This window comes from Syngnathoides biaculeatus, chromosome 11 (genome assembly GCF_019802595.1).
Source record: "Syngnathoides biaculeatus isolate LvHL_M chromosome 11, ASM1980259v1, whole genome shotgun sequence".
NCBI lineage: Eukaryota > Metazoa > Chordata > Actinopteri > Syngnathiformes > Syngnathidae > Syngnathoides > Syngnathoides biaculeatus.
The window spans coordinates 23,214,245-23,357,102 of NC_084650.1; the positions used below are offsets into that span (position 1 = coordinate 23,214,245).

At 41.0% G+C, this 142,858-nt stretch overlaps 8 protein-coding genes across 14 annotated transcripts in view; 4 read left to right on the forward strand and 4 right to left on the reverse strand.

Moving 5' to 3' along the window:
- Positions 1-5,999: 5,999 nt before the first annotated feature.
- hbegfa (heparin-binding EGF-like growth factor a) lies at positions 6,000-10,662 on the reverse strand. Of its 2 annotated transcripts, XM_061835903.1 has the most exons (6): positions 10,473-10,662; positions 9,611-9,844; positions 9,314-9,512; positions 8,077-8,232; positions 7,853-7,939; positions 6,000-7,151 (listed from the first exon to the last, which is right to left on the reverse strand). In XM_061835903.1, exons 1-5 carry the CDS (start codon positions 10,513-10,515, stop codon positions 7,867-7,869), a joined length of 705 nt encoding a protein of 234 aa, XP_061691887.1. In that variant the 5' UTR covers positions 10,516-10,662; the 3' UTR covers positions 6,000-7,151; positions 7,853-7,866. The 2 variants fall into 2 exon arrangements, with proteins under 2 accessions (XP_061691887.1, XP_061691888.1); XM_061835904.1 differs by lacking the exon at positions 7,853-7,939.
- Positions 10,663-11,529: 867 nt separating this feature from the next.
- Positions 11,530-22,898, forward strand: rufy1 (RUN and FYVE domain containing 1). Its single transcript, XM_061834658.1, has 17 exons — positions 11,530-11,893; positions 14,251-14,430; positions 14,527-14,644; positions 15,061-15,162; positions 16,933-17,056; positions 17,128-17,189; positions 17,768-17,903; positions 18,376-18,477; positions 18,572-18,688; positions 20,279-20,446; positions 20,515-20,612; positions 20,680-20,799; positions 21,495-21,624; positions 21,814-21,908; positions 21,979-22,027; positions 22,101-22,178; positions 22,259-22,898. The coding sequence occupies exons 1-17, from the start codon at positions 11,572-11,574 to the stop codon at positions 22,400-22,402; spliced, it is 2,145 nt and encodes a 714-aa protein (XP_061690642.1). The 5' UTR covers positions 11,530-11,571; the 3' UTR covers positions 22,403-22,898.
- A 340-nt stretch (positions 22,899-23,238) lies between these two features.
- hnrnph1 (heterogeneous nuclear ribonucleoprotein H1) lies at positions 23,239-28,582 on the reverse strand. Of its 3 annotated transcripts, none has more exons than XM_061834661.1 (11): positions 28,311-28,582; positions 27,582-27,677; positions 27,330-27,485; positions 26,940-27,083; positions 25,250-25,388; positions 24,411-24,625; positions 24,188-24,300; positions 23,945-24,080; positions 23,794-23,871; positions 23,623-23,715; positions 23,239-23,535 (listed from the first exon to the last, which is right to left on the reverse strand). In XM_061834661.1, exons 2-11 carry the CDS (start codon positions 27,661-27,663, stop codon positions 23,528-23,530), a joined length of 1,164 nt encoding a protein of 387 aa, XP_061690645.1. In that variant the 5' UTR covers positions 27,664-27,677; positions 28,311-28,582; the 3' UTR covers positions 23,239-23,527. The 3 variants fall into 3 exon arrangements, with proteins under 3 accessions (XP_061690645.1, XP_061690643.1, XP_061690644.1); XM_061834659.1 differs by having other exon boundaries at positions 23,239-23,531; positions 28,311-28,577; XM_061834660.1 differs by lacking the exon at positions 28,311-28,582 and adding an exon at positions 27,751-28,279 and having other exon boundaries at positions 23,239-23,531.
- A 9,432-nt stretch (positions 28,583-38,014) lies between these two features.
- ankhd1 (ankyrin repeat and KH domain containing 1) lies at positions 38,015-73,799 on the forward strand. 2 transcript variants are annotated; one of them, XM_061834543.1, is made up of 39 exons: positions 38,015-38,476; positions 41,356-41,509; positions 45,762-45,918; positions 50,949-51,096; positions 51,246-51,393; positions 51,479-51,712; positions 51,800-51,894; positions 53,029-53,184; positions 54,766-54,847; positions 55,276-55,467; positions 55,564-55,673; positions 55,814-55,901; positions 56,124-56,251; positions 56,329-56,472; positions 56,553-56,655; positions 56,777-57,039; positions 57,218-57,505; positions 57,587-58,052; positions 58,210-58,349; positions 58,438-58,549; positions 59,154-59,299; positions 59,382-59,524; positions 59,936-60,149; positions 62,224-62,399; positions 63,673-63,835; positions 63,926-64,021; positions 64,108-64,224; positions 64,326-64,494; positions 65,914-66,110; positions 66,195-66,541; positions 66,672-66,824; positions 66,922-67,071; positions 67,239-68,763; positions 68,938-69,127; positions 69,223-69,348; positions 69,461-69,712; positions 71,604-71,788; positions 73,449-73,616; positions 73,693-73,799. In XM_061834543.1, the coding sequence occupies exons 1-39, from the start codon at positions 38,198-38,200 to the stop codon at positions 73,750-73,752; spliced, it is 8,064 nt and encodes a 2,687-aa protein (XP_061690527.1). In that variant the 5' UTR covers positions 38,015-38,197; the 3' UTR covers positions 73,753-73,799. The 2 variants fall into 2 exon arrangements, with proteins under 2 accessions (XP_061690527.1, XP_061690526.1); XM_061834542.1 differs by having other exon boundaries at positions 51,800-51,892; positions 53,021-53,184.
- Positions 73,800-76,180: 2,381 nt separating this feature from the next.
- higd2a (HIG1 hypoxia inducible domain family, member 2A) lies at positions 76,181-78,868 on the forward strand. The gene is made up of 2 exons (XM_061834070.1): positions 76,181-76,460; positions 78,414-78,868. The coding sequence occupies exons 1-2, from the start codon at positions 76,268-76,270 to the stop codon at positions 78,578-78,580; spliced, it is 360 nt and encodes a 119-aa protein (XP_061690054.1). The 5' UTR covers positions 76,181-76,267; the 3' UTR covers positions 78,581-78,868.
- A 463-nt stretch (positions 78,869-79,331) lies between these two features.
- Positions 79,332-85,847, reverse strand: cltb (clathrin, light chain B). The gene is made up of 5 exons (XM_061834068.1): positions 85,367-85,847; positions 84,773-84,819; positions 83,669-83,786; positions 83,456-83,567; positions 79,332-81,367 (listed from the first exon to the last, which is right to left on the reverse strand). Exons 1-5 carry the CDS (start codon positions 85,518-85,520, stop codon positions 81,196-81,198), a joined length of 603 nt encoding a protein of 200 aa, XP_061690052.1. The 5' UTR covers positions 85,521-85,847; the 3' UTR covers positions 79,332-81,195.
- A 3,564-nt stretch (positions 85,848-89,411) lies between these two features.
- Positions 89,412-122,818, forward strand: pdlim7 (PDZ and LIM domain 7). Its single transcript, XM_061835676.1, has 14 exons — positions 89,412-89,815; positions 94,156-94,254; positions 103,102-103,257; positions 106,359-106,380; positions 108,545-108,564; positions 110,463-110,598; positions 112,562-112,598; positions 112,863-112,955; positions 117,563-117,630; positions 117,882-118,125; positions 118,615-118,795; positions 118,900-119,020; positions 121,391-121,506; positions 121,763-122,818. The coding sequence occupies exons 1-14, from the start codon at positions 89,522-89,524 to the stop codon at positions 121,847-121,849; spliced, it is 1,674 nt and encodes a 557-aa protein (XP_061691660.1). The 5' UTR covers positions 89,412-89,521; the 3' UTR covers positions 121,850-122,818.
- A 2,981-nt stretch (positions 122,819-125,799) lies between these two features.
- unc5a (unc-5 netrin receptor A) overlaps positions 125,800-142,858 on the reverse strand; it is a 179,612-nt gene continuing 162,553 nt past the window's right edge. For all 3 annotated transcript variants that reach the window (XM_061835227.1, XM_061835228.1, XM_061835226.1), the window contains 4 exons: positions 134,870-135,019; positions 131,216-131,380; positions 130,913-131,091; positions 125,800-126,761 (listed from right to left, as the gene is read on the reverse strand). In XM_061835227.1, the coding sequence (XP_061691211.1) occupies positions 126,596-126,761; positions 130,913-131,091; positions 131,216-131,380; positions 134,870-135,019 (660 nt within the window). In that variant the 3' untranslated portion in view covers positions 125,800-126,595. The remainder of the gene's footprint in view (positions 126,762-130,912; positions 131,092-131,215; positions 131,381-134,869; positions 135,020-142,858) is intronic.

A 142,858-nucleotide genomic window follows, 5' to 3' on the forward strand; every position in this document is an offset into this window, starting at 1 on the left:
GAAATTAAAACCGTGACATGTGTGCTGGTTGCTGTTAGCCCATCTATGGTGTTTTGTCCTATATGTTAAAGCTTATTTTGCTTGTATCACCTTCCAGATATATTAGTGCATTTAGGGTCACATCTACAAAATGGCAAACCTTAATAAACTAAAAATAGCACATCATGACTAGCTACAGCAGATCACAAGAAAAAAAACATTCTGGAATAACAATGTGGAGCACAAATCTAAAGTACAAAACATTTCTTCCCTGATCACACTGAAACAAGAGACAAGGGTGGTCTCATGTTTTTATTTTGTTTGTGAGTGGCTGGTAAGAATCTTTGCTCTTCGTGTAACACTTGCAGGATGTTGATGATTCAAAGTAAATTAAGCACGTGCTTTCGTTGCTTAATGCATGTATCCGTTTGTGACGACACATCCAGGAAGAGGAGACAGGATGAGGAAATGGAGCCGGGGGTATTCGGGATGTATCCGGGACAGGAATAAGGAGCAACACAGGTAGTGGAGAGGAAGTGAAGGATGAATCAAAGCGAAGCATTTTCCACTTGACTGACTCCTACACCTCCGTCTTCATCTCTTTTTTACCTTATCTATCCCTCACTCCTCTGCAGCTTTGTCATCCTCCATGCCTTGAGTGTCCTCACTCTCACCCATTCAATCCACTCTTTTTGTCGGGCCACAACGGCAGCAAGGTTGTCGTCACCTCATCTGTCAGTCCAGGGTGGAGGCCCAGGGCTTCATTTTGACAGCAGCAGCTGCGGACAGAAACAAACGCATGCCTTTACGGTAAATTCAAAACTCAAGCCTGTTGATCATCAAACAAGATGCTCCTGTTGATGAGATCCGCTAAGAAAATAATTGTTTCCAACTGTCGGCGTACCATGTACATGGAAAGTACCTATTGTTGCTTCTCACTGCAGCAGGAAGCACCTTTCCACAACAAACTCACCATCCTCACGAAGATTGAATCAAGTCCAACTACTAACTACAGAAGCATACTTTGCAGAGGGATCTTTTGTTGCGAGCCATTGCCAAATGACTTTGCCTGAGATAGGGTACACCCCAGAATGGTTGCCAGTCGGGAATAAGGCGCACATACTGTACAGCGGACAGACAAGTAGTCACACTCACAGGACATTTTCAACAATGGAAAGTCTTCAATGAACCCGAATAGAACATATTTGGAGGAGGACCAGCTGAAAACCAACAGAAGCATAGGGAGACCACATACACTCGACACAGGGATCCCAGGCAGGGATTCAAACCCAATACCCACTCAACATTTCTTAAAACTGATAATTGAGGTAAAACAATGGGGTTGTGGCATAAGGTCGAAAATACCACAGTATGCTATGCCTCTGGTTGTGAAATACCTCAATTCACTTCAATTTACTACTTATCCCCTTTTGTTCTACTTGTCACCTTCTTGTTCTATGTGGAATAACACCTCCTTACGCTATGGCCTCTGAGGGGCCATGAGGCCCTGGTACAAACGCTGTTTGCTCTGTATCTCTCTCTATTTTCATTTACTCATTTAAGATTCATGCCACTTTGACAATGTCCAATCTTTTCTGATCTCAGAAGCCAAGTACGGTCGGGCCCGCTTCATATTTGGATGGGTAACCAAGTGGGTATAGAAGATGCCATAAAATTTGCCCAGGCTCTGAAGAGGGGGAGCGAGGCCAACTCAGCGCTGTCCCAAGCGCAGATAAATATGGAGCATTGGAACAGAAAGGGCATCTGTCCATAAAAACCTACGCTCAATATAGCAGATGCTTGTACGCATTTAGTCCATCTGCAGATCCTGAATTAAACTTCCCTGAAAGACAACAACAATCTTGGGCCTGAACAATCATGCGATAATGGTGCCGTGGCATCAACACAAAAATGCTAAGTGTGAAGTTTATTTACAACCCATGCGAGGACACGTTATCACACTACAAGGGAACATCAAAGGCGGACTTGGACACCATTGTTCTCGTGGTCAATAATTGAAGTAATATATTGAATTCCTTTGCAATGTCAGTCTGTCACCGTCGTAAAACTTGCATAAGTTATTTTAAATCACATTTATCGTGCATTATACGAGTGTATGATAAAACAATCAACTACTAGTCTGCAGATAGGATGATAGCCTTCCTGAAGTCTTGCCACATTTGCTGACGAGTTCAACTTTAAGCGTATTTCCAAAAATAATTCAGATGAATTGCTGGTCTTGATTGGTATACAATCTTCCATACATTTAATGTACCGTACTCATTTCAATGTTACGTCCTTGTTTGCTTAAGGAACAGAAGACTGTTCTCTCTCGGCATTCCGTCTCCAGGCTGCCCATCGTCCCGGGAATAGCAGCTATGTGATCATGACGGCACGGCACTATTTCTGTGCCTTTGCTACTTGACATTGAGGGGACGGGATTATGTGGCTCGACTACTGTAAGTGACCATCCCCTGTCGCCCAGACGTGTGTGCGATCACAAATACGCATTCATTTCCATTCTTGGTACCTGTGATGAATACCAAGGGCTTAGCTTGAAGAGTCAACTAATGTTTGAAAACCTTGAAGCTTGAATAAAGAAGAAGCATTTTTTGGAAACAAATTCTTCTTCTTCTTCTTCTGCTTTCAGCATGTCCCGATTAGGGGTCGCCACACCGTGTCATCTTTTTCCATCTAAGCCTATCTCGTGTATCTTCCTCTCTAACCCCTACAGTCTACATGTCCTCCCTCACCACATCCATCAAACTTTTTCTTTGGTCTTCCTCTCGCTCCATCCTCAGCCCCCTTCTACCAATATATTCACTCTCCCGCCTCTGGACATGTCCAAACCATCGAAGTCTGCTCTCTCGAAGCTTGTTTCCGAAACATCCAACTTTGGCTGTCCCTCTAATGAGCTCATTTCTAATCCTATCCAACCTGCTCACTCCAAGCGAGAACCTCAACATCTTCATTTCTGCTACCTCAACTTCTGCTTCCTGTTGTTTCTTCAGTGCCACCGTCTCTAATCTGTACATCACTGCCAGCCTCACCACTGTTTTATAGACTTTGCCCTTCATCCTAGCCGAGACTCTTCTATCACATAGAACGCCAGACACGTTCCGCCAAGTGTTCCACCCCACTTGGACCTGTTTCTTCACTTCCTTACCACACTCTCCATTGATCTGTATTGTTGACCCCCAATGTTTGATGTCATCCACCCTTGCTATCTCTTCTCCCTGGAGCTTCACTCTTCCCCCACCACTCCTCTCATTCATGCACATACTCTGTTTTACTTCGGCTAATCATTCCTTTCTTTTCCGGTGCATTCCTCCATCTTTCTAATTGTTTCTCCACCTGCTCCCTGTTTTCACTGCAGATCACAATATCATCTGCGAACAACCTACAACACGAAATTTACGAAAAATATATATTATATATATATATATATATATATATATATATATATATATATATATATATATATATATATATATAATGTTTTTTTTTTAAACAAATATTGTTGGTTTTTCGTGAAAGGAGAAACCGCATAGGTTGAATCAAGCCAGCTGGAGTGTTCTGGTTTGTTGAAGACGTTTCACCTTTAATCCGAATAGAATTGTAGCAGGAAAAATCTCTTCCAGAAACAATGTTTGTGGAGTACCTTGACCTTGATAAGTGAGAATTTACACAGACATGAGAGACAATGATGCAAAATAATTCTTTCATCAACTGAAACTCCCATCACACCTGAGCACCAGTGTTATACCATTTGAGAAACATAACGTAACTCGGTCCTTGGGGGCTGTGAAGAGTGTCGCAGGTTCAGGGTTTTTCAGACCATGAACACAGAAAGTCTGCCCTGGGACTGACTGTAGTAGTAGTAGTAGTAGAGGCTTTAGGTGTATTTGAATGCAGATGTACAGTATTAGAAATAAGGAATGCTTATATTTAATGTTGGTTTTGTAAATGATATGTTGAAATCACTGGTGTTATTTCTTTCCACGGCACGAATGACAGCCAGTTGGCATGTTTTCTTCACAGACAAGCGCTTCTGAGTTTTAATCTTGAGTAATAAGTCTGATTTTGAATGTTTCATGCTTTCTCCATGTAATTTGGCCTCCTCTTACACTGCGAAACCACATTAGGTTCACGTTTGAGTCACTTGTCCCTAGGTGTGAATGTGAGCATCCATGGTTTGTTGTCTTGCGAGGGGCAGAAGACAAGCCCAGGATGTTCCCCCTCCTCTCAACCCAATTCAGCTGCAATAGGCTCCAACTCTCACGCAAAGCTAATGAGGACCCGAGCTATAGAAAATTATTGGATGGATTTGAGTTTATTACTTAGCTAGCTACTTATAGTTGTATGAATAATTATATAACATTAGACTCTTGTTGCTGAAATCTCGAAAAGCAGAAGTAACTTTAAATTTAATGAGTTTTCCTTGGCAAACCTCTACAAGTCTTAATTGAAATGAGTGATGGAGGTACAGTATAGGTATGCATGGTCTTGGTAAACAACTCTTTTCTCTTTTATGTGTTACACTAAACTTCAACTGCAAGAGATAACTCCTGTAAATGAATTGGCGCAAGGACGCCATGGCTCTGAACTGAAGAACTGACGAAACGAGATATTTCTTCTTTTCACTTCCTTGAAGTGATGTCATATAATCATCTTCCATTTGTTGACAGCAAAAAAGTGAACCCAGGAGCCAAGTAATGCCTTAAAGTGTTTTGATAAATTTAAAATGTGTTTGCGGGAGGGGTGAAGCTATATAGAAAAAAAAGGTTATTATATATAATCTCTATAACCCCGGAAACTAATATACTAGTATTAACTGTCAGCACTGTCATTTTAACTCATGAAGCAACAGCAGTACACTAAGACTGCATCATTTTTATTTAAATGTGATGCACAGAATTACGACGACGGAAAGCTCAGAACACTTCCCTTACAATTAAGGAAGTGTCATGTGTTTTTACACATAAAAGTGAGGTTAACATTCACAAGCACAGAAGGCAAACGCACACACACAGGCTGTGTAAACTTCCGAGTAGGAGGCAACTTCAATGCGTGACTCACTTTCGGCTCGCCTTTGAGCCCAGCTGGATCTTTAGGGTGTCCTCAACCCTTATTAAAGCCACATGTGGCACACATGCATGACAGCATTGTTGCATCCTGCGACTATTTACTGCATGCGGTTCTTATAAACCCCCGTGGCATTCTGGGGCGGCCGAGGCCTCAGATGTTCTCACTGGTGCCGTCTTTGAACATGTCATGTGTTGGCTTGGCCGTATGAGTAATAATTGGGCCGCTGGAACCTGCTGTGTTCGCCACGCTGTACATCTGTTACCTGCATTCGCGTGGCTGTAAAGTGTCTCACTGAGCCGTCATAATGATGATGCCTGCACTCCGCATTTCACTTTAAGGCTACTCAATGAAAGTTGGAAGACATTAAACGTAGTATGACACGTACGGCCGTGTCGACGCAGCATTAACTAAATGTAACTTAACCTCACGAGGGCGGCGGGAGTGTTAGTAATGGACTTAGTCATGAGATACAAACCATCTTTTGAGATATTTTTGAAGGTAGGTCAGGCCTAGTCTAATTATTATCGTGGAAAGTAATTGTTTGTACTTTTTTTTCCAGCGCTAAAAGGCAGGAGGTGTGTTCCCAAACTGTAAAGGTTAAGTGTGAAAGGCTCCAAAAATGAGCACACACCCAAACCTATAACTAAAATTGTGTCTTTCTTTGAGGAAAGTGTAGGATTCGGGTGCTAACCCATCAATGAGAAAAGGAAATTATTATTTACTTAAATCTAAGTTAACAGTATGGAATAGAGGTTTTATTATTACCCAAACTGGACCTTTTAAAATACTACAATAGCGTGTGTCTAGACTCAGCAGGCTAAAATAAAACTTGACCTTCCTGATCTCATGATTGAGACACAATGGGATGATTGTTTCACTAACTTTGTAGACTCACAAGTAAATGAAGATGCAACACACGCATAAGTCAAGAATTCTAATCCTTGTATTTATTTAAATCACATTTTTAAAAAATCTGAATGCAGTTTTTGAAAGCCATGAACACTTGAATTCACATTGTATTGCTTGATAGTTGCTGTAAGAGTTTCTCTTTTAAGGATGGTAAGACAAGGACAAAAACAACAATTTTAGACTAAAATTCTTTCAACAGTGCTTCGGCTCCACGCCCAAATGCTATTTTGGACTCCCTTTTTAATGTTTCATAGCCATTTTGTCAATTAACACTCAGACAGAGACAACTCTGAATGAGTCATTAATAACCAATGAAGCCTCCCTTGTGCTGTGTGTCAATTTACTTGCGCAGAATACCGCAAAGATTGTTTGTTTTCAGTGAAAACGACAGTTACAAAAAATAAAATACTAATCAGTAAAAATAACTTTAAAAAAATCACAGTGCTACTGATCATGTTCTGAGTGGCAAAATTAAATGAAAAATGGTGATATCTTTTTTATAACACTTTTTTTTCTCCAGGAGCCGCAAGCATTGTAATTTTTCTGAAATAAATAATGTCCACTAAGGAATATAAAAACAACTGCAACATACATTTTGAAGTGTTGAAGGAGGTTAAAGCCTACATAAATACAGTTACCTTAAATAAATAAATTAAAAAGTATAAATATACTGTTTACTGTACAGAAAAAAAAAGAATGCGCTTGTGCAGGAAAATATAAAATGCTGCCTGTTTTTGCCTCTTTTCCAGACCAAAATTCACAATTGAGCTCTCTGCTGTTGTTGTAACTGAAATCGGTTTCGGTTTAGTCCGAAACTTCTCTTCACACAATCGGAGGCAGCAAGTGTTCCTTGTTCTTTTTCTTCTTCTCCTACAGCTTGTCTTAACCTAGTGCCTGCCACACTTCAGTTCCAGTCCGTTATCCGGCCCGTCCAGTATTCCATTTTCAGATATGGCCGCCTTCTCCTGAGGCCTGCAGGAATATGCTGAGCTGTCCTTTTTTTTTTTTCCTTTTTTTGACGTGAACACCCAGCAAGGGGTGAAGCGGACACACCCCCCCCCCCCCCCCCCCCCGTTTCCCTTCTTCAGCCGTCTGTGTTCCTCTGCTTTTCTTCAGGACCTCCTTCCTTGGTTCACTTCTCTTTCTATTTTGAGGTAGTATCTCCGCTCCTTTGCCTAACACAGAGGGAGAAAACAATGAGCTAAGCATTTCGACTTCTCCAGTAACGTGGAAAGAAACGTGTCTGTGTGCAATTGTGGTGGTGGGGTTAACCTTTCTAGTAGTATTTCGCTTTTGATAACATATTTCGCATTTTAGATCAGTTCCTCCAAGGTGTCCTTGGTTTTTGGATTTGCACGGTGAGCCACACCAAATGCCCGAACAAGGCCAAATATGGCCCATATACTGTAGCTTTCTCACCACTGCCTAAGACTAATGTATCAATAGGACTTCTTTTGGACCCCACAGCCCAAAAAAAAAAAAATATATATATATATATGCTACTTCCTTGATAAGAGTCCAAACCAACCAAAGCAGTCATTTTGAGGGTATCGTGATGAAGTATTGGACGCATGAATCCTCAACTAAATCAGGGCTTCTCAAATGTTAATCCTGATTGGGTTCACTGGCAAAATGGAGCCTATCCCAGCAGACAAAAGGCAGAGTACACCTTGGACTGACCACTGGTCTATTGCAGGGTGCAATGAGCGGAAATTGACCCAAAAGGGAGCTATGTAAGCCACTACACTATCACTAGTGTCTACCATTTGAATACTTGCATCAGATGCTTTTCAAATTTAGAATGAAGTTGCCTTAAACCTTCTTGGGGGGGCCTAGAAGAGCACTAAATGTACTATTTAACTGATGTTGTACTCACCCTTCTTTGTCTCTTCAGTGGTTGGACGCTAACCCTAACTTGACCTTCTCCTCATTCTCTACATCATATGCTCCCCGCTTGTGAAACCTGGAATCAATCAGAAAACGGGCCTTGAAGACTATTTATGCCTAATTGTGACACATATCATCCTTTGAAATTCCCTACACAGCTCGAGCGTGTGCGTGTATGTGGAATTGCGCGCGCCGATGTGCTGCCGGGCTCACCTGAGCATTAGCAAAAGGCCGATGATGGTGAGGCAGATGGACGAGAGCACGACGGCCACCACAGCCAGAGCAGTGGTGCGGTTGTAGCCCTCCTGAGGCTTCTCCACGGGGAGGGTGAAGAACTCGCACCTTTCCCCGGAGTAACTCGGGTGGCACCTGCACGCGGATGAAAAAGCTTTATTCATCATTGAGGTTACACAGGGGTGGAAATTTTCTTGTAAAGCCCTGGGATCATTTCCAAAAATCACTTTTATATGCTGCTATATACGGTGGGCTATAATACTGCAATATAGTTTACAAAAGCACTTCTTAAACGCAAATGCTGAAGTATAAATACTTGAAAATATCTCTTCAAGGACATGGTGGATTGGGCCAGGATGCTGCAATGATCAAATGTTGACAGTCTACTGCGAAATGCGTTTATGGTCACACCTTTTTTTTCTCCTGGGTTCTATACAACTAATAAAGTAGAACTTGTGAACTTGCTTGGTTTGGAAATCTTTTTTGAAGTTCTCTGCCTGTCTGCTGCCGCTTTCCTCTCTTTTTCTTTTCATTAACATGACAACATGACAACGTCAGCGAGACAAAACCTTGTATGTACAAAGTGTGACGCGAGCATAGATGCCTGATGACTCTTGTCTGACGTGTGCCCTCCATTTTTGGGTGCATTTAGGAAACGGTCTAGTAGCCACATAATGTTTTCTCCTGTGCAGCAATCTTTATTTTGCTTAATTTCACGAGGGGTCTATCAGTGCATGCCCCTGAGCTGGGGGATGTTGGAACTATTACAAATGTTAATTTAACTGGGAAAGACGTATTCAAATCTAAATATAAAGATTTTGTTTTGTCATAAAATGTCATCTAGTATGCAACGTAGACACCTGCAAGAGGACCTTAATTGCACTTTTTTTTTTTACAATGGCATATCCGAAGGTCATTTGTATCTCAAATTTGATCTTGCAACACAAAATAAAGTATTGGTTTAAAACTTGAGAATCTTTTGTGGTGGGGCACTCTTAAATCAAGGTGCCATTGTACTTTCATGAAGTCTGGTTATTGAAGTTATGCTAAAATATATTTTATCCAACTATATTTGCGTTCCTTATAAATGTTGAGCCTTCCATTTTGTAACCTGGTTTATTGCTCTGACTGTTTTGCCCCAACAAAAAAAAAAAACCCCAGAGAAAGTTTCCAACTTTGAAAATTCCTGGGATCTAAAATTGGAGGTGCTACTCACACACATGAGGGAAGTCGGATGTCCCTCAGGTACTGGCAGGTGCCGTGGATGCAGAAATCTTTATACTTCTTCAGGCAAGGATTCCTCTTCTTTCCTTTACCTTTCCCCTTCTTTCTTCCCTTTCCTCTCCTTCTCTGTCCTTCACTGCCTACCGCGTCCAGAATGGCAGATGGATCTTGGGGGTTGCTTGACATAGCAACTGAAAAAAAAAAATATATATATATATACATATATATTTTAAAATGAACAACTTTGTCAACAAATCTGATCGAAGTGTCGTTATCTGTGATGCTTCACCTCTCGGCACTTCCACTTCATCATCACCGGACGTGCTGTCCTCATATTCCTCTCCATCAAGGTAATATTCATCATCATACTCCTCATCCTCTTCCTCAGCTACGACACCTCCTGTGCTCTCCTCCTCCGGCCTTCCGTCTTTGCTCAGGTCCTGGAAGTTGACGACAGTGGTGTGCCGCTGCCTGTCAGCGTCATACCGGTCCACTGCTGCACCGCACACCAGTCTGGACGCCACTGGACAAGTAAAAAAAAACATAGGAACAGTGAGGAAAAACATTGGCATTGCTCTAGTTGAGCCAAAAAGGGTAGGGTGCCAAGGTGGGGGTGGGCCTTTATGGACAAGTTGAAACATGCTCCTTAGGCTGTGAAGGAGGGGGGGGGGGTGGACTTTCAACACTGGACCTTTTTTTTTATGTTGGGCCACCAAAGACTCAGACGTGGGGTTGGGTCTCATTTTCTGCCTTGCTCAAGGGCACACTGGAGCAGAATCGACAACGCACATGACATATCTGAGGCACCAAACCCATTCAATTCAAATTTGTATACAGCAATTTATTAAGCTACACTATGATGTGTTTACCCACTGTCACAAGCTCCACATTCAAGAGTTGTGAGTGAATGTAAGGCAAGGATATGAGTTAAAAATAAATGGATCCGGTTACATAAAAGGACGCTCTAAAATAGCGAGACGCCCCATTAGCTCCTGGATAGAACTGGCATAGCATAAAAAATGGATTACCAATTTTACAAGTCATTTAATAGCACAGTCGTGGCTTGTGGCTTTTTATAACACCTCAGTGGTACGTCGTCACGCATAGGCATGAATAACAATATTAATAAGTTATTCAACATGTCAACTTACCCAAAGCGTGAAGCAGCAAAAGCACAACACTCCAAATCCTCATGACGGCAAAAAAATTGTTGAAGATGGCGGGGAAAAAAACAAGCTTAAAAAATATTACAATAAATAGTCCTTTCTTTTTCAAGGTGAATTTGTGTCAGTTTATTCCGGAAGGCTTCAACCTCTTGGTGGTATTTCACACGTAAAGTGTGAGAGGGAAAGAGCGTCAAAGGAGAGGCTCCGGCGTATTTAAGGGCCACTCGCAATCTTGGCCGCGCCCACACACACACACACGCTGCCAGTCACACGCGCACACACACTCACACGCGTCGTTGAAATGTTGAAAATGAGCAAATCAAACAAATAAAAACAGGAGAAAAGGTATACATGTACAGATGTAGATGTTGGAAATAAGGAACACTTCAGGTTCGATCATATAACGCAACGCAAATGTGTAGAGTAAGCATGCAATAATGGTGGGAAATTGGAGTTTACTGTTTGTTTTAGTGCACTGTGGGTTTGGGGGTTCATAGATTATACAACCAACAGAGTACGAACTAATATTTTACAGATGTAAGTAATTTATCCATTTACCGCATCAACAAAAAAAACTAAAGCAGGGGAAAATAAGAAAGTCAAGGACTTGCAGCAGTGCACAGCAGTGACATCATGAGACTTTTTTTTTTGCTCGCGCGTACCATCTTGTGGTTAATATCGGTCCTGCGAGTGAAAGTTGGACAAAGTTGTCGTCGTTTTTCAACTGAGTTTCGTTCTTACGGCGGCGACGTAAACAAATGTTTACGTATATCGAACCAATACATGACATAACTTATGACAGCACAGTATTACATTATAATTATAGTAGATCAGTTACTATTTAAAAAAAAAAACATTTGCTAAATGTGCCTCCAACCCTCGTGACCATAGGTTGCTCAGTAAATGGATGGATGTATTTAAATATTTTACATATACTGTATAGTACAGAATTCAGTTCAGTAAACTTTAGCTGTAGTTTTTACTCCAGTCAATAGGTGGGGCTTGTAAACGTTTAGGATAGGTTTGATTACAACCAAAGTAAAGAGTCACGTGATTATTCACCACGGAGGGATGGGAGTCAAACATGGCCGGCGAGTTGGGGAAAGTAAACACAGCTGGAGAGGATGGCGAAGCAAATCAAGAGCAAGAGGTCGCCAAACTTTTAAAAACGGAGACGGAGGACAGTGTCTGCGACAGCAACGCTCTTGGCCGGCCTGAGAGGTCAGCGTCCGAAAGCAGCTGGTCGGCTCCTCTTTTGTCGCTTGCTCGTAAGGCCACGGAAACGCTCACCAGCGGGGTGAGTTACGCTCCTGTCCCGAGAAACTCGGGACATGACTCCGCTGAAAGTTCCGCTGCGGAAAAGGAACCTGAAACGGAGTTAAACAGCGCGGGAAAGAAGCTTCCAGGTATGCAGAAAAGAATACGGCAACTCCCGGTAGAACTTCCTCTTGGAGTTCAACTTGGCTGTCACCTGTTAAGACACATGACTTCCAGATAGAAAATCGAGATTTTATGGCTCTGGGATCATGCGAGCGTCCTCTGATTTTTATTACTTTAGCTGGTGTTTGACTGGCGAAATTTTACAGAAAGCTGTTTGAGCATTTCTTAGATATCTTTGATCAGTATCATAAACTCCAGCCAACTAGATTAGTACGGTCTTTGTCTACACCTTAAAACAATTCGGTGTAATACTAGAATTGTTGTGTGTAACTTTTTTTTAAGTATTTACACTACTGTATGACATTTCTGTTCATCAGTAAGTTAACTGTATAATAGTGGGATCACTATATATTACCAGTTACTTCAAATACTTGGGGTCACCAATACAGAGCAATGTGAGTGTGGTAAGGAAGTGAAGAAACGGGTCCAAGCGGGGTGAAACAGTTAGCTGAAGGTGTCTGGTGTTCTATGTGACAGAAGAGTCTCCGCTAGGATGAAGGGCAAAGTTTATAAAATAGTGGCGAGGCCGGCCATGATGTACGGATTCAGACGGTGGCACTGAAGAAACAACAGGAAGCAGAACTTGAGGTGGCGGAAATGAAGATGTTGAGGTTCTCACTTGGAGTGAACAGGTTGGATAGGAATAGAAATGAGCTCATTAGAGGGACAGCCAAAGTTGGATGTTTTGGAGACAAGATTCGAGAGAGCAGACTTCGATGGTTTGGACATGTCCAGAGGCGAGAGAGTGAGTATATTGGTAGAAGGATGCTGAGGATGGAGCTCCCAGGCAAAAGAGCGAGAGGAAGACCAAAGAAAAGGTTGATGGATGTTGTGAGGGAGGACATGAGGACAGTAGGTGTTAGTGACAACCCCTAACGGGACAAGCTAAAAGGAAAAGAAGAAGAAGACTATATGTTACCAATGAGGCAAAATGATGCACCGGTTGAAATCTGTGCGCTACTAGTGACCTACCACGAGTGATATTATTAAATTTTACTACTTAAGATTCTTCCTTTAACTAGTACTGTTGCATGGATAACTAGTGCTTTGCCTTGCTAGTAACAGGTCGTTTTCCTCAGAGTATGTCAAAGTTGTCCCACTAGTAGTTCAAGTAATGTTATTGTCGGGTCTGTTATACATACATGACATGCGACATACCTGAAATAGCATTCCTCTCAGACCTGCAGTGCAATAATGGACTAAAGAGTTAATAATAAATGAATAACATGAATAAACGGGTATGTCTAAAGTGTGTACATTGTGCCTCATACTGAAGATCAGTGTTCCCCAACCTTTTTTGCACCGCGGACCGGTTTAGAGTAGGCATTTTTCTCACAGATCAGATACGTGTGTGTACGCATACACACACGTGGTTACTTATGCGCTTCTGCTTCCTCCTACACCGTTCATGGTGCGTGCGCTGTGGGCGCGATGCAGTAGTAGGCAGCAAGACCAGACTGCAGTTCTGTAGGTCCTCAGTGAGAGTAGACATTTAACTCCGTAAAAATATTTCTACCTTTGTCAAGCAGAATCCTACAACCGTATCTGTATCAGAGCGGACTTTGTGCGTGAGAGTTAACTGTTGAAATAAACCCAAATTTAAGAAGAACTAATGTTGTGTTTCGTTTGTGAACATTTTGTTCAAAAGAACAAATCTTTTCAGTAAATTAAATGAACTGAATCAGTTTATGATATGATTCGTTCTTTAAACGTTGACGCCATTAGCCAGCCCACTGGGAACGGAATCTGAAGTGTTCTGTACAGTCTTGATGTGTCAATTGCAACATGCAGCAGTTGCTGCAAAGAAGATCTGGTCAATATTCAAAATAAAAGATTGACCCGGAAATTGCAATACAACACAAATTATATAAATTGGTCATTCTTTCTCTGTAGCCCGGTAACAAATGCCTCACAGCCCGGTACCAGTCCAAGAGCAGGTTGTTGGTGACCACTCCTGTGGACAATGTAACCAATATGGTCAACCTGGCTGAGTTAACAAGAACTGCAGTTCCAATATATGGTATAGATAGATGTGTGGTATTGGGATTATGAGCAGCAGTATACATGGTTGAGTATTATGGACACCGTACTAAATTATATACATTTATAACATGATATACATTTAACAGTGTAGCAGAATCATCAGTTGGGTAATGTAAACAGTGCTGCAAGGGCAATGCAAATACAGTACTTAAATTGGGGTTTGTGCATGAGTTCAATTAATGGTCTGGAGTCAATGGTGGTGGGTGCCAGGGAGGGATAATAATAACAATCTGAAGTCTGACTGTTGTGTTTACAATGCTTCTGCTCTCTGTTAAAACAGTGGTGCCTCCCAAAGATCCCATGGCAATAGAAAGGTCCAATCTACTCAGCATGCTGAAGCTAAGCATCAAGGTTTTAATGCAGTCCTCACTAAGTTTGGGCAGGACGTTGCACTCAGACTACCCCCCCTTGCAGCAGTTCTTCTTAGTCCTGGAGCACTGCCTCAAACATGGTCTGAAAGGTGACATAACTTAAATATAAACTACAACGGATCAGAATCTATATGTGTAGAATATCAGTTCAGTGACATCATCTTGTTTTTCACCACATTTTTCAGTCAAGAAGTCTTTCATTGGTCAGAACAAATCCATCTGGGGACCTCTGGAGCTGACTGAGCGGTTGTGTCCAGATTCTGCCAACATAGCGACAAGCGCCAGAGACCTGCCTGGCATCAAGTATGATTCGTTCACCTATTTCACTGTAAATCTGTTATTAAAAAAAGTTGAACCAGAACCCAAGAATCACAATTTCCATTTTTTATCGAAAGCATCATGTGAAATGCCACACTACTTTGTGAAATTTGCATGTTCTCCCCCATGTTTGCATAGTTTTCCTCCGTAACATTCTTCCTCATTTCAAAAACATGCTTAGAGTTCTTAATTAATCTAACAAAGATGTTTTGGGAATTTGTGTGTGCATGGTTGTTGCTTTTATCTGCCTTGCAATTAATTGGTGACCATTCCGGAGTATATCCATCTTGTTGCCCAAAGTCAGCTAAGATAGGCTCCATTCACCCGCAACCCAAATGAGAACAGATAGCATTAGAAATGAATAGACGGATGGATAGAATTGGTCTGTTATCTCTTTTTAGGACTGGTTTGGGGAGAGGGAGAGCATGGCTGCATTTAGCGCTCATGCAGAAGACAATGGCTGATTATATGAAAGCCTTGCTGGAGCGCAAAGATCTTCTAAGGTTTGTAACATATTTCAAGACTTCGGTAATTATGTTTAACATTTCATTGTAGCAAATATTGGTGGAAGTGAAAATGGAATTTAGAAAAAGATATGGAGGAAAGTAAACCCCTGCGTTCACTTCCGGGTTTGTCCGATTTACGATTTATCATTGAAATTAAACTAATTTGTCTTGTAAAGGGGCACCGTGTCACTTTTTATGTGTACAACATTTAGGGAAAGTGGCAGTCCCATAATTTGAAGGTTGCTATGTGTGTGTTTCTTTCGGCTTGTCCCTTTCAGGGTCGCCACAGCGTATCATCTCAGATGAACGCATATATATGTTTGGCACAATTTTTACGCCGGAATTTGAACCTTGCTATATTTTATGAAATTTTGAGTCCCAGACAGCAGAGGTTCATTGTTAAACTAACCCCACACAAAACACTACCAAGACTGGAATTTTATAGAATGTTTCATAACATCTGCAAGGGATCTCGATTGAAACACACAAAGGGGTCTGACTAAAGAGAAATTAACACTAATGGTGAAAAAAATAAAAGTAGGCGTGCGAAAAGGGAAATAGACCATTGTGTGTTGCTGGGCTAAAAATGTAAATGTGTTTAATGCGTTGAGTTACAGCGAGAGTGAGCAAAGGTGAGATTTTGTGTGAAGCTAATAATTTCCCCGGAATTATTAGTCACTAACACTGTACAGTCTGGGAGACAAATGCAGTGTCTCCTCACGAACGTATATAAGATGGTCTCTGGAATTGGTCACTCTGGGCACATATCAGGAGACAAGGGAGTAGGTTTGGTTAAAGAAAAAGATGTACAAAAATTAACAGAGAAGGAATAAGCGAAAAAAGTTGTTCTTCACATGTTCTGAGGGAGGTTGCCACTATTTCTCTTCCTGGCTCTTCGGGGACTTGCTAGGATTTTCAGAGCGATCACACTTGGCTGGAAGCGTACTTGGTTCTTTAAGTAGCAGCTGCTCTGACCGCCTAGCCACGCCTCGCATATTTGCTGCGAAGCTGAGTCCGTAGTCCGTTCTCATCCCGACATTAGCGTTGGCTGAGCTGCACGTCAGAACAAAAGGAAGGGAAGAGGTCATCAGAGGCTGCCCCTGGGCTGGGGAGCTGCTTGCAAGAGTGAAGAGCAAAACAAAAGAGCAAGGGTGAAGTATCGCGTGGGCGTGTCAGTGAGGACTGAGGACCAGACGAGACCACAGCCATCATCTTGAATCTAGTCTACAATTTTGACAAATAAAGTGGGTATAAAATCGTACTTTACTACTACTTTAAAAATTACTCTCAACTTTGCACTCTCTACTCACAGGTCAAGCATATGGGGTGACTCAAATTTAGTCTTGGCAAATCAATTGGTTTTTATTCAAATCACATTTCATGCTGCTTAGAGTCAAATCAAAACAAGCAGTTCTCAAAAATCTTGCAGTTGTGAAGGTGACACACTGACACGGATATCAAGGCATACATTTTAAATAATTGGGCAGACTTTGTAAAATATAAAAACACAAATATTCCTTTGGGCAAACATCAAATGAGAGCAGATAGGCCGGTGGAAATATCAGGGTGCCTTTGATTCTTAGGGGTTCGGACTTCTATTAATTAGTTTTGAGTCCACTGGGTATATTCTTGTGGCAGTCTTACAGCAGGGCAGCCTGGAAGAATGCAGCCCATCGCGTGGGGAGGGTTTCTGGGACTGCGTCAGAGTCTGTGGTCCTTCTTCCTGTGTAATCATTATTAATGCCATCCATTATTGTCTCCTCCTAGTGAGTTTTATGACCCCGGAGCCCTGATGATGGAGGAGGAAGGGGCAGTGATGGGGGGACTCCTCGTGGGCCTCAATGTAATTGATGCCAACCTCATTATTAAAGGCGAGGATCTGGATTGTCAGGTAAGCGTTCTAACCTCCTCTCTTAATTATTAATCAATCAAAACACACATTGGTATTGTTCTGTTGTATAGGTGGGAGTCATTGACTTCTCCATTTATCTGAAAGACTCTACCAGCACCGAGACACTAAAACAGTGAGTACCTGCTCACAGATCAATAACAGTTCAACCTCAAACAAGATATTTCAGAAATAAATACAAAGAAATTGACACATTCTTGCACCCCCAAAATTAAATTGATCAAGCCATTTTATCACATTGCCCACATTTTCCTTCCATCAATTTCCTGTACCACTTCTCAAAGGTCACAGACAATTCTTTGTAAGAGGTACACCTTGGACTGGTCGGCAGCCAATCATAGGCTACATATAAACAAACAGCCATTAAAAATTTACACTTTCAGGCAATTTAGAGTTTTCACTGAACCTAGCATGGATGTATTTGGGATGTTGGAAGAAATTGGATTATCGCTTATTCTGTTCTGGGTTATGGGGTGCTGCAGCCTGTCTCAGCTGATTTTGGGCAACAGGCAGCCTAAACCTTGAACTCATAACCAGTTAGTTGCATGGCACATGGGGACAACCACACTCACATTAAGACCGTCACTGAGTGAGAACTGAACCTACGCTGCCTGGGCCGAAGTTAGGCAAATGCACCACGACACGATCAGTGACTACCCTTGTACCATTTCTGTTTCATTCACGTCTTTTCAGTGATGCCAAGATGACCGCCATCTTAGATCAAAAGCATTACATAGAGGAGTTGAATCGTCACCTCAGTGGCACCGTCACTGATCTTCAGGCAAAGATGGACTCCCTGGAGAAAACCAACAGCAAACTCGTAGAAGAGGTCAGAAGTTGATTGCGTTGGCAACAAAAGGAATTGTTGTTTCATTGCTGAGTGTAAATGTGCTACACAAAGCATTTAACTATACCAATATCATGTTTGGACGTTACAAATTACATGTAATATACTAGTTTGTGCTTCGACGTTAGAATGCATGTGCGTCGTCATGGCACTGGAAGACACGCTGAGTTAACTACCTAAATTACTGTTTTTAATATATTGATGGGCTACTTCAAACTGATGTACAGTAGCTAGGAATAGGGCCAATGCACCTACAGGATATAAACCCAAGTAACTAATAGCTCTTCTGAGAAATAATGTTGATCACTAAATCACCATCTCATACCAAAGATGTTTGTCGGTGTTGATGCATTTACAGACCTAGCCCATTCAATCCGTTTGAACAACCTGTATGTGAAATGGTGATATTCATCATCATTGATCAAACATTATTGATCATCTCTTTCTCATTTAGCTGACAGCAGCAACGGACAGAATTAACTCTCTTCGAGAAGAACAGGAACAGCTGAGACAGGACAACGAGCAGATCTTGCTGTCCAGTCAGAAAAAGGAAGAGGTCCAAATGCAAATGCTTGACTTGTCCCCCGATGACACGGCTCCAAATGGGACAAATAAACTCCTAAACTGTGTGCTGTTTTGGGTTTTTTCAGGCTGCACTTCAGGATAGCCAGGCAGAATTGGACACGTACAGGCAAACCCGGCAGGGCCTGGATGAGATGTATAATGTTGTGTGGAAGCAATGCAAGGAAGAAAAACGCATTCACCAGGTCAGGTATCTGAATTATTCAGCTAGGTGTACATACTCATCTAAAGCCCCTTAACCCAAATCAAGGTGTAGTGAGTACTGATTTTTTTTTTTTTGCCTTAAGTGACAGAATAGGTGCATGCACAAGCATGTCACAATAACTTTGATAGCAATTTATTGTCCAATAAATAACATTGTCACAGTTTTTCCAGACTCAATAAATTCTCATTGTTGTAGTGAGCTGACAGAGTTGGACAACTGTGTCATTAGCTTGGAGTGGGCTCATAGAACCCTGGCAGACTGGTACACTTTTGCCGTGTTGGCGTCATCCATTATTCCAGAGGATGGCTCCGTGTGCACCGCATATATTCTGTTTCCATGTGATGTGATCCATTCTGATCGGCTGCGTACACATTTGTATTTAATTTAATTGGAAAAGTCGTGTTATATGCGTTGTGATTGTCATTTCATTAATCAAAATTGAGGTTTGTCATCCATTCTGCACAGTAGTTGGGGTTATTTTTATGTTTATTCAAAAAAAATGCTGGGTAAAAACAACTCATAAGTGGTTAAAATATCTCCATTGGATACGAGGTGCATTGGGAGCCGTCATATTTACGTGAATGAAGTATTTGTGTATGTCAAGACAAAGTATGGGCATACAGCTTTTCCTGAATGATAGCGTACACAGCAAATATTTACTCATCAGTTTGGCAAAAAGGATATTCCACCCCTTTCAAACCAAATGAATTTCCAGTCAGATATGGACTGTTTATTTCGATTGAGGTATTTTTATGCCACTTTTTGGGGGGTTCGGTTTGGGCTTCGCAACTGAATAGAAAGCTCCATTGTAAACCAAGCTGGTCTTGGAGCACTTTATTCTTAATTTCAGACCCTGGCGGGGGGGAGACCATATCACAGAGTAAAGCAAAACAAGAGAGGAAATTGGTACAATAATGTTAATAATAATAACAATAATGATTTAAAAGCAATAAGATATTTAAAAAATAAGGCCAGACCTTATTTTTCACGATTTTGGAGGCATTAAAAAAATCACTATTGTTTATCATTATAGTTTTTGGGAAAATATATCTTTTTTTTTTTTTTTTTTTATAGTGACAGGGCCATGTATGCATCTGAATACCCTATTATCAGTTTATACATTTTTTGAATGTACAGCATGATGATACAGTCACTTGAGAACATCTGTTCGATTGTTCGATCTGTACGGAATAATGTATCAAAGTTTTCCTCCATATTTGGACTGGACAATGATTTTTTTTTTTTTACTATATTTTATATGAAAACATTTACTATATTCCATGTCACTTCTCATACTTTGGAACTTTGCTCTACTTGATCTTCTAGAAACATAACTAGAAATATCATATGGTCTTAGTGAGAATAAATAGAAATGTCCATGTGGCTATGACAATAAATCTCAGGTCACATCTTTCATTAAGTGTGATTTGTGAGAAGGATAGAGCTGAGTTGCGTTATGAAAACAAGGTTACCTTATGTGTGGACGGAAGATGGCTCTGACGTCCACGGTCCATCTGAAAGGTGATTGTATTGAGTGGAGTCTGAAATGTCACCTTTTGGCAATTTTTAGGAGTTGGAACGAGAGCTGGAGCTTCAGTTAGGGCTGAAGCAGGAAATGGAGATGGCCATGAAGCTCCTGGAGAGGGACTCACATGAGAAACAGGACTCACTGGCAAGCTTGCGACTCCAGCTGGACGAAGTCAAAGCTCTGAACGTTCAAATGTACCACAAAGCCCAGGTACGTGGTTGTAATTACAATTAAAATGAGACACAAGACACGTTTGGAACAGTTTTGGGGCCCTGCAGGACTTTGAACGAGAGGCGGCCAAAAAACAGGCAAAGGCTGAACAACTCGAGCGGAAGATGGATGAGATGGCAAAAGCAATGACTGAACTACAGCTGAGGTCGGTTTATGTGCATTAATTTCACTGATGACGACAAATGATGCCAATGAGTTTGTGTGCTTTCTAGGCTGCAGAGTTCTGAACAGGATCGTAAGAAGAGCGACCAGTCAGATAAAGACTTGAGAGTTGAGCTGGAGGGAAAAGTGAACGCTTTGGAAAAACAACTGACTGACCTGGACTCACTAAGGTGCACGCACTGAACAAATGTTTGAAAAGAAAATCAGAATCAGCTTTATTGGCCAAGTGTGTAAAAACACACAAGGAATTTTTTTTCCGGCAGTCGGTGCTGCCCTGGTACAACAGTCAAAACAAAGAACAACAAAGTAACAAGAACAAGAGACATGTATGTTTATGGGAACTATACCTTATAAGTCACAGATATGCAAGATGAAAAGTCTTCTTCACTTAGAACAGGTAGGAGATAAGAGTGTGTCGACGTCCCACATTGTGTTAAGCTTGTACAGAGTGCCTTTACCCGTTCGCGGTTTCCGTTATACACCAGTGCAACGACAATTGTGCAAAAAGGGAGCAGTGTAAAGTGACGAATCGTGCGATAGTCTACAAAATATATTACTCTGAAGGATGTTCAGAAGAAATGGACAGCACCAGCGTCACAGCAAAGGCTGTGTGAAAATTGACATTTTCTTTCTTTATAAATCTGCAAAATTTTCAATAATTGTTTTTTTTTTTTTTTTTTCATTTCTGCGGTGCTGTCTGTACATTCATGAGGGGAAAAAAGAAAAATATATTTTAACATGAGTGCAGTAGAACAGAGTGCAAATTTTAAGGGGGTCGGTATACTATTCGTACCCATCTAAGTTTCAAGATGGACTATTTGGTTGTTAATATGTTTTACGAACTCATCATCCTCTCTATGGTCAGGCTGGGGTTGGAAAAGGAGCTTCTGGCGGAGAGGGAACAGCGACAAGGTCTTCAAAAAGCCCTCCAGAGGGAGCAGGACAATAGTGTTGAGCTTCGCACGCAACTCCAACAACTCCAAGGCCTCCAAGCCGTAAGTAATTCATATCAGTGTATTTGATGTAAATGATGGTGCGCATAAACGTTATTACGCTGTAACCAATATGGTCGGAATAGTCAGTAGAAAATAGCCCCCAGTGACCCTTTTGGATGTACGCTATTTATGTGTATTTAAGAGAAAATTGCAGCAGATGAATAGCCTGCTTGTTTTGTGATTGCGCAGGAGCTTCATGAGCTGAAGCAGGAGAAGCAGCAGCTGCAGCAGATGTGCGAACAGCAGGAGCAAGCTTTGCAGGAGATGGGGCTGCATCTCAGCCAGTCAGTGCTCATGCAAGTTTTCTTATTGTTGCCAGTGACATGTTATGTTATTCCGTCATTTTTCTCCGAGGTCTAAACTCAAGATGGAGGACTTTAAGGAGGTCAACAAAGCCCTGAAGGTATAATGTGAAATCCAGTGACAATATTTATTATAAATTTGAAATGCTGTTAAATGGTGATCATTCCTTTCAGGGCCATGCTTGGTTAAAAGACGACGAGGCCACGCAATGCAAGCAGTGTCAGAAAGAATTTTCCATCTCACGAAGAAAAGTAAGTTTGGGGGGGTTTTTTGTGTTTAATTCAGACTGAAGTCAAGAATTACAATGTTCTCACAGCTTTTTTTCTTTTAGCACCACTGCAGAAACTGTGGGGATATTTACTGCAGCACTTGCTCCAGTAACGAGCTTGCCTTACCTTCATATCCTCGTCCAGTGCGAGTTTGTGATATGTGTCACTCCTTGCTGCTGCAGAGGAGTTTGTCCAAAGCTTCCTGACAAGAACCTGCCGTTTGGATATCACACTGCACAGACACTGTTTAACCACTTGTTTATGAATGTTGATTTGGTTTTACATCTGAAATGGTTTCCTGAAACAATTAATGGATTACATTCTTGATGCAGTACTGTTTCAACATATTTTGCTGTAGGAGGGCAAATGGCTTGAACTCATTGTCATCAAGCAAGACTGAGTGAAGCCTTTTCATGCCATCTTTTCTATGTACAAGTTATGGATTCCACCAAGATGCTTTCCCCCCACCCCCAGAATTATTTACATCATGCACTAACACTGCAGTAGCTGTTTACATCTCTCCACTTTTCCATCTTTGAAAATTGTATAAATTTTAGAATGACAAAAAATCTATTTTAGAATGTATAAAAACATGGTGGGATTGTGGACACACTTAACAGTTCTTTGATATGAGTAATTATGCATTTTTAACTTGTTCAATGAATAGCATCTGCAATGTTTTCATGACAGTCCAACTGGTTTATTCACAGAAAACAAACAGAATTAAAGGCAGAAGAGGTTGTGACAACTGATTCCAGATGAAGTTGCTCTCAATGGTTCCAATCAGGAAAGTGCCTTTAATATCTTAACATGCTGCAAATGTCAATGCGGGATTTTGATTTACCTTGTAGCATGGTAAATTAAACAAAGCATTGTTGTAAAAGGTGAAACAAGGTTGAAAACAATTGTTCATGCACTCTGACATATGAAATGTGTTTAAACACAAGCGACAATTTCAATTTAGGTGTGTGGTACAGAACAACTTCTGGTAATGGAGCACCCTTGTTCTTGCGAACTGACAAAAAAAAATTTGGGTGACAACTGTGATAGCAAATTTCTATTTCATCATATGACCATACACTGAAAAATTACAAAGCCCACCCCTCAATATGTTCAAAACCCCACCTTGACCATTATAATGTTAACAGGTGAGACATTTCCTGTCATTGCAGCAAAATGCTGAGTTAAAACAATTCTAACAAAATGATACAACAGTTTAAAAAAAAAAAAGGGGGGGGGGTTACATTCCCCATCCTCCACCAAGTCCATTCATGGAGCTTCTGCTACTGCCTCCACCGCCACCATAGTAACTGCTTCCCATTCCACCCTGGTTACCTAACAAGAGGGGAAAATAGAAAATATAGGACCCAACAATTCCAAGGTAATCAATTTATTTGGAGTTTGGGGGAAAAGCAATGGCACTCACTATAATCACTGTAGCCACCCATGTTTCCTTGGCTGCTGTATCCCCCAGAATAGCCTGAGCTCAACTGACCGCCACTGTAAGATGACTGGCTCCCTGTGAGCATCAACATGGATGAGCATTTATATTCAGCAGTGTTTTCAACAAACCTAAAACACTATGAGCCATACTCACCCCCCATCATCTGGCTGCTGTAGGAGCCATTACTACCACCTGCTGTTGAGTTTAAGAACAACTCCACGTAGCGGTGCTCTGATGGCCAGGGCAAAAGACCATAAAGGAACTTTTCTGTGTTATTTAGCAGTGTCACTTTTGACAAACTCACGCATGTTGGCTTTGTCTTTGGACATGGCGGCCACCGCATCCTCATGCGTTGCAAACTCGACATCGGCCTCCCCGGTCACCCTGCCGTCGGGGCCGACCTCGATGTGAACGCGCACTGGATTTAATGGGGAGAAGAACTGCCAGATGCAAAGAAAATGTGTTTTAAAGTACATTCTGAAAAAAACAAAAAAAAACCACTAGCAGTGATCCATTTAGACCCCCCCCAAAGTCAACTCAGTCTTACAATGTAGATGTCTGATTCAGTGGCTCTGTATGGTAGACCCCTCATATGGACGCAATGGCCCGTTGTGCTCTGGAAGGACGAGCCGCTGTCGTTGTACCGGCCATCCGAAACGCCTGAATGTGTCATCAACATGAACCCGTTTTAGGAGGAATTATTCTTATTCGGGTTACCACAAGGGTACCACGTTGGAATGAATTGAGAGAATGCTGTAACAACTAATCACCAAATCTGAGTTCACTTCTTCGTCCACCCGACACCCCTCCGCCATAGCCTCCGCGGCGCATTCGATCGTAGGACCCCGCCCGGCTCATTAAGCTGTAGCCCCGCCCGCCAGAGGGGCGGTCATACGGGCCCGGCCTCTGCATGCTCATGGGCTTTCGCTGGGGCTCGTAATGGGTTCTCACCTCAGCACGGCTACTCTTGAAGATCTCAATATACCTATGTACATAAAAATACCACGGTGAGGAAATCAGGAAAGGCTTGTTTGGGCGTTGTTAATGTAGAAACTGTCTTGGTGTAGCCCATCACAGTAACAGTATTTTTGTTTAGTCCATGTTAATAGAACTAGTTTAAGTGCAAACAAATGTTTGCCAAATTGAAAATGGCCTTTCACTTTTCTTATGGTTACCTGCATTTATTTGGACATCTTTAAAAAAAAAAAAAAAAAAAAATCAGCTGGCCAGTATTGTGGTGAAAGCCATTGTCTTCTTATTAGCAGGGCCAAGTGCTCCAGCTTTCTGAAGCTCATTAAGCATTACCTGTGAAGGTGGGCTCCATGTCCTCGTGCACAGTTGGCCTCTGATGCACCACCAGGGATTATCCTTACCAATATAAACCTGTACTGACATACCATGTGTTGCCATAATTTGTGAAGGTGCTCAATTTTATTTTACACATATTTTATGTTCTGTTTCCATGGAACAATGTGAACGTGTTGCATTGTAGGATCTGACATACAGGTTAGTGTGATTGTGATCAAAATGACAGGGTGAGTGAGTTCATGTTGAGGGTGCACACCATAAGAAAAGCAATGTTTCCAGCCAACCAACCAACCATCCCCACCTGTGCCCTATTCTTTCCTTGTGTTTCTTTAGAGCCTTTTCAGCTATATCCTGTGAAGCAAACTGCACGAAGGCCTCCCCCGTACTCCTCCCCTGGATGTCCACCGGCAATGTTATCCCATTTGGCACGATTTCCAACCCTTCAACCCAAGGACAGATAACCCCAGCGGGGAACATATTAAATCACATGCCCAATCACAGAAAGAAATGTCTCTAAGAGAGAGAAAACTTATGGAACACTATACATCATTACACATACCAGTCGAGTTGTTAACCGGCTACAGGCAAAAATAAATAAATACAAGCGTTGGATTTGGGGTTATCAAAAAATGAGAGTAGAGGAATGGGGACAGAGGTACGGAGAAGGGCACCGGTGATCTGCTTTTGATTGATTCAATCAAAAGCTTTTCAAAGTCATAGTGGAATCAAATGGGAAAAGGGTCACTGTACAAAGTCAATGTGATTTCTTCGAAGAAAGTGAGTGAGCGATTTTCCGCCATCCACGACTATTATTAAAAACACGATTAGACATGGGGCGGCTCAGGAACAACAAAATAATCACAGGGGTCACCAACAGGGTACACACAGGCAACGGGTAGCCCGAAAGGACCACATATTTATGATAATTAATCATTATTAATAATGACAACTCATTATCATGACCAGTGGGTTCAGAAAGAACATGATCATTCCTTAAAAGGTATTTTGAGAAAATGTCATATTTCAGAAATGTATATCAAACTGGCGGCCCTTCGTTTAAAAAAAAAAAAAAAAAAAAAAAGCCGCAAAAAGGTTGGTAACCCTTGGATTATCATGTCGGGGATGTGCCGGTACACTCTTGATTAATAAGGTTCAAATGATTTGATTCTCTTCAGACACCAGATAATGCAACAGCTTGGCTTCAAAATTGTACGTAGGTGCTGATTTCTGATCAGACACACCGCGGTCAACTATGACTTTATATATAGTAGCTGCACTTCTGTAGCTTGATAAATTAACACTGGAACAGACTGGACACCAACTTTGGTTTTATGATTAATTTTCTTTTAGCACAATAAAATGAGTACAGCCGCAACTAGTCATAACTTCAATCGTAGATTGTCAATTTTCGTGATTAGTTGTTGGCCAAATAATTAATGAAAAAGGTTTTTCCAAAAACTCAAGGTGATGTCCTCAGATATATTTTGACCACAAACTAAAAAGATATTCAATATAGTGACATCAATATTTAGACAGTAAAACAAAACGTTTAAAATGTTATCTTAAGAATAATAAAAAAAAAAACTGTGGATCAAAATAGCTGACAATTTAGTAATCAATTGTAAATAGATCATTCAGTGAATTGTTGCAATTCTAAGACAATGTAAGGGGGATGCGTGCAATAAGTGGGGGAAGGAAGAAAAAAAAAAAAGTGGTACCGGCACATCTCTCGTTTGTGTGGCCAAGTCATGGTCGAGACCAAAAAGCAAAGCTGTAAATTATTCCTAACTTTTTTTTCAGGTGTCAATCATGGTTATTGATTAAAAGGTGATGCTTTCAGTTATCGGCATAATAAGGATATAATAATGAGCGACTCAGAGGGGTTTGTAATTATCAAACATTAATTTCTCAGTCTCTATAAAAACAGAAACAACAAATGGAAAACTCGGCGGTAAATCAAATTAAAGTCACAAATGAAGAAAATTTCTAACCTGAGAAAAACTGGACGATCTCCTCTTTGCTGCAACCAAAAGGGAGGCCTCGTAATCGCACAAGCCCATCTCCTGCCGTCTCTGGACAATTTGGACCAGTGTGCTTCAGGACCCAATCCATCTCCACATTGTTTGATTTAAACACTGTTTTAACACATGACAATTACAACAAACAAACATTGTCATTTCTGCAACAACAACAAAAATGCTAATACTGTGTACTGATCCAGTTTTACAATACATTTTATGTTTCTACATGTGTTTATTCGAATACATTGAGTTTTAATGTTTAATGTATTTAAAGCATGTGAAAATGGTAAAATCATAAATGTTTTTAATAGGTGTAAAAGGCATCCCCACTATAAGTGGGTTGACTGTAGTTACGCTCACCCTCCACATATCTGTGGCCCATTGTTTCTCTGTCCTTCTTCAAGGCTTGCTTGAGGTCATCTTCTCCTTCCAGTTCGACAAACGCCTCACCGCTGGGACGACCCTCTCTTGTGGAGGTGAAGTGGACGCCACCGCCATTGCCAAGAATTTTACAATCTACAATTCAAAATGTACCATTGTCAGCATTCATTTACACGCAATCAAGTTTTTCACTGAACATTTTTAATTTGGGAAAAAAAAAAAAACACCAACCTGAGAAAAATCTCTGTACTTCATCGACAGAACAGGACCAAGGAAGACCCCTGATTCGTATAACATAGCCTTCATCCGCCATATTTCGTCACGAAACTTTGAAGAAACAAGCTTTATTTATTTCGGATATAACAACTCAAAATTGATATACAGGTCTTGAATGGAATACTTTTTATAGAGTCGGCACAAGGGCAGACGCAGTCTTTCATTCAGTTCAAATTTTGCACGGACGTGGTTCGCGCCATCTTGAGAGTATTTGACTACAACTATTCAATTGTGCTGAAATAAAACAATCGACTTCTGGGTCTTTAAGCACAATGCTATCAAATAACATTAGCACCTATACAATCACAATTGTCGTTATTTTGCTTCACAGAAGTGACGTAACTTCGTTAATAGGAGTACTTTTCTACATTCCTTTTAAGGGCCTCGTCCTGCAACGTTAAGTGTGATAAATTACAATTATTGGTTATACGGAGTAAAGCAGTTACATGAATAGTTAATGATAATGGAGAATTTTATCCAATTTACGGTCGCGCGCACGACCGCACGTTGGTTGAAGAACAAAAGCGGCCCTCGCCGCCTGCGCCACATTAGGCTAACTCGTTAGCATTTGCTAAGCCACTGAATAACTCCGTGAGAATAACCTACTGATCACTGTAATCATTTCTCTGAAGTTACAACGTTAGTTTTGATGAAGCGGACGAGAACAGCGAGTGCGTGCCTTACCTTTTAATATCAAAGAGAGAACACGTAGGAAAAAAGCGGACGCGACGGCCTGCGTAACGTAGCTGAAAAGAGGCTGGGTTGGGTTGCCAGGCGTCTGACCTAACCCCTTTCAAGAAGTACGGAAGGACGCATCCGGTTGAGACTCGACTCGAACGCTGTAAAGCGGCATTAATTAGCATTAAAGGTCATTGATAACCTATATACTGGTGAATTTTCTTGGTTTAATAACAATAAAATCTCAAACAATATTAAATTCGAACAAAATATATTCGCTATCTAAAAAGTAGATTATTCATCAAGCTGGCAACCGGAAAGGTGCCTCAGTCTCCGTCAATGCCCAAAATGGTTGATGTCGTCGTACAAGGCTCCTGGTCTGAGCCAAAGCAATAGTCATTTTTCTTGACTTTGGTCATGGGACACTCGATTATAGTTTCATTACTGGTTGTAAAAAAAAAAATAAAAATACTTGTTCAGATCTTCTTTTTCTTTCGTCTTTTCCCTTTAGGGTCGCCACCAGCGTGTCATCTTTTTCCAGCCTATCTCGTGCATCTTCCCCTCTAAACACCCACTGTCCTCATGTCCTCCCTCACAACATCCATCAACCTTTTCTTTGGTCTTCTTGTCGCTTGTTTGCCTGGCAGCTCCATCCTCAGCACTATTCTACCAATATACTCACTCTCTGGCCTCTGGACATGTCCAAACCATCAAAGTCTGCTCTCTCGAACCTTGTCTCCAAAATATCCAACTTTGGCTGTCCCTCTAATGAGCTCATTTCTAATCCTGTACAACCTGCTCACTCTGAGCAAGAACCTCAGCATCTTCATTTCTGCTACCTCCAGTTCTTCTTCCTGTTGTTTCTTCAGTGGCACCATCTCAAATCCGTACATCATGGCCAGCCTCACCACTGTTTTATAAACTTTGCCCTTCATCCTAGCGGAGACTCTTCTGTCACACAGAACACCAGACACCTTCCGCCCACTTTTCCCCACCCCGCTTGGATCCGTTTCTTCACTTCTTTACCATACTCTCCATTGCTCTGTATTGTTGACGCCAAGTATTTGAAGTCATCCACCCTCGCTATCACTTTTCCCTGGAGCTTCACTCCTCCTCCTCCGCCCCTCTCAGTCACGCACATATATTCTGTTTTACTTTGGCTAATCTTCATTCCTCTCCTTTCCAGTGCGTATCTCCATATTGCTCACTGTTACTCCGCCTGTTCCCTGCTTTCACTACAGATCACAATATCATCTGCGAACACCATGGTCCAAGGGAATTCCAGTCCAACCTTGTCTTTCAGCCTATCCATTACTACCCCAAACAGCAAGGGGCTCAGCGTGGATCCCTGATGCAGTCCCACCTCCACATTAAATTCTTCTGACACACCTACGGCACATCTTACCGCTGTTCTGCTGTCCTCATACATCTCCTGTACTATTTTAACATATTTCTCCGCCACACCAGACTTGTGCATGCAGTACCACAGTTCCTGTCTTGGTATTCTGTCATAGGCTTTCTCTAGGTCTACAAAAACACAATGTTGCTCCTTCTGACCTTCTTTTGTTGTTTTCCACGAGCATCCTCAAGGCAAATTATGCATCTATGGTACTATTTCTAAGCATGAAACCATACTGTTGCCTGCAGATACTTCTGTCCTGAGTCTAGCCTCCACTACTCTTTCCATAACTTCATTGTGTGGCTCATCATCTTTATTCCTCTGTAGTTTCCACAGTTCTGAATATCACCTGTTCCTAAAAATGGGGACTAGCACACTTTTCCCTCATTCTTCTGACATCTTCTCTCCCACAAGTATTCTATTGAATAGGTTGGCCAAAAACTCCACAGCCACCTCACCAAATTGCTTCCATACCTCCACTAGTATGTCATCGGGACCAACTGTCTTTCCAGTTTTCATTCTGTTCGGTGCCTTTTGAACTTCCTCCTTACTAATCATTGCCACTTCCCGGTCATTCACGCTTTCCTCTTCGACTCTACATTCCCTCCCATTCTCTTCATTCATTAACTTCTCAAAGTACTCTTTCCATCTACTTAGCACACTACTGGCACCAGTCAACATATTTCCATCGCTATCCTTAATCACCTTTACTTGCTGCACATCCTTCCAATCTCTATCCATCTGTCTGGCCAACCTGTAGAGATCCTTTTCTCCTTCTTTCGTATCTAACCTGGTGTACATGTTGTCATATGCCTCTTGTTTAGCCTTCATCACCTCAACCATTGCCCTACAACGTATCTCAATGAATTCCTTTCGCCTCTCCTCAGTCCTCTCCGTGTCCCACTTCTTCACTAATCTCTTTCCTTTGATGACTTCCTGTATTTTGGGGTTCCACCACCAAGTCTCCTTCTCTTTCCTCCCAGAAAACACCCCAAGTACTCTTCTGCCTGCCTCTCTGAATACCTTGGCAGTAGTATTCCAGTCTTCTGGGAGCTCTTCCTGTCCATCTAGAACCTGTCTCACCTCTTTCCGAAAGGCCACACAAAATTCTTCCTTTTTCAACTTCCACCACCTGATTCTCTTCTCTACCTTTGTCTTCTTAGTCTTCCTACCCGCTACCACAGTCATCCTACATACCACCATCCTATGGTGTCAAGCTACAGTCTCGCCCACCAGTACCTTACAGTCGGTAACCTCCTTCAGATTACACCATCTGCACAAAATATAATCCAGCTGCGTGCTTCTACCTCTGCTCTTGTAGTCTTGTTCAGATACTATCTTTAATATTTTTAGATTAGCACTTTTCTGCTTTTGTTGATTTCATTGTGGATAGAACAATGCATTTCTAATTTATCTATCTATCTATCTATCTATCTATCTATCTATCTATCTATCTATCTATCTATCTATCTATCTATCTATCTATCTATCTATCTATCTATCTATCTATCTATCTATCTATCTATCTATCTATCTATCTATCTATCTATCTATCTATCTATATCTATCTATCTATCTATCTATCTATCTATCTATCTCTATCTATCTATCTATCTATCTATCTATCTATCTATCTATCTATCTATCTTTTTTCCTCACAAGAAGGCCATTGTAGAATCCTTATTGAAACCAATTTTGTCTATTGTCAGTGTGCTGAAGTTAACTGGTTAACTGGTTTCGTCACATGTAGTTGTTCACATCAAATATACTCATTTGCTTTTGCAACAGATTTATCACACTGATTATCTCATCATCTCACCGTCACTCCTCAACACTGATAGACAGACAGACATTTTCACAGCCCTGTAGAAAATGTTCCCTCCTCCAGAATTATGACTGGTGCTTTGGTAATGTAAATCAACGATATGACATGTTCTGACTTTATTGGAGTGGAACTCCATTATAAACCAGCTAACTAATCCTGTTCATCAACAGGAGTTCACCACTCTGCATTTTGCCACTCTAAATTTGAACTAGCTGGAGATATCATTCTCGTTTTTATGGTCCTGTCCATTTTAACGAAAATCGATATTTGTTTGTCAGTCATGTTGGAGGTTGAGATTGAAAGGATAAATTATGCTTGAAACAGAAAGAACAGTAGACTGACTCAAGTTCATTTTCCTTCATTTGTTTGTTTTTTACTGTATAGCCTTAATCAGTTACTGTAATATGAACTCTTGTAATTTTTTCAGTCTTCTTGGATGTGCTAAAATAAGGGATAAAAAGTTGACAAAATAAGTTAGACACAGTGGCAAAGACAGGACACACTTACTAAATGCCCATCTTAGTCAAGTCAAGTTTATTTGTATAAGCCTTAAATACAAAAGAGCCTCAAAGGGCTTCATAGGCCCTGATGACATCCCTTAACCCAATCAGACAAACCTTGAAAAGGGACCGCAGATGGGGGCGGGTGAGGGTTCCCCTTTCAGGATGGACAAGGCTGTATTGGATGTTGAATCAGGAACATTTATCACATAGTATGGTGTTGTACAATAATAATTAAAAGAGTACATTTAAAGAGATGGCCCGCCACCGGTAGATGCCTTCAGGAAAGTACTGTACTTCTGCCCGAGGACCTGGCCCAGTTGCTTGTAGAGGAATGCTCCAGAGCAATGGCTCCAGAAAAGTGGTCAACCTCAGAAGTCCTCTCAATTGGTCAGTGCAAAATCCATAGAGCAACAGCCTCAGATTTGGTCACCACTACATAGCCCCCTCAAACGGGAGAGGAAGGGGAAGAAATAGGACAAGAAGCGTGTCAAACAGGCCTACATGTACTTTAATCAGAATCAGCTTTAATGGCCAACTGTCTAAAACACATAAGGAATTTTTCTCCGGCAGTCGGTGCTGCTCTGATATGACAATCAGAACAAAGAACAAGTCACAACATAGCAACAAGAACAAAGAACAAGAGACATTTCTGTTCTGACATGCAAGATGTAAAATATATATAGATAAGTGTGTTAACAATGTCAATTGTGCAAAGGGAACAGTTAAAAGTGACGAATCGTGTGGTTTACAAAAAAAATTATATATATTTACTAATACCAATACTGATTGGACCAGCATGATGTGAGTGACTGTCCTAACACGGCACAAGACATAAAAATAGTAGGTTCGCTGATCAAGAATTTAATGACTTAATTACCAGTGGGAAAAAAATGTTCAAATGCCTGCTACTTTTGACTTTCAATGATCTGTAACGTTTGCCCGACGGAAGGAGGTGGAAGAGCTGGTGGGCAGAATGTGGGGGGTCTGAAAGGATACTGCCTGCTCTGTACCTAGTTCGTGTTGCGTGCAAGTCCTCGATAGTGGGTAGAGTGGTGCCGACAATCCATTCAGCAGTTTTGATTGTCCATTCCAGTCTGAGTTTTTCCTTTTTTGGGGCAGCCCCAAACCAAATCATACTGATTGTATGACCGCTGTGTAGAACTGTCTCAACAGCTCTTGTGAGAGGCCATGCTTCCTCAGAAGCCGCAAGGAGTACATCCTTTGCTGGGCTTTTTTAAGGATGGAGGTGATGTACGTCCCCCATTTCAGGTCCTTTGAGAATTTAATTTCCAAGAACTTGAAGGTCACGACGGTTGACACAAGACACTTGGACAGCGTCAGGGGCAGCTGTGGTGAAGGTTGCCTCCTGAAGTCCACAATCATCTCCACAGTCCTTAGAGTGTTCAATGGCAACAAAGAAAATGTAAACAAATTTAACAAAATTTCAGAATGTAAAAAAGACTTCAATCGAGATTTCAACATTTCTATTGAGGTAGAAGCTCTAAATCCACAGGTAGGGCATTCAAGAGTACAGGAGCCTGAATAGAAAATGCTCTTGAACCTGGAGACTTCTTTCTGGCTGTCAGTCACCAAAGATGAGTGTGTTACATAGGTTTCAGAATGGAGGCTAAGGTATCACTAAGTCAGCGAAATAGGAGGGTGTCAAAGCAATGTGATACATTATGAGTAAGTAACAAAATCCTAAAATGACATCTCAAGTGGACTGTGAGCCAGTATTAAAGTAATGTGATCAAACTTTCTCGTCCTCGTCGGAAGTCTTGTTGCAGGCTGTTGTACTAACTGCAGGCTTTAAATACAAGATGGGAAGACCAGAAATCAGCACATTACAATCGTCGAGTCGAGATGTAAGAAACGAATGGACTGTGATCTCTGCATCACTACCAGATAAGCGATAATCCAAAAATGGAAAAACACTTTCCATAATAATAATCTTGATGTGCATTTTAGAGGAGAGTCTTGAGTCAAATATAACTCTGAGATTTTTTTGCTGAGTCACCTTGCATCATGGTACTTCTGTCAAAACTCAGAGTGGTGTCCTGTAACAAGGGCTTGTGTTTAGGAGGTCCCATAATGAACAACTCAGTTTTCTTAGAGTTAAGAAGGAAAAAATAGAGGACAGCTATTGTTTAATCTCTCTGTGACACACGTTCAGAATACAGCATTCATGTGGGTTAGTTCATTTTATTAGCATGGGCATCGTCGGCATTACACTGAAAGCTAATCTTATATATAAGTATATCGCCAAGTGAAAGCATATACAGTACTGTAAATACAAAAGAACCAACAAAAGAGGGCCAAGTATCGATTCTTACTCCGCAATGGACATCACAATACTCTGAGGTCACATTACCATGGATTAAACGGTGCATCCTCTCAAAGAGATAAACTCTAAACCAAGAAAGTGCTGAGCCTGTAATACTAATACATGTTCCAAGTAGTATGCTATGACCGAGAATGCCAAACACTGTGGCAAAATTGAGTAATAATTGTATTGATGCGGTTCCACATTCCATAGTTAGTAGAAGATCATTCATTACTTTTACAGGAGTCATTTCGTCAGTGTTCAACCCTGAATCTGGATTGAAAAACTCCAATTAAGTTGCTTGAAGCCATGTGCTCATTTTACCACTTGGCTAAAAAGGAGAATAAGTATTCGAACACCCTGCAATTTTGCAAATTCTCCTACTTTGAGATTATGGAGGGGTCTAAAACTTTTATTTTCAGGTGGAAGTCCACTGTGAGGAACATAATCTAGAAGAACACAAATCAGGAAATCACAATGTATTATTTTTTTAAATAATTTATTTGTATGTTACTGCTTTCCACAAGACGATTGCCTGGTGGCCGGGGCTGCACGTATTAGACCCAGCCCGCAAGGGTAACGTGGTTCCCCCTTCTCATGGACTCACCACTGGTGGGAGGGCCAATAGAGGTCTGTGTAAATGTAAAATGGGCGGTAGTCGAAGGCGGGGATCTTGGATTAGCTAATCCCTGGCTAAAGAAACTGGCGCTAGGGATGTGGAATTTCAACTCTCTGGCAGGGAAGGAGGGCAATCTGGTGTGTGAGGTCCAGAGGTTCCAATTAGATATAGTCAGTCACTTCCACGCAGAGCTTGGGCTCTTGTACCAGTTCTCTTGAGAAGAGTTGGACTGTCTTCCACTCTGGAGTTGCACACAGTGAGAGGTGCACAGCAGGTGAGGGTATACTTATTGCTACGTTCTCATCCATTGGGGGGAATTCCTTCCAATGGACGAGAGGGTAGCCCCCCTGTGCCTTTGAGTGGGGGGACGGTCCCTGAGTGTTGTTTGTGCCAATGGATCAAACAGCGTACCCTCCCCTTTTTGAAGTCCTTGGAGGTAGTGCTGGAAATTGCTCCCGCTGGTGACTCCATCATTCTGCTGGGGGACTTCAATACCCACATGGGCAGTGACATTGAGACCTGAAAGGCCGTAATTGGGAGGAATGGCCATTTCGATTAGAACTAGAGTGGTGTTCTGTTATTGGACTTCTGTTCTCACCACGGATTGCCATTAATGAACACCATGTTCAAGCATAAGGGTCTCCACAACTGCACGTGACACCAAGACACCCTAGGTTGGAGTTTGATGATCAAATTCATGGTCGTGTCATCAGACTTGCTGGAAAGGCCTCATGGGAGTGCCGGAGCCTATCCCAGCTATCTTCAGCCAGGACCCGGGGTACACCCTGAACTGGTTGCAAGACAATCTCAGGGCTCATAGAGACAAACAACCAGTGGCACTGATAGTCTCACCTCCAGACAATTAGTTTCCAGTGAATCTATGTTTTTGGGATGCGTGAGGAAACCGGAGTGCCCAGAGAAAACCCACCCACACATGGGGAGAACATGGAAACTCCACACAGGAGGGCCGGGATGGAACCCGGGTCCTCAGAACTGTGAGGCCAACGCTTTACAGCTGCTCGACTGTTCCGCCTATTAATATACTATACGGTATGCTCTATATGGAATATTACTTGACAAAATTAAGTCACAATACACACAAATTTCAAATGCAAAGATTTTGCAAGTCTTATGCTGTTTATTGAATTTTGCATTCACTCCACAGACTGCATAGACAGACTCATTTTGATCTGTTATGCATAAAAGAGTAGAAAAAAATTATTCTGCTAAGGGGTCGACCTTAAAATGTTTTGGGGCAAGAGTAGCTCAGTCTGGAAAGGACTTTGAGTTGGAGGACATGGGTTGAGTTCCACTGGACGAAAATATCAAAAAAATATGACAACTGGCTTCTGTCGATGTGCTCTTGTGCAAGGCATCATCGCTGACTCTCTCCCTGCATGCCTGCTAGTGTAAGAGCTGGTGCTGGTGCACAAAGAATACAGTACAATCGAGGGAGAGTTGAATTTCCCCTTGAGGAATGAAATGGAGCACTGCATAATTCATTAAATGAATAACACAAACATGTAACTTTTTTTAACTGTATAATTGTAATCTAATAGATTATTTTAATTTCTCATTTATTATTTCATACTAGGCGGCAGGCACAGTGGTGCAACTGGTTAGGCCGTCCAAATCCAAGCCTCGCCAGTGCGGAGTTTGCATGTTCTCTCTGAGCCTGTGTGGGGTTTTTCCGGGCACTCTGTTTTCCTGCCATATCACCAAAAACATGGAATATCTGGAGACTCCAAATTGGCCTTAAGTGCGATTGTGAGTGCAAATGGTTGCTTGTTTCTATGTGCCCTGCGATTGGCTGGCAACCATTTCGAGGTACCCCGCCTCCTGCGTGTAGATAGCTGGGATATTCTCCAGCACTCCCGCCACCCTTGTGAGGATAAGCGGCTCGGACAGAGTTTATTGTAAAAAAAAAAATGGCTGTGCATTTTTCATTGAGTCACCTATTTTACCCATCCATTTTGAAGACCGCTTATCCTAGTTAGGGTTGCAGGCCTCTGGAGCCTATCCCAGCTGACTTCGGGCGAAAGGTGGACTACACCCTGAACTGGTCAGCAGTCAGTTGGAGGGCACATATAGACACAGTAAACCATTTGCATTCTCACAATTGCATCATCCATCAACGGGCAGGAGGCAGGGTACACCCTGAACTGGTTGCCAGCCAATCGCAGGACACATGGAGACAGACAACAGTCGCACTCACAATCACACCTAGGGACAATTTAGTGTCCAATTAACGTTGCAGGTTTTTGGGATGTGGGGGGAAAACGGAGTGCCCAGAGAAAAGCCACATAGCCACGGGGAGAACATGCAAACTCCACACAGGCGGGACCAGGATTGAACCCTGGGTCCTCAGAACTGTGAGGCCAACGCTTTACCAGCTGCTCCACTGTGCCGCCCTGGAATAATTATTTCTCAGAAATTGTTGTGTTTTAAATATTTTGGAATCAGGACACCACTGAGTAACTTGACTTAAAAACATTATTTTAATATAAGGTATTTTTTAAAAATATATTTTACATTTATTCATGCACATTATGCTCGTGGATAATCTAAGATTAATACGTATCAGGTAAGATTGAACAGTGACGGCACAGTCTCCAGGTCTTCAATTACAAGTCACGACTAAAATAATGTGTATTCCAAACGTAATGTATCTCCACAAAAAACATGAAAGTTGCACGCATGAAGATTTCTGCTGTTTGTTTTTGTAGAAATGAACAATCCGCTTCACTGAATAAATACAACTGAGAAAGGTTCAAGTGTGGTCTAACTGTTGCCTTTAACAAGTATGTGACGTCCCGAAGAGAGTTCACACGAACTGGTAAAGCTAGCTGCCAGTTAAGTTGGCCCTCCATGTCATTTCTTGACGTTCGTTATTCAGCCTCGTGATATTGGTAAACCTAACTTGACGTTATGGTCCCTTATTTGACAAGCGTCGGCAATAGCGAATCAGAGGCAGAGATTTTTCAGCACCAACCAATAGCATTTCGTGATTTTACACCATGGGCGTTCTTTCTCAGAAACGGTGCGTATCGCGTTAGGTTGTTAGAAAGTTAATGGCTGGGGGAAAGAGAGCCTCCTCAACCGTAGCTTCGGGAGAGTTTCTGGATTCCCCTGAGTAAAACAGCGCAAATAGCCTAAGGGAAAGAGTCCGAGCGGCCAGTTAAGTCGACAACTCGCTCGTTCACCCAAGAATCGTGAAAATAAGTATGCAGGATGCAGTAGCCGGGACGGCAATGCTGACGGACGGCTTCGAGGACGAGATTGACTCGGTGACTCCTCGCTCCCCAGTGGCAGGGATGGGGGTAGGAGCGACACCAGGAGGAGTCGGGCTAGGGGGCATTGGGATTGGTGTAGGTGGAAAGAAAGTACGTTTATACACGGAACCCGGTGGGCCTTCCGCAGAAAGACTGGACTTCAAACTAGCGGCCGCGGCCGTGCTCTCGTCGGGTCCGGGATCCGGCAGCGACGAAGACGAGGTTTCAGAGGTAGCTAAGCTACGCTAGTTAGCAGAGCTATTTAGCTAAGACTTGGCAGAACGTAAGGCTACATTCCTCCTCCTGCGCGAACTGGCTGGCTAGGGTTAGCTCGCAGTTGCTAGCCACCTCCCAGGCCGCTGAAATGGCGTAAAATAAACTAGACCTTTCACCAAACCGCACCTCTTTTCCACTTGAGGTGTTTAGAGTGTGTTCTATATCTGCAATGTCGGCAGTGTGCAGAGTTTTTTTCGCCTAAACTGGCTCAAATGTTTTATTTATGTGGCTCAGTCTTCAACCGCGGCCTAGTTGGGGTGGAAGCAACGACGGCCTCTTTCGATGCTGTCGTCTCTTAACACCCATCACAAGTTGGTTCTTCATTTTGGCTTGCCAACCATCGCAAACAGAAGATGCCTTTAAACCAACCGACGAACAGTCACATTTGATTAGTTGTTAAATTCTAATTACAGGGGTTTTATGTAAATGAAGCCCAGTAGTCCCGCAGCTAACTTTTCGAGGGACTATTATCCGCATAATGATTTTAATTGCGAAAACAGTTCGACACTTGGTTTTGTCATAAAAGACATATTCTCTCCACTCGTCGATGTAATGTTCCCAGTATTTTATCAATTGGAATTTCGTAAACATAATGAGCCTTTTATAGAGTTTACGTCGATCGGTCTCCCAACTTCCCATGTGCTGGCAGTCACAGCACGAAAGGTGTAATTGTATTTTTTGCCCCATCTCATGTGAATGCCACATTGGCTCATCAATGTCACCATATATTAAATTAGGAGCACAAATTGGATTTTAATTAGTAATGTCACAACTTGACGAAAATGATTTGTAAATATTTGCAGTGGTGCAGTCAGTTTACCTTACGTTTCAGTATTTTGTAGGTCTACCTTCTTAACATTAGTCAGTTTGTCATATGATATGCCAGTGACTGACACACAAATCGACCGAACTAGACTGGTAGATGGTAAATATTTGATTTGAAACCTATCTGTTACGCTTTGATAGAATTTTCCTGTTAACACGTAAACTGTCTTTATGAATAATTGTAATGTGCATTTCATTGCTTCGAAAACAGCCAATATCAGCTCTCAAATGAGTGGCCACGGTTCCTTACTATTTTGTTCAACTATTTTTTTACAAGCTTGCAGTAATAGCTAATCAGAGGGGACTACAGCTGTGACCGCTAGAGGTTGTCAGCTGATACCAATAGTAGTATGTGTCTGTGTATCACCTGTTGGGTAGCAGCGTGAGAAATGTAATGTTTGACTCCTATACTGATGTAGCGAGATCCGTTGACAGACTACTCGTCCTGTGAGGGTAAACAAAGGATCACCATTATGTCCCTCTATTTACTGGACTACTACATAAGGTTGAAATTGAGGGCTTGTGGTGTTTTCCCGCATTTGTGTTTTTACTGCTGTGGGCAGTAGCTAAAATCTGAGCTCCAGGATTAAACAGATGCCATTCTCGGCCTTTCCAGCTCTCTGGACACCAACACTCTGGGAACTGTAGTTCAATAGCGGTGAAAACTGATGGCCATTGTTGATTATAAAAGCTTTCATAGAACAACAACCCCTGTGAGTTGTAGTGGTTTTTGGTCCAGTGGCAGAATTCCTCCACATTGCCAAATGCAAACGTTTTGCTCCGAGAAAATGCTGTTATTTAATGCCCTGTCAATTTCTACTTCCTTCTATGAGTTATGCCTGTTGCGCATAGTTTGTTTTTCATACTGAATAAATCGGTTGCTTTAAAAGTTAGTGGAACTAAGGGAAACTGTTATGCAGTTTTTTGTCTTCAAAAGGCAGACACTACATGGCCATCAGGAAGGGTTCAAGGAAATAGGATGCCCCTATAAATGAGACCCAAAACACTCTGTTATTGTTTCAACTAGGAGAGTGAATTTTAATGTAAATACAATTTTACTGTAATAATTTGACAGAGTTATTCACCTAAAATGTACATAAGTAGTGAATACTTAGATTATGAACAGCTAAAATTTCTGTGAAAGCAAGGTTGTCATAAGTGTTATTAGATTCGTTAGAAGCACGAACTTAAAAAAAAAAAAGTAGTAGACCAGTTCCATCTATCCATACATTTTCTGAACCGCTTATCCTCACAAGGGTCACTGGAGTGCTGGAGCCTATCCCAGCTGTCTTTGAGCAAGAGGCTGGCTCCACCCTGAACTGGATGGTAGCCAATCCCAGGACATATGGAGACAAGACAACAGTCGCACTCTCAGTTACTCTTAGGGTCAATTTAGAGTCTCCAATGAAAGCACGTTTTTGGGATGTGGGAGGAAAAAGGAGTGCCCGGAAAAAATGCAAACTCCACACAGGTGGGGCAGGGATTTGAACTTCAGTCTTCAGAATTGTGAGGCCAATCCTCTGTAGCTGCTCCACTGTGCTGTTACAGTTATTCAAGTGTTGAGGTGTCAATGAGTTATAAGACAAATTGAGTCATGGCAACTAACAAATACTAGGTGTGAGTTATTTGGTTTCATTATTAAGTTCATTCTTTGAATCTTAGAAGACTTAACCTTAACCTACCAATAAGCCATTGTATGGGATGTTGAGCTGCTCTACTGTTTTCAGCAGATTTGCTACAAGTTCACATATTGTTTGTTGGCTTTACTGCTGATGCCACTCTCCCATCCTTGTGCCCACATTCCCCCAATTCCACTAAACAAACAAGGGCAGCAGGCCTGCCCTTTTATTTAGTCAAGTTGTGTAATATAACATTACCAACATTTTGTCACCATACAATGGGCTATGTGTCTACCATCACACTTTTTATTTAGAATGTTTCTTGTAGATGACAACTTGTCAATTGATAATTGTTTGATCTCCTTTTGTGGTCATCACTGTATTTTACAGGTTGAGTCCTTTATTTTGGACCAGGAAGATCTGGATAACCCCATCATGAAGACAGCATCAGAGTTACTTTTGTCTAGTGCAACAGACGGCGTTGATTTGAGAACTGTTGATCCTGAGACGCAGGCCCGACTTGAAGCGCTACTAGAAGCTGCAGGTACAATTGCATCACCAATATTTACATAACCTAACACATGAAAGTGTGTAAGTTGACTACCAGCCCAGTGGGTGAATGCCAATGTGTGCAAAGGATCATATTTTTGCCCTCAATTTCTAAAACTGACTTTCTTTTTGTTTTCCCTATCTAATTGAAACAAGCAGCCCTTTGTTTGTAGAATACATCAGGGTGAAATTGGGGATAAAAAGAGCACATTCTGGTTCTGCAAGTATCATATCAACAGCTTCAGTGCGATTTAGGAAAATTGGTTTGGAAGTTGTAATAAAGGTGTTAGAGTTTGTAGAGTAAACTATCAGGCCTAGGTGCCTTGGCCTCCTTTAGGCTTATGAACATTATGAGGTAGATTAACCCCGCTACACACTTGAGCCTCCAATGCATGCAGTGTGAAAAAATACAGGCTAATCTTATCCTAGGCCCATTTCCTCTAGTCTAGTTAGTACAGAGGAGGTTGTAACCTAAATTGTCTAGAAACAAAAATGTTTTTTTTTCATGTTAGGGATGGGTTTGTTCGTTATGCAACCACTGAAAATAGCTCATCTGTAAACAGTTCAGAATGATCTATATAGTATATTGGAATATGCATTGACTATGTGGCACCCTTCAGTAACGTAGATCCCAAGTATTCATTCCTAGATTTTTGCAATTTATGTTTACTCTATGTGGGCATAAAATAACTCACTAATATATAGTAATTTGTGACATAGCTGCTGTGATTTTTGTAAGTGATGAAGGGATGTTTCTGAAAAATGTGGCAGGATTTCCCTGTGATTCTCAGATATATTCAAATTGGTTACAAGCGACTCATTTTGCAGTTTCCTATTATGAAGTATATCAGTTTAATTATCATACAAATCAAGGGATTTGATTGTTAATGTGCCAGACAATTACATACAAATGAAGTTAAACTAGATTGGTCACCATTTAAAAAAAATTATTACATTTGAAACACTTGTGAGCACTAATATTACGTATCTGTTTCACATTGTAGAATTTAATACAGTTGAGTTGCACTCAGGAGTTCAATGACATTTGGCCATTTAAAACCCTCATTAAAAGAAAAAGATTTTCAATAGCTTGAATACTGACAAGACAAAAGGTTGCATGTTATGTTTTCAATAGTTGGATATGCAGCAGTTGTTTTGTTTGCAAAACCTCAAAAGGCTGAACATATATTAGCCTGGTTCACATGGATCCTTGTCTTCTGATTAGAATCAGCTGAAAGCCTCAACAGAAACAGAATTTGGACTGGGATTTCATGGTTGATAATTGTGGAATATTCCTTTGCCAAAGTGGTCAGAAGTACCTTTTCGTCACGTAAACCATAAATCAAAATTTTTGGGCTGTGCGTTGTGTCTTGATGTAATTACACAGTGATGTCATCATTTCCGTATTTGAAAGTAAACTCTGAAATGACAAATACATTTTATTTTACGACGACTGACCTCTACTGCTGAAATACAGTTGTATATATTAATTATACTTATTCCTATAAGTGGAAAAACATTTGTTTAGACCCTCATTTGATACACAGTTGCTGCCATGTTTTGCATGTGGAAAGAATTCTGCAACATAGAATAGCTGTTGTGAAATTATCATTCGTGAAAAGAGTTAAAAATACCATACTGCACTGCTTTGGGATGCAGGACAGAATGGGGGGAAAAAATAGGCATTCATTGCTTTCCTAAGAAAATGGTGGGAGGATGTGGCAGAATGTGTCGTGTTTGTTCGAAGCTTTTGATCGCCCCCTGCTCATAAGAGAGCTCACCAGTGTGTCTGGGTATAAACGATGGCTTAAATCCAATGTATTACCGAGTATCTTTCTTCATAAGGAGCCTAAACGGTCACATGACAATTGAAAGCCTAGCAAAAAGATTTGAAAGACAGGAGCCACTGACCACATACCATGATCAGTTAACTCTAATAGCAGCAGCTGTTGTCAACAAACCATCACCTCCAGACACCGGGTTAGCAGTAAAAAAACAGTATAGGTATGCATATAACTTTATTCGGTTATTACTGAATACATTCATAACAGGCAAAATTAAAAAGTACCATGGGCAACGGCAGAAATGAAACGTAGCTCTACGCAAACGATACTCTTTCTCAGTCAGCATTGGCAAGCCGTAGCTAGTAGTACACCACTAAAAATGACCAACTTCAGTTTCTTCCCACCTGTCATGTTCTTTTTCATTCATTCCTCTCTCCTCATTTTTCCTGACCCACACTGGTTCAAACTGAAATGGCTGAACAGCGTTCATCGCAGCAAGGGGCTGTTACTGTGGCTACTGGTAAAAACTACGTCTGGCACATCCGTATTTGACGTCACTACCCATACCCATAATCCATTGTGATAAAGAAACAATCGTGGCCCATTTTGAAATGACATTTTGTAGAAATATGTAAATTTGGAAATGAATATCAAAAGATCTATATTATGGTACTCAAAGAAAGAAAGATCGTATATACTAAACGTCATAGGAAATGGAGTTCCCTTTAAAAGGACACCAACCAGAGGTGGTCTGCTACAGATATTTTTTTTTTTTTTAAGTACATGTAATTTATTTCAATCGTTTACTACTTTCATGTAAGTATAAAAACAATTGCACCTGTAGTGCTATATAAATGACTGAACATGATAAATTGGGTGGTTTTGATTGATCTGCATGTCACACATCTGCAAACTGTCACGATAAATAGTTTGTTTAATGGCTCAGAAGTCATGACCAATGAGGACCATCCTCGAGCTGCAAGAGTGTGTAGTTGGACGGCTGAAGACGAGCCCTTAACCTATCCATCAAATATACAACAAAAATAAAGGAATTTACGTTGCCCTTCATCCCCGTCCCCACGTGAGGGCGTTACAGTACCTTAATTGCTCCTTTTTTTTTTTTTTTTAAACAACTTGATTTGAGAGTGTCTAACGCTTGCTTGTAAATCAAATTTTAGCTTAAATTTTTTTTTTGTACATGTAAACTACATGGCAAATAATTTTGATAACAGACACATCACCACTGACTTAAAAGAGAATTTCTAATCACGATTCCATATTTTGGTCAATTGTTCTTTGTTGCTTTGGATGGGGGTGAGTCAGATGACCACTGTTGCGGACTTGCAGCTCAGGCAGGGGGCCCTGGCTTTTACCATGATCCGAATACAGCCTTTAACATGGAAGCGAATGTCCGAGTAACCTGGTGTGTAGATATGCCACCATGCAGTCCCCGTTGTCTTAACTTCCACAAGTTTTTGATCTTGTTTTATCATTTCAATTTAGACCTTGTTCACATGGCATCTGCTGACTCTGTCCATGGGCGAAGTGGGTGTGCTCTTTCATAAAGTAAATTCTGTATTCACATGGTTTTCAAGTTACATCTATGTTCTTAGCTAATATGCCGTATAGAAAACTATTATTGTTCAGCTTTCCAAACCTTGTTTTTTTTCCCCACTTATGCGAATGTTGTGAAATCGTTGACAGCCAGACTAAGTTCATCTTGAGTCAGATGCTCAGTGGTGGAGGGAGGGGGAGCAGATTTTTTTTGAGCTTGGCAAAGGAGGCGCCCACAAAACAACCCTTGTTTTTTCTTAATTATATGTAGTTTGAAAATGTACACTACAATAAAAAAGCAAATAAATTCTCAAAATGGTTTTGCTGTTTGGAAATGTCTGCAGACCTATCTGATTAAATGTAGGTCATTAGCAAAACTTTCTTTTTCCACATGCTTGCTCTTTCCCCACACCCTCTTCTTTGGCTCTCTTCTCCTGACATGACAAATGCACAGATGCAGTGCACATGACTCTTGTTTCTCCCAGCTGTGCGTTTATCCATTTTTCCCCGCACATTCGGTGCCTGCTACCCATCTTTAATTCACACTGGACAAGGGCTGTCTCTAAACTCTTGTTACTAATCTGTCAAGCTATCCTGCTCGTTTATTGGTCTTTTGGATATTTTGTATATTGAATAATGGTAAAACTGTTTTTGAGAATCGTAGCTGGAGTATTGAGATTAATGGAAAAAAGTAATTGAGCCACATTAACGTTTGTGTGTGTGTGTGTGTGTGTGTGTTTCTGTGTGTGTTTTTTTGTATGGGTGTGTTTTCATTTCCTATTTGTATGCTGCTACTAACCTTGGATTGGTTTGGCTGGACCGGACTTGCGCCGTCATCGTATCTGGTTTGATTACCCTCCCCTGTGGTTTGCCTTGCCCTCTGCACCTCTGCCCATTGATGTTTGCCAGGCATTGGTAAACTTTCCACTGCCGATGGTAAAGCTTTTGCAGACCCTGAGGTGCTGCGACGACTGACGTCATCTGTGAGTTGTGCCCTTGATGAGGCTGCAGCTGCGCTGACACGTATGAGGGCCGAAAACACACTCAACGCTGGCCAAGCTGACAAGTATGTATGTCACTCGTATGGGCTCTTTGCAAAGAGTACTATGTCATCATCCATCCATTTTCATCATATCCTTTTAAAATATTATGGCTTACCCTCTTCCACTTTGCTAACCCACGATAGCTGTGTTGTTGTCGTCGGGTAATCAGCGGAGTATAAGTTTTATAAAAGAGTGGCTTATTTACACATTTAAAGAGCATAAAAATAATTTAAAAAGAATAAAAAATGCGGTACCTTAAACGTTGTTCAGATGTACACATTGTCAATTCAAATGTAACAGTGTCTTAACCAACTATGACTTTCCCAAGTTTAACTCGCTCAACTCTGCCCCTCTTCTGAACACCACAGTGCAAGAAACCATGAAATTAAAAAATGAAATAGATTAATTAAATAAAGTGTTCTGGGAATCAAAAATTAACTCTTCATATGGATTGCAAAGATTCGCTGTATCTAAAGATGAAATTTGCTTCTATTAGGTAAATTGGGGGGGGGATACCCAGACCATTAAATATTACATGCTAGAAATATAAATACAAACAATAATAAAATACCTGATGCATATTATATCACTAATTTGTATTGTTTCTTACAATATTGATAACTCATCATATTAAGAACATTGTCTCCCTTTATTTCTAAGAGGAGGCATTCATTTTCAAATTTTTTGCTAATTTGTCGCTTGGCGCTTTGAAGGAGGACTTACAAGTATGATGTACGTTTATGATAGGAAAGGACAAAGTCACTCTTCTGCAACATAAGAATTTATATAAAAAGCCTTTTGTGACTGGTTCTGTTTTTCTACACTTTATAAGACTATGCTATGTGATATATTTGTTAGTTCTGTGAGTGTGTGTGTGTTTGCGCTGTGGTTTTGGCCATAAATACAAGTATATTCAAAATGTTTTATTACATGTTTCCAAAGTACACTTAAGGTCACTGAAACTATTTTGAAAAACTGATCCAAAATAACTAACTTTTGTGCAGATTGTAAAAAGAGTGCCTAGAAAAAGTATTTGCCCACTTCCTGATTTCTTTTTTTTTTTTCTTTGCATATCACAAATATAACTTTTCAAATCAAACCAAATTTAATATCACTCAAACAACCCAAAGAAATGCAAAATGCAGTTTTCATGACAATTCAATATTTAAGGGACATAATTCCAAACCTTCCTGACCCCTTTGAAAAAGTAACTGCCCCCTGACCCTAATGATGGTTTGTGTCACACTTGGCAGCAATAAATGAATGTCCCACTCTTCTTTGCAGAATTATTTCAAGTCTGCCTTATAGGGGGGTTTTCTAACATGAACTTCCCGTTGAAAGGTCTAATCCAGAGGAAATGTATTTCATTTGTCTATCATACAAATGTAGCTAAAATTTCATTAAAAATATTTTAAAAAATTCTCAACACAACAGAAATGAAATAAATTTAGCGTCAAAGTCAGTCTCAAAATTTGGTTTGAAATGTCACTTAAGTTCGGCAAGTTCCGTAACTCCCTGGAGTGTGACGTCACGCCAAAACATTTAGCCAGAGAGTGAAAAAGCTAGCAAACATGGCGAGGAAGTGTGTTGTATACGGCTGTTCTGCGTCAAACGCTGACTAAGTCAGCTTACATGAATGGTCGAAAGATGAACGGATAGGCAGGTTATGGACCAGGTTTTGTGAAGGGAAAGCGCATTGGATTTACAAATCAAAGTGGACAGTCATATGTTCCAAGCATTTCACGGAGGACTGCTTTGAAAACCTGGTACCGCGTTCATTTGGCTTTGGTAGTAAGTTCATACCTGTTCAATTGTTTAGTACTGACAAGTATCTACCTCGTTATAAATGTATGTACAATACCGATACAGATATATATGGCAGCTAATATCCTTATCCATGTGATTTTTAGGAGGTGACGAAATTTGGACACGGTATAAAGTTAGGGTACTGTTGAGGCCGAGGTCTTCCTGAAATTCGACTACGGCAGTTTGTGCTTTAAGTGTTAGGGGCATTATTTAAAATACGGGCTAAATCTTTTAACGCAGAACGATACTGAAGGTTTAAATTTTTGTTTTACGCCGACTCAGTCGCTAGTACGACAACAAAACGACTCAGTTGTGTGCAAGCAGCATCAGACCTTTAAATGTGTTTGAGTTAGATTATTTCGTCAACAAGGTGTACGTAGATTTCTTGAGGCACCTACCAGTCTGTTTTGGGTGCGAAGGTCCACATCAATTTCGTCAGGTGTCGGTGAATCCTGTCCTTGTGTTTTATTCGTCAACTCAGGTTCGAACATATGTGGTTGAATTACACTTGCATGGGAGGTTTTTCGAACACAGGAAGAATAAGAAAATTCCTCCACTTCAATTCTTATCTCTTGAACAGAGCATTTCATAAAAACTTCACTGTCTCTTTCTCTAGATTCCACTCGCAGCATGTATGATAGTCTATATAGGAAGCCATTGTGTTTACTGGGGTTGTCTTGGTGTGACATCACATGGCAGCAGCTTCAACAGGGCCTCGGTTTGAAACAGACATCAGGGGCATTCGCATTACAAAGAAAATGTGCACTTTGGCGCTAATTTATTCCATTTCTGTTGTGTTGAGTATGTTTTAAATAACTTTTTAATGAAAAATTAGCTACGTTTGTGTGATTATGTAAATAAAATATAGGTCCTCTGGATTAGACCTATAAGGTCACACCACAGGATCTCAATTGGATTTGAATCAGGACTTTGCTTGGCTTCTCCAAAACAATTATTTTTTTTGAGGCATTCAGAGGTTGACTTGCTATAGTGGTTTTTTTTTTTTTTTTTTGTTGTTGTTGTTGTTGTCCTGCTGCATGATCATAGAGCGTTTGAGTTTGATGGCACGAACTGATGGTTGGGTGGCGTCCTTCAGGATTTTCTAGTACACAGCAGAATTCATTGTTCCATCAAGCACAGCAAATTGTCCTGGTCCTGATCAATCAAAGCAGCTCCGGACCATTGCATTGCCACTACCATGCTTCTCTGTTGACGTGTATTTATTTATTTATTTATTTAAATCAAATTCTGTGCCATTTTTATACCAGATGTAAGGGACCACGCACTTTTCAAATTTTTTTTAAACTAGTCAGTCCACAGAATGTTTCTCCAATGGTCTTGAGGATCAACAAGATGGTTTTTGTCAAATGTCAGATGAACCTTTGCATTCTTTGCTTACTCAGGGGCTATCGCCTGGGAATGCTCCCATTTTTGCCCACTCTCTTTCTTACGGTAGAGTCATGAGCACTAACCTTAACTGAGGCCAGCAACGCCTGCAGGTCTTTAGATATTGTTCAAGGTTTTTTTGTGACACCCTGGATGTTTATTGTCGCACTCTTGGAGTAATTTTAGTTAATCGTCCACTCATGTTTGCCACTGTTCGTAGTTTTCTCTCTTTTTGGATAATGGCTCTGACTGGCACCCCAAAGCCTTGCAATTGCTTTTGTAACCTTTTCCAGACTGATGGATTTGAATTTTTTTGTTGTTGTTGTTATTTCTTCTTTTTTTTGTTTTATCGTGGCATGATGGACTGGATCTTGATCATTTTGGTGTGGCCTATGGAATTGAACTCCCCTTTCCCAAATTTGTGGTTAGTCACATTGAATTTGTGATTTAACTGGGAGGATAATTACCTTTTCACAGGGTTAGAGGTTTAGCTTTTGTGCCTTAATACATTGAATTGTCATTTGAAAACTGCATTTTGTATTTGTATTTCATTGGGTTGTCTTGAGTGATATCAGAATTGGTTTGATGATTTGAAAACTTTGTGTGTGATACACAAAAACAGAAATCAGGTGGCAAATACCTTATCACAGCACTGTACATAAACCAATTTTAATCTAATTTTATAATTACATTGTTTTTTTTTTTTAATTGACTTTTCTTCAAGTGTCATACCCAGGAATAATTTAATTTGACTTGGACTCCACATGTATGGTCGCCTTCCTGGACTTGTTTGTCATAGTTATTTTCATCATGGGCCATATCATAGTTAGGTTTGCCCTCAGTGGTCTGGTTATAATGGTGAAACCACATAAATATGTTTAGGTGCTGCTTGAAGTTGCTATCCAACACTAATAAATATGATGCATAACAGTAATAATGCGGGGTCTCCCTCCTCTGGTTTGTTGAAAAAGGGGGAAAAAGTGTCTAGGCCAGCTCTTCTCAGTAACTCCAAAGAGCCTGCTTTTTTTTAGTTCGTGACAGTTTCATTGCCTTTGCAAGCCTTTAGTCAGGTTGCAGCAGAACTCCAAGGAAAAAGCTTATTAATAATGGACAGTTTTAGCAGTTATTGAAACCCCGAGTTTTCAAATCTGTGCTATACATTCAAAGAGGTAATCAGTTCATGCCTATCCATGAAGTAATGTGAATTCCAGCGGTTGTTGATCATTGACATGCTCACACGTTGTTCTGGGCTTTGCCCCTCTGTGGCTCGGTCAGCCTGTTGCTTCGGTGTTGCAGCTTTTGGTGGACCAGCATTTCTTGATGCAGTTCATGGGGGCTGGGCGGTGGTGGCCTCTCCTCGCTCATCTTTAGCATATTACTAAGCTGAGAAAAATAAATGATACGAATTCAACTATAGTGGTGAGGGCGACTTTAAATCTAAAATAAACATCTAATGATGAAGATTGTACCCCTTGGCAGGCATTTTTAAATCAGACTACTATATATATATCGTACAGTTGACAAAGGCATGCTAGACCAGGCAGCACAGTGCTTTCAGGGGCCACATAAAATGACTTAAGAGGTTTGAATTTGCCACTAGTCCTATATTGGTTTCTGCTTTGCTCATAGAATACTTTGTCCTTATGGTTAGCTTGATGTGCTTTGTTGCCGTTATGTGTTTTCATGTGGACAGTTTTATTTATTTATTTTTTTTAATCCCTGAGTTGGGACAATTTAATTTTATATGTACTTGTATAAATGACCCTCATATATTATGGCCATCTTGATAAACATAATTTTGAGGCGTATGTGTGTTCACCTGTCACAGTGGCAATAATTGTAGCAGTCTGGTTATTTTCAGTCGTAGTTTAGCGGAGGCGTGCTCGGATGGTGACGTCAACGCTGTACGCAAACTGCTGGATGAGGGGCGAAGTGTCAATGAGCACACAGAGGAAGGGGAAAGCCTGCTATGTCTAGCCTGCTCGGCTGGCTATTATGAACTCGCACAGGTATGTGAAATTAGGATGCTGTTCTCAGAAATTACTGTCTTCGTAGAATTGAATGTTTGCCCTGAAATGTTGATTTTATTTGTTTTGACTAAGAGTGTTTTGACAGTATCAGTGCCTTCTATTATAAACTTATTTATTTTCTCAACCAGGTCTTGTTGGCCATGCATGCTAATGTGGAGGACCGAGGGATCAAAGGGGATATAACACCGCTCATGGCTGCAGCTAGCGGAGGTTATGTGGACATTGTCAAGCTGCTTCTGGTACACGGAGCAGACGTAAATGCACAATCCTCCACAGGTAACTTCACTTAACATCTTTACAATTTTGTTTATTTGTGATCTCATTGGGTTTTAGTCTCCCTGCTATATATTTTTACCTCCAGGCAACACAGCTTTGACGTACGCATGTGCTGGTGGGTTTGTGGATGTGGTGAAGGTGTTACTCAAAGAGGGTGCTAACATCGAGGACCACAATGAAAACGGACACACACCTTTAATGGAGGCAGCAAGTGCTGGCCACGTCGAGGTGGCTAGGGTGCTCCTAGAATATGGTGCTGGCATTAACACCCACTCAAATGAGTTCAAAGAGAGTGCTCTCACACTAGCCTGCTACAAAGGTCAGAACTAATTTGAGCAATATTATTCCATCATTATCTTAATCAACAATTGTTAAACAACTGTTTAAAATTTTTCGCATGTTGCAGGTCACTTGGATATGGTGCGTTTTCTTTTGGAAGCTGGAGCAGACCAGGAACATAAGACTGATGAGATGCACACAGCACTGATGGAGGCCTGCATGGTGAGTATCTGACCCAAATCTTTACTTCATTGAAAACCAAAGACACTGTTCCACATTTTGTTCAAGATGGGGGATTTTCCACCCTTGTGGTCGAGTCGCTCTTTTGGACAAATGGCGTGGTAGGAACGGTTCTCCAATGCCTCTGTGATTGTTGTTGTGATTTCTGGAAAGACAGAACAGGGCTGTGAAATTTCACATTCTACACTCATTTGTCCTGCCATCATCTGTTGAAAGCAATTTCACTGTCCAATGTTGTCCATTGCAGCACAAAGTGGTGCTCTAATTATCTGATTCTACAACACTACTTCTACATGTAATATAAATATCCTGCAAGCGAAGATATATTTGTTCTTCTTACACATGCTTTTTAATGTGTACAAGAAATATAAAATTAAAACAAAAAGTATTGGCCTTACAACCTATCAAATTCAGTATCAGCACTATTTTTTGCAAAATAGTGTTTAAATTTAATATTGTTTGAGATCTGATTAACTGGACTAGACATTTTTTTTACAGTGACTTTCAACTGGAATGTCAATAAATGATACTGATGATAAATGGTACGATGGTTGAACCTTAGCAACCTGTTGTTATCACATGGGCTTTGCATGGCATTTGGACAATGCTGGATAAAAGTCCTGGAGCGGAACAGAGAATGGACTGTTTGTAAAAGTTATAAAAACAGAGGTGTTAGATACAATCTGATCCCATACTCATTTTTTTGTCGACGTTGGGCCACTTTTTTGATCTCAAAGATCCGATTAGGATACTCCTTATAGACTTATAGTTTGGAGACTTCACTATTGTCAAGTTCAGTTATGTCATAGTATAGCCTACATTAGGCATTTTGTTTTAACATTTAGGTCAGTCTGTTTCAGTGCAGGGTGATTAATTGATTTTACCATTTCATTCGAGTACAGATTCATCTGTTAAAACATAACTTCATACAAAAAATATTGGTATTTGTAGTCTTTCCGTTTGGTTGTTTTGGCTGAGATGCAATTACTTGACAAAATCAAAATGTTCCTGCCAAAATATTCTCAATGTTCCTGAGAGGTGATGTTAGGGAATGGAATCTTGGCTATTTTATTCAGGTGCTTATCTCCACATTCTTTGTCTCTCTCGCTGTCCCAGGATGGCCACGTGGAGGTGGCACGGCTGCTGTTGGACAGCGGCGCGCAGGTCAACATGCCAGCAGACTCTTTTGAGTCACCTCTTACCCTCGCAGCTTGTGGAGGACATGTGGAGCTGGCTGCTTTGCTCATAGAGAGGGGAGCCAACTTAGAAGAGGTGAGTATGAAGACCCCTAAAATTTGACACATATGAATATTTAAAAATGCATTGAAGTAGGCCGGTCTCTATAATTTTTCTAAAAACTATCATATTTCAATGCTTCTGAAATCATGAACAATAAGGCTGGCCCTTATCCATCCATCAACTTTCTTAGCCGCTTATCCTCCCAAGGGTCGCGGAGATGCTGGAGCCTATCCCAGCTATTATCGGGCAGGAAGCAGGGTAAAATAAAAATATTTTAAATATTGTAAAATAAATTTTTATTTACTCTGTGATCTTGATCTCACTGAGTCGTAAGAAAAGAATAAAGGTCTGCGTGTCTAGCCTGGTTTACATGAACCCTTTTATTCAGATAATCCATTTAGAAGCTCAAGATCATGCATATTTTTCAATTAGCACTGATGTTACAGTAAATTATGCTTCAAATAACTTAAGATACAGCCCAAAATGTTGTACTTGCAGCACCAAGGTGCTCCTTAGTACCGCAAAGCACACTAGGAGGATGTAAATAGCATTTAAAGTGCATATTTTGTCATTATTTCTCAAGTCATTCTTTTGTCTTACTGTTTGCTAGTTATGCAATTCTGTTTGCTGTGGTGTAGTAATTTTAGTTTTGATGTGACACCGTGACAACATCGTCGGTAATGACCTGGCTACACAGTCAGTGTGTGGGGCAATATAAGCTGCTTCTTCTTCCAGGAGTGAAATGGAATTGTGGCTCACTGCCTCGTGAGCTCTGTCATGTTGGAACTCGGTGTTCACATAAGATGCACCTTGTTGTAAGGCAATGGCGCATTGTCCATTAAGTAGAGTACTTAAGACCTCTACATCATGAATACAGTACATAAAAAAAAAAAAAAAAACAAACTTGGAGAGCAAAATTCACAAATAATGCGGGGCTGCGAATAGTGAACGTCAAGTGGGCAAGGGCACACTGTATTTTGATTGTAGTAGCCTATCAGCATCATTTTGAAAATAAATAAATGAATTGAAGAAAACATTTGTTTTTGCACAAGTGAGCTTAGTTGAAAAAAAATTGTAATTATGAACTGAACTCTTCACATTTCGAATGAACTAAACTCTGAACTGTATGTGTAGAAAATAAACTTTCTCAACACTGATCCTATATTATTTTAAATCGCAATGTCGATCACAGTTTCAAAAAATAAATTTATTTCCAATAATGGGCACCCCTAATTGTTACACACCCAATTATCCAGAGATAAGAGACTGGAGGTCTAATACAATCCTTGAAGTGATAAAGCCATACCCAGTTTAATGCTGTGGGTCTAATGTCATGGAAGTTGTTTTTTTTTCTTTATAAAATACAATACGATTTCATGAGCAAAGCATTCATTCAAAGGCATCACATATTGGCAAAGACACACTAAGACTGTTCAACCACTGCTTCAAAATATAAAAGGAGAAAAGAAGCAATTTGTTATTATGTTTGAATATTTGAATTCACACAAATATTGCATTTTCTTGCTCAAAGCCATGGAGGCATGTCTTCCAATGTAGTAGGAGTGATATGATGCAGCTTGTTGTTAACACCTAAATATGGCGTTTTGTGTCCAGGTTAATGATGAGGGCTACACTCCCTTAATGGAAGCAGCAAGAGAAGGCCATGAAGAGATGGTTGCGCTTCTGCTTGCACAAGGTAACAGAGCTTAACCCATAAAAGCTACAAAATAGTGGAAAACTAAATGATTTTTTTCCCTGGATGATATCCTTTGAGTTCATAAAATGTTTACCAAACTGTGAACTCATTATTTGATAGTTATGTAATACCCATCATCCAGCAGTGTAAATACAATACTTTTTTAAATAAATTAATTGATGTCTAGGCAGGCATTTTTGCATATTTGATTTTCCTGCTGTATATGGTATTTATATCTTAAAAAAACAAAAAAGACAGCTGATTGCTATGATTCCATTCCATTTTCCAACCCACTTATCCTCACAAAAGGCGCGGGAGTGCCAGAGTCTATCTCAGCTAACTTCGGGCAAAAGGCATACTACACCCTGAACTTGTTGTCAGTCTGTTTCAGGCACATATGATGATGATTTTATTTTTTTTTTGTCCAGGTGCTAACATCAATGCCCAGACAGAAGAGACTCAGGAGACAGCGCTTACTCTAGCATGCTGCGGCGGCTTCTTGGAAGTAGCCGACTTTCTCATCAAAGCAGGGGCTGACATTGAGTTGGGCTGTTCCACTCCCCTCATGGAAGCGGCACAAGAAGGGCATCTGGAATTGGTCAAGTATCTACTAGCGGCAGGTGTGTGCAAAGCATCGAGGCAATCAACAGAGCACTTTCAATGCCAGATTATGCATCGGCAAACATTTCACTTTTGTCATTGTGATTGTACTTCAGGGGCAAACGTTCATGCCACCACAGCGACTGGTGATACAGCGCTGACATATGCGTGTGAAAATGGTCACACTGATGTTGCAGATGTGCTGCTGCAGGCTGGAGCCAATTTGGTATGCTTTTGCCTACTATATTCTCGAAACACTGATTGTTATGGCAACAAAGACTTTCATGTTTCATCTTGCTATATTCGTTTTCATATAGCTAATTTGGAAATAAAAAAAAAACAACCTATATTTTATCTTCCTCCCAGGAACATGAGTCTGAAGGGGGACGGACGCCCTTAATGAAGGCAGCAAGGGCTGGGCATCTCTGCACAGTACAGTTCCTCATTAGCAAAGGTTTGTTGTTGACAAATGTTGTAATTGCAATATTTTTTCAACAAAGTGTTGTAGAATTTTTGTAGCTCAAAAAAGTGTTCTTAGAGACATTTAGAAAAACATACTATGCATCCAACTAGAATGAGTACCCATTTGGGGATTTTTTTTTAATGTAAATTGATGTGATTTGAACGTCTGAATGAAACTGTTGCACTTTACTGTCCCCCCCATTCTGATGTCCAGGTGCTAATGTGAACAGAGCTACTGCCAACAATGATCACACAGTGGTGTCTTTGGCCTGTGCTGGAGGACATCTGGCTGTTGTGGAGTTGCTGCTGGCACATGGGGCAGACCCTACACACAGACTCAAAGTATTGTGCATTTTTATGTCAAAGGGACCATGATAAAGATTATTCTATCAAATATTAACTGTATCACCTATTTGTAGGATGGCTCGACCATGTTGATTGAAGCTGCTAAGGGTGGCCACACCAATGTTGTGTCCTACCTGTTGGACTATCCTAACAACATCCTTTCTGTCCCAGCCCCTGATCTCTCCCAGCTCACTCCCCCCTCACAAGATGCTTCTCAGGTGACTAGAGCAACAATATTATGCACATAGTCCGAGTACCTTTTCATAATTTTTGCTGTAAAATGAATGTCCTCTTGCAGGTTCCTCGTGTCCCATTCCAAGCTCTCGCTATGGTGGTTCCCCCTCAGGAGCCTGATCGAGCTCCATCAAACATTGCAACACCCCCACCTGTCTTGAGCAAAGGTATGGTTTGCCTATGTAACTCCAAAACTTATAAAATATGATTGGATGAGTTTCTGAGTCAGAAGTGAGGGTACATCAAAAACAATGGAACTCTTTTCGTCTTTCTTATGTCCGTCTTTAGGTGCGTCAAAGCAGAGACAGGCAGCACTTCAGCCCAGTGTCCCCAACTCAGTTGGCCGGGGGCCTGAAGCAGAGTCTCTTCCACCCTTCCACCTGTGCCAACCTCTGGAGTGCATTGTGGAGGAGACTGAGGGAAAGTTGAACGAGCTAGGTCAGCGGATTAGCGCTATCGAAAAAGCCCAGCTTCAGTCACTAGAACTCATCCAAGGGGAGCCACTCACCAAAGATAAAATTGAGGAACTGAAGAAGAGTCGAGAGGAGCAGGTAACTCATTGGCAACTACACAGGGCCAGAGGATTGCTCAGTGTTTTTTATTTTTTTTTAAATTTTTTTTTTTTTAACCAGAGTCATTAGATTTCCTCCCTGATCTTAGTTGTTATAAGCATATAAATTGGTATCTCAGGTTACATTGTTCATCCAAAGAGGTCTGTTGTCTTCTCAGGTTCAGAAGAAAAAGAAAATCTTGAAAGAGCTGCAGAAGGTGGAACGCCAGTTACAGCTAAAAACACAACAGCAGTTCACCAAAGAATACATGGAGGCCAAGGGCTTAAAGGAGGAGCAGGAGGCTGGACAGAGCCAAGGCCCGGGCCCAGGTCCTGGAAGCACTTCGTCTCTTCCTGGGTCAGTTCCAATTAGGCCAGCTGACCTTGTACGTTCCAGCTCTGACACAGATGAAGAGGCAAACAAAGATGGGGAGCAAGATGATCTACCTGGAGAGGATGAGGAAGAGGTGCATTTTATTCTCATCTATTTGAAATAGCTCGTTGTTATTGCTGTTTGATTACAACTATTTTCTCCTTACACTTATCAGGATGAAGAAGAAGATGATGATGAAGATGATGATGATGAAGATGATGAGGAGGAAGAGGAAGAAGTTTCAGAAGATGAGGCAGATGGAGAAGAGGAAGACTACACCAAGCTTCCCCAAGTGGGCACAATCCTTTACAGAGATGGACCACAGCCCCCACAACAGCCTCCACTGCCCATCTCACCGCAGGCCCAACCACAACCACAGCCACCGCCTCCACCTCTCCAGGCAGCCTTCATTCCTGTTCAGCCTCTGCCAGACTACAACCCAGCAGATTATTCAGGAAGTACCAGCCCTGACCTCCAAAGGGTGCTGGTAGGACAGCAGATCCTTGCCCAACAGCAGCAGAGTCAAGGTCAACAGTTGTCTGGGTTAGGTCCTGGAATAATACCTCAGCAGGCCCCAGATGGACTCATGGTGGCTACACCTGCACAGACACTCACAGATACGCTGGATGACATCATGGCAGGTTGGTGAATGACTCTTTAATCGTGACTGAAAGTCAGTATGTATGAAATTCTCCCATTCAGGGTGGATATTTTATGCAATTGAACAACACTGTGGCGCATGTCTCACAAAAAGTTACATTCACAATCTTATGCTTGTCCAAATTTTCTCCATTTTAGCTGTGAGCAGCCGTGTGCCCATGCTGAACACAACCACCTCACCCACTCCCTTGTCCCAACCACCTACACAGACGACTGCCAACATCTCCTCGCCACCATCTGTGCTACCCCTCTACCCCTCTGTTGACATTGATGCACACGTAAAACACTTTATTTGCCAATATAAATACACATTACAAGTGCAATTGAAATTACTCAAATAATTAATGATGGAAATGATCTTCTCAGACGGAGAGCAACCATGATACTGCACTGACATTGGCCTGTGCTGGAGGACACGAGGAGCTTGTGTCTGTTCTCATTGCACGGGGAGCCAACATTGAGCACCGCGACAAAAAAGGTACCGTGGAACCGCGGTTCACAAATTTACCTTTTAACAAAAAAGTTTTTGGCCTTGAAATGAATCAGAATGCAATTATTCCTGTTCAGCACTAGAACAGTTTTAGCTTGTTTATATTGGTGTAGTTAAAATTACAGCACAATGTAAAAATACACTTTATTATTAAGAAATAACACGTTTGCTGGAATGACTGTGTAGCTTAACTTTTTACATGGTCATGAAATGGTATAATAAACCGGACTTAAAAGTTAAATAGTAAATAGTGGGGGGAACATCTTGGCATATTAAACGTTCCGGTCATTTTTACCTTCTTAACTGTGCACTTTTTTAATTGTCCTTATTTAACATTGTACTGTTGTGAACGACTATTGTCAAATGTGCTTTCAGCATATTTTGAGAGATGTGGGATCTTCACAGTTTATGCTTTTTTAAAAGTTTTTTTTTTTTTTTTTTAACTTGTCTGAGCACTGGAGCTCCAAGGGAGCACCCCCATTTCATTTGTACCCCTACTGTAATGAAATTAAACAATAGTCCATTCTAGTCATTTAGAATTATCAAAACAATTTTCATTAGCCATTCTATACATATTAAATGTTCTTCCCAGGTTTTACCCCTCTCATTCTGGCTGCCACTGCTGGCCATGTTGGAGTTGTCGAGGTGCTCCTTGACAAAGGTGGTGACATTGAGGCCCAGTCTGAGAGAACCAAAGACACACCTCTCTCCTTGGCCTGCTCAGGGGGACGACAAGAGGTACAGTAATCATGTATTCTCATCACACTTCATTCTACTGGCATTCTTTCAACTTCCAACTTATTTGTCATTATTCAATTAGGTTGTTGAGTTGTTGCTGCTACGGGGAGCCAATAAGGAACACCGCAATGTTTCCGACTACACGCCTTTGAGCCTTGCAGCTTCTGGTGGTTATGTCAACATCATCAAAATACTCCTCAATAATGGAGCAGAAATCAACTCCAGGTGAGGGGACATCCTCTACCCTACCTATATCTTCTATCGATGGGTTCACTCTGACATCTATCCACTGATTAAATCTTCCTTACAATGATTTTATTGTATTTTATCATGACCTTTTTACTCAATTGTTCACAGTACTGATATACAATATCTACTCTAGCTAATGTAATATTTAATAAAACAAATAAAAACTTGTTAGTCGACTTGAGTTCCTCACATACACTTTTTAATCAAACCACAAGAAATCATGGGCGTGTGATGTCCAATTGATGGGACGTAAATATTCAATTAAATGTATTACAATTACTGCATTGTTAAACTATGTTGTGCTTTGAAATCAAAACGTAAAATATAATATTAGACTTCATAATGATGCAGAGTTAGTCAATTTTTTTTTTTTTACTTTTCCACCAGGACTGGCAGCAAACTAGGAATCTCTCCTCTGATGCTGGCAGCAATGAACGGACACGTACCCGCAGTGAAGTTGTTGCTGGATATGGGTTCAGACATCAATGCCCAAATTGAGACCAACAGAAACACAGCTCTGACCCTAGCCTGTTTCCAAGGACGGGCTGAGGTTGTTAGTCTGCTGCTCGATCGTAAGGCCAACGTTGAACACCGTGCTAAAGTGAGGAATCTTTTTGCTTTATACATTTAAATCTTCACACAATTTATTTATTTATTTATTAAATTTCAGATGTGGTCACGATTTCGGCTGCCACCATTATGCTGTGATCATTGATTTTAACATTTCTGCCACAAATTAATGTGATCAGCACTGATTTTTAACATTTAAAATGGGGGCTTTGCTCCATGTAAAGACCTTTCAATACATGGTCAGCCAACCACCGGTGAATGCATGCATGCATTCATTAAGCTCCCTAAACAATAAGCAAACGGAGCCTAGCGCACCCTGCTTTGAGGTAGCCTGAGTCACTCTCTGTGGAAGTACAAAAGTGAATCTTGCAGAGAGAAGCAATAAACTGGAGATGAGGAGCACCATGAGGAGGAGCTATTGCCTTGTAACGGGATCAACAGCCGTTATGGATACGTTTTGATTCAGGGCAAGTGATGTTAAACATGAACTCATACGTTAAGAGTGCAGCAGAGTTGTCTACGCTGCGAGGTAACAGAACTCCTCTGCTCAACCATCTGAAAAAATGTCAGAAAACATTACCAGCTCAAAAATTAGTGATCCCATTACGGAATTATTTCTCAAAAAGGTATTAACTGCATTCCATGAGGTTTTAAAAAAAACAAACAAAAAAAAACGCTTGTGGTTCCGATTTCCTGACTGACCCTAAACATTCATTCGCGGTGCCCGTGACCCACGTTTTTTTTTTTTACGTTTCTGCGGAAGAAGAGAATTAAGTTGGGTGTTTGACAGTAGCTGTGGCAGGCAAGGGCCTGACTGTGTGCCACTTCCTTGTGTGTCCTGCTGTACTTCGTTGCGCTCTGATTGCGTTGTGTATTTTTAAGCCTTGTTTTTCATGCCACTTGTTGACAGATCGTTGTGTACCTAAATGCATGTGTGTTCACGAGCGTCAGCTGGCCTAATGCGTCGTCCCATGTAACAGTGTTACTGAGCCATATCAAGTCAAGTTACGTTTTCATGTTTTGCAATGTCCGAATCTTGACATCGTTTCATGTTTTTTGGCTCAAGCCTTTTGCCTTATGATTTTGGTACCGTCACCCTCTTGAACTTGCCTTCCCCGTGTATGGCCTCTGCCTGGCAATAAGCCTTCCTAAGATCCATGCTTATGTCTCTGCTTCCTCCTTCTGCATCCTACCCTCCACCTCGTTCGTGACAAAATCAAGATTATTTATCATCTCTGGTAATATTTCGGTGTTTCGCAATCCGAGATGCCATCATGAATTTTAATGTTATTCACGAGAGAGCGTGACTTAATGAGAACTGACAAGAAAATGGTGGCACCATGTGCTGGAGACGGAGTAAAAATATTTTGTTTAACCGTCTCTGTACCAAATAAAATTTTCAGAGAAAAATCTGATACTTTCAGGAAATGATACTCTGGACTTAAAATTTTGGATTATATTGAACCTGTTGCAAATTTGCAACCCCTGCCTCGAAAGGGTTAAAAAAAAAAAACACCTCTCAACCCTAGTTCTGAAGTGTAGGAAATCGGAACCACTTGTTTGTTTTTTTTTTGGACTGAATAATGTGGTCAACCAGGCTGTCACAACGGTTGGTTGTACTATGCATAAAGGTATTATGGCATGGTAACTGTAAATATCTGATGGCCAATAAAGTTATTTGAAAGAAAATGTCAACTCCATGGGAGAGAGTAGACTGCTGAGAGACAATTTTTCAAATGAGATGACAATGTTTGCAACCCAATATTATTGCTTTTGATGTATAAGATGTATTTGCTTCAGTTGAGTTGCACTTCATGATTGAAGTCTGCATTGCATATTTATTCAGTTAGCCTTGGAAAATAAGAAATTCTTGGGTAAAATGGCTTATTTTTCACCATAAACCCTTTGTTGTAAAATAGTCCAAGATTTTATTTTATCCCTAACATATGAAAAATAATGGTGATTAATAATCATGATTAGGATATTGATCAAAATAATTGTGATTTGGAACATAATCGTCCAGCCCTATTACCAAGATTAAATAAGATTGTGATTGTATTTTGTTCCTTTTTCCAATAACTTAACGAATGTCTCACTATATGCAGACTGGGCTGACTCCTCTGATGGAAGCAGCCTCAGGAGGCTATGCCGAGGTGGGCCGTGTGCTGCTGGATAAAGGCGCTGATGTAAATGCTCCACCTGTCCCCTCATCCAGGGACACTGCGCTTACCATCGCTGCTGACAAGGGTCACTACAAGTTCTGTGAACTGCTTATCAATAGGTGAGTACTTCCTAGAGTATTTGATGGGACAATCACAATTTAAGATTGGACATGTTGCAGATATGTTTGGGCTGTCAGTATTTGTCCCAATACCCCTTTGTCATTAAGCAATTTCAGAAGCGTCATTTACTACAATTTAACTGTGCAGTGGAGCCCTATTATTCTTGCTCTACCAACCCCCCCCTACCCCCCACCCCACTCATTTGCGTTCCCACTCCCGATTCTTGCTTGTTTTCTTACCCAGTCCCCCGCTTATTCATTTTTTTTTTCATGGCAGTTACATATTATGCAATCCCCCGCTGATAGGGTTTTTCATAGCATTTATAATGACCTAAAATCATTCACAGATTTTCTCCATTCACATGGATGGCAGGGGTCCACTGTACTGACATTCATTGTATAGAGCTAATGAAATGTTGGGAAATAGCTTAAAATTTTGACCGACAGATGTTCTTACATTGTAAGTCAAATATCCTGCCTGGTACATTGAACAAAGATTTATTTAAGAAATGTAAGATTGCAAATTATTATCATCATTAGGGATACATGATAACTGTCGGGCTGATGCTAGTTTGGAGGAAATCGCATTTGGTCAGAAAAACAAAAAAACTGGACCACTAATAATCACTATCATGTAGCACCACACCGACCGCCCGCAGAGGTTGTCTGCATTGGCCTGGGACAGCCAATAATGGTCAATATTTATGGTAAATTAGCATGTGATGCCCAACACTTCCTGAAATTGGTAGCATCCAGTGATATTTTTTTTTTTGAGGTTGTAAATTTGATGCTCACGTCCTTGGAAAGGGAAAAAAAATGTTGGCAAGACCAACGAAGCAGCACAAACAGGGTGAGTAGGGGGTGGTTTGACTGCATGCGAAAACATGTTTGGCACGGTGGTTTAACAGCTGAGGTGAAAAACACTAAGCCCTGCAGGACGCCACTCCTACAGATCATCCTTTCCAGCATTCACTCACTGGATCATAAATTGGATCAAGCAGAAATGAAATTTACATCCAAATATGCAGCTGCACTAATGCCTTTGGCGGTGCAAGCACAAATCCATTGATGATCCGCGACTGCCATCTAGTTTTTGTAATTATGAAACTTCCAGCAGGAATAGATTTCCCTTAGATCATATTTGATATCCTGAATGCTATTTGGTCAGAACAATTAAGTTCACTTTTCTTGTATGAGTTTCATGAATTTAACTTTAAATGCAGTTCCAAAGTTCTGTGTTTCTGTGAATCTTAATGGTGCCGCAATTTTGCAGGGGTGCCCATATTGATGTGCGTAACAAGAAAGGAAATACACCTCTTTGGTTAGCAGCAAATGGCGGCCATTTTGATGTGGTCCAGCTCTTGGTCCATGCAAGTGCTGATGTGGATGCAGCCGACAACCGCAAAATTACCCCGCTTATGGCTGCTTATCGCAAGGTGCTGTGTGGTCACTAGTTGTAATTTCATATATATCCATTTGTATTGCATCTGGTATCTGACTGTTAGCTAATTAACCTTATATTCTAGGGTCATGTAAAAGTGGTGCAATACCTTGTCAAGGAAGTCAACCAATTCCCATCAGATATTGAATGCATGAGATACATAGCCACCATTGCTGACAAGGTAAGAATTTACTGCAATTCATTTGTAACATCAAACTGTACATGGGCTTTGCTGGAAAAGAAATGCAATGAAAATGAAATTCTCAGGAACTTTTGAAGAAGTGCCATCAGTGCATGGAGACTATTGTCAAAGCCAAAGACCAACAGGCAGCGGAGGCCAACAAAAATGCAAGCATTCTCCTCAAGGAGCTAGATCTGGAGAAGGTAATCCAAGTCCCATGATTCTGCTTTGGAAATTGACAGCATCAAAATCAACCCTGCAGTGTTGCCAAACAAGCATGCCATCAAATCTTTGTGTTCTTCAGTCTCGAGAGGAAAGCAAAAAGCAGGCTCTGGCTGCCAAGCGGGAGAAACGCAAGGAGAAGCGCAAGAAGAAGAAGGAGGAGCAGAAGAGGAAGCTAGAGGAAGAGGAGGGGCAGAAAATCAAGGAGGATTCATTGGATATGCAGGAGCTGAAGGAAGATTCTGCTGAAGGTGATTTTAATGACCTTAGTGTTTAAAATTAGAAATGCACAGGAGTTTTCAGCCTCAATCCTGTGTCGACTGTCGCAAGTGTGACCGTATGATTAGTCATATTTCACCAGCCTTAAATTAAAACTGCCAAGGCCTAGTGCATTGCTATTTGATGTTTAATTAAGCAGTTTTGAAAAGTATTTCATTTTGCGGATGGTCTGTCTCAATCAAGTGGATTCATTAATACCAGATATTATTTTGGGGATTTTGAATGATCATTCCAATTATTGCATGCTAGTGGTGCAACAGATTATCTTTGAACTGATCTATGCATTTCACTCTCTTAAGGTTTGGTACTTAGGTTGTCTGTGAATTGATTTAAAATGTGGGTGCAGTGTGGAGTAGGGTTGGGAATCGTTTCAGTTTCAGCTATCCTGATTCTTGTTCATTTCCACAAACATTCATGTTTCAGATCAGTTTAATGGACAGAATCAAAAGAGATTGCATGAATTAAATGAAGGTTGTCTGTATTACGAACATCCATTTTCTTAGAAACCTATAGCATCAACTGAAATATTCACTCAATATCTTGAGTAGTTTACAGAGGTTAATGTCAAATTTATTCAGTGACGGAGCAATGTTAAGGATTATATCACAACATGTTTGATCTAACTTCAAATTGAGAAATGGCCACTAAAATCTGAAAAATACTACTTACTTACTTAATATTTTTCTGGAGGATACATTTGGGAATTAGCCTTTAAAGTTGAGAAAAGTGAAAAATGAAGTGAAACAAACAATGATTATAGTCAGTTCTTTTCCAGAATGAGAGTGCTTAAAGAGGACGATGCCATTCGTGAAGCAGCCATTAGAGACAGACACACACACACACACACACGTTTTGGGTCTCCCTTTTTAAGTCTTTGGGGTTTGCATGTCTGCTTGATTAATGCTATGTTTAGTCATAGTTTGGCCTGAACCAAAGCAGCAGCAGCACATATGGGCATATTATCTCTCCACTCCCGGTTGACAGTCAATCATCACATTGAATGAGCGAGTTCGTTGGGCTAGACTGGAGTGAGAACGCATGAGACAGAGGGTGTGTGCGTTTGTGTAGAAGAAACTTCAAACTACCTTTTTTCCCCCCCCCCCCCCCCTTCTCGCTCAAGATCAGCAGTAACTGTTCTACATTGCAATTCAAGAGACTACTTGATGATAAATACCACAAACAGTATTATTCTGAGAAAAGACATTTTCACATAAAACAGAAAATTGTGAATCAGGTAGTTTCTTCGTCATCAACAAAGGATATAGTGTAAGTGAGTTTACAAAATATGCGGGTAGTATGCTATATAGAAGAGACTAAAAAATGACTGGAGTAAAATCATTATGATATGTGGCGTCAATGTACTTGTTTCTCACATTTATTTCCTTTCTCAGAATCAGAGGTTCCTATTGAGCCTCCCAGTGCAACCACCACCACCACCATTGGAATATCTGCCACCTCAGCCACTTTCAGTACAGCTTTTGGTAAGAAGAGAGCAAATGTTGCCACAACCCCGAGTACTAACCGCAAGAACAAAAAGAACAAGACAAAGGACATGCCAAATGAACCTATAATCTTACAGGATCCGCAGGTGAGTAGTTATTTTGTGCCTTACACTTTTGACACACTTGGTTCTTGTATTTTATGTTTTATCTGACACTATTTCTTCTTCTAGGTTGCCCTTGCACAGCACAAGGCTGACAAGAACAAAATCCATGGTGAGCCCCGAGGTGGAGGTGGGGTTGTGACAGGTGGCAACAGCGACTCTGACCCGCTGGACAGCACCGACTGTGCCAGTGAAAGTAGCAGCAGTGGTGGAAAGAGTCAGGAGCTCAACTACCTTCCTGACCTTACCTCTTCCACTTCCTCGTCATCTTCTTCGTCATCATCCTCTGCCCCATCTGCAGGGTCTGCCCAAGCCCAGACTCTTGTGGTTGGCCCAGAAAAAAGACACTGTCCTCAGCTTCAGACTGAAAGCAAGATGGACAAGGTCACAGTATCCATCTCAAAACCAACACAAAGGTGAGTTGTGTTTGTGTGCTCAATGAACTAAATAGGGGGGAAAAACAACCCCAGGAATATTTTTTTTTTTGTATTTTAATGGCAGCAGTGCATTTAACAGATTTTATTTTGTCTCAATTACTCTCCCTAGAGCTCCAGACATGAGTGACTCCACCTCAAACTCTTTGCCTTCTCCATTCAAGACCATAGCTCTTCCAGTTACTTCCCCCAACAATAAGCTTAGCCTTACAAGCCCCAAGAGGGGCCAGAAAAGGGAAGAAGGTTGGAAGGAAGTTGTTAGGAGGTAAGTTTTTTTTTTTTTGTTTTTTTTCCTGCCAATTTTTACACACATTGACATTTGGTTTAGTTTTTTTTTTTAACTGGCTTTTTTTCTTTTGCAGATCTAAAAAGCTTTCTGTGCCAGCCTCTGTTGTTTCACGTATCATGGGCCGTGGCGGCTGCAACATTACAGCCATTCAAGATGTGACAGGAGCCCACATTGATGTAGACAAGCAGAAAGACAAGAACGGTGAAAGGATGATCACCATAAGGTAGAGATGATGCCCCCTTGTGGACTTGATAACAAACAAGGTAGAAGGGTATCATAACAATTGTTGACAAGCAGTATTTTTTTTTTCCCCCTAATTTAAGTCATATTGATTCATGCTGTGTATTTGATTTGCTGGTTGTCTTAATTTGGTGTGCCTTGTCATTACAGAGGAGGCACAGAGTCTACACGATATGCAGTCCAGTTGATCAATGCGCTAATTCAAGACCCAGCCAAAGAGCTTGAGGATCTGATCCCTCGCAATCACATTAGAGTACCTGGCTCCAAAGCATCCTCAGCTTCCTATGGCGGCAGCGCAGGGGGAGGCAGTGGTTCAAATTCGGGACCAAAGTCCCTCAGCTCACTGGTTGCCTCCTCAGGAGTGTCATTTCAGCCCTCTTCATCCTCTTCATCGTCCTCATCTCAGGCTGGAGGAAAAATGGGGAAAGGTTTGTCATCAAATGTCAGACAGCCTTTTCCAGTATCGCTTCCCCTTGCCTACGCGCACCCTCAGCTGGCACTACTGGCTGCTCAGACCATGCACCAGATCAGACACCCTCGGCTGCCCATGGCACAATTTGGAGGGACTTTCTCACCTGCCGCCACCACATGGGGGCCCTTCCCAGTACGACCAGTGAGTCCCGGCAGTGCTAACAGCTCTCCCAAACATAATGGAGGTAATGTAGCCGGGCCGGCCAGACCAAGCTCTACTCCCAGTGAGCACAGCAACACCACCAGCTCTGCAGTCGCTACCAATACCGCCACGACGAGTGCTCCTGGCTCGTCTGCAGCGTCGTCCTCTCCTCACACCCCCAATGCCACGCCATATAATCCTCAGCCAAGCGTCCCCACCCCCTCTTTAGTCAGAAAACAGCTTTTCGCCCCAGATCCCAAATCTGCCACCGTCACCTCTGTGTCTGTTGCTGCTACTGCTCCTAGCAGCAACAATGCAGTACGAGGCACAGGCTCTCCTGCACATCACAATTCCTCTACGGCTCCAGTTAATACTTCTCAGCAGCAGGTTGGGTGCATCTCGCAGCCCCACCTCCAGCAAATTAAAACAGAGCCAAGTGCTGTTATGACACCTGGAAAAGAGAAACCCCCTCAACAAGTTGAGAATCAGCCTGTTTCTGTCAGCGACAACATCGCTTCGGCAGGCTTCACTGCAGCTACTATTGCTCTGCCTCCTAAACCAGAACCTCGGCAGCAATTGCCGCTCCCATCCTCCTCTGTTTCATCAACGCCTCCCCCAGCACTCAACACCCAGTCCAACTCCCACCTCGCCTCAGTACCTCCTCCTGTCCTCTCACACAACATTGCACACCCTAATAATACGTTGCCACACTTCTCAGCCCCTGCGCCCAGAGTCTCCCATCGTATGCAGCCATCGGGGCCTTACTATTCCCTTCCTGAGCAGCAACAGATGCAGACACAACAGCAGTCGCAGTCTGTGTTTGTGCCCTTCAATCCTCAGCAAGAACCTGTTAAACAGACTCAAAACCAGGGATCTCAGTCTACAAGTTTGCCTCTGCAAGCTCAAAGCCAGGCCCAAGGCTCCCTTCAGGTCTCTACCAATCTTGGCATGATGAATGGTTCACAGATTCAGCATGTGGCCAACACAGGGAAGCAAATGCCACCCAACTTTGGTCCTGCAGGCCTCTTCAATTTCAGCAGCATCTTTGATAATAATAACCAGGTAAATCAAATAACCTCTACACAACAAGTAATTTGAAAACATTTTGAGGCTGCTGTGGCCATTTTCTTAACTCGTACAAAAGCTGTGGCCCTTCTGTGAAATATTTTTGCAAGACTTAAAAGTACATGCTAGTACTTTCTATGTCATTTGTTTCCATCACTGTTTACTTTGTAGGTGGGAAACAGTCAAGTCTGGGGTGGCTGCCATCTTCCTGCTCGTTCAGTTCCGGAGCCGTCGTACTCGGCCCCACCGGCCTTTGTGAACGTTGGTCAGATGGAGAGTATGATCCCTCCGCCTCCTCCTGATAACTCCAAGGCTCCCGGTTACCGCTCTGCCTCTCAAAGGATCGTCAACAGCCCCATTGGTATGAACCAGTTGAGTCTGTCCATTTTTATTTTTTTGTCACAATGTAGACTGAAATTGACAAAAACTCAAAATACCTCCTCTCTGCACCCACAGCATTGAGCAGCTATGCCACCAGTATCTCTGGGAGTCCTGTGTATCTGCATGGTCATACTGGCGTCGGCACGCCCTCGTTCAGCAGGCAGCACTTTTCCCCTCATCCCTGGAGTGCATCCACATCTGGTAGGAGCCACAAAACCTCTTGATGGCCACAAAACATGAAGACCTTTAGTCAATGACACTTTGTTGGTTCAATCCCCAGTCAATATCACACTACTACTTCCTTTTCCATCAGGCGAGTCTCCAGTTCCTCCTCCATCCACAGCATCAACCTCAAGCCTCTCCACCTCGGCTGTGGCTCCTCCATCCCAGCCCAAACAAGGAACCTCTTCTCAGCAAGATCGGAAGGTTCCACCACCCATCGGCACGGAAAGACTGGCAAGGATCAGGCAGACGGGCTCAGTGAACCCCCCTCTCCTCACCACCAGCTATACGGCATCCGTAGGACAGGGTGGCATTTGGTCATTTGGTGTTGGAAGTGCTTCAGGTTAAGACAAATCATTTCATATACACAACCATTGAATAGGTTTTGGTCACTTAGACAAGTCAATCATGGAAACACAGTGTTTTATACCCTACAATTCCCAGGTTTGGGACTTAGGAATGTCTTTGTTGAAAAAAGTACAGTTTTTGTGTTGCATTAGCAATCTCTAATCCAAGGGTGTCAAACTCATTTTCGTTGTGGGCCACATTGTGGTTAGAGATGCCCTCAAAAGGCCGTTATGACTAAAACCATAATCTTTATGGCCTCATCGTGTGTACACATAAAATTTATGAACTAGTTTTGGAATCAGAAATCAACGGTACAAGACTGGTAAGTGCATATTATGATTTGCCTTCATGGGCCACATATAAACATGTGGCGGTCTGAATCTGGCTCCTCGGCCTTGGGTTTGACAACTGTGGGTCTACACTATGAAATTGATTTCATGTTTTCGTCATTTAAAAAAGTTTTCTCTATGTTCTGTATAATGCCGTACCTGCTTTCTTGCACTCGTGATGTCTGCCCTTAAAAAGCAGTTATTGTTATTAAATTAGTATGAGTAAAAAAAAGTTGTGGACCGAACGAGACATATGCATACAGACCTAACAGGAACACTTGACCCGAATGGTTTGGACGGCCTTTAAAAACTGGTACACTTAATATTTACATAAAATACAGTGGGGCAAAAAAGTATTTTTTTTTCACCCACCAATTCTACAGGTCCTCCAACTTGCGGCCTGTCATTTTCTTTTTAGGTATATCTAACCTATGACACACACCAGATGAAAAAAAATCTAGAAAATCATTGTCTAATTTTTAAATACTTTATTAGCAAATTATGGTGTATAGTGTTTGGTCTCCTACAAACAAGCAAGATTTCTGGCTCTGACAGATCTGCAACTTCTTCAATGGGCTCCTCTGTCCTTAACCTGTATTAATGCAACCCGTTTGAACTCATCAGTAAAAGAAATGTCTGCAACCTCAGTCATACGCTAGACTTTGGTCAAGACTAAAGAGCTGTTAACGGATACGTAAAACGAAATTATAGGCCTGCACCAGGGTGGGAAGACTTACTCTGTAATAGATAAGCAGGTTGATGTGAAGAAATCAATTTGGGGAGAAATTATTAGAAAATGGAAGACATACTAGAACAGTGATAATCTCTCTCCATCTGAGCCTATATACAATATCTCCCCCCGTGGGGTCAAAATGATCACAAAAACAAAGAGCAAAAATCCCAGAAATACTTGGGTGGACTGTTTGACCGGCAGAGAGCTGGGACCAAAGTAACAGGCTACTGGCAGTAACACGCTATGCCGCCAAGGACTCAAATATTCCAGTGCAAGACCAGTGGACAAAATGTCGCAGATGCACTTTGAGCTCTCTGTTGAAAGGGATAAACTCTAAAAGATGAAAATACAAGGAGCCTGTACCCGTCTCGAGCACTCCACTAACCAGATAACTACAGCACCTGTCACTAGGCCCCACTCCTTAAGGGTACACAACAACACATTTACTAGTTTGTGACTGGACTGAATTACACCTAAGTAGCTCATGTTTTCACGGTATTCCTTATTGAAAACTTTTTTTGGGGGGTGTGGGGTGTGAATGGCAATTCAAGTCAGTGAGGAAACCTTATTTGATTTGCTACTAATTTGAGTTACGACCTTGGTCATGAAAGAAATTAAGTCAAAAGAGCACTGTATAGTTTTTTTTTTTTTTTTTTTTTTTGGTTTTTTATTACATTAGAGCTTTTCTTTAAAAAAAAAAAATACCAGAAACTTATCAATGACCCTATATTTTTAAACAGTAGTAGTATATGTATCCATTTTTTCCCCCCTGTGATTCTTGGTATTTTATTGCTAAAGCTGTGTTTGTTTCTGTGTTTTTACAGAAGGAATGTCTGGTTGGTCACAGCCCCTGATGAGTAGCCACATGATGCATGCTCAGCTGCAGGCGGACCAGTCAGCCTTCTCTCAGCACCAGCCCATGGAGCAGGATGACACGGGCATCGCCAACCCTGCTAATAACTTCCACCAGCCTCAGCACATGCCCAGCACATACATGGACTTCCCAAAGGTAACTCAATGCAATAGTAATGTTCAGGAGGTCCTCTGTTTTGTGGGAGTACTGACATTTTTAAACTACAAATGGCACCCAATAAACTCAAGGTGAACCTGTTTATCCCAAGGACTTTCCTGCAAATATAGATTTAAAAAATGTTATAAAAATGCACTATATAACCAAAAGTAGTCACTCACCTGTCTTGACTCATGTTGGATTATAACTATCCCATTCTAAGGGCACTTTGGACAACTGTTAATATAATCTGCCTCACAGTTCTGAGGACCTGCATTCAAATCCGGCCTTGGCTGTGTGGAGTTTTCATATTCTCCTCGTGCCTGCGTGGATTTCTCTTAGTACTCCGGATTTCCTCCTGCATCCCAAAAACATACATGCTCGCTTTCATCGAATACTCTAAATTGCCTATAGGTGTCAAAGTGAGTGCGAATGGTTGCTTGTTTATTTGCACTGCGGCTGGCTGGCAACCAGTTCAGAGTGTACCCTGCCTCTCGCCCGGAGATAGCTGAGATATCAGTTCATGACTAACTAAACCGAAACCAACACGAGGCATATCCTCCATGATGGGTCTGATTGCAGTGTCTGCTCCTTCATCGCCAGCGACTTGGTCAGAATTCGAACGTGTGTGTTGTCTAACTGGCTCAAATTGATAACCTTTAACCCCTTCATAAAGCTCGTATTCTTCACCGTCTTCATGGGACCTTTCAGAATAATGTTCATCTGTCAAATTATCAGAAAATTAATCGGCGTTCTTACAATGTGTTCCTACTCGATCCATTTTGTTGTCACAACGTCCTACGTTGCGCCCCTGATCTGGTGTTTCCGCTTCGTTTCCTTCTCCAGCAATGAGAGATAATTTGTTGCAAATAATCGAAAAATAAAAATGTTTCCTTCATAATGGACTTAAGATTCGTATTCAGCATAAAAACTGTATAATATTAGCAAAAAGGTGCATTGCGGTCCTTCCATTCCCTTTAATTGCAAAGGGAGTACCAGTGTTATATTAAACCCCATGGATTAAGAAGAGGATGTCCATTAAATTCATAATTGTCAACCCAGGTTAAATGAATACTTCTCTCATAATTCTTTTTTCATACTGTAGACATACACCTCCGACTTGCTAAAGTCACTTATTAAAACACCATTCACCCTCTCAACCATTTAGCCTCACTATGGTGACGTGTGAATGACACCTGTCTTTTGGTGAGAGGCAGGGTTCACCCTGAACTGGTCGCCAGCCAATCACAGAGTTTATATTAACAAACAAACATTTGCACTCACATTCATACCAATGGAAAATATTCTTCCATTAAACTACCTGGCATGGTTTGGGAGTATGCGAGGAAACTGGAGTACCCCGAGAAAACCCACATAAGCACGAAGACAACATGCAAACTAGACACAGGAAGGATAGGCCAGATTTGAACCTCACACAACCTGGGTCTGTGCGGCCACTGTTATCCTTGTAGGTCCCTAAACATTATTATTAAAACACAAAGATTTTTATTGTAATTACCACTTTACTAGTACTTTTGCGATTACATCCCCGACATGGAAGTTAAACTTGGTCACAAATTTAGGACTCTCCAGTTTATGTTGTTTCACATGACCACCAAAATGACTACGCATTAAAATATTTTCTGTCGTCATGCGTCAGGGAATGCCCATGTCAATGTATGGAGGAACCATGCTGCCCCCTCATCCATCAATGGCAGAGGGGCCCGGGGGACCCATGTACAATGGTTTGCATGCCAGTGACCCTGCGTGGAGCCCCATCATCAAAGTGGTCCCAAACAACGCAGACAACACCGACCCACAACAGCAGGTACTGTCCCCGTACTCATGTTGACTGCAGTCATTGTTGTTAGACCCGTGGCTGACTTGTTGCTTTCTACCCTCAGATGTGGCCCGGCACTTGGGCGCCACACGTCGGCAACGTGCACCTGAATCATGTCAACTAGATGGCGTTGTCTGCAATCAAAAAAAAAAAAAAAAAAAAAAAGAAAAATGGCTTACCAACAGATGATTCTGACCAATTATGATGAACAAACAAAATTCCAACATAACACAAATAAAGAACAGAGTGCAGAGCAGAGGTTGAAGAACTGGAAGTTCTCCCGAGCCCATTCTTGACGTGCCTATTTGAGATGAGGAAGGAACTCACTTGAGTGTCCTGGTGATTCAAACTAAATGTTCGAACGCCTGTTCAACAGGAAGCGTTCTCTGCATAGTTTAGCAATGATTTTTTTTTTCATTTTTTTTTTTTTTCTGTTTTTGACTTCAACCTGCATACACACCGTTCATTGGCTGCAAGGGGCTGAACATGAAGTAGCTATTTAACTTGGCCCAAACCTAGATGATTACCTAAAGAGAAATCAGAACCTTTTAGAGTGGTAAATAACATGTATAATTGTTTACATACTAAAAAGGGTTAAAATGAGAGTAAATTTCATGTCGTATAGTGGCTCTACTTTATGTAGCCTGTATTAATGTGAAATATTTACCTTAATATTCAATAAAAAGATTAAAAAGTATTTGTGTTATTGGTAAAGGGGGTTGTCTGTTTTGAAATGAAACAAAATTAATTTAAGTATTTGGCTTTTTGGCTGAGGATCAGTTGGTAGAGGGTCATTGGTTTGGGTCTTGGCTGCAACTGTCCGCTGTTGAAGTGTATTTGGACAACAAGCTGAAGATCAAATTGCTCCCAAGACAGCAACCATCCATTGGTCTATAAACGTGAGCCTCTATAAAGTGCCTTGAGCACCATGATGGTGTGTGTATGTTGTACATAAAAGCCTTGCAAAAGTTTACTGCACTCCATTTACCATTTCGCAATGAGGCATTGGTTCTCTGATTTTTTTGTTTACTCTTTCCGTGTTAAATACAAAATAATTTCAAATGATGAACACAGCTGACTGGTTTACACATCTGCTTCACTGTTCTGAGGACCCAGGTTCAAATCTGGCCTCGCCCGTGTAAGTCTGCATCTCCTCCCTGGGATATTCCCTGGGCACTCGAGTTTCCTCCCACTTTCGAAAACATGCATCGTAGGTGTGCATGTTAGCTTGAATGACTTGTCTATATTTGCCCTGCGATATTAGCTAGGTTCCAGTTCAGGGTTTATCCTACTTTTTACCCTGAGTTGGCTGAGGTGGTCCCAAGTGAGGATAAGGTGTATGATAAATGAATGGATGGCTGCAGCACAAAATCAGTGTTAACCATATCCATCCATCCATCCATTTTCTATAGTGCTGGTTCTCATTTGGCCCGTATGAGACCAGAAGCCTATCTCAGCAGACTGGTCAGATTTTGGATTAGTTGCAAGTCAAACTGGGATAAAATAAATGTGGTAGTCTGCAATGAAACAAAGGTAAACATTTTTGGCCATACCGCCAAAGAGTATGTCTAATGCAAACAACACTGCTCGTCATCAGCACAAGAGCGTGACGGTGAACTGTAGTTGTGGCCACATTGTGCTATGAGGCTATTTTTCTCCAGCTGATGCTCAAGATGGAGGAAATTATGAACTGTTCAAAATGGCAGTCAGCATTCGCTCGAGGCCTCGGATTGAAAGCAACAAGAACCAAAGCATGAAAAGCTTACTAAAACATCTGAGACCTGAGGTTTAATGGGCATTTTAAGTAGTGGCTGGTCTATGCTGACCCCCATTTCATGAGTTTGTGATTAGGTGAGAGGATATGGTCCCCTTTGGTTTTTGGGTACTCTGGTAAAGGAAAGAATTCCACAAAAAGAGTGGAGTAGTACCTAAAATGGGTTGAATAAATCCTCAAACGTGTTATGACAATGACACGTAGAATTTTTCTGACCTTCGAAGAGTAAAGGTCCACTTGAACGCCACTCAAATTGGGAGGGCCGAGTCGGAAAGTCGGAGAAAAAATTATTTTCTCCGACTTTACGGAGTTTCTTCAGACTGGCGACCCCCACGGAGACAGACTGTCAAATGGTAAAACATAGTTTGCTAGTTTATTTCAACATAATGTGAGTAGGAGTCACTGATGCTGTATGGGTACACACATCTGCCTTTGGTGCGGCAGCGTGGGATTGATTCCCGCTCAGGCATTGTGTCGATATCTGCCCTGCGACTGACTGGTGACCAGTTCAGGGTGTAGTCTGCCTTTCGGGCTCCCGCTTTCCCACAACCCTTGTGAGGATAAGTGGCTTGGATAATAACATGACATGAAAGTTGTAGAAACTGCTTTAAGGAATCAAAGTTATTGGGCGCTTATGATTTAAAGGATTTCTCAACATAAAGCTAATGATGGTTGTACAAGGGACCGTATTGTTTAAAGATATACAAAACAACAACCCCCCAAATAATCGCTGTCGGAACTGGTATACTCTGAGTGGGATTTTTCCGATTTGCCACTTTTCTGGAATGGACCATTTTATTGGGAAGGGTGATACGGAAGTCGAGGCGGAAGTGTATCTGAGGTTCCATCCCGAAAGTAGGAAAACATGGCGGCGTCCGCAACCCCAGCTATGGCCGAGCAAGCGTCAACACCAGCAGCCGCGGGAAGGGGAAGCAATCCGTTTGACTTGACGCAGCCACCGGTCATCGAGGGCTTCAGCCCTTTACCGAGGGTCAAAGATGAGACCTTTAAAGAAAAGTTCATGCGGAAAGCCAAGGACAACCCGTTCGTCCCAATAGGTGAGTTACACAAGCCAGACACCGCGCTGCACCATCGAATGATTTCTCTTGTCATACAAAGCCTAATTTTAACTTTTTAATATTGCTAATACATATTTTCCTGCTAAATTGAGAGTACCACAGTTGACCCTGACAGTTCTTGTACTTAATCTGGTATATGCTCAGCCTACTTTTGCACTCAGCGAAACAGGTCTGAGAACTTCCTTCGCGTTTGGGTGAATGTCGGCATTTTGTGTATGCATTTTTGAAGTTCAATTGATTTGTGCGCGAGACCAACGTGATCGGACAGGTACTTGAAAGGCGATTACAGTTACGCATCATTTTCCTGTAATAAGAATACATTTTCAAAAGCTGTGTAAATCATCAATTTATGGTGAACTTCTCAATTTTAGGGACCCCTTATGGGTCAGAACTTCTTTAACGTGTATTGCAGCGTCAATTTATTTTAAATCTGATGCTGTTTTTTTTGACTCTACAGAGTATTCTTTAAAAATGTTTTTATAACACCGCACGGGACAGGAGTGGACCGGAAGAATGGGACATGACTGCCCCTCCTTCAGGCGAAACGAGCGGAGTGACGTCACAGCGACTGTAGCTAGTAGCAACGCTAGTTTGTTAAAAATGGATCGGTAGGAGCTGCAACCGTGTCAACCTCAAAGTATGCAGATTTATTTACGCCTTTTAAACTACCTTGGAAAAGTAGTCTACTTGTTTCCAGCCTACTGGGCACTCGGGCAGCCAACTGTTAGCTGCTTGCAGTCAATGGAGTTTCCATTAAAAAAAAAAAAACAGATTAGCAATTGTTAGTGTGTTTTTAATTCTTTGTTGGTCGGAACAGTGTATAATCCCATGAAATGTATTCTTGGATTCCCCCCCCCCCACCCTTTAATTCAAAATCAAATCATATCAATTTAGTTGGCTAGCAGACACTATTGCCATACCAACTTTGGGGTCACGAACAGCTCCCAATGAAATAATTTAGAATACCTACTCGCCATCACTTACTGTTTTTTTTTCCATTTGATTATAATTGTAATTCGATATATAAATAATTTTACAAATCTTAATTAGAATTTACTACATCAAGCTGTTTTTGATATTAATTTAGGTTATGACTTAACAGTGTTAGCCGTGGTTAGTTAGTGTTCCTCCCAACCTTTGTACAAATTTGGTTATATCACTGCTAGAGGAACTGTACTGTATGTCCTAAGATGAAAACCCCTGTAAGATTCGGTGAGCTATTGAAGTGGGAGTCCTCTGGTGAAGACGGTTTCAACCTAAGATGTTTCGAATTTACAACGCCCGTCCACCATTTTGTCTGGCTCATGCTTGTCCGTGTTTGTGCGTCGGGAGTATCTTTGCATTTTTTTGCCCTCCTTTTTGGACATTATCGACCCAAAGAAGAAAGCTGTGTCTTTTAGCAATGCTTCTGCAGCTGAAAGAAAATCCATTACCATGGAAAGAAGCTCAAGGTCATAAAATTTGAGAAAGGAGAGACACCAACATCACCAAGGCTCCATTCGATCGACCGTGGTGACAATTATTAAAGACAAAGCCCGTATTTTAGCGCATGTGAGGGGTGCCGTTCCTATGTCGGATACAATGATCACAAAACAAGGTTCTTTGATACTTGTCGAGATGGAGAGGATTGAGGACCAGGTTCCTTCGCAATAGCGAAGCACAGCCTCCCCTTCTTCTCCATCCACCTCTCAGCAGTAATGCTGAGTACATCATTTTGTTCATTTCAATGTATTTTTTTTAAATACAAAGTTATTTTGATGTAAATTCTGAGTTTAATGGTGGAATCCGACTTAAGTCGAAATTTGAGTGAAGTCGCTACTCTAGGAACGGATCTGTCGTAGACCGAGGACTAGCTTTATAAGTTACAGAAAATTGATGCTCAATGTAGTCATGTGTGCTGAGCCAATGCTACTTTGCTATGTCTATGTCTAGGTTGTTTGGGGACAGCAGGAGCGCTGATGTACGGCCTCCGAGCATTCCACCAGGGCAAAACCAGGCAGTCGCAGTTGCTGATGCGGGGCCGCATCTTCGCCCAAGGCTTCACCGTCGTCGCCATTGTCGTTGGCGTCTTTGCCGCGGCATTCAAACCCAAACAGTGAGGAAGAGGTTGCACCTCAACAACTCCCATTCATATAGGGGGGAAAAAAGACTGTTTGAAAGAATGGAATAATAGTGTGTATATACACAATATAGTTATCTCTATAATAAGGCGTAGGACAGCCTTATTTATTGTTTGGAAACGGATTTTGTCATTTCAAATGTGGCTTACACAGGATATACTATATACTAGTATGTACTGTGCTATTATTCTACTTGTGCTTTAATGTAATTATTGTATGATGTAAGTAAAATGATTCAACCAACATAAATGTATCTTTGGAAACACATATACGTCGTGCAGCCATTCATTAATTATCCATCCATTTTTGTTTTGTCTGTGTCCTCAGAGGTCGAAAGAGTCCAGCTGACTTTGGGCGAGGGGTAGGTGGGGCACACCCTAGGCAGGTCGCTAGTCACTTGCAGAGCACATAGACGAACAATTCACCCCTATCGACAATTTAGTCTTTAATGAGCCTAACGTGCATGTTTTGGGAATGTGGGAAGAAGCCAGAGTTGACTATATTGAAGGGAAATACTGTGGAAACTCGTCAGGTTATGAGAGAAGTTACACTCATACACAGGAAATTGGCTTCCAAAACTATTATCCAATGCATGTAATGAATCTGTTAATCTTTTAAATTAAACTAGTGAAGAACTTATTTTTCAACATTATTAGATACACCTGTTTTTGTGAGGCTGCACTTTACTCAATTGGTGACAAAACCTGGAGAACACACAGTGACAAATAAGTACAAGTGATTACTTGTTTTTTTTATTGACCAATTCCTTTTGAACATTCTTTACCCAGCTTTCATCATCCAAGTAGGCAACATGTGAAAGAATGTGAACGACAGTATTTGCCATCTACAAAACATGGAGAAAATGAGAAAGCAGCCCGAGCCTTCAATTGTGAAGTCAGATGTAAAGTAACAGCAAAATTGTTTGGTTGGGGAATAGCGTTACTGCTCTTCTGAAGTGTCCAAATTCATTATATTTAGCTTTTAAGGGCGTAGAAGATATTGAAACTGTATTGGCTTACTATTAGAGGGTACAAAACATTCCCAATGTTGTGGTCCTGCATTAAAGAGGCATGTGTGGTTACAATCTACAGCTATCTGGCTAAAAAGAAAAAAAGGCATTTAAAATATTGGCAGAGGCATGCATTAAACTAATCAGAAAAAGGGAATAAATTAATTGATAGTAACAGTATTTTCCTCAGTAATGATAAAACCTTAATTTAATAATAAAGTCCTTCATGGCGCCACAAAAGAAGCAAAAAAGAAATGTGGGGAGATTACATTCCAGTGGTTCTTAACCTTGGAGCTACTGAACCTTGCCAGTTTTATACACGTGTTCACCAAACCCTTTGTAATGGGTAAAATAAAATTCTTATTCAACTGCAAGACAGGATTCTTTCATGACTATACAAAATGAACCAGGCAATAGTTGGACACAAAAATCAGTCTTCCAACAACAAAACATGAATTTTACATAAAAGAAACAAAGGTTTACTGAAAGTGCCAGGCTATCATTTTCTGTAACAAAGTATGTTGCTTTTATGACGTTTTTATGTATACCAACCTCAAAAAGGATTGTGAATATATTTTGTAACAGTGAGTAATACAAGGGCTTTGAATCAGCGCACACGACGATTTGGTGACACTGAATAGTTGATTTTGCTCTGAAGTGTCAAGGCCTTTTCACATTGCACTTGGCTTTTTTGGCGTTTGATGCAGGGACCAAAGCCATAGAAAACCAAGTCTGGACTGTGCCTTATTGTTACCCATTATTACCATTAAGCGCAATGAACTATTTCCAGAATTTACCATAAGAAGGAAGAATAGTTTCCACTGAAATTTCCCTTTATATAGTTCATGTTAATCTGAGATTATCAAGACCAGATCAGTTTTTCTTGACCAAAGCTGTCACAAGGGGGCCGTGCAGGTATGGAGGGCACCCATTAAAAAATGAAAACAATTATGAATCCCTTTCAAGTAATTACAAATTTAATTAATATAGGGTTTTCCTTCCTGAAGTGTTGTTTTGGTGTGTCCAGACTTTTTCTTCCATGGCTTTGGCAGGGACTAGGTTCTCTGGTCCAAGCTTGCCCATATTTGGAAGTGAGTACGAAGTGACTCACCCGGGAAGCAACGTGGCTCCTTTTCCCATTTGTTGGCATATTACCGTTAGCTCTCTGAAATCCCTCCGTGAATTCCTCTCCTCTTGGATGAAGCATCACAGTGACGCTTCTTTAGAGTTTATTTTTTAAGTCGAGGCACGGCGGACCACGGTGTTCCGTCATCCCACCCACGCAGTACATACATAATAGATTTGACAGCACACGGCGCAGAGCTACAGCAAGTGTAGTGTGAAAAGGTCTTGACCAACAGAGGCACGCGAGCAGACACAGTATGTGTGTCTTGACCTCTGCTGAACCCCTGAGACTGACTCTTGCAACCCCTGGATTTCAACTGAACCCAGGTTAAGAACCACTGTTATTGGGAGCTTTCTGGAAAAAAGGGATTACAAACTGTTCTGATGTTGAGGTTTGACAAGTTTAACAATTTGACAGGTTTAACAAGTGAAAAGGCAAAGTTACTGCGAGCCAGTCCTGCTAGCGGACAAGAGGGGTCTGTTTGAGTGAGATGAGCACGGAGCGCATTCGGGACACATCCTTAGCCTGCTTGTTGGTCTTGGGGTTGAAGTCGCAGAGATGGGCAACACGCTCCCACGCCGAAGCGGGGCCATCGCCGTCGCTCTCGGCAAGGAAGGCCTCCTCTGATGCTCTGTGGACGGGAGGTTGTGTTAAAATGCAAGCTTGTTTCCGATCACTCCGCACATGCCAATATGACTCGTCATGCCTACAGCATGTTGTAGCTCATCCAAGTTAGCAGTTGTTTTATGTTCCAATTTCACTTAACTGGTACAAAAATTGGAACGACTGTCTCATAGTTCTGAGGACTGGGGTTCAAATCCCGGCCTCGACTGTGTGGACCATGCACGTCCTCCCCATGTTTTCTCCCACGCCCCCAAAACATACATAGTAGGTTAACTGAATACTAAATTGTCTGTAAGTATGAATAGTTATTCAAATATGCCCTCTAATTCAGGGTGTACTGGGGATAGGACACGCCATCATGGGTATATGTCGTAGTATGGCCATTTAAATTGGTGAAACCACAGATTTATAATGCTAGTGGAAGAATGCTATGCCCAAAATGATGGTTCAGTACCCAGTGGATCATTTAAACCCCCTAACCACACACACACACACACACACACACACACACCACACACACACACACACACACACATACACACATACACATACACACATACACACACACACAAGTTAACTTTTGTGATATTTGTAATACATTTTTGCGGGGGTGAGGAGGGGGCATCCAAAATCAATAATTTTGTCTTTTTAGGACAACGTACGTAATTATTTAGTTTGACCTCATTTTGCCCATCTGTCCTTTTTAATCAAATGTCGTCTTCAGCACAAACGTTCGCCCTCCCCATGGCTACAGCATGTAGCAGTTTCCACTTTTTGTCACTTTTACCTCGTATGTGAGGCTCAAACACATAATTGCCCCTCCATTGAATTATGCATTACGATTATATAATAACTACGTTTGAACAGGAGTAAAAGGAGGAACAAGCTTTCATAGGCCACACAGGCTCTGGCCTGTGGGCCTTGAATTTGATTGCATTGCTACATTTAGTGTTGGGGGATGTGTCTGGTGAAAGGGAGTTAGGGGTGCTGGGAGGGTGGGGTGCATTCAACATTAAAAGCACAAGGAGTTAGGGGTGCTGGGAGGGTGGGGTGCATTCAACATTAAAAGCACAAGAGTTCTAAACCTACACAAAACCTATTAGATCAGAGTTGGGCTGTTTGTAGAAAGCCTTGTCAGCAATCCTTAGTAGACAGGCAAGGCCGAGTGAGCAGGAAAGAGAAGAAGACAGGGAGAAGAGTGTCAGTGTCACACAACAGGCAAACACGTTAGACTCTACTTCTATGACTAAAAAAAAAAAAAATAATAAATAAAGGTATAGCCAAACAAGTGAGATTGAATTAGTGAACAGAAAATTGGTGGGGAAAACACAAGCCATGGTCCAAAGTGATACCGCGTCAGACTTGGGCAGAGTCTGGAGGGAAGTGTGAAAGAAGGACACGTTAACTTTACAAACATAAATAAAGTAACACGAGACTGAAAAATATGATACCTTTACATACACGTACATATATACACAATGTGACATGCACCAACATGCTCAGTAATAGTAAGACCTATGTATGCATTGTATTATACTGTTCATTAACATACTGTATATTTTAAGTTCTACTCAGTTTACAATCCGTTAACAAGGTATTGTACAGTATGATTGCAATCCTAACTATTGTTCATTATTGTGGGGCCTGCCCAACCGATGCTACTGTTGTTGTAATATTTCCTGTATTAACAGAGTATTGTTTTTGTTATTTTATTCGACACGGAGAAGGAGATGTTGGACAGAGCAGCATGCAGAATCGTCCTTTTAGCAGAGACACTTAACAGACACTCATGATCATAACATGCAACTGTTTAAAAATATTAGGAAGAGATGGCGCAAAATAATGTTGGGACTAAATAGCCAGCAGAAGCCCGTTCAAGTAAATTCTAATTAAATCTTAAAATGACATCTTATACATTGACTGGCCCCAACATTAGGCGCATACTATATGTTTTTATTGCAATAGTGTAATAAATAGTTTATATCTGTTCTGATGTTGATGTTTTGGATTAATTTCAGTTTTATTATAGAATAGAAATTTTCTTATTGGTTCCTACATGGGGTGTGAACATATAATATATTCATATACCCCTAACCTGTTGTTGGCCTTGTTTTTCTCCATCTGCTCGCTCTGGTGCACGTGCCAGTCTTCCAGCTCCTTCTTGGCCTTCTCTCTCCATTCAGCTTCTGCTGCCTTGGAGGCAGAATCTTATTCAGGAGAACGAAAAAATTATTGACAGCGTAGTGACTGAAGATTCAAACTTAAAATAAATAAAACAACGCGGCAGTGCGACTGCTTACTGACTAACCTAAAGCCTCAAGACGTGCTTTTTGTTCCTCTCTCCACTTGCGTAGACTTTCTGGTTCTTGCCTCTGAATATCCACCTGTGCGATGGCTGCGTAGTTGTCGGTGGGTCCATTGGACTCCTTTTGGAGAACGGGAAATGTGTCCATTACAAAAGTCGTCAGGAGCATCCTTCTTTTTTTGAAAACAAAAGCGCGTGACTATACTCCCGTTAGACTTAAAATTTGACTGTGTGGGACTTTGCTAAAACCTGCAGTATTTAGGACTCATCACAAATTTGTAGTGTATTCATGAGGCTCAAACTAGATTTAGACTTAAGTGACAAGTTGCCAGTTTACATGTGAAAACCTGCATTTTCAAGATGGGGTGCAGTTTTGTTTATTTTTAAAAAAACTAGCAACCCACTAATATGCTAATGCAGATTGTAGAGGTCTCCTCATTTAAAAAAAAACAAACAAACAAAAAAAAAACACTTCAATTGCTTGATTTTTGTTGTAGCAACCTAGGACATGCTCAAAACGTGGTTGACATGGAAGACTTGTAAAAATTACTTTTGACTAAATCACTTCTGCAGTGGCTTCACCAGTGGAGAGAACAAACAATCCCTACACATCCTAGCGTAGGGCAACAAAAGGAGGGGAACCTCTTTGGGTCTAGAGTCTGCAGTTCATTTATATCTTAAATAGAAAGGATACTCCTTTCAGGACAAATATGTCCAAATTGTGGATATTTTGAGGCAGATGAGAAAGTAGTCATCTGTCAAAAAAAGGAATGCTCTCTCTCAACAAAGGGGTTTCAAAATACAACCGAGCCCTTCTTAAAAGCAAATCCTGACATTTCTCTCCTAAACATCGTCTCAATGTGTGTATATTGGGTACTAACAAGCCACCAGGGCATTTCCACACAAAAGGTAACCCACTAACCATACCTCAGAACAATAACAATGGGACACACCCAGCAGAAGCCTATATAGGCGAACACCACGAATGTAGATGTAGAAATGGACAAGCTTTTCGGATGAAATAATTCAGTATAATTAGCAATCAAAAAGAGTACAGTTATCTGGATTTAAAAGGACACATCCTTCATTATTCCTGCTGTGACTTACCTGAAACAGATCTCCGTTCAACGTGGCCGGCTCCTCCCCAAAAGCTTCTAACATCATGACAAAAGCAAAACAATTTATATTAATGAATGAATTTATATATTGGAGTGGACCCCGTGTCACTTGTTTGCGCTGTCGCCGTCCTGTCCCGTCACTGAGAAGTCATGCAAAAATGCTGCAGCACCTGTCTGGCCTGTTGAAAGACACCACTTCCGGATTGACGGGTTAACGTTAAAACCCTTCTCGTAGCAATTAAACTGAAATTCTTTATCTTATCAGCGATAACAAAGTAACGAGACGAACTGTGTATGCTTCATCCCCTGAAGAGCATAGCTATTATACAGGGTTACTGATTTAGCGATCACTGAAGCTACCACGCTAACCGGCTACATTTTTATATTTAACACTCATAAATGGCTACATTGTCACCCGTGGTGTGTAAACTTTATATTAGTAAACACGATTGGCACTATTGTTTGGTAAGTATGGTAACAACGAGGCAGTTAACACACGGAGCTAACCTTAGCTCCTTTAGGCGGTAGGGTTATGTGGGCTTTCATTAGCTCGTAGCTGTTAGCTCAACTATCGGAAACTTGCCGTAGACGTTCGTCTGGAGCTCCGGGGTTTCTTCCAGAACTCCATACCCTTCGTCGGCATCGTCGTTTTCTATACCAGCTATCTCGCTCTCCTGCTGGGCTAGAAACGCGGCGGCCGGGTCCTCTTCTGTTGGGTGCAATCCGTTGTCGGCCATCTTTCACTAAAGTGTTGACAAGTTGAACTCAGCTACGTGGGTGTTATCGGGGTAAACAAACCTTTGTTTAATCACCTACGGCCCTGCAACCGAACAAATAACTACGTAACTTGTAAGAGCACAGATAGTGCTCGAGAACGGCAGCGGGGAAAAACGCGTCAAATCGTCCTTTGTGGGAACAATCTACGAGTGAAAGCCCTCAGTGATGATTCATGATTTCTCCATTTGATTCAATCATCAATAATGGAAGCGGACAGCCAGTCGCCACAGGCTCCCGGAGCTTCTTGTTTTGTGGCTCCATCTCATGGCCACCACCTGTGTTGCTCTCGACTGCTTTATGCTTGTTTTGCCTTGCACCTGACGTTGCTTATGCAGTACTGTAGGGGTCGCCAAGCTTTTTTCAAACCGCGCTACTTGGGTTCAGAGTCATCCGTGGTGCTAAGTTGAGTAGACGCTTCTAAACGCACTGCTTCATTTCTATGCATTTCTTCAATGATTTGGATTTTCAAATGATCACCTCTAAATTCCTAGTAAATCACAATGTGAGCTTTGCATTTCCTGGGGGTGAAGCCATGGCCATCGTCATGTAAGTGACCTCCGCAGTGCACTGCTCCTTGCCCCAAAAACACACAGATGCCTTGAGATGTTAGTTTAATTACTCTTGTGATCATCTATCTATTGATCTATCTATCTATCTATCTATCTATCTATCTATCTATCTATCTATCTATCTATCTATCTATCTATCTATCTATCTATCTATCTATCTATCTATCTATCTATCTATCTATCTATCTATCTATTTTCTTGGCTGCTTATCCTCACAAGAGTGCTGGACCCTATCCCAGCTGTCATCAGCCATATTCATGTAAAATATATAGTGTATATTGTGAGGTTTCTGTGGAAAATATACCTATATGGTACATTTTGGAATTATGTATGTTGGATTGCACTATATAGGGGCATTATGTCAAACTGGAAAATTGTCCCATCGCTGTCCATCCATTCTCAACACTGCTTATCCTGTTTTGGGGTCACAGGGCACGGGCACGTATCCCATTTGATTTCAGGCAAATGGTGGAATACACGTTGATCAACAGTCAGCACATGTAGCCACAGACAACCATTTGCACTCACATTGACACCATGACTCAGTGGGAACTGAACCCATGTTGCCCGCATCAATGTCAGGCGAGTGTACCACGAGACCATCAGTTGACCCTTCTGTTACTGTCCAGGCTTTCAGGTTCCCTCTAGTGATATGCGGAATGATCACTGCCCAAGTACAGTTGAATTTTAGTTAACTTTGAAGTACAATGTATTTGCATTCAATCTTCATGACCTCTTTGTTTGTAGACTTTTATTTAGGTACATTTTATATGTAGAATGTATTTGGATTAAATTATAATATAAATAATCCCCCTGCCCCCATATTAAAATGCAAAGTTAAAGGGAAATTCCGGTGGTTTGGATTACCAATAGGTCATGTAATATCTACAGTATCTTGAAAATGTGATGTTAATCCTCTCTCATTTCATGGTGTTTTGAGAAGATTTGTATCGACAATTACTAATTCTCAGTGGCACCGCCATTTTGGTGAGTCACATGACCTACCTGCGCGGATGTGATGTATTACATGCTGCACCAAAGGCTCGATTACGATGGGACACAATTGACCCCTCCGTGGATGTTGCGCAATCCGCGTCACTGACCAATCAGAGGCCAGAGATCTGCATAATCTCGGACTCAAATCTCAGACAACGCTGGCTGGATGGTCCAGTATAGATTCTGTTGGCGTTTTATCGCGTATTTGGGTTCTTTAACAATAGATATGGTTAAGAGGTGTAGTCACGGACTTTATAATAGTGACGACAGGTATCCTGAAAGGCTAGTTGGTGGAGTTCAATTCGTACCCTTTCCAAAACCGAAGACCCAGTACGAAAAATGTCTTTGATGGATCAAACTTTGTGTAAGACCGCATCATCAACTGAATCCATCAACCGGAACAGATATGTTTGCACGAAGGTAAACCCTAAATTTGATTTTCAATACATGTCTCATATAAATGAATTAGCAGTTCTTCGCTTGCATAACATAGCTAAGTGTGAATGATTGACACACTTGATCTGTGTTGAGGGTATTTTGCGATGATCTGACTCTACAAACGTGTCTCTGTTCGGCGCTCCCGAGCGAAGCTAAACTGGACTTTGTTTGTTTCCACGAAGGTATGCCGATTTGATTTTCAATACATGTCTGTATTGAGCGATATTTTGCGATGATCTGACTGCACAAACGTGTCCCATTGTTCGCGGCTAATTAGGTAAGCTAAACCAGACTAGCAGTCCTAAAAGCCTTCGATGTGCACCGAGACACCAAGACTGAAGGAAGGATGTTTGAGGACACTAAAGTACTGATTGTCGTACTCGGTCGAGACTTGCGTAGGTTCGGCACTAATTCAAGAATAATTATTGAGGGAAGCGCGTGACGTTACACAAAGAAAACGAGAGAAACAACACGTAAATCAAGCCTCGCCTTCTTTTCCTTCATACGGTGGTTCACAAACGGCTATACAGATACATATACAGATTCTGCACACAAGTGTGATATGTAACACGAAAATAGGAAACTGTCAATGACAAATTCGTCTTTGGGTTATAATATATTATATTATGTGGCTTCTCGGTCTTCCTCTGACTCCGGAAAGATCTCGCGCTAATATCAATGGTTTCTCCGTCGATATGCATGTAAATACCATTGAAATACCCCTCGCTGAAATACTTGAACCCAGCTGTCTGCTTTTCAACGATATTTCACTGTTAGCGAAGAATGCGAGTGAGAAATCAGACGGTAAATCGGACAGTTTGGCTCTATTCCTTTCTTGCTGCGCTGATATTTTTCCCAATTGTTTGTCTGACGTAGGCGCACGTGGCGTGACGTCACTTCAGGAGGCGTGGTTAGGTGGCCTGTACGGAGGGGTCAATTATGGCCAGCACCGATTTCTCGGATTTATCCTCATCTGATAAAGAAATAGCAGGATCGGTTGATCGGGAAGACTGAGGACTACTTCCATACAGATTTGAACCTTTGGCTGTAATTAATGTAGAATTTTCTGATGGTTTTTCGGATGGGAATGACGTGGAGTCGGACGAGCGAGCTCCGGCGGCGGACTCCAAGTGAGCTCTGGCTTCCCGATCCACCGATACTGCTATTTCTTCATCAGATGAGGATAAATCCAAGAAATCAGCGCTGGGCATAATGGTGTCCCATGTAATCGAGCCTTTGGTGCAGCATGTAATACATCACATACGCCCACGTAGGTCATGTGACTTGCGAAAATGGCAGCCCCCCTGAAAATTCGTAATTGTCGATAATCTTCTCAAAACACTATTAAATGAGAGAGGATTTAACATCACATTTCAAGATACTGTACATATTACATGGCCTATTGGATACATTGTTAATCCAAACCATCGGAATTTCCTTTTAAAGTGCAACCTGTGCATACTTTTCAGTGGCTTACAATAACATTAAATATACGGTCTCGTTTTTGATGAAGACTATAATAGTTTAATGTTGGTCATGGTAGTGTAAAGCGATTGAGTGGTCTGGACCACTGTGACCAGTGTTTACTGATCTCGAAAATATGTGACCCTCTTTCTGAGTATTAGGCAACTTTATTCTCATAAAATTACCGATTCAGTCTGACTAAGTCATATTTGTTTTCCTCTCATTTTTTTCTTTTGCTGTTTTTTATGTACAAAATTGCCAAGTACAATGTTTTTTTGTGTGTGTTTTTTTGCTCCCTGTTAATTGACTGTCTGTCTATATTATTTTTTTTACTCAACATCTATGTCGTACTCGGACGGTTCCAACTACCGGAAACAAATTCCTCGTGTGTTGTTTACATACTTGGCTAATAAAGCTGAATCTGATTCTGCCAACATTCTAATTGGGGGTTCATCACTAAATTTTAGATTCATTGATGTGTAGCACTATTGCTTATGCAATTGATCAGTTCATTTTTTCTACTTAATCACATTACAGGTAGGTATTATTGTAGGTTGATCTGGATTAACCACGGGCCCCACTTAGACCGACCTCTTTCTGGTGTTCCACCCCGAGCGCGAGACTCGGCAGCGGGCCATGTGACCTCTGACGTCTCGGCAGCCAACGGGACTTCCACCGCGGCTTCCTCCTCGCGTATCCGCCTCGAGGAAGTCCGACGCTCGGGTAGCTTTTCACTGTGCCGCCCAGTCGTCGTACTGCTGCTGGTAAACACAAAAGAGATATTTGAGGTAAGGTAATGAAGTTAAACTAGGAATTCTGACCCGTTCGACAGTTGTGTAACTTTAAATCGACTTTTGTTCTTAGTCTTGTCGTTGTGGTGACGGGCTTCTAGTGTATGTGTACACGGGCTAACCTTTTCGAGCGACTCCTTACTTTTCGTCACAAGTTTGACAAAGTCCTATGTTGGAGAGTTCTTTTACTTTATTACATTCTTACTAATCCCTCGAGAAAATTGAATGCGCTGCTTTCAATGACTCCTTTTTGGCGAATATTCACTTTGAAATTAACTACCTATCCCTAAGGCGTAAGCTGTTTTATTTGCTCTCGTAGTAAATGTAAACTTTGTGCGGTTGCGGTTAATCAAGACTTTTTTTTTAACCATGGGTTATAGTATTTAGAAAACGCACGTACAAAAAACAAACAAACAAACAAAAAAAAGAAACCCGAAAAACGTTATACATAGGGCTCATCAGACTAATTTTATCCTAAATTTCAAAAGAATAAAGTTAAAAAGTATATTTTCCAGGTAAAAAAGTGTACATTTTTAGGTCTATATTATAAATTGTCTTTTTAAAATAGTAAGACATTTTTTTATATTAAATGTCTGTCATGGTAGTAGTCATATTGTCATTTGTATTGTATTTTTTTGTCATTTGAATAAATTCTATTTTGAAGAGCAAAATTCTCTATTTTCAAGATTAAAGTAAATGTAATTTTGCAAGAGTAAAGTTTTCTATTTTCACGAAATGTTTATTTGTATCGTATTTAAGTTGTAATAATACAATAATATGTGCATATTTTCAAAATAAAAATCGTATTCAAGAATAAAGTTGTATATTTTTTTAGATTTACTTCACAATAATGCGAGAATAAAGACACATTTTTTTCATTATTATCACGCTCAAGCTCTTAATATGTGAATACAACGTCTACTTTCAGGAAAAAAGTTACATATTTTCAAGATAAAAATTCACATTTTTTAAAATTAAAGAAGTAATTGGACAATAATGATGTTGAATATTTTTAAATATAAAAAGTGCCTTATTTTCAATGTTGAAAATTGTAATAATATGTGAATTGTATAATATATCTTTTTAGATAGAAATTCAAATATCTGTTTTAATGGCAAGTTAATTTCTTGTTTCATAATTTGTATATTTTTGAGATTTAAGTAGTAATACAGTATGGACAAAACTCATTAAATGTTATTTTTGAGGAATTTTTGAGCCTTGAGGAAAAAAATCCAAAATAAAATGTCCTTAATTTTCAGGATGAAAAGTTATAAATAACGAGAATAAACTTGTGTGTGTGTGTGTGTGTATATATATATATATGTGTATATATATATATATATATATATATATATATATATATATATTTAGAAAAAAGTGATGTATTCTAAACAAAGTTGGAATATGCAAGAATCAAGTTCTCAGTGAAGGATGACTAAAAGTGGCCCTAATACAATGTAATATAATCTACTACTACTTTGTCACAAGTCTGTGTCTTTCTATTTTATCAAGTATGTACTTACTATTGTATCACAAGAAAACTTCATGTGTTGCCGTCAATGACTGCAATATCGCGTGTATTCTCTTGGAAATAAGCTACCAGTAAATCATAGATGTCGTGACTTGGTCTTGTAGTAAATATGAAGGTTTGGGTAGATGAGGCTAGTTACATCTTATTTAAACACACATATTCAGACTATAGAGCAGGGTTGATTATGATGATCAAACACTGAAAACAGACCAGGTTATGGATAACAGGACTACCCAAAGTGGTATCTTACTAATTATGACATTCTGAAACCTAATTCTGTTTGAATGGTAAAATAGATATTCAGTCTGTCGGACAAATGGTTTGAGCCAGAGACTTAACTGCTTGAAGGCAAGTTGCGGCCACTAGTCTAAGAGTAATATCGGACGGTATATTAAGACGTTATGTAATAAGAGATTATGTTTGAAGCCACGGGCCTAAAATGTTGGCAAGTGACTGTCAGCTGGCAACTGCCTGTCACAAAGTGAGAGTTGATGGCTAAATCGGATTATATGTTTGCAAAACTTTAGTGACAGCAGCCCTAAACACGAAGTTTATTTTTGTGACTTATTCATTACAGAAAAGTATTCTTTAAATTTGGGTAGTTATTCTAAAATACTTGCCTTTTTGCAGATACGCTTTATATGAAAATAGATCCCTGATTGTCCATAAGTGTGAATGTGAGTCTGAATGGTTTTTAGCCTCATCTGTATGTGCCCTACAATTGGTTGGGGAAGCACTCCAGGGTCTACAGAGACAGTTGGGCTTGGCTCCAGGTGACCTGTGACCCTAGTGAACATAAGCAGTATAGAAAAATGATTTGGAGATTTAGATTTGTACTTGCTATGTTGTGCATTATAAAGTTAAGATTTACAATTGCCACGTCTACTTTGCAAGTGGTATGCGTGCGTTGTATTAGACGTAGTAAAGACAATTACAGCCACCTAGAGGCACCACCTGTTGTTATTTTTTCTTGTGGGGAAAAATGTGGTACTTTTATTTATTCAAGTGGCTTTTAACGGGCCTCGGACGGTATTTGAGGAATTAAAGTAGGAGAATTAGCCCTCAGAGTGATGCTGATGTACACAGTTTTTGTTTAACCGCAGCGCTAGGGAAAAAGAGTTTCGTTCTATAGTCATATTGTTTCTTCAGATTTACTTTATGATTCCTCTCCAAGTGAGTCCATCTGCTGTTTTAAAGGTTTGATGTCATGTCATAATTGCCGGTTTGGTTGCACTGTGCCTTATGTCGTCCAGAAGGAATGTCAGGTCCCCTTGCCCTTTCTTCACTCACTTCACTTTGGCTGCCCTACAAGCATGTGCATAGCTTTTGGGTGGGAGAAAAAAAATCACTTAGTTCGACTTTGTTAGAATACAGGGGTAGTTGATGTCTTCCCCCCCTCCCTCCGCCTCTTCCCTCCTCCCTGTGACTCATGTGGGTGTTGGGCTGAAATAGTTTGGTGTAGTTTTACATTCCTTATATAGCCTCTAAGGAGTGAGTTGCAGTTCCAAAGTTTAGGGGGGTAGGTTTTGCCAGCAAGAGTGAGGCTCTTCTTGCTTGCCTGGGCTAAGTGATTTTCTAGCTTTCTCCCAGTTTTGGGCTACGGGGCGGCCCTTGAGGACAAGGTAGGTCTTGTAGTACTGTTTGGTTGAGGTAACACGATGAAGAGCAGGCAGGGAGAGTAGGTTAGTTGCACAGCTGTAACCCCACGGCAAATGACGTAGCTCTTCGTCTCAAGTTGTGCTCTTAAAATTGTGTTAGTTATTTAGTAGCATGTCAACCAATGTCACAGACTAGAGTCAACATTGCTTTCCTTGTCTAATAACAGTGAGAGGGATTATGTGAATCATTCCGAACTGTCAAAAGGAGTTTTCATTTAGCAAGAGGGCCAGTGTTTCCTGATTACATGGATTATTACAGGAGTTATCTTTGAATGAAATGTGTTGTCTGTACTCCATGTTATGTTGAAATTGTATCTTATTTTTAAATGCCACTCCTGTTCTTGTTATGTAGCAGATTTATGCCGACAGTGTCTCTGATATATTGCACTCGTCTTTTACAGTCAGTATATGACTGTTCACCTCAGATCCTGGCAAAAGGGAAAACCTGTTAAAAGTCTATTTGTGCAAGTCCTGATTCTACTACGTACTGTATTTTTTCTGCCACGTAAATACCCCAAATCATTTTGGTGACTTCATTCTTGTGTTGCATTAAACACATATATGTTCGGAACATATTATATCCACGAACATGTACAGTAAATTACAACTAGGCATGGCCATAATAATTGCTTATCAACAATTCTGTCATTTCAGAATCAGATTTAACGGCCAAGTATGTAGCAACACACAAGGAATTTGTCTCCGGCAGTCGGTGCCGCCCTGGTTTGACATTTATTGTGGGATTAATTGTGACTCGATGCATATTAGGCAAAAAGGAATGCACTACTTGGCGGCAACAGATGTGCAGGTTGAGATTGCGTCTCAACTAGAGACTAAAGAAACCAACATGATGCTAGCTGTGGGAAGTCGAGCCTCTTTCATACTACTAAAGTTTGTCTTGATGGCATTGATCTGGTATGGAAACAGGAGTTCAAAAAATTAAAACGCCATCCTTTTAAAAAGAATATCTAAAAATAATCAATTTACTGTGTTTTGCTTTGCCCGAGAGTTGATCAAGGAAACTGAGACCAGCGCCCATCCTTAATTTCAACATGTGGACTGAAAGAAAACATTCCTAACCAAAGGTTGCATAGCCTTGGTCCCCTATCTCAAGAAGTAATATTGTTTGCCTTTTTGTCTTTCCAAAGGCTATGAATGTGTACTCCGTAACCCTCAGTGGCCCAGCGCCATGGGGCTTCAGGCTGCAGGGTGGCAAAGACTTCAGCATGCCCCTCACCGTGTCAAGGGTAAGCCTTTTTTTTTTGTATATACTGTAGCTGCATTTGTTCAAGCAAATATTTGTCTCTGGGCAGATTGCAGCTGAGGATTCTCTTAGAACGCCGTTATGACTGACACTAAATACTGGAAATGTTTAATTGCCTCTTCATATTCCTACATGTACACAACAAATTGATGAATAACTAATTTTAAAATAAAAGGTCAAGGATCATAATTTGCTCAACTATTGCTCAAGTCACTGTAAAAAAGCATTTGGAGTGAACAGGTTGGATAGGATTAGAAATTAGCTCATTAGAGAGACAGCCAAAGTTGGATGTTTGGAGACAAGCTTAGAGAGAGCAGACTTAGATGACACGGTGTGGCGACCCCTAACGAGAGAAGCCGTAAGGAAAAGAAGACGAAGAAATAAGTTTACAATACCAAAGTTATTATTTATCACATTTGAGAATTAGAAATTTTGATACAGATATGATTCAGAATTTTACAGAATAATGTTAATTGGCACACATAAAATTATGTGGTGGGCCGGATCTGGCCCCAATACCTTGATTTGGACACCAGTGGGCTCAAGTCTTATGCCACTACTATCGACTAGATCAGGGGTGCCCAGACTTTTTTACTACTTGATCTACTTTTCAAGCAGCCATCCTCTCGTGATCGACGCAGGTGGGGGGGGTATGCAAACATACTCATGCTTGATAAGATTTCTTAAGCGAGGGCTTAAAATAGGGGGAAACTTGTCAACTAGCGTGTTTTCCTATACTGTCGTTGTTTGCACATGCGCGGTGAGTTAAAGATCAGAAAAAACGGCTATCTTTTTTTTTTTTTTTCCTCGTGGCACGCCATCCCAATCGACCAAAACTGCCACGATCGACCAAAACTGCCAATCACAATCGACGCATTGAGCACCCCTGGACTAGATGCATGAGTCAAGGAAGAATTTTGGTGTACTTCTGGAGAAATGTTCATTTACTTATTACTAATTTTTTCAAGACTTCTTCTTACTTAGTATTTCAGGTCTTTATGGAATCAAAAGGCCATTCTACACTGCATGTAAAAGCTGTGTCGCTCTTTGGGCCATCGCACACTGAGTCTGTTGACCATCTGCAACTAGTGTTGCTGCTGTATGTTGATCATGAAATCAGATTGCAGAATCACACACGCTGCAGGACACTTGAATGCTGTTTGGTCACTTTGCTTGTAGTCTGGTGTGCCCTATTTAGGCACAGCAGGGCCATGAAATGGGGGGCTACATAATTGACCCAGAAATTGTCGTCAGAGTAGGGACAATGTTGCACCCCTGGCACTCTTCCATTCAATGTTGTAGTATTTTATTTTATATGCCACATAAAACACTGGTGCTGTCATTGTCATGTATCCAGTTGTCTGAGTGTGGGATACTGTCGTGCTGTGAATACGGATGCAACAAAATGGCTTTTCACACACAGACAGACCAGTTCCAGATTTATGTCTGATGTGCCAATTTTGTGGAATCTAGAATCTAGTCTAAGTTTCCATCCCAGAATCATCATGGCACTGTCTGTCTCTTTACCAATGTCCATGACCCATGAAGTAGCATGTTCACTCATACAAACATGCCTCATGATTATAAATAAAATAGGCAGCACGGTGGATCAGCTGGAAAACGTTGGCCTCACAATTCTGAGGTCCCGGGTTGAATCCCGGACCCGCCTGTATGGAGTTTGCATGTTCTCCCCGTGCCTGCGTGGGTTTTCTCCGGGCACTCCGGTTTTCTTCCCACATCCCAAAAACATGTAACATTAATTGGACGCTCTTAAGTTGCCTCTAGATGTGATTGTGAGTGTGGCTGTTTGTCTCGATGTGCCCTGCAATTGGCTGGCAACCATTTCAGGATGTACCCCACCCGTGCCCGTTGACAGCTGGGATAGAATCCAGCACTTCCCACGGCCCTTGGGAGGATAAGCAGCGAAGAAAATGGATGGATGGATGTACAGCATGTCTGTGGAGACAATGTCGAGCTGGATTTTGAGTGTGGATGTTTTCTGCGTAAATGTTGAATCATCATTGATGTCGTGCTTTTGTACATTAGCTTCACTTCACAGTAGAGGCTTGTAGCTATATTTTCATGTTTTTTTTTTTAAATTTAAAATGATCTCAATCTTCGACAATGGACATCCTCTGTCTATAGCTACGGTTTGTGTGTGGCTTCCTCTTCACTGGCTGTCATCATCGCGCCAACTTTTTTTCTGTGACAACCGGGTATGTGTGTCAGTAGAGAAACGTTAGTGTGGAAATATTGACGGTTCTGGAAGCATGGTGCCGGTGGAGCTTCGAGGCAGAGATCCAAGTTATTACATTTTTTTTTCCAGCCATAGTTTGAAAGCCTGACCACTGATGATAATTTTCAGGGGCCCGCAAGGACATGTTGTCATCTGTTTGCAACCTCTTCTTGAGTGACTGGCTTGCAAATACCCTATAACCTACTATTGAGGAGCACAGCAGCCGCTTTCCTGGCCTTATAAGTGCACAAGAACTTGCTTGCACTTTCAATATCCTAGTAGTTGCCAGAAAGCACACACATACTCAGGCACACGCACACGCATACAATGGAGTACTGCATGACTCACACTGTTTTGTAAGGGGGATGCCATTGAGGTGTAACGTCATTAGTCTTGTTAGTACATGTCTCCTATCTGCTCTGCTTACTGGTTGGCATCGGTAAGAAAAACATGATGTTCCTTTGGACTCATGACAAGATTAATTCTCTTCTTCCTAACGCACCAAACAAATGAAAAATTAATCATTTGATTATTTGTCCTTATCAAAAGAAGGATTTGGGGCTTGTGGGTGTTCTAAAAAGAGTGAGTAGTCAGTGGTATCTCTTCGTTAGCTCCAGTAGTTTTCCAGGCCCTCTGGCTCGGGAGTTATAAAGTTGTCTCTCTGGCACTATTTGCTCTCCTCGCTGTCATTAAAAAGGGGACAGTGAATCAGGAAATGACTGAGGATGGTAACGGCCTTGCAGAGTCTTCTTCTGGCAGCAAATTCAGGCTGGAAGAATTCTTTCCGTTTCTGTTGACTGGTTGCTGATGAGATAAGTATCCTGAAGCCAGTCATGGAGTTAAAAGACATAATGCAATGAAGAACATGCGTCGTGACTGGACCAAAGGCTCTGAAAAATGCTGAAAATGAGTGTATGTGACAGGTCCTGACAGATCAGTAGGTTGAAGTGTTTTTGTTGTTCCAGTAAAGGTGATATGAAAACTTGAGACTGCTCAATCAACTCATTTGATTAGTTTACTCACTTGTACATTATTAGTTTCGCCTCAAAATAAATGTATAAATGAGGATTGTGATGGGCCCTTATTTTGATTTGTATAAATTAGGACAATGCGATGTTACTCAATGCATTTGATTGCTGTAGGTTTCCATGCTCTTTGTGTATCCCCTTGCTTTCCTTGCCCCTCTTGTTCTTCAGCCTGGGAAGCTCTGCTTTCTCAGCATTCCCCACATTTTTCTTGCATCCACGCTTTCACTGCCAATAGACAATCCCTGTCTACTTTCTGTGTCCAATATCTTCCATGCTGTACTCCATCAGCCATATTCTAACGAATATTCTGAACAATAACAATAATTTTTGATAGTGTCTGATGGATTAACTAATAATTTATATTGTATTTCATTATTTCCCTGCGATTGGCTGGCAACCAGTTCAGGGTACTGAAGGTGCTCAAAGATAGCTGGAACAGGGTCCAGCGCTGCCAGAACCCTTGTGAAGATAAGCGGGTCAGATAAAGGATGGTTGGATATTTCATTATTTAAACAACAAAGATCTTATAGATGTATGATTTAACTTTGTAGAAAATACATTTAAACAATGAATAAAAATAAAAATTACAATAATAGTCTGCAAATAAAAAATTCACCCATCTTATTTTAGGGCATTTATTAAAGTAATACCACTTCTTTAGTGCATCTAATACATTTTTGTAACTTCTTTTCACAATTGTATTAAAAATATTGATTAGTAAACCATACATATTAGTTCTGGATCACGGAAAAAGAGAAGAACATGGTACACATTTGTCACTGTTGGGGAAAAAAAAAGTACTTGGCTGTGTGACCTTTTAGTTTGCTCTTATTAATGGAGGTTCCACTGTACTTTAACAACTTGCGACCAAGGTGAATCCTCACTTTAAACAGTAAAATCCATCAGAGTTTGCTTGTACTTTTCAATTTAGCACTAAAAGAAAAACAGAGGAGGAAAAGCCACTAAAACCTTCCTCTCCTTTTTCAAAATGATCTTGTAAACCCTACTCATCTTGTCACTAGCTTGAAGCTCCGCTTCCTTTCTTCTCAGCACATTCTCTTGTTTTTTGACACATGTGAATTTCAATGGAATTATAGAAACACTTTCCAGTGAAGATTTAATCCTTTTTTCCCTCAACTCCTCAAATTAGTAATGTTTACTTCCTGCAACTGTCCAAACGCAAAGTACTGGTAGGATAACTACAATATCATAATTCCAACTGTAACTGAAGTCCATCGCAGATGGGTTATGGCAAGAGGCGGGGCACACCCTGGACTCACTATGATGTCATTTAATTTATTTTAACACATTTAACAATTGTCTGCCAGAGATGTTTCAACCACCAATCATGCACCACATGCTGGATGGATGGGTAATTATTACTTCAAAATGTGGTGCTGTAACCGACTTGGCCAAAACAATTGGGATGAGGAAAACACTCAAGGACAGATAAAGTTAAAAACAAATGAGATCCATGTCATGTTTGTGTTTGACTGGGGTTTTTGGTAGTTCACAGGGATGACCTAATTTGTGACAAATTAGACTCACAATGACGTTCTTTATTCTGGAGTAGGCTTTATCATTCACAACTGGTAAAAGGTGAAGCTACCATTATCTGTATCTTCACCAGAACGTAATGGGTTCTTGCATAATTGGGTTTGATAACGTTGAAACAAATTAACAAAAATTTTTAAGATTTAGGGCATAAATAACACTTTGTGGTACTCCTTATTCCATTTGCAATGTGTAGATAGGTGACCCAAAACTTTTGTGAAACAACTTTCTAAGGCATCAAGCATGTAATTAACATCAATACATCCTTGCTAAACTTCAATGTGATTGTGGCCATTGCTGAACGTGTTAATTTTCAACACAGTTCCTACATAAATTTTTCCAGATGGATTTGTTTGAGTTAACTTTTTTGCCTTAAACCAGCTGATCTCTGGTCTATGTATGAACTCTTGACCATAATCTGATGAGTTTCTGGAACTCCTCATAATTAACGTATCTGGTTACTTCTCAGTTTGATTTGACTTTGGGAAAATCTGCATGTGGTAAAGTAACATGATATTGCTCCTTACATACAGTGTTTTCTCCACTATGTTGTTAACCAGAAAACCGCCCGATTACAGACCTTGATATAAAATTGCAGTGTCTGTCAAAGTTTAGTCACAGTTAGGGGTATCTTGTCAGGATTTGCTGCCCTAGATCTTGAGCCTTTGGAAGTGCATAAACATTTTGAGAAAATGATGTGTGTCCTCCTGCCTGCCATCTGTTTTTTATCAGTGAACACATGTCCCGTCATCGGAAATCAAACGCTGGGAGGAAATTACAGATGACGTCATGTCAGTATAGTAAGGAGACACCTGGATGTTTCTAGATCCTTTCTTTTTGCATCAGTGTCTGACTTTTCAATCCATTTCCTTTTGGATCCCCCACCCTTGAAGGCTCTCTCATACACTTGAAGAAAAGCAGCCTTGTAAGAGGACTGAATGAATATTTCAGTACCTACTGATAGATTGCCCACAGGGGGCATGTCTTCTTTGGCGCTTTGACTGCAAATTTCTTATGGTGCAAACATTGTAGCACTGTTTAAGGTGGGTTAAAGCAAGGTGTTTCGACTGCACAATGCAGCCATGTACTTAAGGTTTCGTTTCTCGCTTCTCAGAGGACTATTTATGGATTTGTATCAGCTGTGCCGTGTGAGTGATGTCAGGACAGGCAGTCTCTCGGCCCCCAAATAGCTGTGGAAATAATAAAAGTGAGCCGGTGCTGAGTTACTGGGCCAATATACCTACAGCAGCAAATAAAGCGGAAAAAACAAGCCAGGGATAGTGTGCAGGATCAGTCAACAGAAGCACTTGAAAAGTGTATTGAAGACCATACATGTAGAAAGGCTCCTGAGGCTTTGAAATTTGATCGCCTTACAAAACACCTCGACTGCTGTACGCCTATAAATGGCAGATTGATAAAAAAAGGATTCTATTTCAATAATATGTCACGCTCATTTACGTGAAGAGAGCAGCTATTTAATAGTTACAACATCAGTTTGTTACATGCTCCCCCAAATTATAACATGGTGCCTCTGCCCTGCATGCATCACGCTTGTATTTTTTCAGCTCTTAGCTTCTTGTTATCCACTGTAAAAGTGCAAGTTAGAGTGAGAGAACATGTTTTCCACTGTCCTTCACCATATTTACAAACTGCTGGGGAGATATAGTGTTTCTGTCCACCCCCCTTCCAACCAAAGTCCTGAGCAAAGCAACTTTAGGCACTGCCTTGTCAAGTGAGGGAACAGCTGCATTCTGATCCTGAGCCAGGAGCACAAGTGTCTGTGTCCATCAATAACTCAACCACACATCCAAACAACCTTTGCAGATTTTTAACATCAATATTTATTTAGTTCACATATTCTCTGTATTTTCATTAATTTTTTTTTAGTTCATTTATTTAGTTGTATTATTTACATTTTATGTTAGGTTTATGAATATCAATCTTTATGCATATTATTACTAACCCTATGTGAAGTTGTTGAAATGCTCAATTATTTAGTCACATTGATACGTGTAACTATTTCCATAATCTGCTGAAGACTCCATTGCTTAATTGGGCAATTAATTTAGACAGAGCATATCATCATGCGACACATTAGGTAAGACAATCTCACACTAATGAGATCCAATGGAGGTACTGTAGCAAAAAATCTGCGTTTACATATACATTACAGTCCAGTTTTAGACGACTGCAACCATAAACCACAAAGCTATAGCTGTCAATCCAAAGAGTGCAATATCTTTAAAAGGCAGAAAAAACACAGAAAAACTACCTGTTTCTGCTCCAATTAGATAGTGCAGGTGGTGATAGAACATTGCATATAATGCATAATATGTAATGCATCTAATACCCGGTCAGGAATGCATGGGGTATTAATGAAAAATGCAATAACGTGGATTTGGATTTTATGGGTGTGAAAGAAGGTTTGGATCAGTAACAGTCGCAGCCAGGGCTTACAGAATATATTGTAGGATGTTGGTAATGATTTAATTTAGGTAAAATTGCTTTTACGAGGTATTGTGGCAGTAAAAGAGAAACCAGACTGTGTCTCTCAGTCGGGAACCTCAGTGGTTTACCAGACTGTGCCTCATTTTAGAATATAGTACAAGTGTCAATGTCATCATTATTTTCTGCCACAGAAGACTCATAAAAGTGTTTTTCTGAAGTTGACAAGCTGTTTCTTCTTTGGTCTAGCGCTTTGCTTCCAGAGAGGGCCAATCAAAGGCAATTAAAGTGATGTTCTAACTTGACTGTAAAATCAGAATTGCCTCAGAGGACTGCATTTCTTCTTATTTTTAGCGTGAACATGCTTTGAGTCAAGGCGGGCTGTTTTTGTGGGGTGCACTGTGGAGCTGTCATCAGTTTACTTGCTCACACAAGTGTTTATGTTTAATGTGCAGAATCAAAGCACCGAGCTTGATAGCTTAGCTGAACATGACAGACCACTATTGATTAAACTGCTGAGTCCTCTAAGCTTCTGATGAGCCAACATTCTCAGGGATCCATGACACCAGTGAGTAATCCTAATGGGGTTTTGCCTGAAATCCCGCTGCTGGCTTTCTTATCTGATGCCACTTTGTACGTCAATTATCAGAGCATTTGACACACGTATCGTGTTTCATTAAGCCGCATGGCCAAGCTGACAGTGGCCTTAGTAAACCTGATTGGGCGTCTCCCCACTTCGTATTAGGGGTTTTAGTGGAGGTGGCAGGTAGGTCTTTTCTCCCTGTTTGTAGCAAGACCTCATACTGTTGACAAGAGCATGTGCCTCATGATGATGATGTCACCGTTTGGTCAGATTTGGGAGATGGTCACATTTACCTGTCTTCATGGAAATAACTACATGCCCCTTCCAGTAAATTATGTGATAGTGTCAGGCATGTGGCGACTGTCTGAGGCTTTCAGGGGGCTGCTTTCATCATCTGTAGTCACATCTGCAGTGAATCATGTGATGACTGATGACATCATGATAGCCTTTTCCCTCATCGTGCTGAATGAAATATCTCTCTTGGTTTGCCTGACTGTACACACACTCGGTTACTTATTACGTGTTATTACCAGCCATTAAATCACTGTCAGCCAGACACGACTTTGCTTTCATAGTTTCTATTTTGTTGTGTGTGCCTAAAAACAAACGGGATAATAGTTTATAATTTAGCGGTTGTGTATGCAAAACCATTTTCAGCAGGAAAATAAATTCTTGTTTTGGCAGTGTGCTCACATGAAAAAATATTTTAGAATTTGAAAAAGTACATGTCTGGAATTGTTTGTTTTTCTTCTTCTTGTTTTAATCACAATTTGACAACAGGGGTTTTGTTTTGTTTTGTAGGACTGCTTTTCCAGAAAATGAATTTACTACAGTGTTAATTAGTTCAACAGTCACCTACACTGCCACACAGAGCTCAAAATCGACTTTACACTGTAATGAATGTTCAAAAACCCTTATGCTGAGTAGAAGACATTTATTTTAAAAAAGCTCAAAATCTTTTCTATCCTCGACTCTTTCTTTCAGTTGACTCCGGGTGGGAAGGCAACTCAGGCTGGTGTCGAGGTCGGAGACTGGGTGGTCTGTATTGATGACCTCAATGCAGAGGACTTGACCCATGTGGAGGCCCAGAACAAGATCAGAGCAGCATCAGACTCCCTCACACTCACTCTCAACAGGCAAGTCCTTATGCAGACCGATGGAAAGAAATTTGATTTTCATTTTATCTCAGTCAAGTGCATAGCTTAAGTCATTACACATCAGTATCCACTCAATACTTTATTATGCTATTGGTACTATGGTACTATTATGTAGCAGTTATGAAATACAATTCAAAGATATAGTATTATAAAAATTCAATACTGCTTATCTTCATCAGTGTTGCGGGTGTACTCGAGGCTGTCCCAGCTGATATGACATAGACAAACAACCATTTGCACTCACATCTAAAGACACTTTTGGCGTCTTCAGTTAACCTAACACGCATCTTTTAGGAATATGGGAAGAAACCAGAGTACTTGGAGAAAACGCATGCAAGCACTTGGAGGGCATGCAAATCACGCACAGGAAGACTAGAATCTGGATATTAATCCACTACCTCTAAACTGTGACGCAATCATGCTAACCAATTCACCTTTCAACCACAATAGTAATGTTTCGTTTAAATACAATTTTTTTTTTTCAGAGAGAAGTATGGTTGTATTTTGCAAGTCATCGGTCAGTAACCTTTGTCCCTTCGAGACCTGATTAACAAAAGTCTACATGCAGGGGTGTCAAACTCATTTTTGTCACAGGCCACATTGTACTGTGGTTACTGTTTCCTTCCCAGGGCCGTTATGACTGTGAAACCATAAAATTATAATATTAATAATAATAATAATTATAATATTTACACATGAAAGTTATTAACTAGTTTTGGAATCCGATATCAAGGGTAATGAGTTTTTCAACTATTGTTCATGTTTCGTAACACAAAAATAGTTCCAATATCTCAATGTTATGATTTATTGTATCACAAGTTGAAATTTTAATGTAGGTTTTAACAAGAATCATGGAAGGTGACACACGATGGTTTGCCTTTGCAGGCCCCCGGGCCAAGAGGTTGGCACCTATAGTCTACAGTGTATAGATTAATGCACTTTGTTGAAGAACGAGCCAGAGAACGTTTTTATTTTTTCAGTAATTTTAATTAAAAGTGTCTGACCTTCATACAAGCAGCACTTAAGAAAATCCATAGAGAGTCTGCCAAGAGTTCCTGACTGATAAATTGTCTCTTCTGAGTGCAAAGCAAAACTGATTCATGGGGTGCCTAATTAAAAGTGGAAAAAAAATCAGACCACCCACCCAAAGGAAGATGGACTGTTTTGAAGTTTGGATGAAATGAGAAAGTATTGACTTGTCAAGTCATAAACATGAGTTGGGGTACTGTCAGGAGACTCATTTAGATTTTGCGATCTCTGTAAGTTCAGATGCTGTGATCACAGCTGTTGCGCCGCCAATTTTTCCCCCCGTCCAGCGCTCTTTGCGTTTGCCTGCCAACTTGCTCGGGCTGATCTGTTTTGAGGAATCTTTCACTATGTTGTCAATGATTTTCTAGATAGCGAACCTAGAACTTCAGGTACAGTAGAACCTCGATTTTTAACAGACTTGTGGTTGTGTAGTTTTTTCATGACATAAAAAGACAGTATAGTCCAGAATAACAGCCGGGTTCGTGCATCTGCAGGAAACACGGGTGCTTCCGAATACATCATGCGGCCAGAGCGTCGAGACAGAGATTTTGCGTCTACCATTTTTGTGGTCCAATTATCAGTTAATTGTTTTTAATTTCCTAGCACAAGCTGTTGCAAAAAAAAATGAGGTTTTAATTGTTGCCAAAGTCAGATAAAAAAAAGTCTGTAAATACGTATAAAATCTTTTCAAATGATTTGTAATATTTTTGAAAAAAATTAAAAGACATGTTTTTGTATTGCAATTATAATGTCTTGTATGTAGATTTTCTTGGGAGAGAATTGAATTTATGCGATTTAGGAATATGGTTGTAACAATTAATTGTTAAAAAGTGATGAGATTTAGCAGAGGCGGGAAAGGGCAGAAGAGCCTGTGAAAGTAAGATCAGGGTTCATACTTGTTGAGTTACAGCCAGCAATTCAAAGATCCACCCTGTTAAAGCAACATCTAGCCCTTTGCTATTCTTATGATTAAACAGAAGAGAGCTATGATTCAGAAACACATCCCAGAGAGAAATCTTTGGCAATTGTTTTTTGTACATTGGTAGCCATCCATCCCTTTCTTTTGTAATCAGAGGGTGGGAGCTGCGCACTGATGTAAAATCTGCGGTGAGTCAACATCAGGGATGATCTTTTTTTTTTTGTCTTAAATAATATATATTCATACTGTTTAAGTACAAAAGCACACTGCTGTTGCTGGTTACATTTACCGATATGTGTGACAGTAAACCCATTGTAATTATGGGGGGAAAAAAAAAACACAAACAATGTCAATGATTGTTTCATCTTAAAAACCAACATTTTATGTGAGTTATGCTTGCCTCAGGCAATTGATTGAACTCTGAAATGAGGTCAAATGATCCCATTGACCAAGCGCGTTTTTTCTTCCTCTCGGGTCAAACTCGGTCCAAGCAGACTCATTGCCCTGAAAAACACAAATCATCTTTGAATATTTTTCTCACTAGAGTTGAATAAAAACTTCAAGACAGTTATGACACATTTTTTCCACGATTAAAGCGTGGCTCATGAAATTATGGGTTAGGAGTACAGCCGCCAACAAGCTCTATCTCTGTGAACGTCACTTTGATTTGTCGACACGTCACTATGGTTTGCCCGCTGCTAACTGTAGCTGTTGTCATCCTGTCTTTAGCGCCTCTTTATCAGGGCTTGGATAGGCAGACATAAGCGGTTATTCATCCCTCAATATTGCAGGAAGCAGGCATTGTGTGTGTCTGCACCCCCAAACAATGTGGGTGACTTACATGCAAGTTCATTCTTGTTGTAACCTGTTAGCGGTACTTTGAGTGAGGTACATTTGGATAAGCTGACAACTTCTGTGCTCTACTCAGTGAAGACTAGGCATAAAACGTGCGCACTGGATTAAAATTAAAATGTAATAAGTATTTGACTTCATTGAGCGATTATATGTGGACAGCAATTTTATTAAACTCTTGTACACTCCTAAAATATCTGCGATTTCAAGGTCATTTTCTTTTAGTTGTAATTTTGTTCCATTTAAATATCCTTTTTAAAAGTATTTTCATTGCGATTGGCTAGCAACCAGTTCAGGGTATACCCCGCCTCCTTCCCAACAACAGCTGGGATAGGCTCCAGTACTCCTGTGACCCTTGTGAGGGTAAGCGGCTCAGAAAGTAGATGGATTTATAGATTATTTTCTTTATTCTGTCAGTATGTTCTCGTTATACCAAAATCATTTTGAATTGATGAAAATAATACACATTGTGTCTGCTCAAATTGCTGTGTTTTGTGAAGGTATGTTGAGTTGTATGAAAGTCTGACCTAACTCATGTTCCCATGGTTTCTCCACAGAGCTGTCAAAGTTGACGGTGAGCAGAAGGTAAGCCCGTATTCCTCTCAGTTGTTTCCACTCCCCACATACAGTATGCAGAAGCGTTTTGTTACCTACTAAACTGCCTTGATTGAGACTTTCTGAAACTTGCTGTAATTGTTGCTCACATTTGACCTAAACTGTGTGTGTGTCAGTTTGGCTTTCAAGTAATGTGATTTGCCTGAGTCATCTGTCAAGCTCTGACACGGTCCAGAGGCTGCACATTAGTGAAGCATCAGCGCGCCACTGAATCACTTTCCCGGATAGAGTGGCGTGAAGATGCTTTGGAATTTCCTGGCTTTTATTTTTTTTTTGCAGTGCCTCACATATCCCCTGATACCAGATTGAAAGTGATTTTGACACATTCAGTTATGCTCTTGCGTCTCTTAAGAGCCACTTGGCCTGCTGATTACAGTTTGAACAGCACAGTGGTGTCATGAACTGCCTTGTGCTGCGCTCTGTTATTAGAAGAGCAGCTGGGACGTGATACTTCCACAAAGTCAATGCTGCTTTTTAGTGGCTGTCCTTTCTAAGTCCATCTGGAAGGCTGATTGTAAAATCAATTTTATATGTGACAATTTCTCATGTTGAGCACTCTCATGTTATCATTTGAAAAGGATACTCGTGCAACACAAATAAATTGCATGGTTCTTGAGCACATATTCTTTGTGTAGGAAAAAGACCTTCAGGCTCTGAGCATTTTATGATTTCTTTCGGGAAGCTATAAGCCTTCAAATAAAGTTCAGTAAAAGAGATAATTGTGCTTTGAATATGTCTAACTGCATGTTGTGTGCTGTGCTGGATTGTCTCCTTCTCTCGCCACCACATAGGACGCACGTACCGAAGCTACTGTCCAGCCAAAGTACTCCTTTGCGCCCAGCACCACCATTAACAAGATGGCGAGGCCTTTCTCAGCAGGGGGCGCTAGAGCAGGACCTGTCATAAAACCTGTGGCCTACTCACCTAAGCTTAACACCCCCCCCTCTCAGGGCCGTGCCAGTGTGCTGCAATCACAGAACGGGTAGGTGCAGCAACAGAAAAATATGCGGTCTGGTCAAAATGACCACGGTACTTGAAGTATTCTTTCTGTGAGGTGTTGCCCCATTACTCCAAACTCTAACGTGGCTAAATTTGGTCTCTGATATAGTTTGCCTCTCTTGGCCTCAAATGGAATTTATTTCCAGGAATTAATATAGAAATGTAACACCAACCACTTTTATGGGCCTCTGCTATGTGTTTGAATTTTATGGGTCCTCTTCCATTTTGCTGGGCTTTTAAAACTGTTTCTATAGGTTTTTTTTTTTTAAAGATATAAACAATATTTCTGGATATGGAAGAAATAACTTCAGCCTACCGGAAATTATGTCACCCAATAGAACCTCAGGCAAGGCAAAGTAATGTAATGCAATATCCTTAATAGGAATGGACATTTGACTACATGTCCTCGATCCACTGTAGGCTAAATTAACGCATCAATCAATTAGTCAATTCTTTTTTATGGCAGACTGTATGCCTACTGTGTGCACCACTGAAATATCCATCCATCCATTCTGTTTAGCGCTCGTCCTCACTAGGATCAGGTTTGAAGCTGCAACAGCCGACCCGTGAGATGAAGGACAATGCTTGTTTGCATCGATACATGTATGTCATTTTTATGTGACCGTTATTTCAACATAACATTAAGTGCTTCATAATGAAATAAAATAAAACAGACTTAGAGAAGAAAAAAAGGTCAAGTGGTTCGTATAACGAAATCATTTCTAGCAAATGTAAACATAGCTGAAGTAATGCAGTGATAATGACATGATCATTTTGCTGGCATGTTTGCTAACATGACTAGCTTAGGTAAATACACTTTATTGCTTTTCATCAGACTGTGGGGGTTACAATCAAGAGATGGTACAATCTGTCTTTGTATGTTCTGAACTCCTCTTTCAATGCCAGTGTTCTTTGAAGCAGAATAATGGTTTCCCCAAAACGTTCAGCCAGGGCTTTTCAGAATATACCAGATGTCATTGGGGTCTTTTTTTAGACAAGCTACTTTAGATGGTATTAAAGTTGCTGTTGGTTGCAGCCAAGTATTAGACTCATTTTTGCCTAGATTGTGTCAAGACACAATTAATCACCAGTTCTTCACAATCACAATAATGGTTCGCAATTAATGACCCTTTATTTTAGCCAGCCCTAATTTTTAATGACACGCTGTGTCCTTGGTAACACCTATCTAGTTGGTGGAATTTGGCTCATAGTAATCGTGCTACTTCATGTGGTGTGATCCTCTGTTTAACCAGCCTGACGCATAAATTCTGCTGAGTTTTACACAACTTTAGAACCTTGCTGCTGGATCATTTAAGCAGTCTGTCTGACTGGATTGCTCCTCATGGTTGGTTGATGTGTGGCAGAATTGCATTCCTGTGGCCTCGCAGCATAATGATAACAGTTGTGACTAGTTTTGAATGAAGACATCACCGAATCTGTCTCAACTTGAACCACATGGGATGATGGCCTATTATTCAAACATGTTCACTTCGTGGATAGAGCGCTCAGTTGTTGTTACAGACAGGAACTCACAGCACAAGAAAACATGAGAGTGACTGCAGCACTGCAAAAATCCTGTGTTTGGGCCAGCGCCAAAGCCATTTACATAACTCTTGAAAAGCATTTGCGTACGTGGCTGAGAGGATCAGAATGATGAATGTTTTGTGCCAAATCATTGTGGCTCAGTGTGACAATAGGTAGGCCTGACAGGTGCACAATGCTGTCTTTCTCTTACAGAGCCCACTGACAATGAAAGCATGCCTCTGCTCAACTCTTTGCATGCTTGCTGCATTCTGATGATGGTTCTAGTCACGCACAAACTATGTATTCCTTGCACTCACAAATGGTGCTCTGACTAAGATGTATTTTCTCTTTTTGTTTTCCCTCTTTTGTTTTAACTGCAGATGGAGACTCTTGAAAAGTTCGTATATTTCATTGTTTCTCACCACATTCCTTAAAATCACAACATTTACTCATAGGCCACAATATTAGGTAAATTGACACAATTCAATCTTATGATGTTCAATACCAAAGTTCTCCCTTCGCAAATATAGTAATGCTAAGTTTTGACTGATGCTGTCCTAGAGGTGTTAGTTGTAAAATATGTTAACTTTATTGTGGTATTTTTTTCCTTTCAGCATGTCCCTTATACTCATTTGTAATGCAAGTTTTTAGGACAGCTAATTACAAAAAGAATAATAAACATTTTGTGAAATGAATATCTCTCGGATAGTGTTGAAAACCCCCCAACTAACAATACTGATACATATGGTGGGTTTCACTCAATTCGCATTTCAGAAAGTCTACTACCTTTTCTGAACTACACATTATTATGCATGCAAGACTTTTTATGTGCTTTAGGAAAATAGTAGAGTCTTTCCCAACACAATATTACTACTTTTTATGTTTTTAATTCATTGCCATCATTTCTCTCTGTCAACTGTTAATCGCATTATTGTATTTTTGGTCTTTTCTGTAGGGGCGAACCTGCCTTCTATGATATGTCCCAGTCGTCCAAGTAAGGGGGCCTGTGCATGTAGGTTGTTTTGTTTGTGTCGGTGTGGCTTAAGGTAGTTGCTCTGATCAAATGGGTTTGAATTAAAAGGCTTTAGTCCACATTCTTCACATTCCTTTTTAGTTGTTGCATGGTAGGTTCAGGATGTCCTGCGTTCACAATGACCTGATTATCTGGTAGTCGTGAGTAAGCGGTCCATATTTTCTGTAATTAACCACATCTGGCGTGTGCCGCCGTTAGGCACAGCGTCAGGATGGAGAACATGCCTTGTTTTATCCCCAACGACCGCAGCAAGAAGAGGTTGATCCAGGACACAGAGGACTGGCAGCCTCGCACTGGTACCACCCAGTCCCGCTCCTTCCGCATCCTGGCCCAGCTCACTGGCACTGACTTCAGTAAGTCTGGGACCAGGCCTGGCATGCTCATGTTGTAGTGATGGACGGCTGGTGTGAGCGTGTGATGAATAGATCATTTGTCATGGTGATGCTGGCGCTCGGTGAGAGCAGACAAAAAGAAACAATAGATTTGATTCATGACCGGAACATGTCAGCCAGATAAAGATCCACTTTGATATCGCAATTCCACAATTGTCCTCAATATTAGCAAAGCATTCCTTTACTTTCCAAAAACTCTTGTACCCAAGTACTTAGGGCCTGAAATTTTGGTTGAAGCGGTTAAAATTGTTTATCAAGCCAGGCAAACATCTGTTGTATTCACAGAAACACTATTGTCCACTGTTCTTTCAAAATATATGTATTGTGTCTATTATAAAATAATATTTCATTTCTTTATAAAATAGATTTTTTGCACATCTCTAACAAACTAGACAGACTTGAAATAAGGACAATTAATTCCAAATGACTGTACTTTATTTTGTACTTTGCTAAAGTAAGAACCCTGCATAAAGGCAGTCACTTTAATTAGAAATTTAGCTTTTAATAAAGCAAACACAAGTAGATTTATTGCCTTTCTTTGATGTATAGTGCACTCTGGGTTATTTTTAGAGTGCAAGTGAGTTGTTGACATTGACGCCAGCTGTTTAACCTTGACTGGCACCATAGAAAGAATAAGAAGAAATAAGGCTTTCTGAGCCGAGTGAACTTTTAAATCCAGCTGATAATTGTTGCTCTCTAGCCTCATCGCAGGGTCGTATGACTTTGGTGTACTATATTAATATGCGGTTTGGGCATTTGCAGTCCCAATTCTGGTTGCAAACTATTCATTATGAACATCCGTTTTCGTAGCAGGCAAAATGAACATTTGACATTCGTTCTTTATAACTAGTGTCAATATCAAATTATGAACTAAAAGGCAATGTGTTTCTAACTTACCCAACTGACTTACTAATAATCATTCATTAACTGTTATGAAACAGTGTCACAAAAAGTGAATGTATAAACTACTGTATGTACTTCCTACTAGTTAATCAAAATCAGAATCATCTTTATTTTTTCAAGTATGTCAAAAACACACGAGGAATTTGTCTCCGGTAACTAGAGCTGCTCTAGTGCAACCAGATGACATTTAAGACATAAAGATATTGTGAGAACATTCACTGAGCAGTAAAAGGGACAATTTGGGAAAATTTGACAAAGATTGTAGTTCTAATAATAAAATGGTAAAAATTTAATAAATACATACATAAAACTACATTTACAATTGTAAGTTAGCTTTTTAAGTAGTTAATTGCCAGAGGGAAGAAGATGTTGGAATGTCTGCTTGTTTTAGTTTGCATTGTTCGGTAGTGCCTAACTGAGTGAAGGAACTGGAAGAGCTGATGACCAGGATGTGGAGAGTCCAAGAGGAAACCAGAGGAAGTACATCCTCTGCTGGGGTTTTTGAGGATGAGTTGATGTTGCTCTCCCACTTCGTGTCCTGTAATTCTCAGGAACTTGAAGGTCTCGATAGTTGACACCAGGCAGGTAGTTGGACAGCGTGAGGGACAGGTGTGGCAAAGGATGCCTCTTGAAGGCCACGATTATCTCTTCAGTCTTTAGCTCCAATAGAAGGCCATTCATTTCTTCTATTTGACACGATGCCTCACTGGCATGTGTAGATTAACCTTTTTTTTTTATTGTAGATATATTTTTTGAGCAATTAAGTACAGAAGTCTATACTGTAAATGAACAGCTAATTTAAATAGACACATTGCTCCATCTTGTGATTATTGTTTTTTTTAAAGCTGCTGATCATCCCCCAAAATCCTGATCGTGTCATAAATATGGTTGACATGAGGACTTTTTATTGTAATTCACAAGTTGATCAGAAGCAAAGTTCAACGTCCTTCATTAACTGCCCCATTTTGTAGTTTGTGTACGTCATCATCACTAATACGTTTGTGTTTCCCGGATGTCTCAGTGCAGGACCCAGATGATGAAAGCATGAAGAGGGCCAGGTAAAGTCTGCGGGTGGTTCACAGTAGTTGAGCAGTTGTTTTTAGCTTTGAGTTTATTATGCATGTGTATTTATGTGTAGGTTTCAGTTTGACCTTTTAGTTGGATTAACAGAATGACATGTTTGTTTTTGAATTTGCGTGTTGCCCCAATCTGTAACGCGTCTGGTCTGTTTGTGCATGACACTCATCTTTTTTTCCTGTTATTTCTCCTCCAAATAATATAGTTCCTTTCTGTCTGTCTGTCCCTCTCTTTCTGCTGGCCAGGGAAAAGTTCCTCACTGAGATTCAGAGCCCCCGCTATGCCCGTCTAAGGGATTGGCACCACGACAGGTCCGCTCGCGCCCTAAATATCAAATCCTGAGCGACAGCGCATGCCGGGCCTGCTAGACATAGCCGCATTGCAAAGACCACCAAGATAGACAATCATCCAAGTGGGAAGATAACTTTAACACACAGGTGGGGCGGCGAAAAAAGACGTTTGGGGGCAGGGTGAAAATAATCCAAAACTTGATGTAATGTAGCCAACGTGAGAAAGTTAACTTAATGTGGAACGTTGCATACTGAGCCAAATGTTAAGATCAGTGGACCACCGTGTCTGGATCTCTAGTTTCTATCTGACTGAGTTTGTTGGGGGAAAACTTGTGGAGTAGAAGGGTCTCTACAATGGGAAGTACCTTAGTACCTTACCTGTTTGATTCTTCCCCACGCTCACTCTTCTTATTTCTGAGTTTTCATTTTTGATTCTCTCATCTTGTTTGTGTCTCCAAGCTGTATCTGATTCTTTATTCCTTTGCTCTCATCCAAAATACAAAACATCTTACAAAACATCTTGCCTCTCTCTTATTTCTTGTTTCCTTTTTTTTTTTTAAATGTTTCAATCTTTCATTATGCAAGTTGGCGTCTTTCCAGCTCATTTTTTTTTTTGGTGGCATTCACTGCAGCCTCCTGGTGAGCTCACTTTGTATAGACCTGACTTAATGGGCCGACTGCTCACGCTTCACTCTTTTGTTGCCTCAGTGTGAAGAGTTCTGCAATTAGTCATAAAAACCCCAACAAACATGCATGAACCCAAGTCATTTAATAAGTTCTTGTAAGAAACCACAGCCTCTATAGTCTAATATCACCTCAAGAGCCACAAAAAAAAAGAGTTGGAATGTAAATTGTTGTACAACTTTATTTCTATTTGAATCCTCTTTGTTCATTCCATTGAGAACTGCGGTGATCAAATAGAACAGCAAATTGGAGAAAGCTTTCATAACATTTATTGTTTTGTCAAAGGAGTTATCAATGAGCTAAGATGAATAAGATCAAGTATTAATAAAATCACGGAGTGTGCATCTGACATCTTGTTGTAAGTGCATAAGACAAGCTGACATGAGAATTACAGGAGTTCACTAGCAGCTTAATGCACTATTTTAGATACGCTTTTTTAACACTGATCAGAAAAAGGGAACTCCAGACTTTATATACACGCCAAATATCGTTATTTACAGTTAAAAAAAACCTGACCCTGTCCCCTAAATAACTACATGATAATTTGTAGTATTGTAAAGGTATTTCCCAACTAGTTCAACAGCACTCACGAGTATCATACTGTATGATTAACTGAGGAGGAAATTGTGAAAGAAATGCCTGTACCATGTTCAAATCTTGCCAAATTGGAAATCCAGTAACTTCTCAATGTGTTTCAAATAAATGTAAAAAAAATCATGCCTTTTAACGCACATTGTTGAAATTGTGCTTAAACTAAACTGATTAATCAGATTTCAGTGGTCAATTGTCAAACTTGCGGTGTAACTGGAGCTGTTCAACCAACGCTTGACAGTTGGTATTGGAAAGCCTTTTTGAAACCCCAAAAAAACAAGAGTGATGTAACCTTTTAGCATTCTTTAATGGCCATTCAGATGTAAAAATCCGTTGCAGTTACAAGTGATATGACAAATGAAGAAGGCGTTATACTTTTTAACAGTCTCTAATACAAATGTATGAGAAGTTAACCATTGTAAAGTAACTTTACCCCCCTTCTTTCATGTTACTTTTTCTCTAAACATTCTTGAGATTGGTCTGTTTTTTTTTTTGAAGCGTCAAGAAAAAAAGCCATAAAAAGCAAAACAAACACACAGAAACAATCTCGAAATGCACGTCATGCAAAATTTCAAATTCAAATTTAGGTTTTTTTTTGTAGGTGTAAAGGCATTTTGTATTTTTACTTCAGAGGTGTATTTGTGTAAATAAAAATAAAGGAATGATTGAATCAGCCATTAGACATGCAGCCTATTTCAGAAGGCGTTGTCATCTTTACGTTTGTCAACCTGCATCACCTTTTGTTTGGAAGATGACGTGCTGTCTAAAAAGAAAAGTCTTTTCTCTCTGCTCAAGTTGACACTTTGCTCTGGGGATGCAGCCAAAATAAGAACAACCACACGAGATGAGAAATCACACAACTGCAAATGTCAAGGTGTCCGTGGCTTTCTTTTTCCTGCGCACCTTGCAACGGCGCACCTGCAGCTTCCTCGGCTTGGGGATGGTTGGCCCCATGATGAAAGCGGTGAAAATGTCAAGGAAAGACGCTCCGGGCAACTCCAGCTGGGAATAGACACGGTTGAGGTTACCTCTGTACCCTTCAGCAGCTTGAGGAGCAGGCAAACAACAGCAGACATCTCAGAGGATCCCCCGCTGCCGCTCGTCCGCTGTAGGAATAAATGGACCTTCACTCGGCCCAGTCAAGGCGGAGGGCGGCTGACCCTGAGTCTGCAGGTCAAGCCAATTTAGAGTGCGCTCTTTCACCTGGCCCTTAAGTTGCCTCCATCACATTAGCTGATTCCATTTGACCTCCTCTCTGTCACCAGAGCTGCAAGGGATTTATTATCCATTAATATTCTGAATGTACTGCTCAGATTAAAAAATAATCTTGCTGTGCCTCTTTGAATGCGTTGTTTTGGATCCAAACGTATAATTAACAGGCAAACTTGACACTAACAAGATAGCGTGTGTGCGTGGTCAGGCAAAGAGCTATGTTGATTTAGGGTAATCATTTGCTGGATTCTCTTTTTTTTCTTTGCAAATGAGACACAATTTCATCATTTGCAGTGGCTGATTGTAGATGGCACTGTTGATGCCAACATGATCGTCGCTTAAGGCGCTGACACATTTTTTTTTTTCCTCCCAGATGATGCTTCTGCATAGCACACTCTCTTCCCGCACAACATGTTTTCGCTCCATCTCAAATAGAGTTTGAAGATTTTCTGAATGTGGTGGCTCTTCCTGCGGGTAACAGTACTTTTAGATGCAGAAAGGAGTCTTCATTGCTGGAGCTCAGCGCACGCGGGGCTAAAAGCCAAACTCCTCAGCATTCAAAATTTGACAGGACGCCACTGAACACGTCTGCTGAGTTTCTTGTCTGTGAGCAATGTAAAATATGGAGAGGTGTTGCTATTGTTCTTCCGCCTTCATCAGTATCTTTACCATACACACAGTTTGTAGCGTGTGATGCTGATTTTATATTCAGTTTCTGAGTCCCTTAATGTGTCATAGCAAGTGAGACAAAAAACATTTTCTTGTCTGATTCCAGTCTCTGTACAACAAGTGATCCAAATAGAACTTGGTCTTGGTCCAAGTCACAGACCTCAACCATGAAAGTTTTTTTTAATTTGCCAGATTAAGAGCTGTGTTTTTCACTTAAAAAAAAAAATATGTAGTGTGAGGATAAGCGTCATGGAAAATGGATAGGTGGATAAAACATACATTTTCCAATGCAAAGATAAACATTTTTGCCATTTTAAACGGTTATTTCCTGATCTAGCCATCTACCACCCACATTTTCTGTACAAGGATAATAGTTATACACCATTATATGATGATTAATGTGCATACAAATCAATAATAGCAATACAAATCTCCTCTTTCCACTGGAACCTGGAAAATAATGTAGTAATCTATTTGAACCCCTTTTACAGTATTTCTAAAGGGGTAGCAGAGATAAGAAAAGTTCATCTTGGGAGCAGGGCTCATTTTAAGCGCCGCAGCCATCGCTCACAGTGGTGATGGCAAGTGTGTCCATCTGTGCAAATCTTTAATTATTTGAGACCATTCGGCTGAAAAATTCTTTCAACTGGAAATGAGATGTTAAGACCAAGATGCTGCACAACTTCACTACTTCTACCTTACTTTGTTGTCCACACCACTGCTCGTTGTTAATGTAGTGGCCTGAAGATATGTGGTATATAAAGTGAACATTATTGCTACTTGTAATTTAAATTCTGCAATACAATACAGCTGTAGAATTCAATAAAACACAAAAGACAATTATTTTGTTCACCCATGTTGGATTGGATGTACAGTATGTTTCAATCCTCTAGAGCAGGGGTGTCAAACTAATTTTTATCGCAGGCCACATTGTAGTTCTGGTTTCCCTCAGAGGGCTGTTTTAGAAATATAAAAATCTTTATCCGCCTCATCATATTTATACATGAAATTTATGAAGTAGTTTTGAAGTCAGAAATCAAAGGTAATGGTGTTTTCAACTATTGTTGATATTTGGTAGGATAAAAAAACGCTTGCCGTATCTCAGTGTTAGCATTTTTGATATGACAGTTTTAAATTTGTATACTGATTTGAACAAGAATCATGGAGGTTGACATTGCGGGCCACACAAAATCATGTGGCGGGCAGGATCTGGGCCTTGGGCCTTGAGTTTGGCACCTGTGTTCTAGAGGGTATGTAAATTAGTAAAGGCCAGACTATAAAAGGATTGAAGAATATAACTATTTAACTTTGGGTAAATGTTATTGATTTTTTTTTGTGGCATCGACATAGCTTCTTTTATTTTTTAGCTGATTTTTTGCGTAGAGTACCAATCAGACGTTTCGGAACGTACAATCTAGTACGAGGAAACCACGGCTGCTGATATCGACACAAACATGATGTATTCTTTTTGAGAGCTGTGCTCTTATTTCTCTAATTAGTCACCTTCTTTCCAGTGTTGCGCCAACTCCGTCACCTGCCAAGGCTCAGACTGCCAATAAACCAGATGGTGAGTTTGTCTTTCTGCTCCTGCTGATGAATTAAGGCAGCATGTAGGATCTGCTAATACATTTTTATTAAAGGTCAGTACATCAGGATCAACAACAACTCTGTGTTGCATTCAAGTGTCAAAGAAATTTGGAGAACAACCCTATATTTCCACCTTCACCTTTGATATGCTGGAGTGATCTGAAGTCACAGCTTGCTGTAGTTTATTTTTCCAAAACAAATCACACTGAATTGTCCCCCCCACAAACACAGGATCTAAGACAGCATCAGCGGCAACGTGCCCCTCGGCACCTTCCTCCCGACCTCCGTGGGTCACCGATCCTAATTTTGCTGACCGTTTTCACCCGGATAAGACCAGCACGGTGGTGACACAGCACCAGCAGCCGGTCCAGCCCACGCCGATGGAAAACCGCAGCTCCATCCTGCAGGCGGCGCAGCAGCCGCCCGAAGGTAGTGGGAGGACCCCGGTCTGTGGCGCCTGCAACAAAGTCATCAGGTGACAATCTGAAAAGGAAATGACTTAGTCTGCAGATAAAAAAAAAGTAAAAAGTAATGCTGTGATCTGTGGTGAATGGTCCCTTGCACCTCGCCTGTCAGTAATCGCAAAAGTCTGGAGGTGCAAGTGTAAAGAGTTTGAAGAAAATGGGCGTGACAACACCTTATTAAAATACACTTATTAAACTCACTTTAATGTTTTGAGACTCAAACACATTGCAGCCTAAAGTGGAAAGAAATACTGCAGGTATTGCAGTGTCTGTGTGGTAGAGTGAAAGCGGTTGTTGTGCGATGTAATTTCGGTGAGTTTGTCTGTCTGTACGACTTGTGGCTCTTGCAAAGACTTTTCTTTTTGTATTTACATTTTTTACTGTTCTGTTTGTGTTCATCTAAAGAGTGTAAAGTACCACAGTGACAGTGGCTACACCAAACACCCGCTTAGATTTTTTTCCCAGTTGAAGTGACCCTGGAGTCATGTTGTGTTCTTCAGAGGTCGCTACCTGGTGGCTCTGGGACGCTCGTGGCACCCCGAGGAGTTCACGTGTTCACAGTGCAAGGTGGTCCTGGAGGAGGGGGGCTTCTTCGAGGAGAGAGGTTCCGTTTTCTGTACCAAGTGCCACGATAACCGCTACGCCCCGAACTGTGCAAAGTGCAAAAAGAAGATCACGGGGGTATGAGAGAATGGATTTAATGAGACTAAATATCCACTGTTTTAAGCAGGACTTGAAGTGGATGCTGAAAATAAAACATTTACAAGCTTTTCTTGCCTCATCAGGAAATCATGCATGCCTTGAAGATGACCTACCACGTTCAGTGTTTCAAGTGTGCGGCTTGCAAGACTCCCATCAGGAATCAGGCCTTTTACATGGAGGAGGGAGAGCCTTACTGCGAGAGAGGTGACAACTCAACGCACTCGACACTAAAGCTCAGCAGCCTAAATTGACACACGTCATGGAAAATGACATGCAGCGCTCCGTCTGTTTTATTATGTCAGGAAACACGACCACACGGGCAAATGCACACCACATTGTGATGAGTTCGGATTGAAGACATCGTCTCTCGTATTGCTCTATTAAAACCTGACTATTAATGCATATCAAGGCCACAGCAAAAAAAAACGGGAAAAAAAAAGCAGAATATAGGAATAAAGGAAGTTTAATTTTAGGAGCTAATGTACTAATGCGGCGGCACGGTGGTTCAGCTGGTAAAGCATTGGCCTCACAGTTCTGAGGTCCCGGGTTCAATCCCAGACCCGCTTGTATGGAGTTTGCAAGTACTCCCCGTGTTTCCTGCGTGGGTTTCCTCCGGGCACTCCGGTTTCCTCCCACATCCTAAAAACTTGCAACATTAATTGGACACTCTAAATTGCCCCTAGGTGTGATTGTGAGTTCGGCTGTTTGTCTTGATGTGCCCTGCGATTGTCTGGCGACGAGTTCAGGGTGTACCCTGCCTCCTGCCCGTTGACACCTGGGATAGGCTCCAGCACTCCTGCGACCCTCGTGAGGATAAGCGGGAAAGAAAATGGATGGATGGATGAATGATTTAATGATAAAATAACATTTTCAGTTAACAAAAGTAGCAATCAAATTGTCATCATAATGCAAAGTGGTTGAAAATGGATATTACAAAAAAAATCCTGCAGTTAATGAGGGACAGTCAGAATTTTATGATAGCAAAGCTGTAATTTTATATCAGAATAAAAACAAACTGATATTAAAAGACAGAGACAGCCTGATGATACTGTGGTGCGTTTATATTTATGGGAATTTTGACAGCTATTTAAAAAAATCTCTTCTGTAACATTCTTTTTAAAATGATCTTTTGAAGTTTTTTTTCCAAATATTTTTTTTTTCTTCTTTACTCCTTGACAGACAAGAAATGGAACAAAATGAAATTTGACCTTACAAGAAAATGTTTTGAAATATTTTGAATTATTGTAATATTTTATAAAGATTAAAAGACGAAAAAGACATTTTGGTTTTTGAAGTGACTTCTTTCCTTTGCTAATAAATAATACAGTCCCAGTTAAAGATTTGCTGCTCCGTTGCCCCCGAGTGCAGATTTGAGCAAATTATAGGCAGAAACATTAAAGATTATGTAGAATAAGAGGGAATACATCTCTATAAATGAGGAAGCGTGAATAAAAAGAGACTCACGCTCCAAATCCAAAATTGTGGGGTCACATGTATTACATTTTTGTACGCACATTTTGCCTGCTTTAAATGTGCTGAAGGCTTGAAATGCGTGGGAGGGGTCGTGACTACTATTGTAGCAAATAAAAGCTGTGACATGAATATGGGTTGTGCTGTGGTGGAAAATGCAGATATGTTTTGGAGAATATAATGTGGTCTTTATATACTCCATGGAAATCATGAACTATGTTATAGTGAATAACTTTTTGACTTGAACTACCTCGGTATGACACGGTTCTATGTTAATGAATGCAGCATGCTGGTCCCTCAATGATTTAGCAGGACTCCTGCTTGCGTGCAGATGTGTGCACGTGACGTTTTTTTGGGGGCACGGAGCACCTCAAGTGCTCTAATGTTCCATAACTTTACACCACAGTGCTCGTGATCAACAAATTCAGCCCTTCCTCACTAATCCTTCCATCGACATTGACTAGAGAAAAAAAAATAATGTGACTATTTTTTTTTTTGTTTGTTTTTTTGCCAAGTCACCTTCGGAGAGTATAAACTGTGTCAACATTAGCCAGTATTGTTGGCTTGAATTAACTTGAGGCAGCTACTCCAACAGTGCGTATGTGGCACACAGTCATCTCAAATCCCTAAACCCTCCGCTGCCATTCCATTGACAACATCAAACAGCAATTAATTGTACATTCCATTCACCTGAAGCCAATGCTAATCTGTGCAGCCAGCCAAACCCGATGCAGCTCCGCTTACCTTTTGGCTTTGACACGGTTGCGGGGGAGTTGCACTTGTGGGCGATGCGGGTGTTCCTACATGACTTTCAGATAGTGTAGACGAGCTGGTGCTTGAAAGTGACTCTGGTTCTTCACCCACTTTAGCTGCCGTGATCACGAGCAGAGCTAATCTATGAAGAGGGCAATCATGTAATTTACCCTTATGCCAAGATTGAGTTTCAGCAATCGTAAAATGAAAAAAAAGAAAAGAAAATTGTTTGTTTCATTTCCCACATGACAGGCACTTCCCACACAACAATTTGTATACAACACTTAAAATCAACTTTCCGTAACAGGCCCCCCTTTAGAGAACACCGTTTTAAGGGCTTTCTCTTTCCAGATTACGAGAAGATGTTTGGCACCAAATGTCACGGCTGCGACTTTAAGATTGACGCCGGGGATCGTTTCCTGGAGGCTCTTGGTTACAGCTGGCACGATACGTGCTTCGTCTGCGCTGTGAGTCTCTCTCGTTCACATCTTCTCTACCGGGAATGCCTAGAAAATAACAGACATACGAGTGCCGTGGAAAAATGATTTTTTTTTTGCAGTCCCCCACTTTAATGTTTAAGCTCAACAAAATGAAAAAAAGAGGCCCCTGGGCCACACTTTTCGGGTCGACAGCCATGTTTTTTTAGCAATTTATGTCCATTCAAATGTGATGCAATTGTGCACAAAGACAACGTCATGTTTGTGACCCGTCGTGTGTGTGCAGCTGTGCCAGATCAACCTGGAGGGCAAGACGTTCTACTCCAAGAAGGACAAGCCCCTCTGCAAAGGCCACGCCTTCGCCCCTGTGTGAGAGACGTCGCTGCCGCCCGTTTTTTTGTCTCCACCACGGTCACACGCAATTGGGGTGTTTGAAGCTTTACGCTGTGCTCCTGCCTCTCGTACCAAATTACGTATCACTCCACTGGACCGAGTTGACCCATTCAACCGTGCCATTACATATATTGTTTACCTTCAGTTTAGTCTGATTACATTATGATTATATATTTTTTATGTGGAACATTTTAATTTCCAGAGACTTTCCACTGACTGTTGAGTTTAGGAATGTTGAACATTTATTGAAAAAAACTTTCCAATGTAATAGACATTTTTCAAAACTACACTGCAAGATATTTTTCCTCTGCCAAATCACGAAAGGCGATTGATGGACTGGCGACCAGTCTCAGGTGTAGTCAGTCTTTTGCTCCAAGTCAGATGGGAAAGGCTCCAAATCAATTCATTGGGGGAAGGGGGTTCCTCCTTTACTGCTCCTGAAATTCACGTTTAAATGTGGAACATATCTGCTGATCTAATTACAAATTTTAGTAATGGTTACACAATTTCACAGTTCCTTCTTTTGAAAAAAGGTTTTTTTACATTTTATTTCCCAGCCCCCATTTTTTTTAATATACCCAAAGATAGAATTTAATTGCAAAACTATTCTCATCCTGCATTTATTCATTTGCTTTTAACTTCCAGGCTGTTGTTAAATATGTATTTATATTGCTTTACATTGTACTTTTTTTTATAAATAACTGTTGGAGTAATTGAAGAAACATCTGTTACGATGCTTCAACAATTTGCTAATTAACGTTTCCTTCACCAGAGTAATCAATCTTGTAATCCATCTTTTATCGTCTTTCCATTTCCTACTTTGTCAAGTCAGACCTGCAAGATACAAATGTACAAAATGATAAAACAAAAAGCAGTTTTTTTTGTGTCGCCATGACAACACAGTAATAAAGTAAAACACCTAGTCCTTGAATAAACAATATATAATTTATTTACAGAGATTTCAGGTTCAATTACTATACATACCTTTCTGAAATGTCATAGATTGATATATATCTATATATATCTATATACATAAGGCCAAGTAAATACTTGAAAGCACTTAGAAACGAATTTCCAAAATTCTACCAACAAATCCATCATTGTCCAAAAAGTACAGAAAATCTCCCTTTGCTTTAGTTTTTCCTTTGCCACAAAAAGTCTCGACGACAATTTACATTGACGGTAAAAACACAAAAGGTAATAAAAAAAATAATCAAACAAAGTAGGGAATATACAATTGCATAAGCGCAGTGGCATGTAATAAGTACAGCATTTTTGAATGCAGAAAGGCAAGGAACATCGACTGAAAAACAAAAAGTTCACAAGTACAAAAGCCTATTCATACAAACAAACAAACAAAAAAATAGCAACGTCATACACACACACCTCGACTTGAAATAGTAACGAGTGATACAAAATGTACAGTTGTGATGTAAGCAAATGTTAAGATATGCTGGCAGCCAGTGGGTTACATTAGTGGGACGTGCATTCACTCACTCACTCATTCACTCACGCTCGGAGCGACTCAACAACTGGCACTGCTTATCAAACAAGGCCACCGTCTTCCTCCAGCAGATATGCACTGTAAATGCTGACACTTGTAAGTGATGGCAAACAAACAACAAACACCGAAGCGTCCCATAAAGAGCCTCTCTAAAGCCTTATAACACTGCAAAAAGTCTCCACTGCTAGATCGCCAAACAACAGTTAAATAGGCAAACACGTCACGATTTAACTTGACAAATGCCGTGGAACTGAAGTTGTCTTTTTTTTTTTTGCTTTTCTTAAATTATTATAATCTGGCTTCATATTAAAATATAATTTACATTTCTTTACAAAGTGATCACACAAACACACACACAAACACAACATTACGGCTTAAATAACGTGGACGCTCGCTTGCCACGCAGAAAAAAAAATGGCATTGTAATGAAAAAGATGAGGGAAAACTTTGGTTACCAATTTAGCTCACACGCACTGACACGCACACACTAAACTTGATGCAAAATGAATGACAGCATGAGGCTGTGGTACAAAAAGTATTATATTACATGTGAATGTGATCCTTTTCAACAAGATTCATTTGGTGAGGTGAACATTTTGCGTTTAAAACGAAGGCTGCTACTGTTAGAAATGACAAAACGTGTGGTGGCATATTTGCACCAAACACTGGTGGTCAGCTGGGAAAAAAAACAGGAGTATTAGGGCCACAATCAAAATGGGAGGTTAAAAAAAAATCTGTACTCTATGACTAACTAAAAAGAAAAAAAGTTAGCAGAAAATTACATTTTACAAGAATAAAAAAAAGTGTAAATCTTATGATTAAAAAACAAGTCAATTATACAAAAAAGAATTATAGTGGCAAAAACCTCCTAAACCTACACATAAACTTGAAATATGAGACATTTGACAAAAAAAGGAAGTCAAAAAAATAATGTGAATACCTACAATGATCCAAGAAAAAGATGATATTTTAGTCGTTTATGTATTTCACATACACTTTGGTTTTTGGACTCCGGGGGTGGGTGCAACAAGATACTAGCTTGCATAAAGATGTAATTCTAGAAAATTTTGTCATAATGCAGTCAATTTAATAAAAAATGTAAAAAAATCTTGGCTTGGGACATTTATGTTGTTTTGTTTGTTTTCCCCCACGTAACTGAAGTTTCTTGGAAAAAAAAAAAAAAATAGTTTAATCGTCCCGCCATTTGACTTGCCTCAAAAGTCTAACGATAATATTATCACAACTGAATTGTCATAATATTAGGACTGTTATAACATCATTCTGGAAATGTTTGTCTCTTTTGTATTTGTTTTGTGGCCCTAATAGTCCTGAAGCTGCAGTAGCTGTGGAGTCAAGCTGTCGGAAAAGCGTTAAGATGCCACATTAAAACTAAGCGTCCCCTTTGCCAAGCACACGGAAACAAAAGTACATTCCAAAAATTTGGGACAATCATAAAAAGAAGCTCCGGTGTGTCGAGGGACTTCGGAGCCTACGCCAGCTGTTTGACTGAGAGTGTCTTTAATGAGGGAGCGAGGGTGGGCGGGCGGGCGGGGCTCTCCTGACAACTTTATAGACATCACATGCAACCCTGAGGAGGAGCGCACTCACACGCAAGATGGCTGAACTGGGGATTGAACCTGGGGATGTTCCCTTTGTGTACGCGGCCCGACCGGCCGTAAACGCGGCTGTGAGAACGCGGGACCGGAGCGGCAAAGCGCACCAAACATGGCTTCGAAAAAACGACTCCAAAAACAAAGGGGCCCTTTCAATGGTGGGCACAGATTATTCGCCCCGCAACAAACATCCCAATTAAAGCAATTAAACAACACGTCACTTTGGACTGTGACGACGTCCGTCGCCGCCCCAGTGTTTGGAGGCCCTGCGGCGCCTTCATTAGTAGTCATGGCACGTGAACTTAAGTGGAGAAACGGTGTGTGGGGGGTCCTCCCTGTAGAGAACAAACGTGTGACACTGGGAGAGGCAAAGTGTGGCCTTGAGGATGGGGGTCGGAGGCTCATTTGGGGTCCTCAGATAAACCTTCCATCCTATGGCAGAACGTTGTCGCTTTAAATACTGTAGCAGATCTCCTTGATATGCACTTCACATCCACGTACTAGTATGCTCTTTGTCCTCACGAGCACCGGTGGAATGACTATTTCTGGAGCAGGGACCTTAAAATAAAATTCCCAAAAGTCTAATATCTGAATTTAATCTGTTTTATCTCCAAAAGAAAAAAAAAATGGAAATAACTGGTTCAAAACTTGGAAGTGGCCCTTTACATACAACCACCAATATATTTATAATATAAATAAATAATAAATATATATATATATTTATATATATATATAATTTTTCAAAAATATTCTTTCTCAGATTAATACGTAACAACAAAATACATCATTGAACATAAATAAAATGTGCTGAGAATAAAAAGAAAACAGTGGATCTTAATAACGTGTGTCAGCTGCTGTGTGGGGGGATTTTTAAAAATTGTATCCACTACTGTATGACATTCCTGCCCACTTGCACTTCTACAAAGAGTGAACTGGTACAATTTCATAATGACACTACTCGTAGAGCTGTGTGTGTGTGTATTACATGGAAGTAATTACTAGTAATACAGTAATTACACTTACTCGTGAGGACAAAGCCACATTCTAACATGTGCGCAAGTCTTAAAAGGCGCAAATCTGAGCGGTTTTCTGCCTGCGTGCATTCTTCCATCAATTCACATCTGGCAACGACACGCTGCTACAAAAGATATTTTCACATTTCACACACGTGTGACTTTCTATTTTCCAAATTGACTTCTTTGGCATTCATCAGTATCAAGAAAACTCCATGCTCCATGATTTACAGGCAGCCTCAGACTTGTGCACGAATAGCAGAATATGACCCAAAGAGTGCACGAGTACCTGAAACTGGAGATGGATATCAAGGATATTGAATAAAGACTAAAAGGGCTTTCTATAGATTGCATTTTTCAAAGGAATGAAATGACTGCGTGTCATTGTTAAACTCCATTTCGTGCTACATAAGACATTGAATTATGTATGAAAGAATTTAGGCTGTGTGACTGAGCTGCTTGGATATGATCCACCTCTCAGTGGAAACAGTTCAAAGTGTGACCTCCTACATGGACTGTTCTCAAACAGACAGCTCCCACGGTCTCTTCCCACCGCACGTATTGTTCCACCCCGCCTGCGGTTTCCTCTCAGCCTGTTAGCACTCGCCGTCCGACACCAGGAAGATCATGGCTTCCTGCTTGCCGATGTCGGCCATGACGGCGGCCAGCTGGTTGATGTTGCCGCTGTGGAAATGTTGCGCCTCCCACAGGTCGAGGATGGCCGAAGTCGGGCTCGATTTGGACGCGAAGAAGCCCACGTGTCTGCACGCACAACAACCACCACGACAATCAGTTGGAATCGATCAGAACGAGTTGAGATAAAAAGGATTCTCACCTGCACTCACGACACATTTTCAATGAAAGGAACGTATTATGCTGCTTCTTTTCTTTTTTGTTCAGGGTACAGAACGGCTCGCTTACAGACAGACAGACCTTTGCAACAATGTATAAAAAAAAAGTACATTTGTCCCCTTGAAAAGGATTTAAATTGTTTTTTGACGGCCAGACGTGATAAAAAAAAAATGACGAAGACAATCTTGAAAAAAGGACACAAAAGAGAAATTTAACTTTTGAATTGCTTAAAGTTGGCCATTAATTACACAACAGGCACAACTTTTTTTTTAGATGCCTTTATCCAAAAATGTCTCTGTATGTGAGCTGATCTAAATTGTGCAGAATTGTGACTTAATTTGCATCATATTTTCAATCCCGCCTTGATGTTGTGTTTCTCCATGCATGACACGACGATTGCCGGTGTGACGATCTGAGCGCTCCCCCGTGCTGAAAAGTCTCCTTGTGATGAATGCGGATACGTTATTAACAGGAGAACTCTGGGTACGTAGCAGACGCTTAGTGGGAAATCTCCCGGCCTCATAGTTCCCCTTCTTCTACACAGAGGTCGCTAACATACGTTATAACCTAACCCTGACCTAACCTTAAAACAAAAGTTGATAAAGATATACACATATATGTACGTTTGCTGTGTTCGTCTTTCTGAGACGTCCATAGCGAACATGAACGCTCGGCGCCAAGTTGTCGAATGGCACAGGTTGAAGCATGGATGGGGATATTTCAGAAAGGCCAGAAGTTTACAAAATAAACGCGCATCCGCATTACTCACAAAGAGACTTTGCTGTACCGGGAGTGCTCAGACCGTCACACAGGAATTTAACTTTTACTTCAAATTATTACACTCATTATAATCCCAGATGAGGAAATGGAAGATACACTGAAGCCCAAAGGTAAGCAGCTACAGTTTATAGTGTAAGTACTGAAAAATGTTTGTTTTTGACAACAGGCCCGTGCATCAATGTTTGGCGAAGGTGTTGTGCATGGTGACGTGTCCGCCTGATGCATTTGTGGATCCACTAAATTAATTCACAAGTTTATTCAGGCAACTTGGTGATGCGACGCTACCTTCACAATTGAAAATGAAATCCGTGGTATGCCACTGAGTTTAAAATTATTATTATTTTTTAAAAGATGATGAAACGTGTGTTGGGGGGGGGGGTCTCCTTTAAGACTTCTTGGTCTTTTTCCATGTTATGTCATTTACTGCCATATCCCGATTCAACAAAAAATTCACTTAAGCACCAAATATGTTCAAAGGAGGAGTCATTTTGGTTTTATACTGTATGTCAATATGGCAGCACACAATGTATTTCCATCCATTTGAGTCTGTTGAGGTTCATTTCAAAAGTGTTTGATTAGGTTGAGGTCAGGGTTGTGATGGCTTTCCACACCCAATCGTGTCTTTTTGCACACTTTTATGCACGGGGAAGAGAAAAGAGCAGTTTTAGAAACTAACTCAAAGGTCAAATGAAGCTTCAAAGAAAGGCCCAATTCGAGACTGAGGAAATAATTAAAATGTTTCACTTCTTTTGTGATTTATTCCACTGAGACGTCACTAACTTTGACCAAGTTTTAAGTCGTGCCATGCAGCGTGTTGCGTTTAGGTCCAAGTTGGATTTGGCTCCTCCAACTGCTTCATAACAAAACTAAAAAAAACTATTTTCATTTGAAGCCCAAAAGGAGCTTGAAAGCAAAAGCCCCATTCGTCTTTATTTGATGTCGAAAGAGGTCCCACATCTCATTGAGTCAACCCTATTTGGACTTTTCCCTCTTCAGACGGCAGGAAGTGACCTTTTGCCATTTTAGGCGCTCAACCTTTTGCCTCAGAGCCCAATCAATGACAACAAAGTGGCCGTCCCAGCGGGCTCGATATTTGATGTTAAGTGCTCCCTGATCCCGAACGTACTCGCACACACTGATTAGATTGAATGCTCTTTTTCTCTTTGTTCGCCTTGCGTCTGCAGCCTTAAGTCTCAAAGACGGCACCCGTGGACTTAAAACCCATTCGAACGCGACGTTCGACGTTTAAACGCGCCGCTGCAAACTTTCCAGCTTGACAAAGGTCACTAACGGTGTTCGTTTGCACACTCAAAGAAAAGGAGGGCAGTTTCCTTGCCATTATTGACTTTTTCAAAGGTTTTAACGAGAACCTTTATATTCATTAATTTCAACATCCAAAGGAACATTAGATAATTAAAAATGATAGAATCACACGACATAAATAAAACCTACAAAATGATGTCAGTGTATGCGATGCAGCAAAATCCTGCACAACACAATTACAGCTTTTGCCATAACAAAAACAAAAATGCTCAGTGGTAATTGACACTGCCGAAGAAGCAATAAAATATGCTTATTATTGACTGGCCTTGTAATGTGAAGTATTGTGCACGCATACTGTATCATATTGACAGCTGTATATAACATTTGTGACTCACGTTACTATTTGAGGCAAAACACACCGCAGCAATAAAAGAATACCTCGGTGATAAGTGGGCATTATTATCTTTGCGAAGTACTGGATAACCTTATACCGTGGGAGTGCTCATAATGTTGTGGAATATGAAGATGCTATGAATTAAATGTACAATTTGAGAATGGCATAAAGAGAAATGCAGTATAGGCTAGATCAAACAACCCGAGAGGTTGTTGTCGCCCCGTCTTCAGGCCTAATTGAGAATTGATTCTGCTGAGCAAAGCGTTGCTAATTCAACCTGCGTTGCATCAATCCGACGGGCGATTAATCGGGGCAAATAAAGTTGATCGGACAATTTAACTTTACCCATTTGGTTTCATTTGGCGGGTAGAAATTAAATTTGTGGGAAAAGGGATCAATGGCTGCGACTTCTTTTCCAAACATGCCAATTGTGTAACTTTAAAAAACAACCCGGTCGCGGCTTGGCATGGAGCCACCACGGTTGATGGATTCTTTGCTTATCACCTTCCCGTTCCCTCAGCATTTTAAAGAAGAACCTCGTATTGACAGAGAAAAACTATTCAGTCAGTCGCTTACCGAAACAAAACAACTCTATCATGTTTACATCTGCTCAAACAAAGTTATCTCCCTACCTATTGAAGAAAAGGAGGATGACGTTATGCTCACAGTGCTCACTAAGGGGTACGACTGTGATTTAACTTTTTTCACACGCTTTCAACCCTGCAGTTTATGCGGCGATGCAGGTAATTTGTGCATTTTTTCTCGCGGCCGCAAGGGGGCACTTGAGCGGAAAAGGTAAGAACGAGACAGGTGGAATATATGTGACAAGGACTTTTACTGGCCCTTTTAGCGCTGCGCTAGTGTGTTGCTGCTGTGTTACAGGCATGTCTCAGTGATATTTACCGGTAAGTTTTATTTTAACCGGCCCTGTTAGCGTTGGCGCGGCACTAATGTTAGCCCTAGTTTGAGCGCGGCGCTAGCGTTAGTGCCGTCTTTCTTTGTAAATATCTTGTGTTTTTAAAGTGGGTTTCAATGTGGGCACTTGAGGCTTTTACAGAGCTGCGGCGTATGTATGTACCAAATGGTATTTCCTTTACAAATGTACTCAGTGAAGCTTGTAACCAGGATCGCTTTGTAGGCCGGGAATTACGGTACATAGTGGGCTAGCAATTTTGTATGTGGACAGTATAGGTTATCCATTATTTTGTACCCACGATGTATCCCACGATGCAGCTTGAAAAGTAGCAATGATGGTGACCAGAAAATCAAATATAAGTACAATATAGACTACAGAGCTGCCACCGCACAAAAAAAAAATATGTAAACCCACTCATCCTTTATTCATTTCAAAGGGCAAGATGCTATGAGATGCGTGTTTTTCGATAGTGTCGTCACAGAATGAGTTAAACTGATATCTCACGGCTAATCGTGTTCATTGCGCTAACCTTCCATAGCGAAACTGGCTACCGTGTTTGTTTGTCATTTCAAACATGTACTGAACGTATTATGATGCAAGCGCTCTGCTGACCGAGTCCGTTAAATGCATTTGTAGCGAATCAATTGCCAGGCTGCTCGTTCCGACATACTGGTGTAAAGAGTGATCAGGTAACACTCGCTCTTTTACCTCTCAAGCTTGAGTCTTTGTGCAAGCATTCTCCAGTCGGCTCCGTTGGGACACGGCGCGTCCAAGCTGCTGCAGATCTTTTGCCTGATGAGGTACGGGATCTGAAAGGCGCTGGGCCCTGCGAGGGCAGTGACGTTCGTGTCCATTAGCAGGAACTCGGAGTCCACGGCTCGGGTGTCCTGCTCGTAAAAAAAACAATGACAACAAAGAGGAACACGCGTCTCATGAAAAAACAAACAAAAAAAACAACTCAACAATTGTAAAAGGACAAAGGCATCCTCCGGTGGAGCGCCTCAATGTTACCTTGGCAATGTTAAAGTCGAGGCCGAAGCTCTGTCCTTCGCCCTCCACCTGCCACACGCACAGCTGGCAGGTGAGCTCGCAGGTGGCGAGGCTGAGGCGCTCCAGAGAGAACGTGCAGTGCAGGTAGCGCTGGGAACCGTTCCAGATGTGGTAGAAGGGGATCTCCTGCAGCAAGAGCAAAAGCGTCACGCAAAACACACACTGCCGTGGAAGCATTTACAGGTATTCAATACCATTGATATCTAGCTTAAGGTCAGAGTACTAGTACTGTAAACTCTTTGTCCACATTGATGAAACAATTGAGCGCACAAGGACAACGACCAAGACACACAAGTATGAGTATCATCTTTTCCCATTACTACTGACACTTTTTTACAGATTCCTGTTTGGGCAGTTATTCAATAATTCTTGATATCCATCTTAAAGTCCACATACTATTGTAGTACTCAGAGTACTAACTAAAATTACTTTGTTTCTACTAACATATTTTCCAGTACCGCGTGACACACGAGCTCTGCTGCGAATAGCAACAATCCAAATGAAATTATCAAAATTAGCACGAAAAGATTCAACGACGGGAGCAAAAAAAAATGTGAGGATCTCACACAAGTCGTTCCTGTGCCTGTTCTAAAAATAGCTCACCACTGATGGGAAAATTCATGGACAGGCTTGCGCTGTATAACCACAATGCCTTGCTGCTAAAAATGACCCAGTAAAAGTTGTTTTTGGTATGGCATTTTAAGAGCGATAGAAACGCAGCAGTCTGCAGCCTCTCAAGAAAAAAAAAAGCCTCACTCCCCAAAGTTGTGTGTTCAGAGTGAGAAAGAAATAGCCACAAGCTTTTGCGCCTATACGAGCGAGACGTGGAAACATTTTGCTTACGTGGCCGACACACTAAGTCTGCGGAGACCAGAAGGGAAAACCTCCACCACTGTACCTTTAAATAGAAGTCAAACAAGCCTGAAAAACGTTGCGACAAGCAAACTTAAGCCCCGCCGGTTCCATTTGCCGAGGCAACAAATCCATAGTGTTGTTTGGAGAGGAGAGAAGAGGAGAGCGAAACCTTCAGCCACCAACATACATTGAATTAAGATGAAGCAAAAACTGTAACAAGCTTCTATACTGCCAAAGAGAGATTTATCCAACTGACAGATGTAAACATCTTTTGCTGCTTCAAAAATGGAATTTCTATGATTTGTCATTTCTAGATGCTGCTTTTAATTTTGGTCTCATGATAAAATTATGATTGACTATTAAGAGGGTAACACTTAAAATAAATAGAAATAAAGTGTTGCTTATTGATATTTGTCCATTTCGTATCTTGCTGAAGCAAACATGCATCTTTTGGGATTGGGGGGTGGGGGGGGGTTGTGGGATAGGGACAGAGACTGGACGTGTGAACCTTCAACTCTGTAGAAAAACTACTTGGACACTGTGCTGCCTAGTTTAAGTTTACTACAACCAGGCAAAATACAATGTGAATATTTCAAGACTATTTATTTATTTATTCAATTTCATTTATTTATTCATGCATTTATTTATTTAAATTTGGAGCAAAAAAATCCATACCAAGGTTAATCCCTGATCAATAATGAATTGAGAAGTGTTTCTTAAGATTGCCCCCGCCCCCACAAGTGTAGGCATACAGAGTAAGTCCTTGCGCAGTCTTAAAAAAAAAAAAAAAAAAAAAAAACAGCAACCAGGGTGTGTTTCCTAGAATGTGTTCAAAGGTGATGATTCCAACATCTTTTTCTCTGTTGCTCCATATTCACGGCTTGTACGCATATCCCCACAGATCATGGGGAATGAAAATAGAGAAAAGGGGGTTGGGGTGGGGTGTGGGGGGGGGGGAGATCAGTGCATTTCTTCACCCTCCCTCGAACAGTTGACGAGAACTGCGTTGAAGAGGCGCTCTGGGCGGCAGTACATGCAAATGCCCAACTAGGGGCGCTCTTTGCCAGGCAGACGGAAAGTACAGGGAAAAGGTGAACTACCCAAAAGTCTTCTTGGAACCCCCACGGGGACCAAAGGCCGTTTTCCCACTGCACCACTGTGAGGGAAGCGCTTCCAAATAAGCAGGCTTAGTCCGGAGGAAGATTTTGTTCTGGGTTCCAGGTTAGCGCTGTGCTTGCTTGGCACAACCTGGCTTTTCTCTCCAGGGACCTCGTGCAGCCATTTTCTAGTCCTCTTTGAAGTCGCTTCACTGGACCGCAGAGCAGGGAACATGGATGGCTCCCGGCGTCCAGGTTGTCAGCTTCCAGATATTTATTTGCCATTGCGTATTTCGAAGCTGCCTTTGAGGGTGCAGCAGCCGGGAGAATCAATGGGCTCGCAGCTCTGAGTTACTGCAGCGACTAAGCTGGAACGCGGCAGAATCAGCGAACAATAACGTGCACCCTTCAAGCGTCACAGACTAAAAAGGTTCTGTCAATTCAGCTCCAACTTGTGCATCATCCGGCTAAGGGAAAAAAAAAAAAACTTCAGCTGGGATCAGCTGAGGCCAAATAGAACAACCTGGGTATTCCCCCCCCCCCCCCCACTCCCAAAAATGTTTCAAAGGTGTTTTTTGTTTTGTTATAATTTCAGTTTGACCTTTTACGGACAATTTTTTTTAGTTTTTTGATGTTTTAATGTTTCACAGTAGGTTCTGTTTCTCATTCATAAAAATAAAGTGCATGATGAATTACACCTTGGTTATTCTTTTTTCATTTTATGGTCGTCTATATTCATCTTTTCTACCATTTATCCTCATTACGGTCGCAGATGATCTGGAGCCGATCCCGGCTGACTTTAGAGCGAGAAGCAGTGCGAGAGTCGGGCTGATCGCCAGCCAATCACAGGGCATGTAGTGTCTGTCTAGACACTCACAATTATGGCTAAGTACGATTTAGAGTTGCCATGACACCTAGCAAACATGTTTTTGAAATGTGGGAGGAACAAACTCACACTAGCCAAGGAGAATATGCAAACTCCACACAGGAATGTCAAAGCACATTGCAGGGATTTTTGCTTTGGACTAATATCGGTATTGTTTTATTCATGTCCAGACAGACAAGTCCACCTGATTAGTAATCACAAATGGGCCCAAATGTTGCCAAATCTTCAGTAAAGTGCTGCCGTGAGCGCCCGCTGCTCGACGAGGACCTCAACTGCAAAGTAATGTGTGCGTTCACGTCCACATCCACAAAAGTCAATAGATTTGTTGGTAGTTGATTTTTTGGGGGGGGGGAAAAAAAAAGCCTCAGAGAAGTTAGAAAGTTGCGAAATATTGTACATCATTATTTATTAGATCACCTTGGAAGTCCCAACAAATACTTCTCTCCATCCGTCTGTTTGGAACAAGCGCCCCCTAAATATGAGCCAAGGTGCCTTAATGTCCATTTTTCAAACTGGCCTTAAAATCATTTTTATTCTTTGGCTTTCAACTCAGACTCTGCAGTGTTTGTATTTGATTGTTTCTATTGCTTTTAACATTGCTATTAATCTCCTGTTATGATTTTCCCTTTTATACGTTTAATTTTTACATCATTGGTTGGTTGTTTTAAAGACCTCTATAAACTACACTGCATCGAGCTCTATTAAACGTCCTCGCTCGTGCCGGGATTCGGACCATCGAACCCCCTCGCCTCGGACCCGCGGCCTCGCGCCCCCCACCTGATAGCCGGCTAGCAGCTTGCTCCTCCAGTGGGCCTGGGGCATATCATGGATGGACAGGCGCAGGTTGTGGTAGCTGTCTTTGAAGAGCAGGATGTGAGGCTCGTCAATCAGCCGACCCCCGAGCTGCCGCTCCATCTGCATCACCTCCTGATGGGATCAAAACAAAGAAGAAGCGTTTTTATGTACACAGAGGACAAACCGTAAAGTCGACGCCCATTTATCGGAGGGATCTATTTCAAATCCACCCGCAATAGGTGACAAATGACCCAACTGCATACTTTGGACAAATGCAAAATTATTGAAGCCCACCTCTTAATGTATTCCTTAGCACCCGTTTTAAAGCTGGCTGATAAGAAATGGGAGCCTACCAACATCGCTAGCATCGCTTTGAGGAAATGAAAAGACAAAGTGTACTTTTTGTCCCTCCAAGATGGTTTAGTGTAAAAATGACATCAGTCAGACAGTGATGCCTCGGTTCTCGACCACAATCCATTCCCGACAACAGTTCGAGAAGTGATTTGTTCGAAAACCGCATTGATGTTTCCTATTAAAATGAATGGAAAAAAAAAACGTGTTCCAAGTCTAAAAAATTAGGCTTTTTAAATCATTTTTATTAGCTTTTTCTGATAATAAACTGCATAGTAGAAATACATGTATAGTTTAAATAATTCATATAATTAAATAATTTAATATATTTATTTTTTGCTTAAAACGTATGCTTTAGTAGTATGCTAGGCTGGGAGTGCATTGCCGTATCTGTAGCGAATTGACCCAAGCCTTGTCAACGTTTTTATGAAAAAAAAGTGCAGAATAACTTTACACAAGCAACTTGTCTTCTTTGGAGCCATGATTTGGGGTTAATACGGTAGTCCTCGATAAGAAGTAAGACAACACTCACTACCCGACCACGTATGTGTACAGAGCCTGCGTTATATAGAATAACAAAAGTGCACTGGTTGCACTGTGTGCATTATGTCATTTCAGTTTTTCTTTTTCGGGGGCGTGTTTGAATTGACAATAACAAAACGCATCGTGGGTGGGTCAACTGTTTGCGCCGCGCATGATGTTATTTCTGTGTTTTTTCGGCGGCGTGGGAATTCACAACAAAGCGTGTTGTGGGTCAGCTGATCTGGCTGCTGGCAACATGTTATTTCCGGGTTTTGTTGGGGGCGTTTCGAGTACCGATTTTCGTTCGAAAACGGAAGCAAAAAAATCTTGTTTGAAAACTGATTTGTTCAAAAACAGGGACATTCGAGAACAGAGGCTTTACTGTACAAGGAAATGTTTTATGTTCAAACACCAAAATGTTCTGCCAAACCATGTGCTTTTATCGAAAAAAATATCTGCTAGCTTCGTGCTAACAGATAGCTGAAAACACAGGAGATGGGCTAACAGAAACAGCATACATTAAGATTATTGTAAACCTTCAAACTACAGATACTGTCACAGAAGGCAGAACCAATACAGTCTTCAGGCAAGGTTATGCTTTGGAGGAACGATTATTACTCCAGCATTGTAGGGCACCTTCTCTGCATCTTCTTACTCTTAACTACATTGCATCTCCATCGAGTTGCATTGCATGTTGAGGCATAACATGATCGTTACAAAAACAGAATGCTGAGACCTCTAAATTCAGTTCTTCGCGTTGTGTGTGGAAAGTGTAATTATCGACTTGCTCCATACTATGTAAAATGACTAGATAATTCCTGTTGTGATTTGGCACTATAATATATGCTGTAAATGCTGACTTGCCTATATACTCTTAAAACACACACAAAAAAAAAAGTGGTTGCGGCGGGATCTTTTTTTTTTGCCATCTGCAATGCAGTGATAAAATGTGACCTTTCCAACTCACTCATCACAGCCAGAAACTTTGAAAAACCCACTACTTTTAAGATCGGACATCAATTGACCCGATTCTAAAAAGTGAGCAGTATTGTAAAATTATGCATCTTATAATTGGTCTCACTGTCTAGCACCAAAGGACAAATGTGAAAGACGTACACTCTCTAGCCACAACACAATTAGCTCGATTGCCCAGTGCAAAAGACCGAATGCAAGAAAAATCTGCCTATTGATGTTAGCAAATGATTGACATTTTCCACCTCCCACGCAAACAAAATGAAAAAACACCTCTGGAATATGCAACACTGTTTTATCGAATAACACAAACATATCCCCTAAAATACCATCCATCCATCCATTTTCTTCTCAGCTTATCCTCACGAGGGTCGCGGGCAGTGCTGGAGCCTATCCCAGCTGTCAATGGACAGGAGGTGGGGTACACCCTGAACTGGCCAATTGCAGGGCACATTGAGACAAACAACCACACTCACAATCACACCTAGGGTCAATTTAGAGTGTCCAATTAATGTTGCATGTTTTTGGAATGTGGGAGAAGAACATGCAAACTCCACACAAGCGGGTCCGGGATTGAACCGGGGACCTCAGAACTGCGAGGCCAACGCTTTACCAGCTGAGTCACCGCGCCGCCCCTAAAATACTAATATATATATATATATATATATATATTTTTTTTTTTTTATTGTAAGATTTTTTTTTTCCTTTAAGAAAAACTTACTCCAAAATATTGTGCTGTACAAAAACACACAGTGACAACATATGCACTCCACATAATGCCTCATATACTGTCCATCTTTATTGGTCTGAGGGCTCTATTGGCTGTTGGAAAACCATCTTAATGGTGTATCACCGCCACGAACCGATACTTTCAACTACAAGGAAACCAATATGAATTGACAGTGGCTGAATGTTCTGTCGTTTGCTGCCGGCATCTACTGGTGTGGGTCTGAAAGCACATCTGAGACCCTTTGCGTGTCTCTCCAGAAGGGGGTGGGGGTTGGCAAGCAGCGATTCATACATTGAAAAACAAGTCAAGGCACTGGGTATCACAAGCCATGACATTAATTCACCGATTTCAACCACTGGGGCACCTGGATCGGGACTCCCCCGTGGAAATGATCAGAACACTCCCGCCCCTGCCTCAGTTCCAGGCAGGAAAAACCCTGGAAAAAGAGGATGGTGTGCAGACGAACTGGAATAACATTGGTTGGGCCATGCTATGATGCCAGGAAACACATCATTAAAGTGGGGAATGCGAGTCATTTCTCTCTGCACAACACAGATTCAATTTGCCGCCCTCTTTCCCCAGTATGAACTGGCCCCATTCCAATCATAATAAGGAAGCTGTTAATTATATTTTCGAAATGTCTACCTGCTTTTGTGTCTTTGCATGCGTGCGCTCCTCGAATAAGCGCTTTTCAGCTCAGCCAGAGTGGGGAATTTTCGTGTTTGCTTTGTGCATTTCTAATTTCAATGTTTGCCTTGTGCTCAATCGCCTTGTTAACATGGTTTGTATTCCCCCTCGAGGGGAGCTACTCGCGCACACCAGCAATCCCAAGTCCTCCTTCTTTCGATGCAAAAATATATCGAATACGTACAGTCTATTGTTATGAATGTGACCAGCGGCAGGTACAGTACTGGTTGGGGGGGGGGGGGGTTCGTGATGATGACGGCCAGAAAGAGGACACCAAACAATTATTCAAGAGGTCTAATGGCTGAATAGCAGGGGGCAGAATATCCTCGTTAGAATTAAAAGCCCTCTGCTATTATGTGTCTTACACAGACAAAAGGCGCATTATGAAGGCTTCAAGAGAAGTCTAGTCAACACAGTTCTTAAGCACTCTTATTTGCTCAGCAGAATTAGCATTGCAAATCACGGCCGGCGGAATTTGATCAGGTCTCTGACCTACAGTAGATCTATAGGCCTGTTAGCAAGACAAGGAAGGCACGGAATGCCAATGACGCCGTTATCAGCATCTTGCTGAGAGGATGCATACTAACTCACCTGTCTAACGGTGTGTGTCAGGTGAATGGCTGATGCAGCAAGATTACGATCAAACAAGGCCCACAACGCGCCACTCTGAACCGGGATTTTTATTCAAGGACAACACGGCCCTTCACGTGTGTGACGGCGTCCTTGGTTAAAAAACAACCACGCTGGGCTTTTGTGTTGTACGGAGAAGCTTGGAAGCCTGGGAGTGTGCGTTTAAGAGTATTTTTGTGCCGGAACCAGCCTATGCATTGGACTGAGAGAATAATGGCTCTCTTTACGCTCCATTATCCTGGTAACAAATGACAGGGCGAGTGAGCTAATACAGTAAACGAGAAGCTAAATTTGACCGTATTATTTGCTCATTCTACAGGAGAGGAAAACAATGCAAGGCTTTTAATTAGTTGATCAAATCAGGCATTAATCACAAAGGCAGAGCCAAACAGAGCTCCCCCATTTGCTGAAGATAAGACACAGGGGCTCAGTTAAGTCACCCTGACCCCGTAGTGCGACTGTGGCAACATTAAGATGCATGAGATGGGCGGCAAGTTCATATACCGCAGGAGAAGCGCTCCTTTTGTTCTGACGGAATCTGAGATAGGGCCAAGGGTGTGTGTGAGGACTGCGAATTTTGGAATCCGGCAGAGGCGAGACCACCCCCTGACATTCAATGAGGTTGGCTAAGGAGGGAGATGGAGTGAAAAGGGGAGAGAGACACAGGCAGCTTAACATTTGTGTCTCGGGGTCACCGGAGTGGCCAGCTTTAGCAGGAGAGATAACAGGATTACTGCAATCATGGCCACAGTATTCTATGACTTCAACCCCCCGCCCTTCATCCCACGCTCAGCCTTCCTCTCATCGTCTTGGCTCGGACCAGAGCCGGGACTGAGATGGACTGGGGCCTGCCTCCGTTGGGGAACAAGAGACACTCATACGGCTAATCTCTTCAGGCCGGTGCTGACAGAAAGAGGTTAGCTGCTGCTGCAAAGTCTCTCTCTCTCTCTCTCTCTCTCTCTCTCTCTCTCTCTGTTTCTCTCTCTCTCTCTCTCTCTCTCGCGGTGCGGATGCAGAAAAGGGCAGCTCTAAAAACAAATCAAGGCTATATATGCCAAAAGGCGCTGGGTTGAAAGCTCGGGATTAAAATATTGCTCTCGCCTCACAGCAAGCACTTTCTGACATCTGTATTGTTGTGTGTAATAAAGTGATTGACCTAACAAACTCGGACGGATTAGAAGCAGCGTTTGATCAGTTATTTGGTCAAGCTTGGCCATCAGAGACAGAGGGACAAATAGTCAGCCTTTTAACTTTAAATCCTGGCCCCTCCCCTTTTGTAGCCGCCTCACGGTAATCCACTTTCATAGTTTTGACAGGAAATGCATTTGTCGCTATAGAAAATGCCTGACAATGCGGGCTCGATAAATGAGTGTTTGTCAGGAGGACTTTTCCTCCCATGAGTGGCCGTGCACGCTACAGTCAACTCTGACTAGTAACTACAAATACAAGGGACTTGTCTTCTCACTGTTAAATGTTGTAGTCGTATTTAGCCACACATTCTGCCTGATAACTCACAGAATACGTGAACACTAAACGATATGTTAAAAAAAAAAAAAATCTCAGCCACTTATTTGAACATATTGCCAATCATTTTCTTTTGACGAGATCTGCTGAAAGATTGCAACTGTGGTGGAAGAAAGTCACTATCTCAAGCTCAAACTAGCCAGTAAATTATTGCAAAATCATTTAAATGGGGGGGGGGGGACCCTGCTCGAGGTTAAACTGCATACAAAAGAACACGGTGAGCCATCAGTTTAAGACATCTGTTAAACAAGCATTATTTTATACTGGAGCATCCATTTTTACGATCTGAAGACAATGAGACAATGAGCAGAGCACATTAAACTCATTACATGAATATTGATTCAAGTGTAAATTCTGGGCACTAATACAAAAAGGAGTTCACACAAATGCAGTATATCTTACATTAGAACACATGCAGATGGCGAGCAGTAGAAACAGAAACTGCATTTATTAACTAAGCGAGATGAAATCTTTGCTTCTTTTCAATGAAAAACTTGCTCTTGCTTGGCTCTCATTAGATAATGATTAAGAAAGCAAACCAAACGACCAGAAAACGCTGCTGAAATTTCATTGTACTCATGAATGCGTACCCGGTGGCCATCTATGACGATGGATCACCACAGTAGAAGGGGGAAAAAAAAAGAATGCAGTGGCCCTTCAATACCTGGCAGCACTGGCAACAATGAGAGCATGTAAAGCAACAACATTAACATTAAACTTGAAAGCACCATTTACGTACATCAAAACATCTGGAGGGTATGCTGGATGATATTAATAATTATTATGTCTTTGCAACCCTGGATGGCTACTCTACAGTAAGTGGTACCGGTGGAAAATCATCGATACCACTTCAGGCTTCGTGAGCATGCACGCTCACCAACATGTTCAGATGGAAGGTAAAAGCATACCATCCCACTTCTGTTTAGTTGGTTGCATATAAAATGAGAGAGGAAAAAAACTATACACAAGATATTGCATGTAAATGTTAAGTAGCGCTAATGTTTATAGGCTCAACAAGGGTACTGTATGTGCATTTTTAAGATCAAACCTACCCAGGAGCACGACTCTAGGCAACAATTGCGTATTAGGGAATAGGAAGCTTAAATGTACGGTTCAATAGGAATCATCTTGTCTAGGGAGAGCAAGTGTACCGTTGCCGAGATTGAATTCATTTTTATGTTCCTTTGCTTACCATAACTGGTTGACTTTAAAACAGATCACGCAACATTTGTTACCCGCAGGGCCTGTTGTAACTGTACTCCTCGGAACCGCAAACACGTGGATGATTTTACAATGATGTAAATTGGGACGGAGACAAAGATACGGCAGAGGTCCACCGAGCCCAACAAGTGTCCGGCTTGTGTGCTGGGAAGACGATGCCTGAAAAGGAAATCCTGTTCAATTCTAATCCTATGGGTAAAGATCTCCCTGCGGGTGTTGGATGGTCACCACCCTACTTGGCTCCTTCACAAGTGGGCTGTAAAAAAACTACTTGACAAGGGGTTGTAATCTCAAACATTATTTTGCAAGTTTCATATACTTTAATAAACAATAACGGTAAAGAATATGGGTCATTGAATTGTACTAATCTGAGTATTTTTTTATTTGGGAGTTGTTTTCCATCAAACCCCCCCACCCCCACAAAAAAAATTCCAGGGTCATCTTTTTCTAACATTTAACACCCAAATGTCTTTACTGTCTGGTGTCTGAAATGAAGTTTTAGAATTTGAAACATTTTCTGAAGATGCCAACTATATTTTGGGATACTCGACTTAGGACTTTTCTCTTATTGGTTAATATGCCTTTTCCTTGAAAACTAACATCTTTTTCTGCTCAGAATTTCTTAGATTTGGTTCTTTTACAAACAGTCCAGACGTTTTTACCATCAATGCCATTGGAGAGAGCCTCATTATGTTGTTGCAATACACCAGAGGGATCTGAGACCTCAAATGCCAGAATGAGGCAGCCATTTTGCACTCACACAAATGCAGACAGCAAAATAAAGAGTGCTATTTCTGACATAAGAATTAATATGTACGAATCTGTGAAAGTGCCAGAACTATTGCACGTCTTCATTATTGCAATTATAAGAAAACTAAAGTGTAATGGGTTTAATGAGCAGTTTGGATCATTTGTGCATTCGTGTCCGCAGAGTTTGAAAGGCAACATGCAAATTGTGCCACTCACACAATCTCTGTGAAGCTGCTCACATCTATATTGTTATACAAATGTGTAATACATTCAGTGGGCCACCACCATTCACTCTGCCAAAAAGGAATTCCTTTTAAAATGGTCAACCATCAATATCATTTTTGAAAAGACTACTTTAAACGTGGCTGGACCAGCACGGGGGACCATTACCCATATAAAACAAATGCAGCCAAAAAAGCAAAAAAAAAAAAAAAAAAATGGAATTATCCTTTTTTTTTGGCTACCGTAATTTGATCTAATGATTTAAAAGTGACCCATATCGTTCACAACACATTGTTTACTTCACAACGACAGCTGTCAGGTAGTAAATACAACAGGTATCTGAGCTAAATATAAGATAAAGC

Bases quoted from the DNA above. Each gene is read 5' to 3' on its own strand.
- hbegfa (XM_061835903.1), bottom strand. From the start codon at position 10,515: ATGAGGATTTGGAGTGTTGTGCTTTTGCTGCTTCACGCTTTGG. The intron at 9,845-10,472 runs GTAAGTTGACAT...TTACTTGTCCAG, and splicing joins TTTGCTGCTTCACGCTTTGG to TGGCGTCCAGACTGGTGTGC. The intron at 8,233-9,313 runs GTGAGTAGCACC...ATCCGCGTGCAG, and splicing joins ATCCGACTTCCCTCATGTGT to GTGCCACCCGAGTTACTCCG.
- rufy1 (XM_061834658.1), top strand. From the start codon at position 11,572: ATGGCCGGCGAGTTGGGGAAAGTAAACACAGCTGGAGAGGATGGCGAA. The intron at 20,613-20,679 runs GTCGGTTTATGT...TGTGCTTTCTAG, and splicing joins ATGACTGAACTACAGCTGAG to GCTGCAGAGTTCTGAACAGG. The intron at 22,179-22,258 runs GTAAGTTTGGGG...TTTTTCTTTTAG, and splicing joins TTTCCATCTCACGAAGAAAA to CACCACTGCAGAAACTGTGG.
- hnrnph1 (XM_061834659.1), bottom strand. From the start codon at position 27,663: ATGGCGGATGAAGGCTATGTTATACGAATCAGGGGTCTTCCTTGGTCC. The intron at 23,716-23,793 runs GTGAGTATGGCT...TGATGCTCACAG, and splicing joins CAGCAGCCAGATGATGGGGG to GGAGCCAGTCATCTTACAGT. The intron at 23,532-23,622 runs GTGAGTGCCATT...CCCTCTTGTTAG, and splicing joins GGGTGGCTACAGTGATTATA to GTAACCAGGGTGGAATGGGA.
- ankhd1 (XM_061834542.1), top strand. From the start codon at position 38,198: ATGCAGGATGCAGTAGCCGGGACGGCAATGCTGACGGACGGCTTCGAG. The intron at 59,300-59,381 runs GTACAGTAATCA...TTATTCAATTAG, and splicing joins GCTCAGGGGGACGACAAGAG to GTTGTTGAGTTGTTGCTGCT. The intron at 66,825-66,921 runs GTAAGTTTTTTT...TTTCTTTTGCAG, and splicing joins TGGAAGGAAGTTGTTAGGAG to ATCTAAAAAGCTTTCTGTGC.
- higd2a (XM_061834070.1), top strand. From the start codon at position 76,268: ATGGCGGCGTCCGCAACCCCAGCTATGGCCGAGCAAGCGTCAACACCA. The intron at 76,461-78,413 runs GTGAGTTACACA...GTCTATGTCTAG, and splicing joins CAACCCGTTCGTCCCAATAG to GTTGTTTGGGGACAGCAGGA.
- cltb (XM_061834068.1), bottom strand. From the start codon at position 85,520: ATGGCCGACAACGGATTGCACCCAACAGAAGAGGACCCGGCCGCCGCG. The intron at 84,820-85,366 runs GCAAGTTTCCGA...TCATGATGTTAG, and splicing joins GCTCCAGACGAACGTCTACG to AAGCTTTTGGGGAGGAGCCG. The intron at 81,368-83,455 runs GTTAGGGGTATA...TCCCGTCCACAG, and splicing joins AAAAACAAGGCCAACAACAG to AGCATCAGAGGAGGCCTTCC.
- pdlim7 (XM_061835676.1), top strand. From the start codon at position 89,522: ATGCAATTGATCAGTTCATTTTTTCTACTTAATCACATTACAGGTAGG. The intron at 94,255-103,101 runs GTAAGCCTTTTT...TCTTTCTTTCAG, and splicing joins TGCCCCTCACCGTGTCAAGG to TTGACTCCGGGTGGGAAGGC. The intron at 106,381-108,544 runs GCCTCCTTCCCA...GTTACAATCAAG, and splicing joins ACCAGTTCAGGGTATACCCC to AGATGGTACAATCTGTCTTT.